At 37.6% G+C, this 144,179-nt stretch overlaps 9 protein-coding genes, 1 non-coding gene and 1 pseudogene across 10 annotated transcripts; 6 read left to right on the top strand and 5 right to left on the bottom strand.

Moving 5' to 3' along the window:
• Positions 1-40,784: 40,784 nt before the first annotated feature.
• LOC145127809 (galactoside 2-alpha-L-fucosyltransferase pseudogene) lies at positions 40,785-41,591 on the bottom strand (annotated as a pseudogene).
• A 5,144-nt stretch (positions 41,592-46,735) lies between these two features.
• On the top strand, positions 46,736-49,731 carry COX15 (cytochrome c oxidase 15). The gene is made up of 7 exons (XM_079061364.1): positions 46,736-47,089; positions 47,545-47,846; positions 48,130-48,355; positions 48,448-48,693; positions 48,769-48,879; positions 49,090-49,221; positions 49,309-49,731. Exons 1-7 carry the CDS (start codon positions 46,886-46,888, stop codon positions 49,477-49,479), a joined length of 1,392 nt encoding a protein of 463 aa, XP_078917490.1. The 5' UTR covers positions 46,736-46,885; the 3' UTR covers positions 49,480-49,731.
• Positions 49,732-51,284: 1,553 nt separating this feature from the next.
• LOC145123542 (small nuclear ribonucleoprotein SmD1a-like) lies at positions 51,285-52,778 on the bottom strand. Its single transcript, XM_079058750.1, has 4 exons — positions 52,651-52,778; positions 52,445-52,521; positions 51,714-51,905; positions 51,285-51,561 (listed from the first exon to the last, which is right to left on the bottom strand). The coding sequence occupies exons 1-4, from the start codon at positions 52,662-52,664 to the stop codon at positions 51,500-51,502; spliced, it is 345 nt and encodes a 114-aa protein (XP_078914876.1). The 5' UTR covers positions 52,665-52,778; the 3' UTR covers positions 51,285-51,499.
• Positions 52,779-60,050: 7,272 nt separating this feature from the next.
• On the top strand, positions 60,051-62,837 carry LOC145124463 (putative amino acid permease 7). The gene is made up of 7 exons (XM_079059802.1): positions 60,051-60,213; positions 60,318-60,554; positions 60,766-60,859; positions 60,944-61,158; positions 61,269-61,402; positions 61,884-62,111; positions 62,333-62,837. The coding sequence occupies exons 1-7, from the start codon at positions 60,123-60,125 to the stop codon at positions 62,735-62,737; spliced, it is 1,404 nt and encodes a 467-aa protein (XP_078915928.1). The 5' UTR covers positions 60,051-60,122; the 3' UTR covers positions 62,738-62,837.
• Positions 62,838-63,383: 546 nt separating this feature from the next.
• On the top strand, positions 63,384-63,544 carry LOC145127910 (U1 spliceosomal RNA). The gene has a single exon (XR_013716518.1). It is a non-coding gene; the product is annotated as a U1 spliceosomal RNA (small nuclear RNA).
• A 3,132-nt stretch (positions 63,545-66,676) lies between these two features.
• LOC145124202 ((S)-8-oxocitronellyl enol synthase ISY1-like) lies at positions 66,677-68,195 on the bottom strand. The gene is made up of 2 exons (XM_079059462.1): positions 68,022-68,195; positions 66,677-67,939 (listed from the first exon to the last, which is right to left on the bottom strand). The coding sequence occupies exons 1-2, from the start codon at positions 68,058-68,060 to the stop codon at positions 66,803-66,805; spliced, it is 1,176 nt and encodes a 391-aa protein (XP_078915588.1). The 5' UTR covers positions 68,061-68,195; the 3' UTR covers positions 66,677-66,802.
• A 3,197-nt stretch (positions 68,196-71,392) lies between these two features.
• Positions 71,393-72,410, top strand: LOC145125169 (RNA polymerase II elongation factor). The gene has a single exon (XM_079060661.1). The coding sequence runs from the start codon at positions 71,519-71,521 to the stop codon at positions 72,188-72,190; it is 672 nt and encodes a 223-aa protein (XP_078916787.1). The 5' UTR covers positions 71,393-71,518; the 3' UTR covers positions 72,191-72,410.
• Positions 72,411-86,368: 13,958 nt separating this feature from the next.
• LOC145126255 (RNA-binding KH domain-containing protein) lies at positions 86,369-89,363 on the top strand. The gene is made up of 7 exons (XM_079061654.1): positions 86,369-86,892; positions 87,094-87,179; positions 87,548-87,687; positions 88,215-88,334; positions 88,409-88,525; positions 88,636-88,779; positions 88,877-89,363. The coding sequence occupies exons 1-7, from the start codon at positions 86,786-86,788 to the stop codon at positions 89,024-89,026; spliced, it is 864 nt and encodes a 287-aa protein (XP_078917780.1). The 5' UTR covers positions 86,369-86,785; the 3' UTR covers positions 89,027-89,363.
• A 74-nt stretch (positions 89,364-89,437) lies between these two features.
• LOC145126256 (Calcium-binding EF-hand family protein) lies at positions 89,438-91,598 on the bottom strand. Its single transcript, XM_079061655.1, has 6 exons — positions 91,426-91,598; positions 91,195-91,279; positions 90,508-90,728; positions 90,197-90,387; positions 89,827-90,001; positions 89,438-89,696 (listed from the first exon to the last, which is right to left on the bottom strand). The coding sequence occupies exons 3-6, from the start codon at positions 90,704-90,706 to the stop codon at positions 89,569-89,571; spliced, it is 693 nt and encodes a 230-aa protein (XP_078917781.1). The 5' UTR covers positions 90,707-90,728; positions 91,195-91,279; positions 91,426-91,598; the 3' UTR covers positions 89,438-89,568.
• Positions 91,599-124,240: 32,642 nt separating this feature from the next.
• Positions 124,241-126,146, top strand: UBC30 (ubiquitin-conjugating enzyme 30). Its single transcript, XM_079059423.1, has 5 exons — positions 124,241-124,477; positions 124,976-125,070; positions 125,159-125,286; positions 125,362-125,466; positions 125,696-126,146. The coding sequence occupies exons 2-5, from the start codon at positions 125,001-125,003 to the stop codon at positions 125,837-125,839; spliced, it is 447 nt and encodes a 148-aa protein (XP_078915549.1). The 5' UTR covers positions 124,241-124,477; positions 124,976-125,000; the 3' UTR covers positions 125,840-126,146.
• A 1,553-nt stretch (positions 126,147-127,699) lies between these two features.
• On the bottom strand, positions 127,700-137,293 carry LOC145127808 (uncharacterized). Its single transcript, XM_079062936.1, has 6 exons — positions 137,258-137,293; positions 136,508-137,123; positions 136,281-136,438; positions 135,952-136,201; positions 135,626-135,875; positions 127,700-128,177 (listed from the first exon to the last, which is right to left on the bottom strand). The coding sequence occupies exons 1-6, from the start codon at positions 137,291-137,293 to the stop codon at positions 127,700-127,702; spliced, it is 1,788 nt and encodes a 595-aa protein (XP_078919062.1).
• Between the last annotated feature and the right edge of the window lie 6,886 nt (positions 137,294-144,179).

Raw genomic sequence — 144,179 nt, 5'->3', positions numbered from 1 at the left:
TGCATGGAAAGAGACTAAACTGCATAAAGGAAACAACTTTATGTCATTTGGGACCTAAAGAGGCCCAGATCTGGAACCATATCCTTGTGATTAGGGATGAGAATTTGGCCTGAAAACCCGAACCAAACCGAATTAGACCCGAATAAGCAATTCGATTCGGTTTTCGGGTATCTATATAAGGCTTATTCGGTTTTCGGGTTATTCGGTCCGGGTTACCCGAATAAGGGCTTATTCGGTCCAAAAGGACCGAACCGAATATGAAAAGTCACATTTTTTTTCCTAACACGATTGCTTATTCGGTCTTCTTTTCTATCGATCGTTACCCAAAAAAACCCACGTAATACACCAAAAAAATCAACGAAATCGAATTCGATCATCCGTATTACACCAAATCGACAATAGCGTATTACACCAAATTGACGAGTCGACGACATTACTCTTTGATCGATTGAGGTTTTTCTCATCCTTGCAACATAACTCTTTGATCGACGGTTGCGGCTGCTGCCCTTGCGACTTGCGATAACCTGGACTCATTGATCGATCATCACTAGTTCAAAGTTCAAACTTCAAAGTCCATTCACGATAAGAAAAAAAAAGTCGGCCCTTGCGTCTGGAAAAAATAATCGTCTCCTCATCCTTGTTTTCTAGTTTCTAGTGTGATCAAAATCCATTCAAGTCATGGAAAATTGGGTTCTAAATCAAGAAACTCAAGTAAGTATTTGTATCTTAATCTACTACTCAATCTTTCAATGTGTTATTATGTATGTTACTCATTGAAATTTGAATGTGTTAATCTACTACTCAATCTTTTAATTTGTTTCTTTAAAAGATTTGTTATGAAATCATAAGCTACAAAAGTCATACAAAATACAATATTTATAATCACATTCTAAATGTTATTTGGGTTATTCGGGTTAATCGGCTCCTTAATCATCTTGTACATGTTATTTGGGTTATTCGGACCGGAACCGAACCGAACCGAATAATACCCGAACCGAACCGAACCCGTATTGCTTATTTGGTTCGGTTTTCGGTTCATATAATTACCCTTATTCGGTTTTCGGTTTATTCGGGTTCGGGTCGGTTCGATTCGGTTCGGTTCCGACCCGAATAACATCCCTACTTGTGATAAGTCTAGATCCAAGTTTGACACCATTTTGCACCAAGAATGGCCATTTACTTCCAAGAAAAGAGATCTAAGCAACTAGAGATCAAGATCACGACTTTGTACCTTAGGATGCTGGCCAATATGATGTAGATGTTGGATCTACTGTTCCTCTCCTAATTTCTTATTCTTCAAGCTCTAAAATTCTTCACAAACACCCAAAAATTGCTCACGAAGGCTCTTTCTTTCACTCAAGAGGGTGCAAGGTCGATCTAGGGTTTTCTCTGGCTGATAGAGTGCTAAGGGAGGCCACAAGAGGCAGGATATGTTCTTTAAATAGGATGCAAACCCTAAAAATTAGGGTTTCTCTTTACAGCTCCTACTCGTCGAGTCGGCCCTTCCGACTCGTCGAGTAGGTCCCGATCCCGCATCCACCAAAATGTCTCTATTCGACGAGTTGGACTCCCAACTCACCGAGTCCACACTCAAAACCTTAAAACTTAAATAAATTAAGTAATACTTGGAACAGGTGTTACATGAACTCCCTCATCAGGCGAGTCCAAACTTAGCCAAACTCCATATCCAACAACCACAACACTTAAGTGACCTCAAAGACCCATAAAGTTGCCAAATTTATGGAATCCGTCCATCCAAACATCTATAACATGAAGGAAAAAATGACAAAAAGCTTACATCTAGAAGCTATCATCATAAAGTTTGGATGTTGGACACTTACAATGACCCATAAATGGCTCAAACACCAACTCCAAGCTTGCCAAGAGATTCTGTACACCGCAAGGCCTTCTTCTTCCTTCCAAGGGATCCAAAACACTAAGCATAAGCTCACAAATGAAGATGATGGTATTAGGGTTTGCTTCAAGGCTCAAAAGGGTGACGGAGGATGGAAATGAAACCCTAAATCCTAGTTTAATGGCTTAAATACGAAGGAAACCCTAAACGCTCATGGCCTTGGGTTGTAGCCATCCTCACGATGTGAGCATACTCATGTCACGTGGTGACATCCTTCCCGGATACGCGTTTCCCATTTGAGTCGTTACGTCGTGGCCTCCATATGGTCACATCGTGACACCCGGTTCTCCCAAAAAAATCATGCTTTTGACTCCTTAAAGCCCTACATTGATCCAATATGGAACACGGGTGTTACAAAGCAGTAAAAAAATTAGATTTTCTGATTTTGGAACTTGTGGTGGTCATGGGTATTTGAACATCATGAATCAGAATCATATTATGTCTTCATCTTTCTTCCTTATACTAAGGAGAAAAGTACTCAGGAAAAAAAATCCATCTATCTCCACAACTCGATTTGGAAAAAATTAAACCAGAAAAAACAAAGAAACCAGAAGATCCTTGTGATAAATCGAAGACATTAAACCCAAAAACGAATTTTATAAATCTATTTTGTAAGGATATGTTTGTTGGCTACCGACGATTCATATCAAAATCGAGGGTTCAAGTGTTAGACAGCTACCGACGAGAGAAGATATGAGTTTGCTGGTGATCCTCGACTAGTTGTTTCTCTCCATAAAGTTGAAATTTCCAATGACAGGAATTTGGAGATACAAGGCGTCGATGGTGAAGATCATGGATGGGAAGAAGGAAGGTTGAGAGGAAGAAAGCATCGATGAATAGGGGTGGGTGGGGTGCTTATTATTTCTTTTTATTTCATTTTTTAAACGCTTTTAATTAAAGAAAAATATAAAATAAATTAAAAAGGTAAAATTAGTAATTTTATATAGACGATGGTCCAACCACGATAGAAATTGAAACCACACAGATCTTCCATGAGACCTAAAAAAAATAGGGACTAAAGTCCATATTCTGAGAAACTATATTGACTGTCTATGAAGTTTTGTATTATATATATATATATATATATATATATATATATATATATATATATATATATATATATATATATATATATGAATCACAAATATTGTTTGATTGTATGACTAGATTTGGATTATAATTCTTAATGACTAAGATTGTTATGTATGCCATAGTTACCGTGTCATACATCACACATTAACATTTATTTTTTAAAAAAACTTGTCTCCAAGGGCATTTTAGAAATTTTTATTCAATACCGAGTAAGGAAGTTGCTATTATTCATGGAGTTACGATTCCCTTTTTTCTTTTTTCAAATTCATGTATAACTAACCGTTTTTTTTTTAATGTTGTTTCATAACATATAACCATGAACACATATAATCATTTCATTATTAAAGAATCTGACTGCAATCTAGTGTTTATTTGAGAATTTAATTTCTTAAAGAATATGCTTGTATATATTTTTCAATAATAACAATTGCCGGACTTTTTTGATTTCATCTATTTTCTATAACAAAAAAACATTTTTTTTTAAATTTGAGTTAAACATTGATCATTTCAATAAATTTTTGTTAAATATGGACACTTTTTTTCATTTTATATATTTGAAAACTACAGGGACCAAAAGTGTAGTTGGGAGGATTTGTAACGCCCCAAAAATTATGTCCAAAAATTTCATTTTAAAACCATAATAAAACCATAGTTGTCAAACCATTCATTTAAAACATATTTAATCAGAGTATCATGTCTAAACATATCATATCAGATTAAAACATCTCAGGCTAAAAACCAATGGTGTGTGCCATGCGATCATCCCGAGTTCTTCCCTCCGCTACCAGAAGTACCTGAAACCAAAATTGCAAATCGTAAGCACGAAGCTTAGTGAGTTCCCCAACCTACCACATACCACATACGCATAACCACATACTTGGCCCCCGCCCGCTGCATCGAGCCTTCCCCGACATCGGACTCGCTCCGGCATCGGGCCCCGCCCGGCATCAGGCCCTGCCTGGCATCGAGCCCCGCTCGGTGTACAGATCTGTCTCTCTTAGGCCCCGCCTGTCTCTGGGCCTCGCCCGCTATACACATACAATCATATAAACATGCTAACACATGAGCAAACATACTCTACTGTATTCCTATCCTGAGGCCTCGCCTAACTTGGGCCTCGCCCATGTCCTGCTACTGTTAGTCATGGAACCCCATCCACACTCCTGCTGATAGTAAGATACGGGCCCCCGCCCACACACTTCTCTCCTATCTCGGGCCCCGCCCCTACTTTGCTACTAATGAGATACGAAACCCTGTCCATACTCAGCTAGTGATGAGATGCGGGACCTCGGCCACACTCACCTCCTTACCAGGCACATGCAAGTATCACACAGACAACAAGTATAACTAACATACTAACATTCCTCGGGCTTGCCCCGACATCGGACCTTGGTCCGGAATAACATACATATAAACTTTCCTCGGGCCTCGCCCGGCATCGGACCGTGGTCCGGAAACATACTATCATACAATGCCTAGGGCTAACCCCAGGGTCTTCCTACCATACGTAAACTAAATGGGTCGGCATTGTGGCCGTAGACCCATGCACACAGTGAAGAGACTCACCTCGCACTGCTGAAACCCTGTTGATACTCCTCCGGCTACTATTTGGCAATTCCCCGAACTGCTACTCCTTCGGCTCTCCGAGCTATCAATACCAAAATATCACATAGTCCAAAACAATAATCCTCCTTAGGGTAAAATGACCATTTTACCCCTAGTCCAAATTGGTCCATAACTAAGGCCCAAACCATAACATATAAAGGCCCAACACTAGGTAGGCTTCCCAAGCCCACTAGTGGCCCACTAATGGCCCAATTTGCTAAATTGGACCCAATCCCTCTAATGGGCCTTACCCTAAGCCCAAATATCTTTTTGGCCCAACATTATCTGACTTCTGATGGCCCACTAAGGCCCAAAGAACCAAAATCCCTTGCATGGCCCAAACCGAGGCCCAATAATGCAAAGCCCAAACTGACAGAGTACGCGGGGCGTACATTCACGTACACTAAGCGTACAGGCTAGAAGGTGCGTACGCTGGGCGTACCTGCACGTGCGCTCAGCGTAAATCCCCTGCTAAGTCCTTTTCCCATTAAGGGCTTAATACTCCTCTTCAGAAGCTATAATCACAGATCCTGATCCTTTTCCACGTCTTAATCCATAAAGTCACTGACTTGGTGACTTTACTTGGCCCAAACAAGCCCAAACTCCAAAAATGATGCATTATTTCCATGAAGATGGTCTTATCTCTCGCATGAATCCATTAAGATCATTAAGGTGTCAACTTTCTAACCTAGAGAATCATTTAGCACCAAGGGTGGCAAGTCTTGGCCTGGAAATCGGATTTGGGCTATAAAGCTTCCACCTTTTGGACCAAAATTACTTCAACACTAAACATCACTAGATCTAAGCACCCTTAAGTAAAGTTATGAACTTTATACCTCCAAAGAGTTCCAAATGATGATGTTATTCCAGATCTATGAGCTCCAACTTCCCAAATTCTTCCTTGCCAACTTCTTCTTTTCTTCTTACAAGCTTACACCACCAAAATGAGCTTCTTGAAGTCAAAATCACCCAAGGATGAAGAGATGAGGCGTTCTAGGGTTTCTCTGAGGTTGGGGAGGCTGATAAGGAGGCTAGGGTTTGAGTCATTATGCTCTTTATATAGTGGTTGGCCCTAAAATTAGGGTTTCTGGACACAGGTCGTACGCTGGGCATATTTCCTGTACGCGGGGCGTACGCCTAAGGCACCTGCGACCATTTCCCTTTATACGTTGGGCGTATCCCAGATTACGTTGGGCGTACCCACACGCCTTCCACTTTGCATGCATGGTCCTTCCTTGTCAACTTTTTCCATTAGGGACCATTAATGCCAATAACTTCCAAGTGTCAGATCTTCCTTATCTCAGGTCCGTTTCCAACGAACTTTATATCCACGAAAAGGTGGCGGGAAGCCCTGCGCTTCAAGCCACACCCCCAAGCCTAAAAACCTTCCGAATAAAACTCAAGACCCATAAAAGACCAAAACGCCCTAGCCTAGGCCTCTGATATCCATAAACAAACATTTTTAGAACAGAGTGTTACAACTCTCCTCCACTTAAGCTAGACTTCGTCCTCGAAGTCTCTCCTTACTAACACCCATCTCCTCAACAACTGATCTGCGGAACGCAACCGATGATTCTACGCGCGAAACAACATTCCCAAGACACTGAAATCCAACTCGGTGTTCCATTCTGAAGAAGACGAACTTTAAAATTCTGCAAACCCTAAGCTACTTCGCACACAAGAACCATCATGATATACACTTCTGCCTGATCACCATGCTGCCTCTTGCCTTCCTTCCAAAAGAATGGGGACCTCCCAGGTCCGAACCTTTCTGTCCACCATCCGGAATACCGGATTCCCTCCGGTTACTGAACCCAAGCTCAAACACTCAGTCGCTCCCAGCGACCTCCGAAGAAACTTCGGCTATCTAAAACTGCTCTATCTACCTTGCCACTCTGGCTCCCTAAGTCCTGAGATCCTCGATCCCCTAACTTAGCCCTACGGTCTCAACCAGGTCCCACCTGCGCTTCTATAATCATATGGGCCTCGCCCACGGGTCTCACCCAACTACATCTCGGAGTGGCCTTTCCCACGGGTCTCACCTATCTTGGGCTATGCAGGCCCCACTCCATCCTAAAACTCAACGAGCTACTCTCTCTATTTATATTCATCATGCTAACTAGGAGATACGGTCCCTCGTCCATACTCCTCTAACTAGCTGCTAATGAGTGCTACGGCTTACCCACAGCCTTACTACTCTTCCCACTCTGTCTAACTGCTGGAGATTGCTACGGCGACCCCGTAGCCTTACATCCTGACTAAACTCGCATCCTGCCGAGAAAATCTCCCACCTGGTTCCCACCCAGGTATCATCTACCGCGAATACACGAACTCAATTTTGGGAAGTTTCCCAAACTCCCAACCCGCACGCTCCTCTATTCTAACAGCCACTGGGGTTGCTTTCCTTTCCAACAAAGTTGCGAACTCATCCCAATTTTCACTTACTCCTGCTCCTGACCTCTAGGATAGTTCTCCCCCACTTTGATTCGACTAGATGCCTATAGCTCCCAGCTTGGGAAGGATTCCCAATCCTTCTCTCCATCTAAAGGGTTGATCTGCTGACATCCAACGCTTACCACTGCTAGCGCTCCAACCAACCAATACCAAATCTGAACCACTCTTGAAGACTAACAGAACACTTCACGAGCCCCACTCACACCTGCTATAGTGACTGCATCCTGAGAACCGGTTCAAAAGGGAGACATTTTCGAACTACTACTTTAACATCCATGGTATGCAGATGGCATATAACTCATTCATAAGCAGGAAACATAATATTTTGAGATACACTCACTAACATTGATGCAGTACCATAACAATTAAATCATAAATAGAAGCTCAATTTGAAAAACATACCAACGATCTATTGCGGCTCGATCTTGAATTCCTGCGGAATAATGGGCGTTGGAACCTGAACTCCCCCTCTCTGTCGAAGTATCTGCGATGAATCGTGAGCTGCCTTAACCACTATACGGGGGCAGCTTGCCCTGATATGTCCGGGCTGATGACAACAATGGCACAACTCTGCCTCCAATGTGCATTCCCGGCGATTGTGACCTTTCTATCCGCACCTGCCGCACTTAGACCTAATGCGAACATTCTCATGTGTCCCTTCATCCCTTGCACACCCTTCTCGTCCACTCGGGTCTCTTGCGTCAGCCATGGCAACGTCAGACTGCTGAGATCGTTGAGACTGACTAGAGGTCCGCTTCCTCTTCCCTAACTGCACATCCAAACCAAACTCTTGCTCCTGAGTTACCCCGACTACCCCATCAACCGCCTGAACAGCCCCTGACTGACCCTGAAACCTAGCGGTTACTCTATCAGTAACATGCTCAATAATGTCGGGTAACTCCTCGCGTATGGCTCGTGAAACCTCCACAACGATCCGATTGTATCGTGGACTCTCCTGGAGACAAGGTACGTAACCCACCTCCGATCCCTGATGACAAGAGCTGACAACGGGACCCTACCTGTTGAGGGATCCCAAAGATCCATAAACATTGGGTCTTAGAGGAACCCCTAACTTCCCCGTAGCGATCTCGGCCCGGAAGGCCTCGAGGCGGCTATCCAAAAGCTCTAAAATTCCCTCCTTGATTGTACCGAAGATTAAAGGAGTCTGGTCCAAAATACTGCGAGTAACCTCTGCTGAAATAAACACTCTCATCTGCTCCCCGAGATGCTCGACTCCTGAGCCCGAGCCCGATCCCTCACCGGCGCCTGAATCGCCAACTGGTCTACCCCGTAGCGTCACCATTCTGCAAGCATACCATAACTACCATCAGAATACTCCTCACTACTGAGGGATCTCACGCACTCACTACAAGTTCCCTGGTCTTATCTCAACCCTTGTTGAATCGAGTACGGATCCTCTGCTTTCAGTATTATGAGACCATACTACCTTCCACATCTATCCGTAGTCCGTACTTTCCTCAAGAATTTCCTTGACTCCACCAAGTCCCTTCCACTACTACTAACACTGCTCCCAGCCCTAATCTCATCCTAGGCTTGCCCTATGGTAACCTCCAACCCAAACCCAGTCCTCAGCCACTGAAGGTATCTTCGTAATGTCAATTAGCCACTACCTGAATACCATCACATGTGACGAGGCTTAGATAATCCTTCGAGTAAAGGACTCATCCCTACAACGGTTAGACTCAGACGAGAGCTGCGTAATAGGGCCAAATCCAGCACTCTGAGATTATTCAACCCTGGTCACATGTGACTTGACGTATTCACCTAATGGCTAACTCCCATCACTCAGAGCCCCACAAAGCACAAAGCAAGCAGCATTCAGACAAAAAGGAAAATCTAACCAGAACATAATCAAGTAATTCTATCCACATATCAGGAATATGCGCTAGCATGCAACTCATAAAGCTCATACACATAACAGACACATAAGGCATCCTCGTAGATCCTTAGTCCTAATCTAGCATGCAGTTCTAAAGCACATATCATATCATAAACTTGTATGGATAATTTGGGAGAACTTACTTGAGCTCGGCTGATTGCATGCACCACACCCTTTTCTCTTTTCAAATCCTTTTCTCCTTTCAAATTCTTTTCTCTTTTCAAGGTTCTTTTCTAAAAATTATTTCTTTTTAAAAATTTTCATACCAAGTCCTCAGTTTGAGTTCAGACATACCCGAGAGTATGCCCGAATCCCTCAAACCAAGGCTCTGATACCAACTTGTAACGCCCCAAAAATCATGTCCAAAAATTTCATTTTAAAACCATAATAAAACCATAGTTGTCAAACCATTCATTGAAAACATATTTAATCAGAGTATCATGTCTAAACATATCATATCAGAGTAAAACATCCCAGGCTAAAAATCAATGGTGTGTGCCATGCGATCATCCTGTCACACCCCAAAACCGGAACGGCGGAAACGTTCTGGGGCGGAGGACGTCATGTTTAGTATCACAAGACATGCATCATAGTAATCAAAGTAATAAACAACCATTTCATTAGAAAGAAAGTGTTTACAAAGTATGTGATTCACATAATATAGAATACATAGCAAATAACAAAAAGACATGAAGCTATACTGCTCCATCTTCTGAATCCCAGTGCGCGAACTTGTCTACTGGTATCCTGAGAATACAAGTTATTTTAAAAGTGTAGATCAGCACTTAAGCTGGTGAGTTCATAACATTTTAGTGATGTAGTAAGTAGTAAGAAAGTTTGTAGAAAGTTGTAGTAAGTTGTAGTAAGTTCTTGTTTAGAAAAGTTTTCCTGTTCCTCCAGAAAATCCTATATTTCCTACTTTGATGAAAGATAAGTAAAAATGACTCTACAGTCCTTTCTATGAGTATTAAATGGATACAAGTTATATAAAACCCAGAGTAAACAAACAATCGGTTGTGTGTATCTGCCCTAAGCCCACAACCAAACAAGGAACAGGAAATGAGGCGGAAGACACACATCCCATTGTTTGTTAGATCATCGTTGTATATAACCCTTGCGTATTCACTCGGTACTCACGGAGTTAACTGTAATAGTTCCTTTATATTTGATGAAAAGATCCTTTAAGAAAAACCTTATTTCTTATAATAAAATGATAACCACAGTAGTTCCTTCTATAATCACTTAGTTTATACTAATTATATATAATCTAATATCGAACAGATAGTTAATTGTGTGAATCTGCCCTAAACCCACAACCAAATAAGGAACAGGGAATGAGGCGGAAGGCACACATCCAACTACCTATCGGATATTAATTATATATAACCTTGGTGTATAAACTAAGGTATTATAGAATTAACCACCTAAGGTCCTTTAAGTTTTACTGGTTTAATAAAATGGATTAAACCCTTTACTGGTTGAGTTTCTAGTTTTGTATTCCAAAAGTTCTTAATTTGAAAAGTATGTTTTGTACTAGAAAACGGTGCATTGAATTAGTGTCCTATGACCTGACCCATACATGGTACCCCTTATGATTACTTGGTGTATACGGAACATATATATAGCTAAGCTCGGATAGATAGTAGGCCGGGTGTATCTGCTCTAAGCCCACAACCAAACAAGGAACAGGAAATGAAGCGGAAAGCACACATCCTACTACCTGTCGGACCCGATTAATATATATCCCTGAATGCATACACTAAGGAATCATAAAGTTAGCATTATAGGTCCCTTTCTACTGAATGTACTAGACTCGACTGTTCTGTGTGTCGTTTGTAAAATGTAAGTTTTCCCTAGTTTATAACTATCTTGACTCGAAAATAGTTTGTATTAGCTTTCAAGTGGAACTGTCACTTACTGAAAGTAATGGGAATTTATAAGTACACAGTTATCTTTTGAATTGACATCCTGTAGTACTAATTACCTTAAAACATGTTTGTTTTAGTAAGGTCATAATGTGAAGGCTAGTACCCATACTATACGCTCTCCCTGTCAAGAGATTCTGGGGACCAAACGCGACTGCAACAAACGATTGTTAGCCGTGTAATTCACATTAAAGTTATATGATCATGTATACCCAATTTAACTATCACCTTTTGTTTAGAACAATGAGTTAGTGATTCATTGGTATGATTAGATCTTGTAGTTGTTCTATGCCATAGCATCTTAGTATGTTCGTTCTGTTGTAGTGTATAGTGTATAGTATGTCTCTCTGATGTATTGTATCTACCTCCTTGTTTCTCTTTATGTTATCGTGTATTGTATCTACCTCCCTGATTCTCTTTATAGTATGTTCTAGCATCTAGTATGAACTGAACCTCTAAACTATACCCCTTATAGTTTACTAGTATTTTACTTGAACTGTTATTGAAAATACTCATTTTACCACTAAGTTATGCTTGTACTTTAAAAACGGAGTTTTGTTAAACTATAAAGTAACATAACTTTTAAAAGAGTTTTTGAAATGTTTTGACTACTTATTAATGACATAAGCAATCTTTTGGAAAATGTTTATAACAAACAATTACACAATTATCATTGTGTTCAACTTGTATTCCCCCCCTTAAAAGCATTTAAAACAGTTAAAAGATTCATTATAGGGGTATGAACTCACCTTATGTGGGTGATTCAAACGAATATGCGCGTAAGGATGAGAAGTTCCACGAATGAAGTCCCGAGACACAAACGAGTCCTAAATGACATATATGGCATGTATTGGCATGAATATAGTGTTTATAAGCAACTATATGAAAGGAAACACCCCTAGGGACTTGGACTAAGTGATGAAATCACATGTGATTCATCAAGGGATGTTTATGGCCAAGAAATGGTGTTTACTGTAACATCCCGAAATTCAGGTGCATCTCTTAAACCCTTCTTCTTTTCCAAGTTGTCAAGTTTAGCCCTTAAAAGAAAGTTATGGCAAATGAGTACGCTGGGCGTACTGAAGAGTACGCTGCGCATACTCATGCGCTTAAGTTGGACGCGGACTCGATTAGGTACGCTGGGCGTACCAAGGTTACGCCGGGCGTACCAAGGTTACGCCGGGCGTAACCGGCCCAGATGCAAAACCCTAATGAGACGTGAGGACTATAAAAGGAATGATATGGTCTTATCCTCAACCACCATTTCACAGAGAAAGAAACCCTAAGAGAGCAATACCATCGTTCTAGGCTTGTGTGTGTGTTTTTGAGCTAGAAAGTGTCTTGGTGTGGTAGTGAATAAGAAGAGGAAGTTCTTGTGGAGGCTAGAAGTTGGAGTACAAGCTTGGATCTGAGTTCTACAGAGAGTGGAGCTTCACTTGGAGGTAAAAAGCTCGAATCTTTCCTTATCATTTTTGTTTTGTGCTTGATGGACCAACTTTTAGGGTTTTTGGTCCCAAGATGGAGACTTTATGAGCAAATGGCCTCCATAAGCTTAGATCTGCCTTATGTAACACCCAAATTTTCAAAACAATTTTTCATTTCAAAACATACTATCCACCACATAAAAATCATAATAAATCTCTGTATCATCACAAAACATGTCCCAAGATCTCATATAAATAAATCCTCTCTCGTGTGTACGAATCATGCCGGCGCCTTCCCGCGATCCTCACTAGTACCTGAAACACATCACACAACAACTGTAAGCATAAAAGCTTAGTGAGTTCCCCAATATACCACATACAACACATACGCCACTCGAGGCTACAATACGACCCTCCGGTCCGATGTGTCTCAGCGGGACCCTCCAGTCCCGTAGCTCGTTGGACCCTCTGGTCCGGTCATAGCTCGTTGGACCCTTCGGTCCGGTCTGTATCGTTGGACCCTTCGGTCCGGTCTATATCGTTGGACCCTTCGTTCCGGTCTATATCGTTGGACCCTTCGGTCCGGTCTATATCGTTGGACCCTTCGGTCCGGTCTATACAAAACATCGCATACATATAACACAATGCACATAATCTCATACATACACATAGCATACAAGACCCTCTGGTCTACACATAAATACCACTCTAGGTAATGTATAGTGAGAAGACTCACCTCGGATGTCTCGGATAATATCCCGCCCGTGTATATACTGATCTAGCCTCTGCCTATACACATAACATAATCATCTCAATCAATCACGACTCTCTAGGCTAGACTAGACTCTCACATGTCCTCTAAGAAGGCTAAAAGGCTATTTTACCCTTCAAACAGTCCACAAGTTCCATTGTTGACCAAACCCAAAAAGTCAACAAAAGTCAACGGTCAACCCTTGACCAGACTCGCCGAGTGCACAAATGTGACTCGGCGAGTTCAGTCGTGAACTCGAGTCCTCTATCCCCCTTCTGACTCACTGAGTCATTCCCCCAATACGGCAAGTCACTCACTATGTGATTCACGGGAAACCCTAACCCTACTCGCCGAGTCTGCCCTTGGACTCGGCGAGTTCATGTCATGCACAAACTCAATTCACCTCCTGAGGTCAGATCTGTTCCTTAGAACCATAGATCTGACCTTCCCAAGCCTGATAATCACGTAAAGCTTGGATCTTGACACTCATGTGACGCCTAGGAGGCTTTACTTGGTGATTTAGCCCCAAAAACAACAACCTGAGCTCATTGCCTCCATAGCTCAACATAAAGCAAGCTGGAATAAGCTCTTTAGACCACTATGGGTCCAGATCCGAAGTCTCAAAGTGAATAGGGGCCATATTCTCACAACTCCTTCCAATAAAAGACATAAAAACTCTACATCTATGGATTCCTTCAACAAAACAGATAAAGGGGCGACATAATACCTCAAAGATGAAGTCTTTTGCTCGAAATCCCCAGATGCACAACCTCCTTGGTCCCCTCCAAGCTGGAATCACCTCCTTCTTGTAAGAATCAATCACAAAGATCAAGAAATGGCTCCTTTCCTCTCACAAACGCTCTAGCTCTTTTAGGGTTTCTCTCTGGGGTTTGGTAGCCGCAAGTGACGGCCCTAAGGGCCTTTAAATAGGTCCCAAACCCAAGAAATTAGGGTTTCATTAAACAGCGTGGACTCGCCGAGTCCACGTATGGACTCGCCGAGTCCAGTCATTAATCCAGTCCAACAATGCGTGGCTCTACTCGGCGAGTCTAAGCGCCTACTCGCCGAGTCCCTCTCCAAAACTCAAAAATAATTAGATAAATACATTACCTAGAAATCCGAATGTTACAATTCTCCCCCACTAGAATCAGACTTCCCCCTCGAAGTCTCTCTCAGCAAATAACTCTGGGTACTGTTCACGCATCTCTAACTCCGGCTCCCAAGTCAGCTCGGACCCCTTCCGATGTTGCCACTGGACCTGAACCAATGACACCTCCTTGTTTCTCAAAACCTTGATCCTCCTATCCCGAATCGCGATCGGCCTCTCAACATAGTTCAGGCTCGCATCCACCTGAATGTCCTCAAGGGGAACCACTGCCGACTCATCGGCGATACACTTCCTCAACTGAGATACGTGGAAGGTATCATGAATGTGACTCAACTCTGCAGGTAGTTCGAAACGATACGCTACTCTGTCCACCCTGGCGATCACCCTGAAAGGACCAATATACCGAGGCCCCAACTTGCCTCTCTTCCTGAATCGGATCACTCCTTTCCAAGGAGATACCTTCAGGAGGACGAAGTCACCAACCTGAAATTCGGGCTCGGACCGTCGTCTATCCGCATAACTCTTCTGACGGCTCTGGGCCGTCAGTAACCTCTGCCTGACCTGCTGAATCTGCTCGGTCGTCTGAAGCACAATCTCCGTACTACCCATCACACGTTGCCCGACCTCACCCCAGCAAATGGGAGTCCGACACCTCCTCCCATACAACAGCTCAAAGGGTGGCATACCGATGCTCGAATGATGGCTGTTGTTGTAGGAAAACTCTGCCAAGGGTAAATATGTGTCCCAACTCCCTCCAAAGTCCAATACACATGCCCGAAGCATGTCCTCGAGCGTCTGAATCGTCCGCTCACTCTGCCCGTCTATCTGTGGGTGGTATGCAGTACTAAAATGCAGCCTCGTACCCAACTCCTCATGAAACTTCTTCCAGAATCTAGAAGTGAAACGCACATCTCGATCTGAGACGATCGAGATCGGCACTCCATGCCGTGATACCACCTCCCTCACGTACAACTCTGCCAACCTCTCAGCGGAAAAGCTCTCACTGATAGCAAGGAAGTGAGTGCTCTTCGTCAACCTGTCCACAATCACCCAAATTGCATCGACGCCCCTAGCAGTCCTCGGCAATTTGGTGATAAAATCCATGGTAATCTGTTCCCATTTCCATTCGGGAACCTCCAACGGCTGCAATTTACCATGCGGTCTCTGGTGCTCGGCCTTAACTCTGCGACAGGTCAAGCACCTCTCTACGAACCATGCAACATCCCTCTTCATACAGGGCCACCAATACTCTCTCTTCAGGTCCAAATACATCTTAGTGGCCCCGGGATGGATCGAAAACCTCGATCTATGCGCCTCCTCCATCAAGATGGTACGCGTTCCACCCACGAACGATACCCAAATCCGACCCTGAAAGGTCATAAGTCCTCGACCATCGGTAACGAACTCCGATACCTGTCCGATAACCCGCTCTCTCTTCCGGTTCTCCGGCCTAATGGCCTCAGCCTGCGCCCCTCGAATGGTGTCCAACACTGGAGTCATCACTGTCAATCTCATACAAACATCTCGTATCGGGGCACTCTCCGCCCTGCGACTCAGGGCATCAGCTACAACATTAGCTTTGCCCGGGTGGTACAGGATCTCGCAATCATAGTCCTTCACCACATCCAACCATCTCCTCTGACGCATGTTCAGGTTGGGCTGATCCATCAAATACTTCAAGCTCTTATGGTCCGTGTATATGGTACACCGAACCCCGTACATGTAGTGACGCCAGATCTTGAGGGCGAACACTACTGCCCCCTGCTCCAGATCGTGGGTGGGATACCTCGCCTCGTGAGGCTTCAGCTGTCTCGATGCGTATGTTATCACATGCCCTCTCTGCATTAGCACCGCTCCCAGCCCCGATATCGATGTGTCACAATACACCACAAAGTCCTCCATTCCCTCCGAAAGGGCTAACACCGGGGCTTCGCACAGTCTCTGGCGAAGTGTCTGGAAGGAGGCCTGCTGCTCTGGGCCCCATGAAAAAGCAACACCCTTCCGGGTCAATCTGGTGAGTGGCACGACGATCTTGGAGAAATCCCTGATAAATCTCCTATAATAGCCGGCCAACCCGAGGAAACTCCTGATCTCGGTGGGGGATCTCGGCACCTCCCAACTCATCACTGCCTCAATCTTGGCCGGATCGACCAAAATCCCATTCTGGTTAACGAGGTGCCCTAGGAACCGGACCTCTCGTAACCAGAAATCACACTTGGAGAATTTGGCATAAAGCCTCTCCGATCTCAAAACTCCAAGTAACTCTCTCAAATGCTCCTCATGCTGCTCTCTGGATCTCGAATACACCAATATGTCATCGATGAACACGATCACCGAACGATCCAACATCGGTCTGCATACTCTGTTCATGAGATCCATGAATGCCGCCGGTGCATTGGTGAGCCCGAAAGGCATCACCACGAACTCGTAATGCCCGTAACGAGTCCTGAATGCTGTCTTCTGGATATCCTCATCTTGTACTCTCATCTGATGATATCCAGACCTCAAGTCGATCTTGGAAAACCAAGACGCTCCCTGCAACTGATCGAATAAATCGTCGATCCTCGGTAAGGGGTAACGGTTTTTGACCGTCAGTTTGTTCAGTTCCCGGTAATCAATGCACATCCGGTGTGAACCATCCTTTTTCTTGACAAAAAGGATCGGCGCTCCCCACGGCGAGCTACTCGGCCGTATAAACCCCTTCCCCAGCAGCTCCTGAAGCAGCGAGGATAACTCCTGCATCTCTGGTGGCGCAAGGCGATAGGGCGCCTTGGCGATAGGCGCTGCCCCCGGAACCAAGTCAATACGGAATTCTACCTGCCTCTCGGGAGGTACACCCGGAAAGTCCTCGGGGAAAACATCCGGGAACTCACGCACTATCGGAACCTCATCGACCGACCTCGGTCTCTCTGCATCTACTCTCGTATCCACCACATAAGCCACAAACCCACTATAGCCCTGCTGTAGACTCTGCCTCGCTCTAGCGGCCGAACAAAATGCTGAGCCAGAACGGGTACCCTCGCCGTACACCGTAAGTACTCCCCCACTGGGGTCTCGTATCATCACCAACTGTCGCTCGCAGTCTATCACAGCCCCAAATCGGCTCAACCAATCCATGCCTACTATGACACATACGTCCCCCATAGCAAGCGGGACCAGATCTATCGGGAACTCGACACCGAAGATCTCGAGTACACATCCTCGAATCACATCAGTAGCATACACTGCTCGCTTGTCGGCTATAGAAACTCGTAGAGGTCGACTCAACGCCTCTCGCTGAACACTGATGTGTCGACTAAACGCTATCGACACAAATGACCGACTCGCACCCGAGTCAAACAACACCAAAGCAGGTACAGAACACACAAGAAATGTACCTATGCATACCTCAAAATAAGCATAATATCACAAACTCAATATAAACCGAGGAAAGAATACATACCACCTACCACATCGGGTGCTGCGCGGACCTCCTCCGCTGTCAACTGGAAGGCTCTCCCGCGAGCCTTCGGCGCCTCGGCCTTCGCCGGCCGACTCTCTGTAGCTCGAACAGCAGGCGCAGATCCCTGCGCTGATCTCTGCAGTAGCTGTGGGCACTCGGCCTTCCGATGGTCGGTCTGGTTGCAATGAAAGCAAACCATGAATCCCTTGGGGCAGTCCCTCGCATAATGCCCCTCCTTCCCACACTTATAACACACCCCAGCTCTGCATGTCCCCTCGTGGCTCTTGCCGCACTTTCCACAAGTGCGGCCCTTCGGACCCCCAGATCTCGAATCAGCGGGCTTTGCCCGCTTGGCTGCCGGCTGAGACTGTGCCGGTCGCCGATCCACCCTCTAAGACTCGGCCTCCTCCCTGGCCTGCGTCTCCAGCTCAATCTCCCTCTTCCGGGCATTTGCCTGGAGCTCAGCAAATGTCCGATAAGTCGAGTTCGACACGAACTCCCGTATATCCCTCCTCAAAACACCCAAGTACCGGCTCATACGTGCCTGCTCAGTAGACACCTGCTCAGGGCAGAACATCGCCCTCTCATGAAACTTCCGGGTAACCACAGTAACCGAATCAGTACCCTGTTTGAGGGTCAAGAACTCCTGAGCCAATCGCTCCCTCTCCACCGGAGGAACATACTCATCTCGAAACATCGTGGTGAACCTCTCCCAGGTCACCGCAGTCAGCTCTGCAGTAGTGAAGTCTGCCGTCACAAACTTCCACCAGTCCTTCGCTCCCAAGCGAAGCTGGTTCAGCGCAAACCGAACCCTCAGATGCTCTGGACACGAGCAGGTATAGAAACAACCCTCAACATCGGTAATCCATCTCATAGCAGCAATCGGATCCTGCGTCCCATCAAACTCTGGTGGCTTCGTGTTGCTGAACTCTCTGTACAGCAACGAGTCACCCCCCTGCGGCCTGGCAGCAGCAACGGCTGCGGTGGCCGCAACAACAGCTGCATCAGTAAGAGCGGCGTACCGCTCATCAAAAGCCTCCATCATCGTGGTCTTGATAGACCCGAACATCTCTGGAATCTCAGCGCGGATGGCAGCAGCCACCTCATCATGAATCATCTGGCGGAGCTCCTCATCGCTCACAACCCCCTCGCTAGTCCCTGGCCGGTGGCGCGTCCCAACCATGATGTCTCTCTGAAATACAACACAAGATATCAGAGATTCGCTCGAGTATACTCGCACTCAATAACTCAACTCTACTTGCTCCTTAGTACCCAATGGATTCTTACTTAGGGTGCACACTGCTCCGGTGTCTTCAGTAGTACGGGCCCTATACTACCGTCCACACCGCATCAGCATTCACTCTAAGTCCTCCTCCTTGGATTCAAGATCACAAGTACACTACATCTCACTGGCATAGGCTACCCTTCGGTAGGCCTCCCAACAGCTCCTCACTGCTACCTATTCGCTCTCAAGCATCATATAGCAGCAAAATCATTCCTAGGCTAAGGCATCACAGATCAGGCCACTCTAGTCCTAATATGATCACCTAGCCTACTCTAGCATGCATAATATCTCATAATATCTCATAACACATAAGGTAAGGGTATTTTGGGAAATCACCGTTCGGGCGCTGGCTGATCGTACACACTGCTTCCTTCTGCCTTTCTCAAAATCTTTTATTCTTTTAGAAAAATTGTTTATTTTATGAAAACTTTCTCATCTCCTCAGTTTGAGTTCGGATTCATCTGAAGATGCACCCGAATCCCTCAAACCAAGGCTCTGATACCAACTTGTAACACCCAAATTTTCAAAACAATTTTTCATTTCAAAACATACTTTCCACCACATAAAAATCACAAAATCATAATAAATCTCTGTATCATCACAAAACATGTCCCAAGATCTCATATAAATAAATCCTCTCTCGTGTGTACGAATCATGCCGGCGCCTTCCCGCGATCCTCACTAGTACCTGAAACACATCACACAACAACTGTAAGCATAAAAGCTTAGTGAGTTCCCCAATATAACACATACAACACATACGCCACTCGAGGCTACAATACGACCCTCCGGTCCGATGTGTCTCAGCGGGACCCTCCAGTCCCGTAGCTCGTTGGACCCTCTGGTCCGGTCATAGCTCGTTGGACCCTTCGGTCCGGTCTGTATCGTTGGACCCTTCGGTCCGGTCTATATCGTTGGACCCTTCGGTCCGGTCTATATCGTTGGACCCTTCGGTCCGGTCTATACAAAACATAGCATACATATAACACAATGCACATAATCTCATACATACACATAGCATACAAGACCCTCTGGTCTACACATAAATACCACTCTAGGTAATGTATAGTGAGAAGACTCACCTCGGATGTCTCGGATAATATCCCGCCCGTGTATATACTGATCTAGCCTCTGCCTATACACATAACATAATCATCTCAATCAATCACGACTCTCTAGGCTAGACTAGACTCTCACATGTCCTCTAAGAAGGCTAAAAGGCTATTTTACCCTTCATACAGTCCACAAGTTCCATTGTTGACCAAACCCAAAAAGTCAAGAAAAGTCAACGGTCAACCCTTGACCAGACTCGCCGAGTGCACAAATGTGACTCGGCGAGTTCAGTCGTGAACTCGAGTCCTCTATCCCTCTTCTGACTCACTGAGTCATTCCCCCAATTCGGCAAGTCACTCACTGTGTGATTCACGGGAAACCCTAACCCTACTCGCCGAGTCTGCCCTTGGAGTCGGCGAGTTCATGTCATGCACAAACTCAATTGACCTCCTGAGGTCAGATCTGTTCCTTAGAACCATAGATCTGACCTTCCCAAGCCTGATAATCACGTAAAGCTTGGATCTTGACACTCATGTGACGCCTAGGAGGCTTTACTTGGTGATTTAACCCCAAAAACAACAACCTGAGCTCATTGCCTCCATAGCTCAACATAAAGCAAGCTGGAATAAGCTCTTTAGACCACTATGGGTCCAGATCCGAAGTCTCAAAGTGAATAGGGGCCATATTCTCACAACTCCTTCCAATAAAAGACATAAAAACTCTACATCTATGGATTCCTTCAACAAAACAGATAAAGGGGCGACATAATACCTCAAAGATGAAGTCTTTTGCTCGAAATCCCCAGATGCACAACCTCCTTGGTCCCCTCCAAGCTGGAATCACCTCCTTCTTGTAAGAATCAATCACAAAGATCAAGAAATGGCTCCTTTCCTCTCATAAACGCTCTAGCTCTTTTAGGGTTTCTCTCTGGGGTTTGGTAGCCGCAAGTGACGGCCCTAAGGGCCTTTAAATAGGTCCCAAACCCAAGAAATTAGGGTTTCATTAAACACCATGGACTCGCTGAGTCCACGTATGGACTCCCCGAGTCCAGTCATTAATCCAGTCCAACAATGCGCGGCTCTACTCGGCGAGTCTAAGCGCCTACTCGCCGAGTCCCTCTCCAAAACTCAAAAATAATTAGATAAATACAGTACCTAGAAATCCAGATGTTACACCTTATTTCAGTGTAATATGCGTTGTGGGTTCATAAAAATCCAATCTTGGACGTTAAGATTAAGACATGCATGAGATTAGGGCTTAATGGGGAAAGATGTTATATGTTTGAAGTGGTTGGTGACCTTTATAGCCATGTAAGGCTTAAAGGTTTCGACTTTATGACTTAAGAGGCAGTAGAGAGCCTAGATCTGTGATATGAGCCCATGATTTAACCTATTCAGACCAAAAATGAAGAAAGGATGAATCTGGGACTTACGTTGGGCGTAATCCCAGAACGCGCCGCGTAGGGGGTCGAGTTCCCAGACTCTGGATGATCGCAGAGTACGCCCCGCGTACAGATCTGGTACGCGCCGTGTACCACCCTTCAGTTGACTTTCGTTGACTTTTAGGGTTTGGTCAAACAATTGGACTTTTGGGACCATTGAGGGGTAAAATGGTCTTTTAGCCTTCTGAGAGGACATAGGAAGGGATTAGTCTAGCCTTGAGAGTCGTTAATGATTTGAAATAATTACTTTATGTGATTAGGCGGGGCTAGGTCGTTGTTTCGAGATTCAGGGATATCGAGCAAGTGAGTTACTAGACATCATACGAGGTGAGTCTTCTCACTATACTTTACCTAGAGTGGTAATATGTGTGACCGGAAGGTCTTGTATGTTATGAGAAGTATGTGGTGTATGTTGTTATTGGATATGTATGTGCTATGTTATGTATGCGTAGTAAGCTATGGACCGGAAGGTCGTTATGATGTGGATCGGAAGGTCATTATAATATGGAACGGAAGGTCAAGATGATATGGACCGGAAGGTCGCTACGGGTAGGGCCGGAAGGTCTACTGGGATTGTGGGACGGAAGTCCCCTGAGACACATTGACCGGAAGGTCTTGTAGAGCTATAGCCTTGAGTGGCGTATGTGCGTATGTGGTATTTTGGGGAACTCACTAAGCATTTATGCTTATAGTGTTTGTGTGATGTGTTTCAGGTACCAGTGAGGATCGCGTTGTCACACCCCCGAACCTGGACGGCGGAAACGTCCGGAGGCGGATGACTTTGTGTACAGTATCATAACAATTGAATACAAATGAAGCATAGCAACCAAACATCATACATTAGAAATACACACTTACATAGTTTACATATTGAACTTGTTCATTAGTTACACAAAAGTAAGAAAGTAAAATTTCTTGAAGTTGCACCACTTGATCTCCTAGTCGAACTTACTACCTGTTACTGGATCCCTGAGAATACAAGTCGTTTTGAAAAGCGTCAACTAAAAAGTTGGTGAGTTCATAAGCAGTTTTGTATAAAAATGGTTTTTGTACTTGTTTAGAATCGTTTTCAAAGTGCTTTTAAAAATATCCGATACTTTCTAAAAAGAAATGGTTTGAAATATTTGTGTTTGATCTTATATTAATGCATGTGTGTTAATGTTTACGAAAATAGAAAGAGAATGATTTCCAGACAACCCGATGTTGTCTGCGATAGCTGATGCTGGAATCTCAACCCCGGTGGTTGAGTACCGGTGCTTATAAATTGTCGTTTTATCAAAAAGAAGGTTTCTCGTTTTATCCCAAAAAGAAAATAGAATGATTTCCTGTTTTATCCCAAAAAGAAAATAGAATGGTTTCCTGTTTTATCCCAAAAAGAAAATAGAATGGTTTCCTGTTTTATCTCAAAAAGAAAATAGAATGGTTTCCTGTTTTATCCCAAAAAGAAAATAGAATGGTTTCCTGTTTTATCCCAAAAAGAAATTAGAATGGTTTCCCGTAAATCTTATAACGTTAATTCCTCTAAGTGAGTCGTTATAACCATACTAATTAATGACAATTTCGCCTGTCTTTGCGTCTTTGGGACGCCGACGGAATAGGATAAGGTTTTTGTCACCCTAGACTGGCCTAGTCTAACTGTAGCGAATAGCTTAGGTGTGGGGTGTCACCCCCGTATAGATCTATACACAAACTCCCGCTTTCCCTCCAGGAAACTCTGGTTATAACTACAGGCTACGATTGTACACTCAAAGGTGCCAACCGACAAGTCTCACTAGATCCTTAATCGAAAATTTACACGGAAAAGAAAGAAGAACACATATAAAACTCATTCCCAGGCCCAATAAACATGTAAGTGGACCACTAAGGCCCACTATACGTATCTATTATTTCCAGGCACAAAAGGAATATGAATGTGTACTATGAGCCCAATATACATGTAAAAGGACACTAAGGCCCACTAAACATGTATATTATTTCCAGGCCCAATAAGGATAAGAATATCGTTTTTAACCCGTTTTTTATTGTTTTGTTTATTTTAGCTGATTATTTACAAAATCGATATAAAAAACCCACTTTTTGTAAAAATGACGTTCTTGGCCCAATAAGCCACAAAGTTTTCAATTAAGGCCCGATTATAGTAAAAATAACACTTTAGCCCCCATTTTGTTCAAAACTTGTTTTTTTGACTAGTTTGTGGTAAAAATAACATTTTAAACCCATTTTTGTCAAAAATATCATTTTTGGCTTGATTTTTGTGAAATACACATTTGTCTGGTTTTTGGCTTTTCTGACCTAGTTGTTGGAAAATTTGTAGAAAAATCATCGTAAGTCGAAATTTGGATCCGTAAATTCTGGAAGTTTGGAAATTTTGTCTACTTTGTTCACAATTTTTCTCATAATTTTTATTGGACTCTAACAAGTGTGAGATTGCTCACCTTCACAGGTTGGTCCGAAATTATTTCAAATCTGATAGGCAGTTTTGTAAAATTCGCCAAAAATAATAGGAAAATCGTATGAAAACGTGAGAGTAGTCATTTTAAAGGTAATAACCTGAACTTTTTGCATGTAAAATAGTTTTGAAAAATATTACCATTAAGGAGGTCAAAACAGTTCGATATTGGACTAAAACTTTTCTGTCAAGGGCTGATTTTTGAGTTTAAGTTATCTAAGTTTGTTCACAACACTTGTTTTTGCTATTTTAAGTGGATAAATCCCAGATCTACAAGTTTACAAGTATTATATGTGAGGACACATACTTTTCTCAAGGTTTATATGAAGATCCAAGTGATAAACTTCATTTTCAAGTAAAGATCTAAAAGTTAAAACACATAAACATGCATATATACATAGATCTAACACAAAAGCACTTGTATTCTCCCCCAAAAACATTATAAAATCGAAAACAAGGGGGTATGAAGCTCACCTTTGGGGTTTTTGAGATGTGGATGAAGAAGAAGATGGAACTTTGAACCTAGCTTGAGTTCTTGGTGAGATTCTTGAAAATGGTGGTGTTTCTAAGAGTTTAACACACAACAAAAGTGTGTAAACAAGGAGTTGTTGTCATAAAATGTTTATCTTACAAGGATTACAAGAAATTCTTACCAAATTTTATGATCCTTTGAAGAAGGCTTCCTTGAAGAACACTCACACACACACGAATTCTTAGAGAAAGAAGATGAGAAACCTCTTGAGTGTTTGAGAGGAAAATGGGTTGAAAATGAAGTTGGAAATGAGGGTGTGAAAAGGGAGATAGGCCGAGAGGTGAAGAGAGGAGGGAAGAAAGAGAGATGGACTCTTGAAAAATTAATTGGAAAGGTCTTGATGTATGGTGGTTAAAAAACTTGGAAGTACGTTGTGTAATAATGTGGTGGCAAGCCCTTTGTCCACCACCTTTTCCTTCTTCTTTTTTTGTTTAAGGAGAGGGCCCAATATAATTTTTGACCCATTATGGCCCAAAGGAAATCTTCGGCCCAATGAGATTTTATGAGAGGGCTTTTGGCCCAAAATAGCCTAAGAATAAATTTCATGGCCCAAAACAAGATTAAATAAAAGTTTTCGGCCCATTAGGGCCCAATAAGAATGTCTTATGACCCAAAAGAACTAAGTTGAGGGCTTATTGGATCGAGTTTTGGGCTTATACAAGGAGATTATATTGTTTTAGGAACTCACATCTTGACCTAATTTTTCCAATTGTGACACGCGGGAAGGCGCCGGCATGATCTGTACACACCGATGGGATTTATGTATTAGAGATCTTGGGATTTGTTTTATTATGATGATATGTGATACAATGGATTTTTATGATATCTTATGAATGGAATTATGTTTTAAAAAAATGAAAAATTGTTTTGAAAATTACGTTGTTACATTTACGGCCATGGGTTTACGGCCATGGAGTTTACGGCCGTAAACTCATGGTAAAAGGTGCACAAGAGGGTGTTTGAATGCTTGGGAAGCTTGCGGGACTATTGCTCTACAAGAGGATGAGCAAGACCAACTTTCTAGGAGGTGTTGAGGTGTTTACGGCCACACCAAAAGTGTATGGCCGTAAACTCTCCAAATGGTGTCATTTTGGGTTATAAACGCAAGGAGTTTCAAAGGCTCAAGTGTCCCAAAGGTTAGCTAGTTTCTAGAAGTGTTTAAGGTTCAAGACTTGGCCATAATTAAGGTTTACGGCCAAGGGAGATGCTCCTGGCCGTAAACTCTCATTGATGATGAGATTGGTGATGTTTCAAGGCTAGGATCTAGTGTTTAACATGGCTAACTAGAAGATAGATGGAATACTCACACTTTTGAGGCCCTTAGATGAGTTTGCTGCCACCAAGAACAAGTGTGTGTTCTTGGTGTTCTTGGTGAAAGATGAAGATCTAGCAAAAAGTCGATTTCCATGGATGAAATCAAAGGGTGATTCATGAGTAAGAAGGATAACAACAACTAGAGGGAAGAATCACTTACTTTTTGGAAGATCGGGAATGAAAATCTCGATGATACTTGAGAGAGAAATCAAGTGTTCTTGAGTTGAAAGTGTGAGAATGAAGGAAAAGTGAAGGAATGGAGACTTTAAGGGGGAGTTTACGGCCAGCCTTGAGTTTACGGCCGTAAACTCATGTGTTATGGCCGTGAACTCCTTTTTGGTGGTGCTAAGTCTTGAATGTTGCACAGTGTCTCTAGCAGGTACATTCTAACACTTATTCCTCAAGTGTACTAGGCTTAAAACCCAATAGAATGACCCTTAACTAGGCTAGAAGGCAAAAATATTTTGGGTTGTCACACATCCCGAGCTCTTCCCTCCGCTACCGGAAGTACCTGAAACCAAAACTGCAAACCGTAAGCACGAAGCTTAGTGAGTTCCCCAACCTACCACATACCACATACGCATAACCACATATTGGGCCCCCGCCCGCTGCATCGGGCCTTACCCGACATCGGAATCGCTCCGGCATCAGGTCCCGCCCGACATCAGGCCCCGCCTGGCATCGATCCCCGCTCGGTGTACAAATCTGTCTCTCTTAGGCCCTGCCTTTCTCTGGACCTCGCCCGCTATACACATACAATCATATAAACATGCTAACAAATAAGCAAACATACTCTACTATATTCATATCCTAAGGACTCGCCTAACTTGGGCCTCGACCATGTCCTGCTACTATTAGTCATGGAACCCCATCCACACTCCTGCTGATAGTAAGATACGGGCCCCTGCCCACACTCACTTCTCTCCTATCTCGGGCCCCGCCCCTACTCTGCTACTAATGAGATACGGAACCTCGTCCATACTCAGCTAGTGATGAGATGCGGGACCTCGCCCATACTCACCTCCCTACCAGGCACATACAAGTATCGCATAGAGAACAAGTATAACTAACATACTAACATTCTTCGGGCTTTCCCCGGCATCGGACCTTGGTCCGGAATAACATACATATAAACTTTCCTCGGGCCTCACTCGGCATCGGACCGTGGTCCGGAAACATACTATCATACAATGCCTAGGGCTAACCCTAGGGTCTTCCTACCATACGTAAACTAAATGGGTCGGCATTGTGGCCGTAGACCCATGCACACAGTGAAGAGACTCACCTCGCACTGCTGAAACCCTGTTGATACTCCTCCGGCTACTATTTGGCAATTCCCCGAACTGCTACTCCTTCGGCTCTCCGAGCTATCAATACCAAAATATCACTTAGTCCAAAACAATAATCCTCCTTAGGGTAAAATGACCATTTTACCCCTAGTCCAAATTGGTCCATAACTAAGGCCCAAACCATAACATATAAAGGCCCAACACTAGGTAGGCTTCCCAAGCCCACTAGTGGCCCACTAATGGCCTAATTTGCTAAATTAGACCCAATCCCTCTAATGGGCCTTACCCTACGCCCAAATATCTTCTTGACCCAACATTATCTGACTTCTGATGGCCCACTAAGGCCCAAAGAACCAAAATCCCTTGTATGGCCCAAACCGAGGCCCAATAATGCAAATCCCGAACTGATAGAGTACGCGGGGCGTACATTCACGTACAGGCTAGAAGGTGCGTACGCTGGGCGTACCTGCACGTACGCTCAGCGTAAATCCCCTGCTAAGTCCTTTTCCCATTAAGGGCTTAATACTCCTCTTCAGAAGCTATAATCACAGATCCTGATCCTTTTCCACGTCTTAATCCATAAAGTCACTGACTTGGTGACTTTACTTGGCCCAAACAAGCCCAAACACCAAAAATAATGTATTATTTCCATGAAGATGGTCTTATCTCTTCCATGAATCCATTAAGATCATCAAGGTATCAACTTTCTGACCTAGAGAATCATTTAGCACCAAGGGTGGCAACTGTTGGTGATAAATCCGAGATGACGAATGCGGAATATCAAGAACAATCAAAAATCAATCACCATCATATGCAAGTAATCTGATAAAGGTTTTTCATATATTGATTATGAGATGAACGTACAGAGAAAAACCCTAATTTGGTCAAAAGGTTACACCAAAAGTAAACCTAATGATTATTTATAGGGAACAATAAATATAGCCATAAATATAAAATCTATGCCTAATATAAAACCAATGCCTTAGAAGAGCTCGATTAAGAACTTCTACTATAAAGGCACCGTAGGAAATCATAAAATGATTAACCCTAAAAAGACTTCCCTAAATAAACAAATATGCCATATCAGTTTCAATATCTCAAATACTCAACAATCTCCCCCTAGATGTTGAAACTGATGAAGATCACGATTTCCGATCTTCTTGGCATTTCTCCCCCTAAATTGTGATACTCATCAGCACATGGGGTCTTCAAAGCGAGAGAAATAAAAATAATCTTCTAAATACGAACTCCCCCTTGAATAATCATCACTCCCCCTTGAATCTTCAACAAATGTCATGGAGAGAATCCGGAAAGTTAAGAAGAATCACCAACAATCTTCAAAACCCGTCAGATATGATGAAATAAATCCCTTTAGAAAAAACTCAATCTTCAAAAATTAAAACCGAAAAAATAACAAAAATTAATTTTGTATTTTTCGATTTTTAGTTTTAGACAAAAGAATAGAAAAAGAAGCAATTTATTTAGAAGGGTTTGAAAAGAATAAGACCAAAGAAAAGGATAAGAAATGAAAATATTTTGGTAAGAAGGGGGTAAAAATGGTAAAAACCCAAGAAATTGAAAGAATTGAGAATTTATGGTTAAAACCGCCAAGCTGAGCAAACTTTAGGGACTGGAATTGAAACATTCATCATCTTCCTCGTTCAATCAGCGAACGACGTATCTTTGACTTCTGAAAGTCAAAATTCTTAAAACAAAATTCCGATATGAAATGCCCATTACCCCATCGAGATTTGATTTTACGAGCAATTTCGACTTCAATTTCGTTTGTAAATTCCGATTACAGACGCCAAAACAAAGGACTCCCGATTCCCGACGATTTTGATTCCAACAAAAATTCCGATCAAAGCTTCTTCTGTAAATGCGAATGGATGATGGGAATGTTTTTGACTATCAGTGATGGAATTCTGAATCTGATTTGAACATTCGATCGAGATTGTTGTGATCAACTTCCGATTATGAACCTGTGAATGCCGATACTGAGTCGAGCATCCCAAATCAACACTTAAATCTGAATCCTTTTAAATCAGTTTTAGAATTGTATGTATAAGAACGCTATGAATCGGTATTTCAAACATTTATGCGAATACTAGACCTGTTCATATCAGAATGCAACAACGAGTTCCGATTTTGGACTCAAAATCACAAACATACGTTTCCAGTTGATGTCGATGCGATTTCAATTCCGACTCCAAATTGATGAACCGAAAGCGAATCTAATTCAATTGGTCAGGACCGAAAGCCAATCAAAGACCGAAAGCTAATTAAGGACCGAAAGCTTATCAAGGACCGAAAGCAGGTTTACTTCAAATCCAAATAAAGGTTCGCTTCAATTTCATACCCAAAGCGAAATAAACCGAACGTTCGCCTATGAACAGTAGATTCGGGTTCGGTTCTTGTGGGTTCGGTTCTTGTGGGTTCGGTTCTTAACTGAGACTTTCGCTTCTTGACTTGAGTTTCGCTTCTGGTTGTGAGATGTTCGCGTCTTGGTTGTCTTCGCTTCATAGGGACGAGCAAAAGAAACTAACTTTTGTTTCTTGATCTTTCGTCTCTTGACTTTCGCTTCAAAGAACGAACACAGGAATGAGAGGCAACTAGATGGCTAAAATCCCGAAAACATCCCGTGTATTTTAATAAATGACAGAAGCCTCTTTTTTTTTCTCGATCGTTACAGTGAATGCAAAGTAAGTATTTCACATTTCATCACATTTACGGAATTGGCCCCTAGAGAATCAATGAAGAATCAAATGCAGCCCAATGTACGGATCAAACTTCATCTTTAATTGTAATTCCGAATTTAACCTTTTATTTATCCAAAGTTCCAAAAGTAGCCCCTGTCAAAAGTACATATGACAGCTTGCACCCACTGTTTACTGCAATATGTCAGAATATTACCCCTTTTTTCAGAAAAAGTCCCTTTTAACCCCATCTTTTCAACTTTTTCAACTTTTGTTATTCCAACACAAAAAAACAATAAATTTGATTTCTTCAACACAAAATCATATCTTTGAACCAAATCCACCAGATTTCACTAAGATTTTGTCCCCATTTTCGTTTTTTTTTTTTAGGGACAAAACTTTTATGGGACTTTTGGTACCCATTTAAGGTTCAACTTTGAAGTTGGTTTCTTGCATACCCACTTATTTGAAGAAAATCTATCATCCTCTGAAAATAATACCGGCTTCTTAGTTGGCAAATAAAAATTTCCAAAAAATTCATTAAACCAACCAAATTCTCTTTTCTTTTCCTTCCAAGTTCTAACATTTTTAACTGAAGAAAAATGAGAATCAGAGATTCTTTGAGCATTCTTGAAATCAACTTTCTCAACCTTTTCACAAACATTGGGCACTTGTACCTTGGGCATCCAAACTTTCTTCATTTTACTCTTGTTCTTTCTCTTCTTCCTACTTTTCTTATTTCTAGGCTTCAGAAATAAATTTCGGATCTGAACATCTTTTTCTTCTTTCTGAATCTGAACATTTGAAGACTTTTGAACACAATCCTTAGGAGTTTGATAAATTTGAACATCTTGAATTATTGGCTTTCTGTAGGGAGCCAATTCTTCAAAGACATCATCAGAACACAATAAATCATCTGTTGTTGTTCCAATAGAACAAAATGTCTTTACTTTCATAATTTCCAAAGATTTGCTTTGAGATTCATCTTCAAAACAACTAAATTCGGATTGTGAAGCTTCTGAAAAACTTGAAACACTTGACTCCCCCTCAACAAGAACATCTGGAGTCACTTTTTCTTCAGAAACTTGAAGAACAACATGAACTTCTTCCTTTTCTTTTTCAACCCTTTTTATCTTCAACATCTGTTTATGTTCCCGATTTAAATGTTCATATATAATATGAAATTGTTCTACTATTCACTCATCCTCTCTTAACTCATGGTGATTAACATATGAGTATCTAGATATTTTCTTATCAACAAGAAGATTATACAACTCAGGAATATCATTCAACATAGATCGACCACAGATTTGAAACATGGTCACTTTGTTAACACCATAGATTGGTTTAGTAACCTTTAATCCAAGTTCTAAAATGGAGTTAAACAATAAATTTGTTTTATCCATTAGATCTTCAACAAATGATAGAACTTGAAGAGAGAGAAAGTAGATCTGATAAGATTCTAGAGAGAGAAAAACGGATCTGAAAGGGTTTTTAGTGAGAGAAAATAGATCTGAGATGGATTTTAGAAAGAAAAAGTGGATCTGAACACGAAAATTCAAGTAAACACGAAAATTTTCTTCTAAATTTCTTCCAGAACTCGATTCAAGAACAAATCAGATGAAATATTGAGTAGAATACAACATATCTGAACAAGATTTTTCAACAAAAACGAGATATTAGACTTTTTCTTTTCAGAAAACTTACAAAACTTGAAGAACAAGGTGAGATTCATGATAAAATATCGCCATAAACAAGATCGATTCTTGCAAAAATCGTTGAGATCTACAAGAACCCGCTCTGATACCACTTGTTGGTGATAAATCTGATATGATGAATGCGTAATATCAAGAACAATCAAGAATCAATCACCATCATATGTGTAACGCCCGTAGATCCGGGCTAGTCAATTTAGAGACAATGAGCATCAAAAATGAGTTTTTGATGGAAGATTATTTAGAAGGAGTAATCTTAACCAAGCGGTAGTATATGTTCCAAGGGTTCCGTACATATAAAGAACGCCGAAATCCGAGTTATAACGAATAAGTTATGGCCCGTCGAAGTTTCACGGCAAAACCGGCACAGCACCGGGAGACGTAAATAGTGAATTTACGATAGAGGACTTTTTAGCCTTAGTAATCTAAACAAAAGTTGTAGTATATGTTAAACCGAGAACAAACAAAAAAAGAACGCCCAAATCTGACTTCGTAAGAGGAAGTTATGATTTTTCTAAGATTTGGCATAGCAGTGCACGACCCGAAACTCGAATTTTAGTTTGAGCGGTTTTTGGCTTACGCAACCTAAATGAGAGTTGAAGATCTCATTAATAAGAACTCAATGGTAAAAAGATAGACGAAAACGGAGTTCGTATGAAGGAGTTACGAATTCTTCGTGGTCATTTAACAGTCTAATCTCCTCCTACTATTAAATTTAAAATTGGTCGAGAATTAGCCGACGGAGTCTAAATGAAAGTTGTAGATCTTGTTTTTACCTACGCGTGGAAAAAAAGAACGTCGAAAACGGAGCTCGTATACGAAAGTTACGGGGTTTAGAAGTCGGCAGGGTGCTGCTGCAAAAGGAGTGACGTGGTTGAATATGGGCCAAGGCTTTCTCCCCAAGAAAAGCCATCAGGTGATGACACGTGGCACCGACTCGGAGAGTCCATCAGGATTTCACCCTATAAATAGAAGTGTCGGGTCATGTCATTTCCTCACACCTTCAAACCCTTCTTTCTCTCTCTAGAACCTCTCTCTAAGCCTCCCTAACCCCCCAAAGCCTAGGGTAACTCCCTAGAACGAGGCGGAAGCCCCGGAGCGCCTGACGGATCCGAAAAGGAGAGCCCTCGGCTCAGAAACTCTGCTCCGGCAGAGCCCGGTTTTCGAGAAAACCCGCTGTAAGTGAGCTACGACTACCCTATCTTTAGTATAGCTTATGTTTTAATATAGTAACATTATTAGGACCTTAAAATAATTATTTGGGCTATTATTATGATTTATATAAGAGTGTTGCTTAACGCTTATGTAATAGTAATAAAAGCTAGACTATTAATTAGTCGCAGTTAACGTTAGACTAAACCCTAGTGGTATTGATACTAGGTTTTGTCAAGGGAAAATTGTTTTGAGATAACGAAGTGCTGTTCGAGTACCGAGTCATCACCTTATCAGGTGAGTGCATAGTTACTTTCATCTTACACATAGATATGAAGTATTTTATATAAATTACGTGCTATGTGTGCATATTATCTGAATACTTGTTGTCTATGTTGGATGAATGATTTTATACATGTTTTAAATGATTCAAACTGTATATTTATTTTATATCTACAAATATGTTGGGATAAAACATGGGTAGATGAAATAGTTGGTGTGTGATGAAATAAAATGATGAGAGATAGGTGATGATAGGAAGGTGATGATAATTAGGTGAGGATAGATAGGTGATGATGAATCGGTGATGTAGGATGAAAGATACCATAACCTTGTCCGACAATGTGGAGATGTAGTCATCTACCAGAGTATAGATGGCGACCACGGACTATTCTAGACAACCCCGTGGAAACACCAGCAGGCTCATAACCTGTAGGTGATGAATTACGAGTTCAGGCGATGTTGTAACTACGTATTCATGTGATGATACTCTAACCCTTACTATAAATTACGAGTTCAGGTGATGTTGTAACTACGTATTCATGTGATGATACTCCAACCCTTACTAAGCGCGTATTGAGGGGGTAATCCACGAATCATTATTGTCTATGCGTTGTAGGCAATGATCCTTAGGAAAAGTCCTTAGGAACGAACATATAAGGAAATGTGATGTAAAAAGATGAGAGGTAAATACGATATAGGAGATGACCCTTAAGATAATTCTCTAGGGAATATTAAATGAAGAAAATGGAGATGGGCAATCGGGTTAATTGTTTGACATGTATTATGTGAAGAAACAAATTAACTATATTATTGTGGGTTGAAAACCCTATGTACTCACCAGGTTTCCTAACCTGACCCACTCAAGCTTATTTGTATCACAGGTGTCGATACGAAGCCACTTTACACTGAGAGATTTAAAAGAGATGTAGATCACTAGAGTAAACGAATGTAAGTTCTGTTTATGCTTATGTTTCTGTATTGACAATGACATCCCAAGGTTTTAAAAGGAATAAAAATACATTTCTTCGGAAATGCTTTGATAACACATTTATCATGTTTTTCTGGGAACAAATTCCGCAACATTTTTATTAAAAAAAGTACTCTGGTTTTTATAAAGCATAAACAAAAATCGGTCTTTTCTGGCCGTGAAAATGGGGATGTCACAATATGCAAGTAATCTGATAAAGGTTTTTCATATATTGATTATGAGATGAACGTACAGAGAAAAACCCTAATCTGGTCAAAAGCTTACACCAAAAGTAAACCTAATGATTATTTATAGGGAACAATAAATATATGCCATAAATATAAAATCTATGTCTAATATAAAACCAATGCCTTAGAAGAGCTCGATTAAGAACTTCTACTATAAAGGCATCGTAGGAAATCATAAAATGATTAACCCTAAAAATACTTCCCTAAATAACCAAATATGTCATATCAGTTTCAATATCTCAAATACTCAACAACAACCCTTGTCCTGGAAATCGGATTTGGGCTATAAAGCTTCCACCTTTTGGACCAAAATTACTTCAACACTAAACCTCACTAGATCTAAGCACCCTTAAGTAAAGTTATGAACTTTATACCTCCAAAGAGTTCCAAATGATGATGTTATTCCAGATCTATGGGCTCTAATTTCCCAAGTTCTTCCTTGCCAACTTCTTCTTTTCTTCTTCCAAGCTTACGCCACCAAAATGAGCTTTTTGAGTCAAAATCACCCAATGATGAAGAGATGAGGCGTTCTAGGGTTTCTCTGAGGTCGGGGAGGCTAATAAGGAGGCTAGGGTTTGAGCCATTATGTTCTTTATATAGTGGTTGGCCCTAAAATTAGGGTTTCTGGGCACTGGTCGTACGCTGGATGTACTTCGTGTACGCGGGGCGTACGCCTAAGGCACCCGCGACCATTTCCCTTTATACGCTGGGCGTAACCCAGATTACGCTGGGCGTACCCACGCGCCTTCCACTTTGCATGCATGGTCCTTCCTTGCCAACTTTTTTCATTAGAGACCATTAATGCTAATAACTTCCAAGTGTCATATCTTCCTTATCTGAGGTTCGTTTCCAACGAAATTTATATCCACGAAAAGGTGGCGGGAAGCCCTGCGCTTCAAGCCACACCCCCAAGCCTAAAAACCTTCCGAATAAAACTCAAGACCCATAAAAGACCAAAACGCCCCTAGCCTAGGCCTCTGAAATCCATCAACAAACATTTTCAGAACAGGGTGTTACAATATTATTTTTGAAATTTGCTATTACACAGATCAATTTTATAAGACAAAACTGCAAGATTAGTCCTTATGGTATTCAAAAAACTTTGGATAGGGTCGAAAAAGTTTTCAACTTGCATGGAAGGTCCAAAATCAAGATTTTTATGAGTTTTTGGTCCTTGATACACTTGAAAAGTCGATTTTACCATTTTCATTTCTTTTTTCTATTTTCTTTATTTATTTTGGTATTTAAATAATTAAAAATAAAAAATAAAAACTACAATCTAACCCTACATACACACACCTACAACTCTAAACATAAACACACCTACAACTCCAAATACACACACACACACACGAAACTCGAACACATACCAACATCAAACCCATCACAAAAAATCAGAATAAAAATGAAGCATAAACATTGATTACCATAAAAAAAAAAATAGCTCCAGTCTTTCAAAATTAATATCGATGCTCCATCAAAACTTCATCTCAAATTAGAAACAAAATTATTCAACATACTAATTTAATAAAAAAGAACGTTTAACATATTTAACCCATAACAATCCAACACAAATATCATCCGAACACGGAATCAACTGAAATCTGGAAAAATACCCAAGAACACTTCAATGGAGAAAATCTTAAAAACTGGAACAAACCATAAAAATCCCAAAATCAAAAACTACTTCCCTGAAAATACGTCAGAGTTTCAAGATTTCTTAAAAGTATTTTGTCATAAGCTTCATTCTGATTACTTAGAAGAAGAAAACGACGAACCTGTAGGCTAAGAACTCTTAAACATATTTGATTTCAAACTTCAACCTTAAGAAAATCAGATTAAAACGATTTACAAGAGTTGTGGTGCTGGTTTCGATCGTATTATCATCTAGGGTTTGGGAAATCGGGTCTGTTCTTTGTACTCTAGCCTGGGGGGATGGAATTGATCTTGAAATTGGGAAGGTAAGATGAGCAGGAGAAAGATGAGTTGTTGCAGATTAATTGGGAACTGAGGATGAACAAGGTGCGAGTCGATGTTCTTATTTCATCATGTGCGTGAGTGTGTGAGTGTCACACCCCCAAACCAAGGATGGCAAAAACGTCCGGGGGTGGAGGACTTCATGTATAGTATCACAACAACGAGTATAATAGTGCCCAAAGTAAATACAACCATCATAAATATAATTGAAAAAGTTATACAATAGTATGTGTTTACATGTTTCCAATCAATTACACTTATGATGACAAAAATGAAATGTTTGACGATTTAACGTCCCATCCTCAAAAGCGGTTGATTTCCTGTTTCACTGAATTCCTGAGAATACAAGTAGTTTGAAAAAGCGTCAACAATTAAGTTGGCGAGTTCATAAGAGTTTTATTTGAGAAAGAAGCCGTTTTCCTTGTAAAAAGCGATATAGTATGATTTCAGAAAATTCAATATTTTCTTTATTAAACGCGAAATGAATTCTCCTATGTTATGCAATAATGTACCCTAGAAAGACCTGTAGATTCCTTCTATAATCACCCAGTGTATATAAGTTATATAAAATTTAAGTTAAATAAACTGTCAAATATAATGGGTCTGCCCTGGATCCACAACCAAACAAGGAACAGGAAGTAAGGCGGGCCCACCAATTCTAGGTCGATTGCGACTAGATTCTTATATAACTCTAGCATATACACTTAGCAATTATAGCTGAAGTCTAACAATTCTAGATGAAATGTAGTTTTGATAGAAATATGTTTCCAAAGAAAATCCAATATTTTCCTTATAAAAAGTCATGTAGTCTTAAACGTCAAGACAGAGAATATGTGTGTGTTTTGTACTTATAATGTTCATAATGGTAATGTGTTTCCAAAGAAAATCCAATATTTTCCTTATAAAAAGTCATGTAGTCTTAAACGTCAAGACCGAGAATATACAAGTATTTTTCCATACTTAAAGTAATACATGGAAGTTTAAATCGGCATAAACTCGTTTAATTTAGAAGTAAATCCCCTTTTCAAAGTAGAATTTTTCCTGTAAACTTGAAAGATTGTTAACTCCCTATGTGAGTCGCTATAACCATACTACGACAGAATAACCTGCTGCGACGTTCTTCAGGCGTCGGAAACGAAATGACATTTGTCACCCCCGATCGGCCGATCGGACTTATGCAAGCAGCATGGGTGTGGGTTGTCAATCCCAATATAGATCTATACACAATTATCACGCTCTCCCTACAAGAGACTCTGGTTATAACTAATTCAGGATTTTCTGTGGTACTCAAGAGTACCCCGAAGGAGAATGTCTCACAACTTACGTTAACTAGTTTACATATAGTTTTGAGTATAAAACCTCTTCCGTGGAGGAAGTGAAATCACCTTTTATGAAAATACATTTGTGATATAAATTCATAAACTATTACTATTACAGTTTATCAATTTGTATATGAAAAACCCATTTGTTTTGAGAGTAAAACTTTTTCCATGTAGTATGCTTTTATCGAAAATTCATAAACTATACTTAATGTAGTTTATTATATGTGTTCGAAATGAATGGAGGAAAAACCTTAACATGAATGACTAATTTCTGTTTATGATGATAAACTAACAAGAATGCATCCAAACATTGAGAAACTTATTGTTATGCACTTTGCTCAACATACTACAAAGTGTTGTTAATATGGTAAACTATGCAACTAGTTTTTATCCTTTCTGCACTGTTTTGAAATTATCATCGAAAAATCATACGAAGTCGAAAACTAACTCCGTAAACTCTGAAAGTTTAGAAAATGTGTCTAGTTTATTCATAATTTTTATTATGATTTTTAGAAGTCTCTATCTTATGTGAAAGTGTTCATAATCACAGACTGGTCAGAATTCGTTTATGAAATGATAGGAAGTTTTGTAAAAATCACCATAAATCGTAGAAAAATCATATGGAGATGTGCAAATAGTCATTTTAAAGGTATAAACCTGAACTACTTGCATATTAAACAGTTTTGAAAGATATTAAGTTTAAGTTGGGTAAAACAGTTCGTGAACAGGTCACAACTTTTCTATTGTAAGCTGTCAAGTTGAGTTTTGAATATGTTTTGGTATTTAACTAGTATTCCCCCCCTGAAAACTGAAGAAAACTAGAAAATGTAGGGGTATGAACTCACCTTGAGTGATTCCTTGAAGGATGGAAGGTTGAAGATGATGAGTTTCAAGTCTAGATCACTTGATGAACATACGAAGTTTTGGATGATCCTAAGAACGATTTTTGGTGTGAAGATATGAGTCGTTGATCCAAGAGTGTTATAAAAACATGTAATAACACTTGAGTTAGAAGGAAATACTTACCAATAAGTGAATAAATGACTCAAGAATACATCAAAAGTGTGGCTGAAAGTTGAGAGAAAAGAGGCCCTCTTGATGGTTTAAGAAGTGTATAATGTTTGATGGTGAAGCAAATGATCAAGGAAATCCCAGGCATTTCCTTATATGGAGGGTTGCTGGAGCAAGTGGCTAGGGTGAAGGGATGTTTGCCTTAGTTTGTGTGATGTGGATAAGGTTGGACCAATGAGAAAGTGACACATAGGAGGCAAGTGGGCACACTTGACCCACTTGTGGTGTAGGATACTCTTCTTAATGTAAAATAATGATTTTTAATTAATAAATCCTTGAAAAATAATTAAAATAATAGTTCTGGGGGTTAAAAATGATAAAACTATGAATTTGGTGAAAAAATCCCGTCAAAACGTCAAAAAGGGGCTTAGGAAGCGAAAGTGGTCGAAAACCGGACAATAGGGACCGAACCTGCGAGGTTCGGCTCTTAGGAGTGTGGGAACCGAGAGTAGGAAGGGAAAACCGAAGGTCCGAAGTGGGGATGCGAGGGTCTCGGATGGGGGGGCCGAAGTTCGGTCCTCGCTGCTGGCTTCGGTCCGAGATGCTTCTGACACTTTCGGTTCTGACACTTTCGGCTCCTAAGAGGGGTTTCGGTTCCTAAGAGGGGTTTCGGGTTTCGGTTCCTAAGAGGGGTTTCGGCTCTATATAGCTGTTTTTCGAGAAATCTTTCCGTTTTGCGTGATTTTTGACCAAGTTAAGGGTCGGGATGACCCGGATGACCATAAAAAGTTTGAGAGAGATTTTGGGAGAGATTTCACATACTTGGAGAGATTTAGGAGAGATTTCACATACTTGGAGAGATTTCACATTCTTGGAGAGATTTGGGAGAGATTTCACATACTTGGAGATATTTCACATACTTGGAGAGATTTGGGAGAGATTTCACATACTTTGAGAGGTTTCACATACTTGGAGAGATTTGGGAGAGATTTCACATACTTGGAGAGATTTGGGAGGGATTTCACATACTTGGAGAGATTTGGGAGGGATTTTACATACTTGGAGAGATTTGGGAGGGATTTCACATACTTGGAGAGATTTGGGAGAGATTTCACATACTTGGAGAGATTTGGGAGAAATTTAACTAAGCCATTATTATCGTATAATTTCGTAATGCAAGGTTCGTGAACCCCGTTATGCTTCGTTAATGATCGTTTTAAGTCCCCGAAAGGGTCCTTAGTCGTGTTTTGATGCGTTTAACTCCCTTTTTAGGGTTTTTACATTGTTAACACATAGATTCTTCGAGACACTTGAATTTTTCACATACAAATGCACATTTTTATATATAGAATAACTTCTTAACATACAAGTACTAGTTAAATTTGACCGGTTTGACTTGTTAACTTTGACTTTGACTTTGACTTGAATTTGACGGTTGTCACAGTGAGGGGTAGAGGGTTCGACCGACGGTGGGTATAAAAAGGGGGTGGTAGTGGTGAAATTAGGATGTTGAACCAGATTCCGGCGAGACCGTTGTTTCCTCCGACGAGGCCATTGTTTACTCCGACGAGTCTGTTGTCGAACAGGTAAAGAGTCTTGAGACTCCCGCAGTTCCCAAGCTCACCTGGGATTTTTCCGATGAGTTTGTTTTACGATGAGTTTGATGGAGTTTAAAATCAAGTCTTGGAGGTTTTCAAGGTTGCTAATGGAAGACGAGATTGGGATGAGAAGTTCTTCGGTTGAGAGAGAGAGAAAAAGAGAAAGAGAGAGAGAGAGAGAGAGAGAGAGAGAGAGAGAGGTAAGTGGGTGGGGATAATTATTTTATTTACTTTTTATTTTTAAACTAAAATAGTATTTTAATAATTATAAAAATACAAAAAGGAAAATAAAAGGGCATAACCGTCTTTTCAAGTTTTTTTTGGACCAAAAATACAGAAAAACCTTGATTCTGGACCTCCTATGCAAGTGGAAACATTTTTTGACCCTATCCAAAAATATTTAAATACCACAGGGACCAATCTTACAGTTTTGTCATTTTATAATTTTGCAGTCACATAATTCTGTAATGTTTTCTTACCATGGACCATTACTATAATTTTGTCTTAGGACTACTCGATAATTTTATTATTACACAGAGTATTTCTATAATTTATTGTAATTTATGTGATGTTAGGGTTATTTTGTAATTTTTACTTTCTATTTGTTACAGATAATTTTTTGTAACTTTATTATTGAGTAAATTACACGAATGGTTCTTTAGGTTTTCCGTTTTTCCTTAAAATGGTCCTTACGAAACTTTTTTCCATGAGATGGTCCCTAACGAGCAAACATTGTACATAAAAGGCCCCTGTGACTAACTTTGTTAAAAGATTCTGTTAAGTTTTGTTAAATGAAAATACCCTTTTGTCTTATCCACACAAATGCTCTCTCTCTCTCTCTCCGATCACCAGAAATAACCCATCTAAAAAATTGGTCTCTTGTCAAAAACTCTCACTTAGATGCCGATTTTTTCATCTACTTGTGATAGATATGAGTTTTAGTATTGTGTTATGAGACCCCAGATTGGATTTGTTGGGAATAACAGATATCTACCTAATAATGGAAAACCATTTGTTGATTTGGGAAGAGGGTGATTTGTAGTTTTTGAATTGATCATAGATTGGGAAATCGAGAGGGAGTAGCCAAGAGACTTCAGGGAAAGGTTCGCAGAAGAGATCATCCATGTCAACTCCTCGATCAACAAGTAAGACTCGATCTGTTAAAAGGGCGTAAAGAAAAGCCGAACCCAAAGTTAAGATTATGTTCCCGAGTCCACTGAACGAAACCCATATCAGATACTTGCAATCTGAAGCTTCTTCTTCGATCATACCATTGATCTTAGTTTTGCTACAGTTTTGTTATATGATTTTGTGTAAGGTCCACAACGTTTATGAAGAGCTTCATATCTTCGTAGCTTCGAGATTAGAGAAGAAGAAGGTTTATAAGTTGATTCTTTACGATATGATGTTGATTCGTATCTACCGAGGCAAGAATCTTGATCGAATCGACTGTAAAGAAGCCCACCAAGTAGCTTGTCTTCGTGCTCAAATCCTGCAGAATGTAGCTTCTTTTTTTGCTTCGCAAACGACTCCATTGGATCATCTTCTTAGCCAAAATCTATTACACACAAAAGATATCGAAAATAAGAAAAATGTATGAAATACTTGGATTTGATCATTGAATTCAAAGATAATGTAATAATGCAGAAGGAAGTAGACAGAAATTAATGTTTATTAATACCTCTGGGAGATGCCATATCATTATCAAGAACTCGAGCTTCAGCAACGACCCAGATGCTATTTGGTGAAGAATCCTTCAAAATGATAGAAATTGAGAACAAAACTGAAAGACCCATCAAGCAAACGACAAAACACCCCATTATTTTCAAAGGATTTAACCCAAAACTCGTTTGTTGATCAGAGTATGGTGATGGTGTTGAAATTAGGATGGGGGGAGAGAGAGAGAAGGACAATTTATGTGCATAAAACAAATGGTATTTTTGTCATTTAAGAGAACTTAACATAATCTTCTAACAAAGTTAGTCAGAAGGATCTTTTGTGTGTAATGTTTGCTCCTTAGGGACCATTTTAGAGAAAAAAGTTTCGTAATGACTATTTTAAGGAAAAACGGAAAAGCTAAAGGACCAATCTTGTAATTTACTCTTTATTATTTTAAAACGACCACTTTTGTCACTTTACAAATAAGAAATGAAAAGAAATATCGATGTGACTTTAGGTACAATAGCACAAACATGATAAACAAACATGATAAATGTTGTAATGTTACGCGGAAAGCTTCTAGAAGAACAAACTTAAAATAAATATATATTTTCTAAAATTTCAATAAAATGGTATGCTTTAAACAAAATCTACATAGGTGAATTAGTGAATACAAAGACGTTTCAAAGGTTTTTGTGTAATTATCAAGCTTTTTTTGTGTATCGATTTAAAAAAAATGACATATTATCCAACTGTTGAAACTTGTATTATTAAGACCACGTGACAACTCTTTTAGAATGCTTAATTTTTAAATAATCATTTATAATGACTATTTTTTTTTTGGAAAATATATGCAATTTCAAAACTCATGACATATTAAATGCGGATTAACGCGTAAAAAGTAAACTCGTGAAAACTAAAGAGATTATAGACTTAAAATTTATATTTGTAAATTTTAAAAAATAACATCTGTAGAAATTTAGAAAAATTATAACTCTAAAAGTAGACACAATAAATAGAAAATATATGACATGTATCTTCTGAAACAAAGCGTATATCTTGATACATGTTTAGTTAGCATTGTGCTTGATTTACATGTCTATTGCCCCAAACCACAAACAAAACACCGAGAAATCCATTGTATTTGTAGCCAAATATCGATTTGTCTGTAATAATGCAATGCACAAGCAACATCCAAAACCCAACTACCCAAGGCCGACACTCAATGACCATGAGGCTAGTCTATGGGTTGAAATATTCATATGCTTAAATGATTTAGATGTATGGATGATTCAGAAGTTATAAATGAATTTGTCTTTGAATAAAACATGTTGTTTGGTTAGACTTTTAAATGACTGTATTGAATGATAAAAATGATCATTTTAACATTTTGAATTATATTTTATCAAATAAAATGTTCATGTTTGATAAATTATTTGAACTAGTTTGCTTAATAATTATAAAACATAATGCAAAATCAAAATTAAACATAATAAAAATGTTATTTAACACAATAATACATATTTATATTGATGAGTAAATAATAATAATTTTTGTTGATGGTATCAAAATTAAATTTGAAATTTTAGATGTATTGTTAGTACCCTAAAACAAACTTTTTAGTAAAATAATAAAACATAAGCTAAAACTACATGACAACTATTTTTAAAAAATTATTTAATGTCAAGAAAGATAAAATACTACATATGTAGAGATTTTGTCACATATAAAAATCATAACATAGTAAATAAACCAATAATATATTATTTTTATGCAATTTATCAATTAACAAACAACCATAAAAATATATGAAATTTTCTAGCCTTGCTATGACAAAGTTTCCACTTTACCCTTCTTTTGTCTCTGTACTCGTTTTCTCTCAATTGGATGAAGAAACCAAGTTGCATCTTCATCGTCAGCTTTATTTTTATCATATTCATCTTCATAATGATCCCCAACCTTCAATAATTCTTTTGGTTCTACCGACCCATCTTAATCTTTTTTGGTGTCGTTGGTGGGTGTAGTGTGCAACAACCGATGAGAATTTGGACTAAAATTAAGAGGGGATGAACTCACACATTCAACAAGAAAAAAAAAACTACATTTGCATGATGAAAAATAAAATAAAGAGCAAATTCGGATTTGAGGGTAAGAAAGTAACTCCATTACAATTAAATGCTTCGGAGATTCCACCCTTCATATCACCGAATTAGAGGCGTTTTTTCATAGCAAACATTGTGAATGGTTGAGATCCAATAAGTCCTCTTAACTGAATGATTATGATGCTACCAAAAAGCCTTTTAGTAATATTATTGAATATTTTCATGTCCTGAAAAAAGAGACTTAATAATGAATCCAATTGTCACAATGAAAGAATAAATTTGATAATGGACCCAACTTGCAAATGGGTTCATCATATATTTAATATTTTAATAAAAAAAGTCATTTTTTTAATTGTTTATTTGATCGCGACTTAAGTATTGTTTGTACCATCTTTTGCTGAAGACAAAACTGCACAAATGTCACTGTGGTTAGCTCAAAATGGCCACTTTGGTCCAAAAAGGTTTGGACTAGCACCAGAGGTCCAAACTTTTCATTTTGTTGCGAGTTTGGTCCGTTTTGCTTTGAACTTTTTTAAAATGACGATGTTGCCCTTACTTTTTCCTTTTTCAGTTTTTTATTAATTTTATTAATTTCTTTATTAAAATAAATAAAAAGAAAATTGAAACTAATCTCTCTCTCTCTCTCTCTCTCTCTCTCTCTCTCTACACGTACCCATCTTCTTCTTCTTCTTCCTGAAAATCAGTCCAGATGAACAAAAAAATACCCATAACAAATTGTTGAACGCTTCGGTTATCAATGGAGATGGAGAAAACAGAAAGAGAAATCATATCTGGGGTTAGTCTTCTCCATCTGTCTTTAGAGATGTTCGTCTTCTCCATCTGTTTCTAGATCTGTTTGTGTTCTCCATCATAGTCAGGATCGGCTTGACTGTCCTACCACTACTAAAGAAGTCGTCGATGAAGATTTACAAACACCCCTGAAGCAGCACCTCCGCCAAACACCACCTGTAACCTCCGCCAAACACCACATGTAACATCCATCTTTATTCTTATAACATCACCTTCATCTCCTTATTACCCCCACCTGGAATGCACATCAGTTTTTGAACACCTCTTACCGTCGAGCCTCCAACAATCATTTGTAGATCTGGAAACCCTAACACCATCTTTCATAGCCGTCGTCGTTGGTAGCATGTCTAGAACATCGCTATCGTCAGTGAGACCAACAACGACGGTGATGACGATGGTAGAAGAAGTCGAAAAAACAAAGGTCGTTTGGGAAGGAGGTTTCAGATATGAAAAACCACCGAAGCTATCCTACTCCGGCTCGATCTGTTGAAGCTTGGTCGTATGAAGACGAAGGGCGGAATCATATTTTCATAGGTTGTTCTTGGTAGCGTCCGTCACTGGTGTCCTCACCACTTACCTCATCATCACCTTCTAGAGGCGGGTTTGCGAACCTACGACGCATCTAAAAGATGGGTTTAAAGGGTTTGCGTTTCTGAGACAAACAGTGAGAAAGGTTAGCAGATTTGAAAGAAAGGTAGAGAAGGGCGGCGATCTGAGAACACCATTCTCTTTCACCGGAGCTAGGGTTTTGGCGGTGGCTTCCTACGTTGGGAAGAAGATGAAGATTCGTTTTTCAGATTGTAATTTGAGTTTTTAGATCCAGTATTGGAAAAGATGAAAAGAAAAGTGTTGGGGAAGGTTAGAGAGAGAGAGAGAGAGAGAGAGACTTAATTGTATTTCTTTTTTAATTAAAAAAGTAATGGAGGAAATAAAAAAGAAAATAAAAAAACAAATAACAAGGGCAAAAAAGTCATTTTAACCTCTTTCACTTTTAAAACGGACCAAACTCGCAACAAAATGAAAAGTTTGGACCTCTAGTGCTAGTCCAAACCTTTTTGGATTAAAGTGGCAATTTTGAGCTAACCACAGGGACCATTTGTGCAGTTTTGTCTTTGCTGAAAGAACCAAATAAAAACCCACAAATTTTATAGTTTTGTTTTTTAAATATTAATCTACCTCTTCTAATAAATGAAACCTAAAAATGACACGTGTCAGTTTTTTAAAATGTTTTTTTTTTACACGTGGCATTTTTCTATGATTTTTTTTTCTTTTTTTTGGTAACAAATCAAATTCAATTTAAATTTTGAAAATACAAAACTATATCTTAATAACATTATTATGTTTATTTTGTTTAACAAATTAATTCATAATTACTTACAATCGATAATATCTTGGTTTTTCTTTGACATTTATTATTTTTTTATCTATATAAAATTTTAAATATACTGACCGTGGTTTCCACGGGTTATAACCTAGTTTTTTTAATATACACCGGACACTTGGACCTATTAGTTATGTTATGGTTCTGCCACTTCATAGCAACTCGATAATTTTTGCATACCTTGCACAAAGCATTCATCGTGTTCTTTGTTTTATGTTTTCAACTTTTTGGTTCTCATGAATATTTGACGCTCGATTGTATTTTATGAGGATAATATAAGTTGAATTAGTAGTTTTTTTGTTGCATTTATGCTGAGAATTGGACCAAAAAGGGGTAGAAGTAGCCTCCTCTGCCCCTACCTCCGAATTCCCACGTTTTCTTGCATCTGTTCCTGACCCCGAATTATCTCGTTTCCTAATCCTCTGCCTCCAAATTTTAAGGTCACCCTTGCTCCACCCTCCCCCTATTTCCTTGAATCCCCCGTTTAACCTTCTTTATTTTTCACTCGTAATTTCATTTTATCTTACATACACTAGCTATTCAATACAAAACATATATTAGATAATGACTACTTTACGATTTTTTTTTAATAAATAAAAATAATTAAATAAAAGGTAATTATTTCGAGTCTCCATGCACCAATTTTTTTTTTTTTTTCTTCCAACTTTCACTCATTTCCTTTTATTTCCTGAGGGACATGATATCAGTAAACGAGGGTAAAACCCTTAAACCCGAAAATGATACTAAAAATGCGAAAACGGGTCCCACGGTTTTTAAGTTTTTTACTCTAATTGGGTTCTTTTTGGATGCAAAGGTATTTCTCAACACTTGTATACGTTTTCTAACATACGAGTTTCATTACTTTCATGGCCATCTGCTATCCACGTTTCTGTTAAGAATGAACCGGCCGGTTCATTCTTCCCTCTTAAACCTCGCCGCTTCAGATTCTAAACCCTAGCAGCAGATAACACACACAAATCGAAGAAATGTTGGAGAGTAGACTGATTACGATTATCAGGAGAAGCAAATCTATCAATCAAATAAGATCGTCGTTTTCTTCTCACGGCGGATCGACGAATCTTCATAGTCGATTCGCGTTAGATCGTTATTCAACCCATAAGCATGTTGCTAATCCCACCACCAGAAGCTGTCTCATCAATGGCTTTCGATCCTTGCACAATCTTCACAAGGTATTATCAACTGCAATAAACTGAATATTGTTGTTGATCAAATCGACGAAATATACTATTACGATCCTTAAATTTCATCAGACTTCTACTGATTATTTCTTGATACCGTAATATTGAACTTTGATGTTGTGATTTTTCAATTATAAGATGAATTCGTGGTTTTAAGGTGAAGTTTGGAAACAAAACCTTTTTGTTTTGATTGAGCTTCTTGTTGTATGGATCAGTTAAACATACCAATCGGAAGTATATTTGTTTAATTATAAGTTAATTATCATACAGAAGATGTATGGATGCTAAAATTCTTCACTCTGATCTCTTTGTCAGTATAGATATGCCATGTTGTACATAATGCTATCTCATTCAGTGAGAACTCGGCTATTGATTATCTTCTTTTGTAAGAATTCATTTTCCTATATGATCATCAGCTCATATTTTTGTTTTTTTGTATATATCAGGGTACCTACAAGCCATCTTTCAGGCATATATCTACTGTAGCCGCAAGTGCTTGCAAGGAAAATAAGGAGACAGTGAAGCTCCTTGTTACTGCTGGACCTCATGCTCAAAAAGCAATAGGAATATGGCTTTTTGCATCTGCTGCATGGGTCTTCAGTATGGTTATCCTCGGTGGTATCACAAGACTCACTCGATCCGGTCTTTCAATGACAGACTGGAAATTCACTGGCAGCCTTCCTCCTTTATCAGATGAAGATTGGTTGATTGAGTTTGAGAAATATAAACAATCCCCTGAGTTCAAGCGGTTAGTTTAATCATCAGTACGTGTACCTTTCTTCACATTCATCAGTCTCCAACATTCTTTTATTGTAATTTGCAATTGCATTGTTGATACATCTTTCTGAATCGTCGTTCCAGAAAGATCACTATATAAATGCTAAAGTAAAGTTTGCAAATTTGATGTTGCTCCAATTGAGAGTGTGATTAAGGAGTACTCAATATTTTGCTACATTTATTAGATAAGAGAAGAGGAGCTACTGAATCAAATGTATACTGACCCGACCCCACATGATTTTAACCACTTGCAGTGTGAACAGAGGAATGAATATTGATGATTTTAAGTTCATTTATTGGATGGAATACGCGCATCGTATGTGGGGAAGAGCATTGGGGATCATGTTTGCTCTCCCATTTTCGTATTTTCTACGAAAAGGTTATATAAATCTACGGCTTGGAGTTAGGCTTGCTGGTTTATTTGCTCTTGGTGGTGGGCAAGGGATGATTGGTTGGTGGATGGTTAAAAGTGGTTTAGAAGTTAGTATCATCTTTCTTTTTCTATCTTTATGAAATTCATAAATACAAAGCTAGTCAAAACTCATTGTTTGACTTTTTTTTTTTTTCATCAGGAGCCACCTTCAGAGTACTCACAACCAAGAGTAAGCCCATATCGTCTTGCTGCTCATTTGACTTCAGCTTTTGCTATTTACTGTGGACTTTTCTGGACTGCTCTTTCTGTTGTCATGCCTGAACCTCCTACCGAGTCAAAGGCTTGGGTCAACGGGGCTGCAAAAGTCAAAAGATTGGCTCTTCCGCTTGGGATTCTTGTTGGTGTAACCGCGGTTTCAGGAGCTTTTGTTGCAGGAAACGATGCGGTATGTGACTAAATCTCTTGAAAGTATTACGTAAATGCCCTTTTCTGATTTTGTTTTATGTTAAAATTTGTCAAGGGACATGCGTTTAATACGTTTCCAAAGATGGGGGATTCGTGGATTCCGGAAGATGTTTTGAGTATGAAGCCGGTCATCCGCAACTTCTTTGAGAACACAGCAACTGTGCAGGTAGATAGGTAGCTTTGTAATTGGATTCTCATGGAATTGGAATTCGAGATTCCATTTCAGTTCGTAGCTTCAAATTATGTGTTTGATGGATTTGATTTGATTTCTTGACAACTAAATGCATGACATTATGATTTCTTCAGATTCCATTTCTTCTTAAAACATCCTGCAAACCAAAATACTTTATTTAATATTCTTGTTTTCTACGTACAGCTTGATCATCGTATACTTGCAACTACAACCCTAGCGGCAATTGGTGGGTTATGGTGGTCAACGAGGAAGGTTGACTTACATCCTGCTATCCGTTCATTAATTGGAAGTACCATGGGAATGGCTGCTCTCCAGGTAAGTACATACTGTCGATAAACTTGTACTCTTAGGGTCTTAAATGTAATTTAATAAAGTGATTTTTGTTTTATATATAATTTGCAGGTAACTTTGGGAATATCGACTCTTTTGTCTTATGTGCCGGTTTCACTTGGCACGGCCCACCAAGCTGGGGCGTTGACTCTGTTGACTTTTATGCTTCTTTTGAATCACACTGTTCGGCGACCATCACCTATGCTTTTGAAATCACTGCCTGCTGTTGTTAAGACAAGCTAAGGTTGGGGGGTTTTTTCACCCTTTTGACATTCATTTTGAGATGTTTTTTTTTTTGTTAGGTGTTATAGAATGCAATGCATAAGCTTATTTATTTACCCATAAGTGTCTTCATTGGGTATGCTAATGTAAACAATAGGTATAACAGGTTTGTTATGTATTTCCTGTTGCCAGTGGCTATTTGACGAATTGGAATTCTAGAATGAATTTAGTCCTTTGTGGGAAATTCAACATTATACAAATTCCAGGATAAAAGTTTGTTAATTCTAAAAGTTTCATGTCTTCATTTTAATGCTTTAATGTATTTTTTATTAGATCTAGTATTTTGATCCAATACATACAAGAACAAAGGATATGCCCAAGGTGGCAGCATTTATGGAGGTATCGAGCTTTTTAAGTCTTAACTTTGGGAGGGTATTGGAAGTCGATTGAGCCATGGAATGTTCATATCAGAAAACCTTTTTGGCTTCATGTTTCGGCGTTCAATGACTGAGGATATTCACATAGATAAATAATTAGGATTTGTGTATGTTGTTCATCGACCTTGAGGATGCTTATGGAAGTGTGCATCGAGAGAGGATTTTAAGATTTCTAGAAGATCCAAAGGTAGGGTGTTAAATTGGACAATCGTGTCGTGTTTTTATCTTACAGACACAACAATGTTCTATATCACACAAAAACGACACGTCATGACATAATCGTGTTTTTTTCCTGGCACGATAACAATCATAATAAAAACATGAAAAGCACAACAAAGTAACACAAAATAATCATTAGTTTATTTAATTCATACACATAAAACACAACAAATACATGCTAGAATTTTGAACGTCAACATGACGTCGTGTTTTTTACGCTAGACATGAAAACGAATTCGATTTTCAATTTTATTCTTGTTGTGTATTTTTGTCGTGTTGTGTCATCGATTGACACCACTATTGAGGGGTGTCGGAGAGTTATGTTACATCTCACGATATGCATTTGAGGTCATCAATCTTTGTTCGAACTTCTGTACGAGACTATAAGAGAATATGACTTGATCAAAGATTTGCACTTCTTAAATACAATCACTTTTGATTATGGATGAAATATACCATGAGATTTGGGGCGAGATGCTCTGGTTTTTTTTTTTTTTTTTTTTTGTTGATGATATTATGCGGGTAGCTAAGATGAGAATGGAACTGGCATACGTTATTTTTCTGGTGATATTATGTTGGTAGCCGAGACAAGGATAAAACCAAATGTTGTGATGGATATTTGGTGATGGATATTTGGGGGACGGCTGAGAAGAAAAGAGAGTTAAGTGTAATACATATAAGACTGAAGATTTTTGGTGCAATAGAGCGAGGAGCTTAAGGATTAGAGAGTAGAGTTCTACAATAAGAGTAAAATGTATCTTTCAAAGGATACTTTAGGACTATGATCCACAGATGGATACAGAGGATACATCAACCCCATATAAAGTCAGGATTGTTGAAGCGTAGGCTAAAATAAGTCGCCTTACAGCATGAACGATTCTACAATATGATAAGACATATGATAGGAAAATGAAACTTGCATAAATAAAGATGCTACAGTGGACTTACCGTGAACAAGGTTACAAAGTACCGACTGAAATTGATTGGAAGTGACATCAATCACCAAAAAAAAAAAACAAGAATGAAGATAATGGGGACTTGCATATCGTTAGATTAAATTACAATCGTCGTATTTAAGGTATTTAATTTCAAGTCCCTAGTTTTTGGAAGCATTCCATTCCCCATAAGCATGTTTCTTTTTATAAAAAGAAATTAAGATTACATCGAAGGTATGCGAATCACATTGTACCAAGTGCATTTCATGGTGTAATAGTTGGGACATTAAGTTCTAAATAGTAAATATACATCATCAATAAAAGTAAAGATCTTGCAAGTGTACTACTAGATAATATTATAGATATCGTTTAAGATTAGAGGTGTTGATGAAAATACAAAATCTTCCGCATAGCTCAAGACTAACATATAACATAGATAGAAAAACATGATTAACGTCCACGACCACGTCCACGCCCGCGGCCCCGCCCTCTTCCACGTCCCACAGGCCGCCCTGCATTACATGTCAAAAATCTCAAACCGTTAGAGCAAAAGACATTACTGTGTTTGATGTGCATTGGACTAAGACTGACACCGATGTCAAAAGGACAAAAAAGTAGGGCTTTTCACTTTTTTCTTTTTTGTCCACCCAACAAGACTACAAACCTGCAGTGGGCTTCTTGGGCTTGACTCTAGGTGTCTCTTCCACTAGCAATGTCTCCAGATTCAAGCTGTCGGGAAGTATATAGTAACGAATATTATTGCCTCTAACACTCAAATGGTCAAGGGTTACTGGATTTTTCCCTTTCAGTGTCAACTTCACCGTCTTCAAGTGTGTGTTCATGCTAATATCAACACCTACATACATTACACCCATCCAATTTTACAAAAACAAAATACAGATAACGTCCTAGTAAAGAAAAAGACCCCTTGCAATGCATAATGTTCTCTTTTTTTTTTTTTTTTTGTCAATTTATTAAAAGGGTTTGCAACAAAAATTCAACAGTTCATCTACATAGACAAAAAACATGTCTACAATAAGATATTCACAGGCAGCTTAAGCACGATTTCAACTTATTTAGGCTGCAAAATATGCAACAAGTGAAAATGTGTCCATTGGTCTCAAAGGTCTTGGAGGCATACCCAATATAAGATTCGTATTTGAGACTCTGGATACAGAGGGTTTCATTTTGTTTTACTAATATAATGCTCTAATGTGCTTCAGAATTTATAAAAAAAAAACTAGCATGGGTGCAAAGTGCCTGATCATAACGAACAAACATGTCCCCTTAACAAGGAACTGTAGTGTAGCAGGGTTTAGAAAAACCCTGGTTACTCGCACATTTGGGACTACCAAAAACAACATAAGAAGAGAAATAATATGAAGAATTAGTTACCTGTTATGGTTCCATGTACAACTGTGCCATTCTTGAGCTCTATCGAGACAGTTTCGTTGTTCAACTTCATCAAAAACCTAGAGTTTTACACGCAAAGAAGAAAGAGAAGTGAAAACGTCATCCCAGTAACTTTGCGAACCATAGAAATTAATCGAGAAATCAGAAACCAAGCAAAAACTAAGACAGGATTAATAGGAAAATCAGACCTGACGAGCTTCATTGTCGCGAATCGCAGGAGGAGAAGCTAGGGTTCCAAAAATTATCCAATTTTCGGGGGAAGCGGGAGATCTAAAACGTAGTCTTATAATTTTCGCCGTTGGAAAAGCATGTAACACGGTGTCGTTTCTAATGGGCTTAATTACATACCTTCCTTTCCGGGTTCACTATGGGCTCGTTTCGGCCATTGATGGACTCTCGAAGTAATGCACAATCTTGCACATTGAACAACACTCTCGCTGAAATAAAAATAAATAGCAGTTTAAAAAAGAGAATAACAGTTTGACAAAGTTAAGTGCATGTTGCCTGTTTATTAATTTATATAAAAAAAATAATTGTCCATACAAAGTGTTGATGTGATTGTCTGATTGATCATTTTTTAATACGTAATAATCAAAATACATTGTATTACTATAATACAATGATAAAATTATTGAGTTATTCACAAAAATATCCGAGTTTTATATCTCCATGAAATCATTTGTTTTCCAAACTTTACCAAAAGACCACATCCTTAGTTAAAATTCGCTTATAGGTTAGCAAGGATTTTTTGAAATGACATAAAACAAATCAATAATCTTTACAGATATTATATAAATCTTTATGTAAATAGTTTAAAATAGTTTGTCTCAGATAACAATATTTACCAAATAACAATATTTACCAAATAACAATATGCTTGTGGTTAGTTAGTTCGTTTTGTTTGTTTGTTTACTCATGTATGGCTTATGGTTCAGATAATTGTAATCTTCAAATTCATACCACTACCACGCTTACTAAAATAATATTCTCTAAGAAATTAATTTTATTGAATAAATATTTTTGCAACTACTTATCTTTTGCACGTTACTCCGATGAATAAAACTATCTTTGCAACTACTTATGTTTTGCAAGTTTCTCCAAGAAACGTTCAATGCATACATAATGTATATCGCTAAAGAATAATGAAGTTGTATATAAAACAAGACATTATTTGTGATAAATACGTACAATTATATTTGTAACCCTAATCTCCTTTCCTGCGCCACCAACCCCCTTCCTATTTTGTTCCTAATAATTGTTCATTTGGATGTTACGATCCCTCAAAGCTTTTATACATGCATGTGCTTCTTGTACTAACATAATTTCTTTTGGAGATCGACCCAAAAACTTTAGAAAAATATACCATCTACATAGATACTTGTGAGGGAAATTTATGATGTAACACCCATAAAATTCAAGTCAATTTAAAACTTTTTAAAACATTTAAACCATTAAGTTATTACAGTTTGTTTTCAAAATAGTTTAATCATCAGAGTATCCCCATAATCAAATCATAAAATAATGAGATATGAGGAGCTGTACGATCACGCATTCACCTTCCTGCGATCATCAGAGGTACCTGAAACATAATCAACAACTGTAAGCCCGAAGCTTAGTGAGTTACCCCCAAAATACCAACGCCATACAGATATAACCAAATCATATAGCAAATACAAAACAACATGCATAATGAGCATTCAGCCTGACTGGACCGCCTCGCAGGGCTTACAGCCTATTTGGACCGTTCCCGAGCCTTCGGCCTGATTGGACCGCCTCGCAGGGCCTACAGCCTATCCGGACCGCTCACCGGGTATGTTGGCCTACAGCACAAAGCAGGACCGCCTCAACCCAACCTCCAATCAAACAAACATGTGCACATAAATATCATACGCTAGCACATATCATATAACAGTCAAACCGATCTAATAAATCACTAATCATTGCAACATCCCAATAACCGGGATACAGACCTAACCGGTCACTAACATAGCATCATCCTATAACCAGGATAATCATATACACATAGATATCATATATATATATATATATATATATATATATATATATATATATATATATATATATATATATATATATATATATATATATATATATAACAGTCAAACCGATCTAACAGATCACAAAGCATAGCAACAATCCATAACCACGATATCGACCTAACAGGTCACTGCCATAGCATCATTTTATATACCAGGATACCGACCCAATCGGGTCACTAAAGCATAGCATATCACCATCCTAACTACCAGGATGTAAATCAGTAAGCATAACATGCAATAATCCGAATACAATCCATAAAGGGCCGGCATTGGTGCCTTAGACCCTGCTGATATAATGACGATAACTCACCTGGCACTGCTGAAGTCCCGCAGATAAAACTCCAATTGTTGGTTGACAGCTTCCCGAACTGTCAACATCAAACAACACCCAATTAATAATTGGGTTCCAAGCCCAGAGTCCAACTCACACACTAAAGGCTCAATAGTTAAGTAATGAGCCAAAGCCCAACATATGGCCTAATTTTCCAAATGGGGCCCAAACCTTTACATGCTCATAATTAAAGGCCCGACTACTTAGTCCAGCCCAAACATTTGGCATTTCCAATGGCCCAATATCATATAATCTTCTAGACCTAAACTATGGCCCATCCACGGACCAATTTTCCAAATTGGGCCCACACCCTCATATGGGCCTTACCCTAAGCCCATCAACATATTCTAGTCCATATGATTATTCCTGGATGGCCCATTAATAAACCAATTGCCAAAGCCCAAAGGAAAGGCCCAACACAATGCCCAACTGAAATTAGGGTTTCACATAAAATGACAATTAGGGTTAAGTGTTCTTACTTAACCCATTAAGGGCTTAATCCATTAAGGACTTAATCCATTAAGTCCATTATTGCTTTAGGTTAATTTACCAATGATTATTATTTAGTATTTCAAGTTATTAAATAATCTCGTGTATGACCCGATTAAATTCTCAAAATTAGGGTTTTATGCCATTAGGGTTTTCCAAACCCTAATTAAGGTTTTCCAACCCAATACTAGCCCATTAGTCCATTGGTTGGGCTTTTAGTCACATTGGGCCTTATTAGGCCCATTAAGGTTTCATTGGTCCCCTAGGGCTTCTTTGGGCCCATTAGGGTTTCATTGATTCCACATTGTCCAAACATCCCCCAAACGAGGTCCAAACGCAATCAAAGCACACCGCCACCCGACACGGCGGCCGGTGGCGGCAGGAGGCGGCAACCACCACTCTACGATGGTGATTTGGGTTCTTCTTTCCATTATTCTGATACAATTACAATTACGACAATGAAATCTCAAATAACACGCTCACTCTATTTGCAACAATTTTGCTATTTTTAGTCAACGCTCTATTACTCATACTTTTTAGCCCTCTGCTGGTGGGTGTCAGCTTTGTATTCATGGCAGTGCTGGTGGGATTCGGTCTGGCTGCTGTGACAACAATAGCGGGGTTTGCAGCATTTGGTTGGGCTATCCGGCCACTTCAAGGTAGCCCCGGGAGTTACGATCGGGCTAGTCACCTGTAGCAGAAAGTGCAAACTTCGCCGGAAAACATGACAACTATCGTAGGTTATTAACCAGTCGTGTGAATTTAGTCATTTAGTTAATTGACAAATGTCGAAGAAACATGATAAACGTACATCTAGATTGTACATAAAATTAGTTACATGGTATCTCTCTATTCTCTCTATACTAATAAAATAGTAGTTATTTTGCCATGTATCACCCTATTATATCTCTTAATTAATGTCATGTCATTTGTCAATCTATTGATATTTCATTTTAAATTTCTCACTCTAATTACATTAAATTAATAATATTAGAATAAAAAATAAAATAATATTAATACATATTATAAAGTTATATAATTTCACGTATTTATTTGAATAAACGATTATAATTTTATATAACTAAAAAATATCTCTTAATTAACAATTTATTTAAAATAACTTATCTAAGAAAATAAATGATTAATAATTTTAAGTTTTTACCAAATTAATTTTGTAACCATAATACAAGTTATAAACTAGTGTATAATAAAAGAACAAATTACACGAATGGTCCCTAAGGTTTTGTTTTTTTCTCTAAAGTAGTCCCTATGAAACTTTTTTTCCCTCAGATGGTACCTACGGAGCAAACCTTGCACACAAAAGGCGTCTGTGACTAACTTTGCTAACAGATTCTGTTAAGTTTTGTTAAATGATAAAAATACCCATTGTTTTTTTGCACACAGATGGTCCTTTCTCTCTCTCCCTCTCTCTATCTCTCATATCTCTCTCTCTCTCTGTTTCTCTCTCTCTCTCTCTCAAGAAACAACTAATCCATCTGAAACCCTAGATTTTCTTTACTTCACCCCCATTGAAACGCACCACCTCTATATTTTCACTACTAGAATCAACTCATACACATCACCAACAATGATTAGAGTAAAATGCAAATCCATTAATCAAATATGGTGATTGTTTCATAGATCCGACTGAACTACGGTGGATCTTCCTGTGCTTCTCCTCCGACAAACCACCGCCACCACCTTACTCTTCTTCAGAAAGACAGTCGCCAAATAGGTAGATCGGAAGTCGGATCTATGATCCCATCACCGTTCGCCGCCTCCATCCGTCACTGCCAGGATAACCTAACCCTCATAAATGAAAACCCTAGCCCTCAAAAATGTAGATCAGAACTATCGCTGAATGAAGAAGGTTGGCATCGGTGGTGCTTTCTGGAGACAATGAAAGAAGGATGGTGCTGCTGGTGGTGGTTTCTGAAACATTTCGCCCTTTGTTGGAGAACTGTGACGGCTATGGAGTTTCCAAGAACCGATGTTTTGAATCGAGTGAAGAGGCAAAAGTTAGTTCGTCTTGAACAAGATGTGCATATGGGTCTTCAATTATTAGAAGCAGAGAGAGTCACCGTTGCTAGGGTTAGGGTTTGAGAAAGATTGATGATGACGGGTGGCGGGTTCTGTGGAGATTTGAATATGGAGAAGAAAGGGTTGCTTCTGGTTCGTAAGCAGATCTAAATCCAAAAGTGGCAAACATTTCATTCGCATTTACTATACTAATGAAAATGGATTCAGTTTGGGAACAAGGATATTGGTAATGAGGATGAAGAACATAACACACACATACATACACACACAGAGAGAGATTTTTTTATTTTTAATTAACAAAATATTAAAAATAAATAAATAAATAAAAACAAAGGGTATTTTCGTCTTTTCACACACTTAACAAAATCTGTTAAAGTTAGTCATAAGGATCTTTTGTGTGCGTTTGTCTGAAGGAAAAAAGGAGTATTTTAAGGAAAAAAAACAAAAACTTAAGGACCATTCGTGTAATTTGTTCATAATAAAATGATGATCTTTATAAAAGGACAAAAGTAAAATACGCGTGAAAGAAAATAGAAAACATTTGAGAATAATAAATGAGCTGGAATAAAGAAAGTATTTGGTTATTTAATCTTTATAGGTCCTCTTGATACGCGTCGCCACAAAAACGTTTCTTAAAATATTAATTAAATAATAAAATAAATAATAATAATATTATGGAATGTTGTAGACTTGTAGCTATATCTGTCATGTGATATCATTTTCATGGCATTATATGATTTTGTGACTCGTCATCTTCACCCAAAATTTTATTCAAATCGTTTTTTTTTTCTTTTTAAAATTTCACACAACCTACATAAGTACATAACTAACATAAGCTACATGACTTCGATACGCACTGTAATGACTAAACTGCACAAATGGTCTCCGTGGTTTGCTCAAAATTGACACGTTGATCCAAAAAGGTTTGGACTAGCACCACAAGTCCAAAGTTTTGATTTTGTTGCGATTTTGGTCCGATTTGATATGAATTTTTTTTAAATGACGAGTTTGCCCTTCATTTTGCCTTTTCTTTATTTTTTTTAACTACTTTAATGTTTTCTGCTTAAAAGGAAAATAAAAATAAAATTAAACCTTCAACCCACCCTCTCACTCTTAACTTACTAACACTCTCCCTTTCTCTTTTCATTTGCTACCGGAGCACCACTGTCGGTGCCACCCATTTCGCCGGAGCAACCCATTTAGCCATCGCCTAACAACTCAAAACCACCGCCACCCTGATATGCAACTCGAAGAACGAAGGTCCGACTCCATCTTCCTTAGAAAACCCTAGGTTTCCACCACCAATTGGGAACCCTAACCCTAGCCGCCGCTAAATCTAAACCATGACGAACGATATGGCGAGGTAGGGAGGCCCTAAATGACCGATTAGAGCGACGATTTTGAACAAATATCCATCGTCTTTCCAAATCCGACGAGAAGGTGACACCAGACGATGGTGGCGCTGGCATCGTCATCTACAGAATTGCTGGCGGCGCTGTAAAGATGTTGCAGATTTGGAGCTTCAGAGGGGGTCGAGGTACCGGCGATGGCACCACCCTTTAAGTTTTTTCGAAACCCTAGGCGGTTCGTGTGTGTTCTTGTATATATCATATTTCTTATTTTGTGTATAAAATCTTCAACAAATGTATGTTTTTGGCGTTAGAAAATCTTTAGGTTTTGTATGTGTTGTTATATGTTAAATTTCAGAATTTTGTCTGTGTATTCATCTGGAGAAGAGAGTGGTGTTGTTGACCGGAAAATCGAGGGTGGTGGCGGTCATAACCGGTGGTGCTTCAATAGGTTGACCGAAGGCGACATTACTGACCGGTGGTGGTGGTTTTACCGGAGGACGACGAAGAATGGGGAAGAAGGGGTCTAGAAGCAGGGAACAGAATAGAAGGGGGGAGGGTTTAAGGGTTTAATTTTATTTTTTATTTTTCTTTTAATCAGAAAAACATTAAAGTAATTTAAAAAAAAATGAAAAAATGAAAAAATGAAGGGCAAACTCGTCATTTAAAAAAACTTCATATCAAATCGGACCAAAATCGCAACAAAATCAAAACTTTGGACCTGTGGTACTAGTCCAAACCTTTTTGGACCAAAGTGACAATTTTGAGCAAACCACAGGGATCATTTGTGCAGTTTAGTCTATTATAATTAATATTTTATTATCTACAAGCATTATCATGTTATCAACGTTAAAAATGGAACACGATGTATTTGTTACGAAACCTTTTGTTTTCTAATTCAAGTTGTAATATATTGAATATATTTATGAATTATAGGTGGTTTTGTTTGTATTATTAAAAGAAATACTAACTTGTTAACAAAATTACTTTCGACTTTAGTATGACACTTGGCGTTTGGCCATAGATAGTGAGACATTAGGCCTCTATTTATTCTTTAATATGTTCGGTTTTTGTTTGATTAAGTTTGTAAACTTTTATAGCTACAACACATAAAAACTCTTTGTAATAAATTTAAATCTCATGAAAAGATGAGTTATATGAATTGAAAAGACTAAAAATGTGTATAGAACTAAAAAAAGGAAAAAAAAGAAAAAAAAGAAAAAAATGAGAAGAAAAAGGTGACACGTATGCAGTTTCTCCAACGATTCTACAAGACTACAACTGCTTGTCTCTGCTTTCACTATAAATCAACGTCATTGGTCATTTTTCCCAAACCCCATTATCACACGACTCCCACCTCAATTCTTACGTGTGAAAAATACAGAGCTTCCATGGGCGACTACACAGAAGACCATCAGTCTCCATTAGTCCAATGCTCGCATTCATCTGATGAAGAATCACAGGAACTCACACACAGAACAGGTATGTTATCTTATTTACTTCCGATGACTAATTTGGGGTTTCCTATTTTATTGGAGTTTGATCGTGTACTGATTCGACGATCGGTATTTAAACATGGAGTACAGGGACCATATGGACGGCGATTGCTCATATAATAACCGGAGTTATGGGGGCAGGGGTGTTATCACTGGCGTGGAGCTTAGCTCAACTCGGATGGTTGTTTGGTCCTCCTGCAATCATTATCTTTGCTGCAGTCACCGGAGTTTCAAACTCCATTCTCTCCGATTGCTACAGATCTCCACACCCTGAGTATGGCGCTCATAGGCATGTTTCATTTCTTCAAGCTGTCCGTTTCTTTTTGGGTCAGTACCACACCACTCCCAGCATATTCCGATAGGAATTAAATATCTGAAGAGATTAATTATTCGGTTAATCAAGCAATTAATCAAGAAATCGGTTGCATAAACTCTCTCTTAGATATTTCGGTTGTTCCTGTATAATTAGTCATACAAGCGAGCATCGCAATCGCATTAATGGCGTAAATTCCAAATTGGGGCTAACTTTGAAAAGCAGGGGAGAAGAAGCAGAGGATATGTGCAGTGCTTCTCAACGAGAGTTTATTCGGGAATGATATTGCATACACCATTGCAACTGCTACCAGCATCAGGTGAATTCAATTTACTGGTTTCTAATTAAGATATTTATAACAAACACGAAGATTCTTTATCAGCTTTTTTTGATATTTATGCAGGGCAATATTAAAATCAAATTGTTACCACAAACAAGGGCATGATGCAGATTGTAGATATGAAGACAACATTTATATGCTGCTGTTTGGACTTGTGCAGATTGTCATGTCTCAGATACCAAATTTCCATGACATGGCATGGTTATCTGTTGTTGCTGCCATCATGTCATTTGCTTACTCTACCATTGGCGTGGGGCTTGGTTTTGCAAAAGTTATCGGTATATAATCATAAATAAACATTATTGTTGAATTATAATTATTTACTTCTTAACAAATTATATATATATTTTCATGATTCTTTCTAAAAAAATCTCTTTTGGAGTTCCAGAAAATGGAGAGATTATGGGAAGCATCGGAGGAATTCCAGCAACTTCTGCAATTGATAAAGTATGGCTGGTTTTTCAGGGTCTTGGAGACATAGCTTTTGCTTATCCATACTCCATAATTCTCCTTGAAATTCAGGTGTTTTCCTTGATAGGTTCCCTCATAAGTTTCATTCTTTATAGGGTAAATTGCAGGAAATAACCACACATTTTATTCTTTTAACAATATACACAATAAACTTTATTTTTCCCTGCTATGTATTAACATTTTTTACACCTAATTGCAACTTATTTACAATTCCTTACTCATAATAGCAACATACTTCAATTTCTTTACCTGTATTAGCGATATATGTAACAAATGAAATGCATTGCAAGTATTAGTTAAGAAACGAAAGTATGTTGCTATTATGGTAAAATATTATAAGTATGTTACTAATATGGATAAAAAAAAGTATATTGCTTTTATCTGTAAAGAAATGTAAGTAAGTTGCTATTATCGGTAAAAACAAAAGTATATTGACTATATTGGTAAAAAGAGTAAAGTATGTTGCTATTCATTGCAATTTACCTTTTTTTTTAACCATTACCTAATCTTGATTGCCTTTTTAAAAAAAAAGGATACATTGAAATCACCTCCATCCGAAACCAAAACCATGAAGAAAGCATCAATATCTGCAATAATGATCACCACCTTCTTCTATATGTGTTGTGGGAGCTTCGGGTATGCTGCCTTTGGAAATAACACACCTGGCAATATCTTGAGTGGATTTGGATTTTATGAGCCCTATTGGCTTGTTGATTTGGCCAATGCATGCGTTGTTCTTCATCTTGTTGGCGGATATCAGGTGAGACACATTTTGTCAGTGTTTGTTACACGAGACAATAATCGACTGAAATTGAAAGATTTGTCCCCCCTATAATTAGTCTCAATCTCAGCCAGACAAGAAATTGCTATTTTTGTCCTATTGAAATCAGTCTCAGTCTCAGTCTCATTGTCAGTGTCATTTTCAGTTTCAATCTGAGGCTCAGTCAAAACAAAAGGTTTTACTAAGTATTCAAATTACAGATATTCAGCCAGCCGATATTTGCACTTGTGGAAAAATGGTTTTCTAACAATTACCCAGACAGTGAATTCGTGAATGGGTTTTACAGACTGAAGCTGCCATTATCAGAAGCAACATTTCATGTTAATCTCTTGAGGCTATGTTTCAGAACTTTATATGTTGTGACCACAACTGGAATCGCAATGTTGTTTCCATATTTTAATCAAGTGTTGGGAGTGTTAGGGGCCTTAAACTTTTGGTCACTGACTATATATTTCCCTGTGGAGATGTACTTTGTACAAAGAAGGATTGTACCTTGGACAACAAAATGGGTTGCTCTTCGGACCTTCAGCTTGGTTTGCTTTCTTGTATCAGTTTTGGCCTTCATTGGATCACTTCAAGGACTCATATCGGCTAGATTCAGATGAATACATGTATACTTTCTCGGCTATTTTATTAGAATTCTTGGTTTCTTGTACATTCATAGTCCTTTTTATGCAATAAAGTTTGGCTAGAAATCAACATAAATATCTCTTTACTAGTTGCTAAAGAACAAATTCTGTAAATTTTAAATAGAAATCGTAACAAAAAAGGTGGTATTTTGAAGTCTCTGAATGGCTTCTTGCACATTTGTGATAAATGTTTGTGAAAATAGACAAAGGTTCTTTTGTAAGTTGTTGAAGAACCAAAGGGGTGATTTTGATTTTTAAATGGAAATTCTGTTGAAAAGCATCCTAGGGTCTCTGAGTGTTTATGTTTCGAAACAATTATGACAATAAGAATCAAAATTAGTTGTTACTATAAAGCTAGATACAACAACAGTATGTTTAAGTAGTTATGCAATAACATATTTTATATACGACTTAAAATTGCTTTGATGATAATAAAACTCAAAAGTTAGAATCAAACATTAGAAAACCAATAAAATCTGTTGGACAAATTAATAAAAAATTGCTTCCGAGAAAGAGAGTATGTACTAAAAATATATGAGCTCTTTTTGTCCCACATCGTCTGGTTCCCAAATGTGGGAGTAGGGGTGAGTAGTATAAAACGAGAGGGAGGCTAATGGATTACTCACTTACCTGGACGGGGTCAATGGTTGATCAAGAAGGTCCATGGCCTAAGTTGACGACCTCCATTGCACTCAGGAGGGGCGTTAGCTTAAGGTCGGCCCAAGTGGTCGAACCTACGTCATAATTTGTGCCAGTGGGGGCCTGCGTTCGCGCAGCCCCTGTCAATTCACTAGTCAAATTTCTTTTAGCATAAAATTTTGGCTCTTATAATTGCCAATACGGGTGACATAGTTTGTCCAAAGTTAATTTTTTTAATTACAACATTAACAGAGGACAGTTGGTGCTGCTTGTAAATTTAGCATCGCATTAGTTGATTGTGTGGAACAAGGAACATCCATTTGTACAAAGGAAACAAGAGGTCACAATTGTATTCATAGACGTTGGTTTTTTATTTATTTATCAATTTGATGTTTTCAAATTTGCACAAGGTGTATATAAAAATGTAAGACCTGACTACTACATTTTTCAGGCACATTCAACAGTCAAAATGTGTTTACTTGTTTATACAGTCTTTCGTAAATTGTAATGTCACATGGGATTAGGTTTGTGTCAATTAGTCGATTTGAATGTTTTCTATTAGTGAGAGCAATTCAACACTCAAATTGTTACCACCAACAGATTGCGAATATGGCCCAACACCCATTTAGGCTATGCATTATGTAATATAACAATTGTCATGAAGACATTCCTATAGTTGAAGCCACCAAATAATAATAAAAACCATAGTATTTGTTAGTGAAATGAAATGTAAATATGTAATAGTTGGCAGTTGCAAACATGGTGGATCCACATTGATTCAAACTTGAGACACCGACCTCTCTACCACTACACCAAGTCTTAGTTTTGTAAGCAATATCTTTCTCATTAAATATAATCAGTATAGAAATAAGTCAAATTTAAAAGTTTGAAGTGTTAGGACAAGGATATAAACCCAAGAACTTACAGCTATATATATAGAAGACAATACTTTTTAAAATACATTGTAAACGAATTTATACAAATAAATATGCAAACATACTTTTCTTAAGTAATTATGTTAAAATTTAAATACATATTATTTAGGTATGTATATGAATAAATACAAAAATCCAGCTTAAAAATGTAAATTTTACACATAAATACATAATTTTATCTTATGAAAAATATGTTTTTATATTGTGTTAATTTGTAAAAATAAGTATTTATATTTTTTTATTTGTAAAACACATAGTTATACATAGAAATACGTAATTATATGATGAACTAGACACTTATACTTTTTTTATTTGTAAAAGTACATATTTATATTTTTTATTTGTAAAAATACATAATTATATTATAAAATATGTATCTGTACTTTGTTTATTAGTAAAAATACTAATTTATATGATAAAATATGTCAAAATACGCATTTATACTTTGTTTATTTATAAAATTAGGTTTTATAAATATAATATATATGTATTTCTACATAAAAAAAATATATTATTATGTAAAACTATACATTTTTACTTTGTTTATAAATAATATAACATCTATTTGTAAAAACAAATATTTATATGTAAAATAGTTTTTTTATTGCATTTATACGTATAAATACACAAATAATACATATTTTACTTAAAAAAACAGATTTTTATGTATTTATATGTATATATACGCAGTGGCGGACCATAAGAGGGGCTGGGGGAGGCCATGCCCCCCCCCCCCCCCCCCCCCAAGTTTTGAGCTTTCTAATACCCAACTATGCATAATATATTGTGTGTAATCGTAGTTGGTTTCTCACCTCACTACAAGAAATATTGGCATTACCGGCGACGCCTTTAGCGGCGACATGTCGCCGGTAATGCTCGCAAATGGCGATCCGCGTCAACTTACCCCCATCCGTCCGATTTGTTTTCAATCCAACGGTTGTAGAAAAGACGCTGACTTTTCCCTCCAAAAAGTCGCCGCTATTTGCAGCGACATGTCGCCGCTACAGGTATTAGCGGCGACTTCCCTAACCTTTAGCGGCTACAACTGTCGCCGCTGTTGCCCAATCTTCTTGTAGTGCCTCTATACTGGTTTCCAGTATTTAACCCCACGCATTATCTATAAAGTTGGTTTCTCCAATGATGCCACAGTAAAAGACATTGTGTGTAATCGTAGTTGTGTCCACTTAGTGACCACTCCCCCATACTCATTCTATTTGATAAATAAGGTTGGTGTTTCATCCCATTCTCAATTAGGGAGGTTTGGCTTCGTATCCGTACGTCTGGAGGAACCTGTTGTCAGTTGATATCAACTTGTGGTTCTCTCAAAATATTCTCCATTATGTGTTTATCTTGTGGATGACCCTGAAAGACCGTACGTGTCCAAACACATGATAAAATCCGTAATTGTGAGTCTCATTAAAATCTTATATGTATTTTTTGTAACCTGTGTCCTGATTCTTTTATTCATCTCTTCCTCAACTATACCTACCCCTCCTAAATGAACATCAACAATGTTCCCACTTGACAAAAAAATGATTTGATTTAGTAGTAAAAACTAAAAAACTATGTTGCCTCACAGTCTTAAGGTTTCTCCTAACATTTTAAATCTTTTAGTTTAAATTTGTTGCTATACAAATTATCTTTTAGTTTAAATTTATTGCTATACAAATTATATTTGGTGTACTGGTAGATGCTTAAAGCTTTTAATCCAAGACCACCCAAGTTCGAGCCCCTCTCCTAACATTTGTCCTAATTTCATTTTCTCTATGCCGATGTGGCATGCAATCTCATCAATCCATTTTTTTTGTGAACATCGACCCATTTTTCTTTAGTTGTAAGTACTCGGTTAAAGTTCAAACTCGTTTGTCTCCGCTTCACAACACTTGATGCCATCGTTGTCCACCAATCATAGGCCCCGTAAAGGTGTAAATGCTCTTGGATGATCCTTTCCGGTAGAACACCAAATAGACATTGATCTCACTAAGTAGTTGCATTTTTCAAAGTGTAGTGATAATGTGATATGCTTGCATGCATATGTACAATATGTTTGTGAAAAGCTAAGGAAAAAACATGTTGATACGATGCATGAAAACGAGCCTAACAACATCACTCTCCTTTATACATATATAAAATCATTGGAGGATTATTAACCGTTCATTAATAATGATATTGAAGGAATAATTATTTGGAAAATCACACAAGGACATCACTACTCACATATGCTTTACATATAGTATAAAGCTTTGAATTATGCAAATCCTCGGAGGACATAGTAAAGTAACTATCATCGTAATAATTGGGGCGATAAATCCTTAAGAATAGTGACTATCATGTCCTCGTTTTTTTTTGTTCGTAATATAGCTATAACACTTTACACGACCATAATGCTAGACTTATTGTCATTCCCTTACGAACAACTTGAAACATTCATTACATATTATACACAGTAAGAAAAATTAAATAAAATTTAGGGAACAATCTTGGAACATTTTAACTTATCAATCCAAGAAACCAATGATGATTTGGAGTTTCGAAACCCTAAAAACCCATGTTCCTTGCTTTTGTTCATGATATCCAACGTACCCTCAATGCTAAGTACAAAATCCACAAACCGCCATCCTCCCACTTCCTCTAGTTTCGTTGTCAACAACTCCTTTTCCTGCACAATCGCATCCCAAACAGGCCCTTTATCCTTCATCATCTCCCCCAAGCTCTTCCGGGATTCATCTTCTTGAAGCCCTCCGTTCTCAACATCAAATTGCTCAGCCAAAATTTTCCAGAAGTGCTTCCATTTAAAAACGTCGCCATTACAAATGTTAAAAGCTTCGTTCTTTGCAATTGGGTCAACGGCCGCCCATATATGATGTTCGGCGATTAGGTCGGCATCCGAGACGTCGTTATAGCTATTCCACGCCTCCTTCGTCCCTGGGAATTTAAAGGGTTCACCCTCGTGCTTACATATTGCAGCATAAACACATAAACTTGCTAAAATGTTCATCATACTGTAGGGAGAGAACCCTAATACTAATCCTGGTCTATGAACAGACCATGTCAATCCTACCTTCTTTGCGACCTCTTTAAACAAAATATCTTCGAGTGTGTAATAGAAATTCGGCTGATTAAGCCTGGGAAGATCTTCATAAAATGGCGCATTATGAGACTCGATCCCTTTCCCCCATTCTTCAAATGGTCCCATGTAATGCTTACGTCCTGTCTGTAAGCATACGTGTTGTAAATTAGGGGCATTAGGGATCACTGCATTGAGCACATTCGTGAACATTTTCCCATTAATCTCGCAATTTTCTGCTTCTGTGGTGCAATTCGCCCATGTGACGTAGAATATATGGGTTAGGTCTTGTAGTTTCGAGAGTTTGGATTGTGTTTCTTCAGGATCTGTGATGTCGCACTGGATGTATTCCATCGGGTAATCGGCGTTCCACTGTGGTCGAGGGCGGCGGGCGACTCCGTATACCTTCCATGGACCACCGGGAGTGTCGTGGAGAGGGAGGATTTCGGCGAGACTATTGCCGACGATGCCGGTGGCTCCGATTATCAAACCAAACTTCTGGTACTTGCGAGATGGATTGCTTTCATCGAGTTTTTTCTGTAATACACAAATCGATAGTAATTGAATATGAATTATGAAACTGCATTACGTATTGGATGAGAGAAGAGGAATGATGTACCCTTGCTGCGCCAACGACTCCCGATCGCCACCAGCTCATGCTTTCCGTTAGGATCAAGAGGATTGCGATTTGGAAATGAATAATTTGCAGAAAGAGAAAACAGAAATGTGATATTTATGAAATACGGCCTCCTAGAAACTTGGTCAATCACCAAACCAAACACTTTATGTGTGTTTTGCTATATTACAAATTTACAAATTACAATGCAAGCAATGAACAATAATTTCAATAATATAAACACATTTTGAGATCATATACGTTTTATATAATGTGTATTGGGGGACGAGGCAAGGTAAAAAAGAAAAAAAAAATCTAGTATAACTCTCAACCAAATCAGTTGACAAAAGTATCAAGAGTTCAGGACCATGACGTTCCCTTGTGTTAATATGTCATTGTCCTTTTTTTTTCAAAATCAAAAATCAATATATTATACATTATGTTTATTATAAAATTATTTAAAAATATAAAAAACTATGTTGTAGTTCTCAATGAAAAGTATAATATTGATAAATTTTTAATGTATATCTGAAAATGTCAAATAAAATATATTTTTGAGTAAGATAGATTGTTGATAAATAACCAAAATATTAAATTTGTTTGATATGACAGTACTGGTTGTATATATAAATTAAACAGAAAATGATATATTAATAACTGGTTGGTTTGTGATTGGTTGTGAATAACCTTCATTACATATTTACATATATTTAGTTTTCTTTGACTAACAATTTTCTTTTTGGTTAAAACTATATAAAGTAAAGGGCAAGCTATAGAACTACAACTATATTTAAATCGTTTTTAGAGTTTAACCATTTTGAAACAAAATGCTCAATGAAAACCACTCTATTAAAAGGGCAAACAATAGAAAAGTTATATGAAATAAAGGACAAACAACGTTTTTGTTGAAACTAAATAAAATAAAGGGCAATTTTTCTCCCACTATATTTTAATCGTTTTTACGGTTTAATAACTGTGAATCAAAAAGCTCAATGAAAACCACCTAGTTTGATAAAATTTTCTGCCATGCTATAAATGTTAAAATGATCACAAAAGGGAAAATATTGTCAAAAGTTTATTTATTTATTTATTTATAAAAACGTATTTTTTAATTGACTAATAAATCTTAGGTGTTATTTGATTTTTCTGAGACAAAATGTTTGCAGTCTGCGGACCATATCTGCAGACCTCTGCAATAGAAAATGTGGACCAAACGTCTGCAGTCTGAAAGAAGAAAACTGTTTGTTTTTTAACATCTGCAGGCTGCTAGAATAAACTAAAATCTAACTAAACTGATTTTTTTTTATAAAAAAATTAAAAGAGTTTTTCAATAATTTTATAACTTTATTATAAATAATTAACAAATGTAGATCGACTTTTATGTATTATTTGTATAAAAAGGTGAAAATAAATATGGTACAAATTAACGTATATATTTGATAAAAATCAACAAACTTTGGTCGCAAATTAAGATATACCTAAACATTGTAATTAAGGATAAAAGAATTTAACACGTAAAATGGATGATAATATTCTTTGATTTTAAATGAAAATTTCAAAATTTTCATTTTACCTATTCAATTAAATCATTTAAAAACTAGCCATAAATATTTATCCCAAGAAATGAATGATATTGCATTAAATAATGTTTTATAAAATTTGACACAAAAAATATAAGACAATATTACGATTTTTTTTTTCATATCTATATAAACAGTTCTAACGACCATTATTGTAATAAAATTTTTATTTATAAATTTGTCACAAAAGTCATGATTGTGTCGTCGAACCTTTTTTCTTTAAGTATTGTAATTTTTTTCCCAAATTGTTTATCATAGATAAAGTTAGAATAAATCTAAGCTAAAAAAACTAAGATATATGTGTTTTTTAGGCTAGAAGATGTCTAAAGAGGTTTGAAAACTTTGGTCAACATCTGCGCCAAGAAGAGGACGCGCATACCTTTTTAGGTTTGCAGTCTTCAAAAAAACAAACAATCTGCGAAGCCTAATGTCTGCGCGGCGCAGACAGAAGAGGCCAAAAAGATCTGCAGAGAAAAAACAAACACCACCTTAGTTCATTGTTTTTAGTAGAATATTTTGATTCATGTTAGAATGTTTTTTTCTATTCCGCTAAAGCCACTTTAACACGTTTATAATTGTCCACATAGAAAAATTAATAAATTTGGATGGTTTTCACTGAGCATTTTAAATGGTTAAACCGTAAAAATATATAAAATAATATATATATATATATATATATATATATATATATATATATATATATATATATATATATTACAATAACAATTTTTGAAAATTCAATTTTCAGATTAAAAATAAAGTAAAGAAATAGAGAAAAACCGTAAAAATAGACAAATTTGTTAACCTTTGTCTAGAAACAAAAATTAACCATATGACATAAGTAACAAGTATTTTGGCCGGGGTCCTTGCAAAAATACGATAAGTTCTGTCAAACTAAAAAATACGCATTTTGATATTTTTGTTGGGGTCCTACAAAAATACTTTGTCTGGTTTTGTACATTATAAAAACATAACTTTCATGTTCTTACTTTATTTTTTAGAAAAATTCAAAAATAAAATTCTTTCAAGACATGGTCAAATACTTAGATGTACACACATCTAGGTTCAAAGTTCATATTTAAAGGTACCGATTCCAAATCCATATATTTTAGGATGAATACATCTGAAAATGAGATAGGCCGCAACTCCAATGAAAATATTACATTTTGTTATGGATCCTTACGAGAGTGTCACATTTTAGCAAAAATCTCTACGAAAATATCATATTTTGGCAAGTTTTCTTGGGTAGACCGGGTGTTGCTCAAAAATTGAAAAAATTACATAAAATATATTGTTTTTGTTTAAAGTACTCAGGTCACCAAACCCATTATGCAGCAAGGCCTAACCCATTTTGTAGGAAATGACAAAACTCCTAGGAGTTAACTATTTTTGTGATATGTTGAATTTTTGTTTATTTTGTGGAACAATCGAAGTAGTTGTTTATTTTTATATTTTTTCAAAGAAATATTAGTAATCTCCACGATTTACACCATTTTGCTTGCTTGGATAGTTGAATATACGACTTCAGTCAACTATGCTCGTTTTAAAGAAACCCTTCAAGTTGTTTGAGACCGGTATTTGTGAACTAAATAATAAGCCGGGGTTTATTTTAGAAGAAATCATAGTGTAAGGTCATAAACAACATAACAATAAAAGTATGAGGGCTAAGATGTCAATTTAGCATAATAAATAAAAATCTGACCGTTGTGAGCAAGAAAAACAAATGCGACCGTTACCATCTCCGGTGTTCATAACCCTCTAAATATCCAGCAAATTACCCCTGAAATCATCTAAATTCCGCAGTGTTATTTGAGAATCTAGAGCAGATTTCACCTGATCTCACATTTCTTTCGTGAATCTGATTACTTCGCTCTTGTTTGTGTTTGATTTCCTCTTTTTTTAAGCTTTTCGAACTCATTGATGGCGGAAATGAAAGATCTCCACCACCACCTCGTGGAAATTCCGGTCGATGGAGAACACCAGAAGCAAATAATCTCCGCCATTAACGCCATCTCCGCCATCCAAGACCACCCACTAATGGAAATCTCAGAATCCCCCGGCCACCTCTTACTTCTGAAACTATTACAGAGAGAAGAAGATCTCTCCGGCCGCCGCATCGCCAGAAAAGAAACAAGACTCGACACTCTCAGACGAGAAATCTTCCAACTTTGTTTATTTTTCTTCACATTCCATGGTCTTTTCTTGACCATTTTATTCACATCATCAAACAACGACGTGGGTGTTGATGTTTGTCAAAAATGGTGGATACCCATGACCACATCTTTATCTTTTTGTGTTGTGATGGTGTTCTTGGTTCAGATGAAGCTTTACAGATACTGGAAAGTGAACGGAAGGATTCATCAGGAGAAAAGTGATAACAGAGGAATAACGAGATGCATTCAAGAGTTGAGGATGAAAGGGGTTAGCTTCGATTTGTCAAAAGAACCAGGAAATGGAAAGAGGATGAAGAGTTCGAGTGTTGAGATCAAATGGAAACCGATCACTTGGTGTTCTCAGTATCTTGTCACTATTTGTCTTGTTTTGGCTTCTGGTTTATCTCTTCCGATTTGTAAATTCATGGTTTGTGCGTAACCAAACGCCATGAATTGTCGAGACTTATTTTTTTCTTTTTCGTTGCTTTGATTAAGTGGGAATGAAGCGTTTTGGTCCGGTCATCAAGTATGTGTTCGTTCGACTGGATTTTGACACCATGGTTAACCAGAAGAGTGACACGGCTTGTGTTGTTCGTTCATGTTGAACTCAAGGCTTGATGAGGTTTTTTTGATGAATAATTTGATTTATTGATTTATTATAGTGAATAGTTTTTTACAAGGATAGAAGAATCTAACATAAGTATCAAAATCTTGTTTTGCCATTATGTGTAATGTTCGGTTTTAACTTCTATAAGATATTGGAGAAAAATACACCTTGTCAAGTGCATAATGAAGTCCAGCCAAGTTTGTTTCAAGTTCATTTTTAACAAGTTTCTTTATGTTCTACTTAATCTTGTGCAAAGCATCTTTATTGCCCTAATTGGTTGTCTAAAGCTAGATTGACTTGACTACAGAGCACTAAATCTTGAAGAATCAATTGCATCACATTGTGCTAATTTTTTGATATTATTTGGATGGGATGATGGTAATATATTTTTCGATCTGTACACATTTGGTCACATTCAGTCCTTATGACCGGCTACTCCAGGTTACCCGGTAAAAATGACTTAATAGGGTAATATATATTTCTCATTTTGTACACATTTAGTCCTTAATACTTTTGTACACATTTAGTCATTTTTTTTTTTGCAAAATAAGTCATTTTTTTGTACTCATTCAGTACTTATGAATGATTTTTTAGTTTTTTCTCACGAAATCTTACGTGGGACATTCATTAATGAGGTGTATGGGGCTTTTGATGCTTATATTTATCGCGATCTCGACTACTTGGTTGCTTAGGTCATGTGTTCTGAACGTCATAACTTCTTCATATGATCTCGGATTTTAACGATCTTTATATCCATGCGTTCGTATTTTAGTCTACTACAACTTTCATTTAGATTACTCCTATTAAAAAATAATATATTTTTACTTACGATTTTTATATCCATACGTGGTGGCGGATTTAGTATGGTCCCGGTGTTGCACCGACAACACCTGTTTTTTCTGTTCGCAGTGGAAAATTTTTCGCTTTTTTTTTACGTTTATACCTATTTTCCATGTATCGGCAACACCTATTTCATCTCGGCAACACCCACTATGTATTACTGCGTCTTCCTCTGTCCATACGATTTTTATGAATGCATGTATCTATGTTTTTTTTTTATAAAATCGTTAGTAAAAATATATTACATTTTAACGGGAGTAATCTTAATGAAAGTTGTAGTAGACTCAAAAAATAAACACGTGGATAAAGATCCTTAAAATCTGATATCGTATGAAGAAGTTACGATGTTCAAAATACAAGACCTAAGCCAAACCACAAGACTTACGCAACCAAGCAGTCGAGATCGCATTGGACATAAGCATCAACAACACCAAACACCTCATCAATGATTGTCTCACGTAAGATGTCGTGAAAAAAACCTAAAGAAATCATTCATAAGTACTGAATGAGTACAAAAAAAGGATTTATTTTGGAACAAAAAAATGTTAAGGACTAAATATGTACAAAAATATTAAGGACTAAATGTGTACAAAACGAAAAATATATTACCCTATCAAGTCATTTTTCCCGGCTAACCTTGAGTAATAGGTCATAAGGACTAAATGTGTACAGTTTAACAAGTTTAAGGGGTAAATGTGGACGAAAAAAAAAACTCAGTGACCAAATGTGTACAAATCGAATAATATGTTACCCTTTTAAGTCATTATCCCTATTTGGATTCTGGTCAAATGGGTTGGGTTGATAGGTAGTGAAATTTTGTAACATCCGGATTTTTTAGGGATATTATTGTGTATGTTAATCTTGAGGTTGAAGGAGAGACTCGACGAGTTGAGGGTCCAACTCGCCGAGTCGAGTCGAGTTGCCCGCGTGGATTTAATAAGTGGACTCGACGAGTCAGAGGAGGGACTCGCCGAGTAGGTGTTGGCCAAAGAAACCCTAATTTCCCGGGTTTGGGACCTATTTAAAGGCACTTATAGCCTCATTTGCGGCTACCTTCCCCTGAGAGCAAACCCTAATTGCTAATGGAGCTAGAGAGTGAGAGAGAAGCTCATATTGTGGCTCTTGTGCATCATTTGAGGAAGAGGAGGAGGTTATCAAGCAGGGAGCTGGAGGTGAGGCTGTTGGATCTAATGATTTCCTGTCCAGAGCTCCTGAGAAAGGTAAGAAGTCTTTACCTTTCTTCTTATTTTGGATAGATCTCATATCTATGGAGTTTTAGGGCTTTTTGCTATCTTTTGTTTGGGTTTTTGAGTAGCATGAGTTATTAAGAAGTCTAGACCTCAGATCTGGACCTTGTGAGGTCCTTAGAGTCTAGGTGTCCCAGCTTTATTCATCCACATGAGGGTTTTTGGGCTTAATCATTCATGAAGGGCATGCATTAGCATTTTGGAGCAATAACATCATGCATGAACGTAAAGATTGAAGCTTTACGTGACTATTGAGCCTTGAGAGGACAGATATAGTGTTTGGAGTGATAGATCTGTTTTAAATCGTCTGAATGAGCTTTGGGTCTGAATGAACTCGCCGAGTCAATGAGCCGACTCGACGAGTTGATTAGGGTTTGTCCCGTAGAGCTGAATCATGCGATCACTCGGGGAGTTGGGAGTCAACTCGATGAGCTGAGTCAACCTTCACGAGATTTATGTGGAAAACGATGGGACTCGACGAGTCACAAGGGTGCACTCGGCGAGTCGGGTCAAACATGGACTGTTGACTCGAGTTTGACTTCTGTTGACTTTGGGGTTTTGGTCAACATGAGTAATAGAGACCATGAAGGGGTAAAATGGTCTTTTACCCACTTCAAAGAGTTAGAGAGAGAAAGAATAGCCTTCGGTTATCTGAGTCGTGAAAAGAGTATTAATTAGAGATGTTCATCCTTGTGTTAGGCGGAGGCTAGTTCGAGATCCGAGCGCGAGGTTATTTGCTCACCTGCTTGCGAGGTGAGTCTTCTCACTATACTTTACCTAGAGCCTAGAGTGGTACTTATGTGTGACCGGAGGATCTTATGTGCTTACATTGAGTATTATGTTATCCTGCCTTATGTTTTATGCTGTGCATTATGTCTTTATGATTTATGCTATGCGGAGCTTTACAGACCGGACCAGAGGGTCCAACGAGCCATGAGACCGGAAGGTCCTCACTGAGACCGGACCGAAGGGTCCAACGAGCACTGAGACCAGAGGTTCCTCATAGAGACCGGACCAGAGGGTCCAACGAGCCGTGGGACTGGAGGGTCCCACCGAGACACATTTACCGGAGGGTCTTATAGAGCTATAGCCTCGAGTGGCTAATTATTTTGTGTGTGGTATTTTGGGGAACTCACTAAGCTTCGTGCTTACCGTGTTATGTGTTATGTGTTTCAGGTTCTTATCAGGATCGAGGGAAGGCGCCGACTTGATTGTACACACATCCGAGTTAGAGATATGTCTTTGGAGGATCCTGATTTGTGATAAACGATTTTTAAAATGTGTTGATAATTTGTTACTTGTGAGTTTTAAGAAAATGTGACATGTGGTTTATTGTGTTTTTAAAAATGAAAATTTGGTTGAAAATTTACGTCATTACAAGTTGGTATCAGAGCCTTGGTTTGAGGGATTCGGATGCACCTCCGGGTGTGTTTGAACTCAAACTGAGGATTTGAGAAAGATTTTCAAAAGAGATAATTTTTTCTAAAAATGAGAGAGAGTTTAAGAGAAAACGAGTTGGAGCAGTGTGTATAATCAGGCAGAGCCCGAACGGTGATTTCCCAAAATACCCTTACTTTTGTGTTATGAGATATTTATGAGATATTTTATGGGATATTATGCATGCTAGATATAGGCTAGGTATTTCATAATTTAGGACTAGAGTGACCTGATTTGTGATGCCTTAGCCTAGGAGTTGTGATATCTGTGATGTGCTTTTGAGTATGTGCTGAGTAGAGTAGTAGACACCTCGAAAGGTAGGATCGCCTAAGTCGGCAATGTCTTTTGAGTTGGGAATAGAGCAAGAGGAAGTATATGCCAGAGTGGCTTTATGTGTTAGTGGGGATCATTCGATGCCCGAATGCTGCTTGCTTCGTGCTTTGTGGAACTCTTGATGATAGGAGACAACTACTAAGTGAATATGACGATATTCAGGAGGTAGATGGCTGGCATCATGATGAGTTCTTCAGCAACTGATGGCAGAGAAGTGTGAGAACCTAGGAAGAGCCTAGGGAGTGAACTTAGTCAGATGAGTACGCTGACGGAGGAGAGTATTCGCTGGAGGGCGAACTTGCGTAACAGGATTGGTGATCGAGAAGGTTGAACAACTACTTAGGAAATATGGGACGATCCATGTGGAAAGTATGGGTAGATGTGGCAGGTAGTATGGGCCCGTACTAATGATAGCAGAGGAACCATACTCGAAACAGGGAGAATTCCAGAAGTTCTAAGTAGCGGATTGAGAAGAGAAAACATGGTTCGAGTACCATGATTCGTAGCGGATTGAGAAGAGAAAACATGGTTCGAGTACCATGATTCGTAGCGGATTGAGAAGAGATAACATGGTTCGAGTACCATGATTCATAGCGGATCGAGAGGTGGCCACATGGTTCGAGTACCATGACTCGTGACGGTTAGTGATTCTGGTTTTACCAGTTATTCCGTTGTGATTGGTTAGAATGAGATCAGATGTGAAAGAGTATGGGGCCAGAGGGCCATGTGGAACGAGTTTCAATGGAGCATACCTTGAGAGAAAAAAATCGAGTTAGTTTCTGAGGGATTTTTGGTAAAATGCCAGTTGGAGTCGCAAGACTCAGGGATGAGTAGAAGATGGTGATTTATGGAGGATTACGGTCTGAATCGAGCAATCGGCCGATAGAGGAGATGTCACTTTCTGTGACCAGAGTTGTGCTATTTCGGTTTCCTGTGATGGGCAGAAGAGATATAGAGCTTCTGGTTTCAGAGTTGGAGGTAAACCCTGTGGGGTAGCATATGGTTGTGATCTTTTCACCAGAGTATTTGAGCAACATGTCTACTGCGAAGTATGTCCCATTCCATGAGAGAGTTATTAGTAGAGACTGAGATGTAGGAGAACAAGGAAGTACCTTTCTGGGTGAGGCATACTTTTTGACAGCCGTTCCAGGAGATTTTGAGGAGTATACCGGGGCGGTGGCCCTCGTTGCTTATGTTGTGTATCGGTTGTGAGAGCGGAGTCTCCTGTTTCTATGATAATCCACACGATGGGACGTTGGGGGAAGGATTGGAGACGAGAGGTGTGATAGTGGATTATTTCCAGATTGAGAGACAGGACTAATTAGGGACAGATGGGATATTCGGCGGTGTGTTGGTCTGAGATTTCGAGATGGTTGGAGGCAGTCACGTGAGGAGGTTTATGAGATTGGTGGATTTCAGGATAATTGGATTTATGTGGTTATTATTCGGAAGATCATCGAGCGCGGTGTGTTATATCCCATGAGGCGGAATTGGTGCATCTGGCGAGCCAATCTGTGGAGTAGACTGTGGTATACCAAATGGTGATGGTTCGAACCCTGAGTGGGGGAGAATTGGATTATTTACTGAGAGAATCAGATAATTGTTCTAGTGCGGTTAGAGAGCTGGACATGGAGACCTGCGGTGCGGATTCATGAGATCATGGTTATTGGTGATCAAGGCGAGGTGCAGGGTGAGATAATGCGTGTTGTACGTGATCAGGGAAGGAGGAGTGTCTCCACAACGAGTAGTCGTTGGGCAGGCACCTTAGGGTGATGAGAAACTCTTCAAGGTTGTAATGGTCGAATTCGAGGTGGCTGGCTCGTAAGGATAGTTTCAACGGTGGAGAATTTCCAGTTCGATGTATGGGTTATTATGTTCACTTTGGGAAGGGCAACAGTTGTTGGCAGTCAACTTCAGAGTCGGTATGAGTATTCTCGCATGGGTTTGAGCCATAGAGGATGGGGTTTCGGATGGTCGTCAACGTGTTCTTGACATTGACGATTCCTCCGTGTTTCAAGTTGTGAGTTGGAGTATTTCGAGGTTGCGAGTTGTGCTAGTGGAAGATCAGTGGATGAAGGAAGACGTCGTGAGGTTCTGTGATGATGTACCGAGGTATCCGAGTATGATGTCCTAAATTTCGGATCATTTTTAGACTTGAGTTATGAGATGGCGAGTGGTGTATCAGGTGTCTATGGTTCCGGTGGGAGCCCTTTCAGCTAATTGACATCAAGCGGGATTATCTGAGAATGTGAATTGCAGCGAGAAAAAGTTTTTTTGTCGACGACGGTCGTCAGGAGTAGTGATGCTTAGCCTGGGTGGGTGTGTGCACCTATCTATGTTGGGCTGCGAAGGGTGAGTTAGTGAACGCAGTGAGGTAATGACCTGAGGATGAGATTGTGGGGCGATAAGAGAGGGTGTTGTGATACTGCGGGGAGCCGTAGTACTCACTAGTCATAGAGAGGGTGTTGTGACACTGCGGGGAGCCGTAGTACTCACTAGTCAGAGAGAGGGTGTTGTGATACTGCGGGGAGCCGTAGTACTCACTAGTCAGAGAGAGGGTGTTGTGATACTACGGGGAGCCGTAGTACTCACTAGTCAGAGAGAGGGTGTTGTGATACCGTGGGGAGCCGTAGTACTCACTAGTCAGTGAGAGGGTGTTGTGATACTGCGGGGAGCCGTAGTACTCACTAGTCAGAGAGAGGGTGTTGTGATACTGCGGGGAGCCGTAGTACTCACTAGTCAGAGAGAGGGTGTTGTGATACTGCGGGGAGCCATAGTACTCACCAGCCATTGGGGCGAGTGGTTCCAATTCTGTATCGGACTAGACTCTCGAGTATGAGTTTGGCTTTGGTGGTGTATTGAGTAGGCGAATGAGATTCCAGATTCAGAGAAGGGTTTCATTTTTCGGGGTATTGTGTGTCTTATGATGTCTTAGACCTGAGTGGGTCAGTTCGGTTGTATGGGAAGGACCGCAAGATGCATGGAACTAATGAGTAGTAGACGACAGAGGTCGAGGGTAAGACGATTTCAGTTGGGATTGTAGTATTCGCTTGGGATAAAGCGAACTCCGTGACTTGTGTGTGTCACACTGGGCCGAGATAGTTGTTATGAAAGGAAGTCGGCGAGACGTTTTGGGACATGCAATGGGTAACCTTTGGAGGTTCAACTGTTGGGTCGGGAGATGACCCGGTGCTCAGTTTTGATAAGGGAGCTGAGGTTTATGTTTGTTAGATGTCAGAGGATGCTTCTGAACAAGCATGATCATTTTCCGTGTCTGAGGTCAGGGTGTTGAGGATTCGTTATTCATATGGGTTTTGATTGCAGTACAGTGGATGGGTCTCTGGTGTGATGTGACCCTTTCATTCCTTGGTATATGATCTGGATTGGTTATCATTTTTGGGATGAGTGATCAGTAGCCAGTTTTGGGCATGGACTTGTTTTATCGGTCCCAACTAGAGAATTAGAGGGGCAGTGAGTTATCGGGGTTTGTTATTCGAGGAACATATTGAGAGGGCGGTTTGGCTGTGTGACAGGCCACTAGAGTTTCCAGATTCTGGAGAGTCAGAAGGGGTAGCGTAGTGGCAGATGGGTCTGTCCTTTTTCCAGGGAGGAGTTCCTGTTTGGATTCAGGTGTCCAGAGAGGAAGATAGTTGTGTGGTATGAGATCCTTTCAATGGTGCTGTTCGGTTATTGGATTAGATCTATATGTTTTTGAGGAGCGATTTCGAGGGCGAAATCTAATTCAAGTGGGGGAGAATTGTAACATCAGGATTTTTCAGGGATATTATTGTGTATGTTAATCTTGAGGTTGAAGGAGAGACTCGACGAGTTCAGGGTCCAACTTGCCGAGTCGAGTCGAGTTGCTCGCGTGGATTTAATGAGTGGACTCGACGAGTCAGAGGAGGGACTCGCCGAGTAGGTGCTGGGCAGAGAAACCCTAATTTCCCGGGTTTGGGACCTATTTAAAGGCACTTATAGCCTCATTTGCGACTACCTTCCCCTGAGAGAAAACCCTAATTGCTAATGGAACTAGAGAAAGAGAGAGAAGCTCATATTATGGTTCTTGTGCATCATTTGAGGAAGGGGAGGAGGTTATCAAGCAGGGAGCTGGAGGTGGGGCTGTTGGATCCAATGATTTCCTGTCCAGAGCTCCTGAGAAAGGTAAGAAGTCTTTACCTTTCTTCTTATTTTGGATAGATCTCATATATATGGAGTTTTAGGGCTTTTTGCCATCTTTTGTTTGGGTTTTTGAGTAGCATGAGTTATTAAGAAGTCTAGACCTCAGATCTGGACCTTGTGAGGTCCTTAGAGTCTAGGTGTCCCAGCTTTATTCATCCACATGAGGGTTTTTGGGCTTAATCATTCATGAAGGGCACGTATTAGCATTTTGGAGCAATAACATCATGCATGAACGTAAAGATTGAAGCTTTACGTGACTATTGAGCCTTGAGAGGACAGATCTAGTGTTTGGAGTGATAGATCTGTTTTAAATCGTCTGAATGAGCTTTGGGTCTGAATGAACTCGCCGAGTCAATTAGCCGACTCGACGAGTTGATTAGGGTTTGTCCCGTAGAGCTGAATCATGTGATCACTCGGGGAGTTGGGAGTCAACTCGATGAGCTGAGTCAACCTTCACGAGATTTATGTGGAAAACGATGGGACTCGACGAGTCACAAGGGTGCACTCGGCGAGTCGGGTCAAACTTGGACTGTTGACTCGAGTTTGACTTCTGTTGACTTTGGGGTTTTGGTCAACATGAGTAATAGAGACCATGAAGGGGTAAAATGGTCTTTTACCCACTTCAAAGAGTTAGAGAGAGAAACAATAGTCTTCGGTTATCTAAGTCGTGAAAAGAGTATTAATTAGAGATGTTCATCCTTGTGTTAGGCGGAGGCTAGTTCGAGATCCGAGCGCGAGGTTATTTGCTCACCTGCTTGCGAGGTGAGTCTTCTCACTATACTTTACCTAGAGTGGTACTTATGTGTGACCGGAGGGTCTTATGAGCGTACATTGAGTATTATGTTATCCTGCCTTATGTTTTATGTTGTGCATTATTTCTTTGTGATTTATGCTATGTGGAGCTTTACAGACCGGACCAGAGGGTCCAACGAGCCATGAGACCGGAAGGTCCTCACTGAGACCGGACTGAAGGGTCCAACGAGCAGTGAGACCAGAGGGTCCTCACAGAGACCGGACCAGAGGGTCCAACGAGCCGTGGGACTGGAGGGTCCCACTGAGACACATTGACCGTAGGGTCTTACAGAGTTGTAGCCTCGAGTGGCTAATTACTTTGTGTGTGGTATTTTGGGTAACTCACTAAGCTTCGTGCTTACCGTGTTATGTGTTATGTGTTATGTGTTTCAGGTTCTTATCAGGATCGCGGGAAGGCGCCGACTTGATTGTACACACATCCGAGTTAGAGATATGTCTTTGGAGGATCCTGGATTTGTGATAAACGATTTTTAAAATGTGTTGATAATTTGTTACTTGTGAGTTTTAAGAAAATGTGACATGTGGTTTATTGTGTTTTTAAAAATGAAAATTTGGTTGAAAATTTACGTCGTTACAAATTTTGTAGATGATTACAAAACTTTATTATAGTATACGAGAAATTAAACATCTTCTTATATTTTTTTTCCTACTTATCTTTCTAACCATGCTAAATGGTTGTGACAAATGTATTAAAATATTATTAATATCACTAAATGTTGTTATCATCATTTAATATGGACATTTCCTATCAAATTACATATATTTCTCATAGTATACATTTGACCCTTTGAAAGTAGAATACCATCTAAATCTATTAGCCTACAGCCTACAACCTACTTATTATGACTAATATAATTAGACATATAATTATAACCTTGATATATAGTTAGATTATGAATGTGAAGAAGGCAACAATTCATTCATGGTAATATGGTATCATAGCACAAGTTTCGTGTTTTTTGTAAAGAACCTTCTAAAGATACGCGACAATAATATTTTTTATCGAGTTTGACCCATTCGGTTTTTTTGTAAACGACCTTCTAACAAAGAGCATCATCACGAAATGCAACAATATTGATGACCTATACCCACTCACTCATACATGAGAGGCAAAGTCTAAACCAATCATCCTAAACACTATCTTCCCAAACACATGGCATAACCGTCTTGGTCACCCTAGATCATCGGTTTTAAATTTTTGTAGCAATTCATTCCATCTAATGAACTCATATTTCATGCTTCTAAACGACGACTCATACACTCTAATATACTCATAAACTAGTCCTAAATTTCACATATGTCTCGGACATGGCTTGAACTCACAACCTCATTGAATGAGAGTATGTTGGTATTGTGCATGTTTATTCCTGTACTTCGTGTTCTTTAGGTAAACATTGTCCATTGGCATTTAATGTCACATTCTATTATGTTTTCTCCGTTCGGTATTGTCCATGTTGATTTATGGACCTCCCTGTCACCTATGAAATGGGTTACAAATATTACTTAGTTTTACTTGATGATCATTCGCATTTAATATGGACCTTTCCCGTCAAACTAAATCTCAATTCTTTCTCATATTCATCCAATTCCAAACATTACATACAAACTCAATTTGAAAATAAAATAAGAACTTTTTCAATTTGACAGCACCCTATTTCCACACACATTGCAATAAAAACATCATGTAATTTCGTTTTCCATGCTCCTACACATCACTTTATAATGACAAAATCAAACGTGTCATTTGTACTATTAATAACATAATTCACACTAATCTCCTCTATGCCTCTCATTTCCACCATCATATTTGCCTTAACTTTTACAACATACATAATTAAAATTCCCTATTCACTGTCGTAGCCAATCACATTCCCACCAAAATTCACTATAACAAATAACCAACATTCTCTAATCTTAAGACCTACCCCAACCTAATTTCCATAACATCAAACAAAATTCTACCCCAATCCATCCCATGTAATGTATATTTCTCGGGTATCCAACCAACCACCAAGGCTATGTATGATACACAATATCCACAAACAATCTAAGTATGTCACGCTATGTGACTTTCATTGAAGATGTCTTCCCCTCTCTAATCCCACCAAATATACGACTCGCCTCTTATAACTTCCTAGATCAACCGAACCCCTCCGCATACCTCACATACTACCCTTACTTTACCCACCACCAACATCGACACCCACAAGCTCCCTACTCTAATCACCATCATCTCCAACCAATTCTTACCTTCCTCTCGTTGCCAATTCAACCTCATCGACCCATTCGATTCATCCCACTACCCCATCTTACACCCATCAACACTCAATCACCCATCCACCAACCTAATCACGTTAACCCATCCCCACAACCTATCAAGAATCCTCATCCAACCTCCCAAACCGGTATACCACGACTTGTTACCATTCATACTCCTCTCTTCTTGACCTCGCCACCTTTCGTCCCCCCATCACCTTATACAAACACATACCATCCACCAACTAGACATCAAAAGCACTTTTTATATGACATGCTTAACGAAAACGTATATATCCACCAACCGACAGGGTTTTTCCCGAAAAAGTCAAACTTGAAAAGTTTCACACTTTAGCCTCCTCTCATCCATTTATCTTCTCCAATTTCAAACTTGTAAAACTTCAACATTTAATCTTCCCATACAAAATCAGTATCTATTATTAGATAATTTATCACACCAATATAACAAACGAACATAAACACCAAACATTAATTAACAAATATAAATGAACGTTAACAAAGGAATGTAAACAAACATTAATGAATGAATAAAACCATTGTTCGTGTTCATTTGTTTAATTAAACGAATAGAAAACCATCTTCATGTTTTTTTTTAAATAAACGAACGTACTACCGAACGATTGATCAAACGTTTAATTCTTTTACGACATATACCCATCAAAGGACTAGTTGTTAACCGACCAAGTTCCTAAAAAATTCAATATTTGGGTTTGAGATAAAATTGTTGTTAACATATGGTCCATTAGCATGGCCCAGACGTCAATACTCTCTCCTGCCGCTCGACTGCCAACCTTGTCTAGCATCTTCATCTAGCGCTCGCCTGGCAACCCCAAGAGACCTTACCCAACTCCTTGCTAGCTAGGCCTGAGCTGGGTTGGCCCAAGGCCTGATCTAACTCCCTCCTAACCTAATTGCCCCATATAAATAGAACATAACCTCCTTCTTGGGTGGGTGGGGGGGGGGGACTTTTCCAGATATCTAAACCCTAAAGCCTCCATGGCTAAAGACACACCTCACACACCAAGTCGGGAATACGCTCCCGGGGCACAGTCCCTGGGGAAATTTTAACGATATGTTGTTGTTCTTGCTAGGTATCAAGTCGAGAATACGCAGATGGCATCACACTCGGATCTCCGATCCGGATCCAAGACTCCAAAACCCGAAGACTTGGTGAGATGTCACAATAATTGTAATTATGGGTTAAATAAATCCCATCACTATATGATTATATACATTAACATTTGTAAATAATGTTTCGAAGAGCACATCATCTACATTGTTTTTCTTGTGCATATAGCTTTCAAATAGACAAAAATGGTTCTTATTTGAGAATTTTTTTTACAGAAATAGTACATATTTTATATTCTTTATTTTTCGAATTCAAATAAATTAAACCCTACTCAATCTTAATATTTTCATTTGTTTTTATGTTTTCTAAAGCTTAGTTTTGATAAATATTTTTTTTCCAACTTCTTTTACATTTTTTTTAAACTGTGTTTTTTTTTAATTTGTTTTTACAAAATCAATTTTTTACTGAATTACTATTTGTACATATTTGTTTTTATGTATAATTTTATTTATAACTTTCTTTTATAAAAATTTTGTTTTTGAAATTCGTATATTTACATATTTGTTTTCATGTATGTGGGTTGTGAAAACATATAAATATTAGTTTATTTTAAATATTCGTTTTCACAAACCAATATACATTTTTATTTATAATCATTTGTAATTATATAGTAAATTATGTCTTGTTATTGTTAGTGGGGTTTTAAAATTACAATGCTATAATTATATATGAGCGTGTTTGGAAAAAGTAGTTGTTAACTGATAGCTGGTAGTGGGTAGCGGGTAGTTGGTAGCTGTAAGTTGTAGCTTTATTTGTTATATGAGTGTAAGAAAAAATAGTAGCTGAAAGCTTTTGAAATATATAAAATTACACAAAAGGACAATTGTTTAAAAAAATAAACATATAATTGTATTTTTAAGATCAATTTTGGAAATTGATTTAAAAAGCTCAATAGCGTTTTGTTAAACGCTACATGAAGTAGCTTTTAGATTTGAAATGTTTTGTTTAAACTAAAAGTTAAATATTCATACCGTCAAATGAAGTTTTTTGTTTAAACCGAAACATTTTGTAACTCCCAAACATTCCGTGTCAAATATGTTCTATGTGTTTTGTCGTTGTGTGTACGACTTTGTTGTGTATGTGTGTATGTATGTATGGTGGGTCAGATTTAACATATTATCAAATAATAAGATCTAACCATAGAACCAAATGAAAATGGCCAATATTCATTTATGAACATATGTCATTTTCATGTTCATATATAAACATATGTTCGTAAATGAATATTGGTCATTTTTATGTGGTTCAGATATATTATTTGATTTTGTGTTGAACCTTACTTTGTGTATGACTATTTATGTGTGTGGCAAAAACAAAAAACACATTGTTATTTCAGTTTTTGCCATGTACATTATATCTCTCTCCCCAACATATTCAACTTTCATAAAATTTTTTTATTTTAAACTCTTGTCGCAACATACAATCGTTATATATAATCGTAGACAATTAAATAATATATATATATATATATATATATATATATAATACATATCATATATTTTTAACCATTTAGTATAATAGATTTAAAATTTTATTTATGATGTACTAAAAAGGGTGTTTCCTATATAAAAGACCAACTTTACTTTAAATAATAGAAGAGTTATATTATATTAAATGGTTAAAGTTAGATAACACAAAGTAAGAAAGTTATAAATAATGTTGATATGTTTTTAGTGTGTAATGTGTATGGTATAAGATTGAATGGTGAAGTTTGGACGGGCCAAGAGAGGGCCTACAATCATCGTACTCCACAACATAATGAGTCCTCCAGAAGCATGCCCAACCACAAAAATGTCAAAAAGATGGAAGAACGAGGGTTGATGCCAGTAATCTTTGCTTTTACCTCACAAAAGTTGACAGTAAATCCAGATTTTCTACGAGTAGATGTACAGTAGCAGTTGAATTATTCCCATTACGTAGTTGTGGTGTTGTTACTGTTGGTGTGTTGGTGTACGATTGGACCTTCTCATCTCAATCTCAATTTCAATCCCTTCAACAATAAATGCCAAGCTCACATCTGGCTTTCCTTCCACCGACGCTAATCTCTCTTGATTCCTCTGTGTGTGTGTGTGAAAATTGAAAAGAAAGAGAGACTGAATCGTCCGGTGCGGTGTTGGTGTTACAGCAAATTCTAGAACGTGATCTGAATCCCGATCGCCGGATTTACACACCATGTCTTCCGGCAGGTATATGGCTTACTCGCCTTCTCCGTCAGCCCCTCACTCTCCTCATATCGCCGGTCTTCGTTCCGCAGCCACCGCCCTCGTCGAGCAAGAGAAGTATGATGTTTTTCCCTTTTTATCTTCATAACTCCATGTTTTCACCTCGATCTCGATTTATGGTTACCACGAGTGTGTTTTGTTTCATGTTTTAAACGTTTCACATCTAAATCCTACGATTCCTGTTCACTTTCGTAATTCGACTGTTGGTTGTATCAGATGTGTTGATTTTTAAGAAAACTGATACAGAATTCGTAACAGATATCTCTCCGAGCTACTGTCTGAACGCAACAAACTCAGTCCATTTGTGCCTGTTCTTCCCCAATGTTACCGGCTGCTGAATCAGGGTGAGTTTGTTAAACTTGTGTTGTGTTGTATGAATTCAAAGCATCCTATTCTGTTTTTACCATCAGAAACAGTTGTATATATATATATATATATATATATATATATATATATATATATATATATATATATATATATATATATATAAAAGATTAACAGAATCCAGAAATTGAAAGCATATCCTTTTGTATGTTTGTATAATGTTTTTTGTCCAGGTTCCAGAATATATATTTGTTGGTTTGATAGGGGACGCATTGGTATTGAAACTGACAGTGTCTGTCTGTCCATTCCTGCTAACTAGTAGTAGTACTAGTGTTTGTTAACTGCTAACTGGTAACATGTTGTTGCAAAATTGACATTTTTGGAGCAGAAATACTGCGTGTAACCACTCTGTTGGGGAATGCATCCGTTTTAGATCAAAGTGGGCTTGAACATGCTTCAGGAGGAATGTTCTCAAATGCAGGAGCTAACATGAACATGAACAGATGGTCTTCACCAATCCAATCAGAAGTACGGATTACTAACCATTAACATAACCTTTTTACTTACTCTAATTTCTTACTGCTTTTTTACAACCTGACACACCACCATACATACAATACATCTTGGCTCTTGCTAACTTGTTTAACTGCTTGCTAACAAGTAACACCCACCATATACATACACAGATATAGTTTGTAAGTTGTAACATAACATCAACATGTGAGGATTTGTATATCAAGGAGATCATTGGTCATGTACTTTTAATGTATAAATCCTGCTTCTTATATTGCTTACACTTACAGATAGCCCGTTACATTTGAGCCACTCCACTCTGGATGCTTTTAAGGGCCTTGCTTGCTTGGACATGGGTTTGCTGTCTGCCATATACATACATATAAATATAAATATATGCTCTCAAATAGCATATATTATCAAGAATTGTTATGCTTCTTTGAAAATTTTATCATGCTTCTTTAATGGTGTAGAAGACACATTGGTAAATGGTTTTTTTGTTTAGATTCGTTTTTGAGAGAAAATGGGATTCTTTTGTGCAGATGTCAGCTTTACTGCAGCCATCATCTGCACAGAGTTGGCTTGGTTCACAGGGCAGTTCATCCAGTCTTGTAGTGAAGAGAACAATTAGGGTTGATATCCCTGTTGCTAGTTATCCTAATGTAAGTTTTCTACTTTTCTTTTAATTTATAATAATTCTTATTGATTAATATTATTATTTTAATTGATGTTGCAGTTTAATTTTGTGGGCCGCCTTCTTGGGCCGAGAGGGAACTCTTTGAAGCGAGTGGAAGCCAGTACTGATTGTCGTGTTTTGATCAGAGGACGTGGAAGTATCAAGGATCCAACAAAGGTGATACAATTAGCAACACATTTAATAGTAACGTGTTTGCTATTATATAAAAAAAATTTAAGTGCATTGCTATGATGGATTTAAATTAAGTATTTTCATGATCCTTATAGGAAGAGATGATGAGAGGAAAACCAGGTTTTGAGCACCTAAACGAGCCTCTTCACATACTCGTTGAAGCAGAGTTACCCGTTGACATAATAGACGCGCGTTTAATGCAAGCCCGTGAAATACTTGAAGATCTTCTTAGACCTGTGGTACCCTTTCTTTTTTAATCACATTATTATTAAATTTCAATTTCATTTTTTAATTCAAGAATTTTATTTAAAAAAAAAAAAAACATTCTTTTTGCAGGATGAAACACACGATTTTTATAAAAAGCAACAACTACGAGAGCTTGCAATGCTAAATGGGACCCTTCGTGAGGACACCTCTCAAATGTCCGGTTCAGTCTCCCCCTTCAATAATAGCCTTGGAATGAAGAGAGCAAAAACCAGAGGATGATTATGATGATGTCATCAATGACGTCATCAATTTCATGAGTTTGCTAACACAAACAGAGCATATGTTGCTGGCCTCCAATTGCCATCGGGGCACTGGATACTATTTGGATCCTGGTTTAAAAGTGTTGCTATATGATATGGGGTGTGTGTCTCTTCTATTTGGAGGAAACAAATGGTGTTCTCGAGAGTATTTATTGTAGTGAAAAAAAGACATTAAAACTTGTATTTTATTCGTTGTTTGTGTGTGTGTGTGTGTGTGTGTTTGTTTCTTATGAGAGAGTTTTGGTGAACTGAGAGTTGTTATTTATCTATATACATATTGGTTTGTAGTTTTGTAATTCTAGTTATGCCCTATTACTAGGGTTTTTGAACATTTTGAGTTCTTTTATGTTTCATGCGATACACATGAATATGGTTTCTAGAAAAACAACAAAGAAATAAACATTACAACAATCAAAATGTGTTCTTGAAAGATAAAGAAACAAGTTTTAACGTTCAAAACCTATTAACAAAAGGCATAAATAAATGAATCTTGATCCTTGCTCACTCGTTTATGTCTTCTTCTTCTTCTTCGTCTTCATCTTCGGCATCTTCAAGCCCAATCCATTTAGTGAAGGCGAAAAGGAACTCCTTGAAGTTGACCATTCCGTTTTTATCCCAATCCATTTCCTCTACAAACACACATCAAACAAATCGGGGCAAAGTTTAATCTGGTAAGTTGTATATGAGTGTATATCTTTTTTTATTTACTTAATGTAGAAAGAATGACTTAATAGAGAAAGTCAGGGAAAAGAGACATACCGAATCTTCTCATGGCTATGCGCCCAGAAGATCGCTCCCCGGAAGTAGTTTCATTTATTGCACCAACCATCTCGTCTTTGCTAACATAACCATCCTTATTTTTATCCAAGAACACAAATGAGTCAACCATGGTTTCAAAAGCCGTTTCTAGATCCGGGATCCCCATACGTGAATTCTACAAGTGTCAAAGAATGTAACAAGATGAACGAGAAATAGCAACTTACTTCTATTTATTTGTTTATGACAGCATCTTACTTTTATTTATTGAAAGTAGGATGCTATAATAAACAAATAAATAAAAGTACGTTGCTATTTTTTGCGTTTACTGAAAATTATAAACCACATTCCTATTAAAGTAATCAATGGATACGGATCGATCTTTCTTCAAAAGATAGACAAGACACAAAATCACAATGAACTCCTTGAAGTTTATTCCCATGTCATCATTTATATCACATTCCTCAAAAATATCTTTGATTTCCTCATCTGTAAAGTCTATTTTTAACTCACGGAAGCAATGATTCAGCTCCTTGGGATCAATGGAACCACTTTTATCTTCATCTACAAAATTCAAAGAAAGACATGGAAAAATAGTTTGTTTTTTTCAATCCCCAAAATACCCCTATACAGAAATCAGAAAAAAAAAAAAATGAAATGAAGAATCATTATTCTTGTGCTTACCAAATTGTTCAAATATAGCTTTGCACTTGCGTAGGCTTGCATCAATTTTTGGGAATTTTAGAATTATTGTATTGAAAGATTTCATGGAAGTTCCTTGAGATTCTCTGCTACGCATTGTTTTCAGAATTTTGGCTTCAAGTTTTGTTGTAGGTGCCGAAGTCATAGGTGATTCATCGCCCTTCGTCAACTTGCCGCCCATGGTCAAAGTAATATGGATGCTCCTGACATTTATGTTACAATCAAAGGAAAGGATTAAAATCTCTTATTGCGACTTGAAGAATTAGACATAATCAGTTGCTTAAAGTCTATAGTAGTTGGGTAATTCACTTTAATCTTAGATCTACTCTTCCCTGATGATCCAAATCTGGCACATCAAAACTGATGATCCAATTTGCTTAGATTTAGTTAGTAGGACCAGACTGTTTGCTAAAAGGCAAACAGATATTCAATTTTATGATCCAACTTGACGTAAAGTTACTTTGTTTTTGAAGCAGAAAGCATAATCCTAATAATAACATTATGAAACAGCATCTTCTCGGCCAAAAAATTCTTCATGAATCTATTCAGGAAAGAACAAAAAACCAAAGATTCTGATGCACTCATAGCCAAAACAATTGGACATTATTATATTGTAAAATTAACAATCTGATCGCCAATTTTGAAATTTAAACAGTAAACAGTTCTTACCGGAAGTACGAAGGCAGCTGAAACTCGAGTAGAACGAGGGTTTGTTGTTGTTGATGAATTAGGAAGTGAAAACGACCCAACCAGCCTGAATCAAAACGATAATATTATTAAGATGTAGATAACAGCAGTAACAAAGATCGATTTATAATAAACAGTTGTTGAAATCAAAGAGAATTTATTGGGGGACGTCGTGAAGTGTGCGTGTTGGATTTGAACTGAGAAAATGTCAACCTTGTTGCTTCTCAGATATTGAAATTGAAAGTTACGAGTTATGTGCTAGATTTGATTGATTTGTAAGAGTCGGTGGGATTTGGGAGAATCGAATATGGGGGGATTAGGATATACGGAGCTCCGGGTTTTGTTCATCCTGTCTCTTCCTTTCATTTTCGTGTTTAATTTATTAATTAGCGGATCAAATGTAATAAAAGTTTCAGAAAAAGACAAACTTAAATTTTTTAAGAAAATATCTGAAAAGTAATAAATGACTCATATGACCATCAAATTCGTAGGTATAGTATTATTGGCTGCGATTTTGTCGTCTGAGCTACAGTTTTGTCATTTTTTTTACTTGTCATTATTTTCATTTTGGATTGGCATTGATAGTTATAATTTCTTCTAATCTCATATGGGATTTCCTCTATGGGATTTCATCTTCTTATATTAGATTATAAAAGGTTCTAATGCATAAGGTTATGCATATATTAAACACTTGTATGACCTCATTTGTATGAAAATGAGGGTAAGTGTTGATTGTACAAGTACCCTTTTTTCCTTTTTTTTTTTTTTTTTATTTTTATTTTTATCCCTAGACTCAATATAATCAACAATTTATTTTTTGATTTGACATCATTTTGTTTTGTTTTTTTCCCTTGTTTTTTTGTTGTTTTTTCTTTTCTTTTACACGAATGGTCCCTATGGTATGGGGTAAATTACACGAATGGTCCCTATGGTATGAGGTAATTTGCGTGCTTGGTCCATAACTTATTTTTTTAACTCGGAAGGTCTCTATTGTTTGTTTTTGTTACGCGTTTGGTCTCTACTGTTTGTTTTTGTTACGCGTTTGGTCCATAAAGCCAAAGTAACACAAAAATGAAAAAAAAAGTCAAACTAAATGTCTTAGATAAAGGATTTAAAGCCAAAAGTTTTGATTTGATTTGAATAATCTTTATCTTTTTCTTTAATAATAAAGAAACTAATTTGACATAACTTTAACTTTATACGTTATATAAACGATTCGTTCGATTCAATTCAATTCAAAATTTGTCCCATTCATAACAACATTCACGAAATTGTCGATCGACATTCTTGTGACAAGTTTTCAAACTAACCTGATATGTATTTTATTTTTGATGGATAATTTTAGTTTATTCGTAAGTTGTTATATGTTATATTTATAGTGGAATTTTTTTAAACTGACCAAGTATATATTTATATTTGTTAGGTGTTTAGCAATCATGAAAATTTAACACAATGGGTGCAAGAAACAACACAGTCTCTTGAATATGTGGTTGTTATTAAAAGAACAAAGTCAAAAGGAAGTGGATATGTTTCAAAAATTATTTTTATGTGTGATATGGGTGGTGTACCTAGAGGTCCGGAGACGTCTACCAAAAATACAAGTTCCAGAAAAACAAATTGTCCATTCGAAAATTTTGCTTGTTACTATGAGTCGGATGATGTTTGGAGGTTAAAGGTTAAAAATGATGAACATAATCATAAACCTGCATTGTATATGGAGGGTCACCCATATGCAAGGCGATTAACCCCAAATGAATCAAAAATGGTTGAAGAAATGAAGATAAACAATGTCCCCTCACGGGATATTGTATCGACACTGAAGAGACAAAATTCCAAAAATGTTTCTACAATAAAAACAGTTTATATTGAGTGTTACAAATTTCGAATGGATGAGTGTGGAGACCGAAGTCAAATGCAAGTTGTCTTCGGATTTTTACATTCAAAAGGATATATATTTAACCATTGTGCAAATGATACAACCAATGCCTTGAAGATCTATTCTTTGTTCACCCAATGTCATTGGAGATATGTCGTGCATTTCCACAAGTTATGATGATGGATGACACCTACAAGACTAACAAATATATATTTTATTTTTAATTGTTTTGTATTTATTAATAGGGTAACATGCCTTTTTATGTTTTGTTATACTAATTATTTTTCTTTTATTAATAAGTATAACATGCCTTTTTTGGAGATTGTTGGTGTTACTTCAACAAACACAACATTTTCCATTGGTTTTAGGTTCATGGATAAAGAAAAAGAATCCAATTATATTTGGGCTTTAAATTGTCTTAAGGCCATAATCGACAGATATGATATCCCATGATAGAGAGATAACATTGATGAATGCATGTGAAAAAGTATTCCCATCGGCCATTCACATACTTTGTAGATGGCACATATCTCAAAGTATATTTACTAATTGCAGAGGACGTTACAAGGCAGATGCTGAGTGAAATTCCTTTTTAAGAGATTGGGATACTTTAATTAATTCATTAACATTGGCAACATATTTGAGAAATTATGTAAAAATTGAGTCAAAATCGACATATCATCCAGGTACTAAACAAGTTGTCGATTATCTCAATCGCGTCTGGTTGGACAAATACAAAGAAAAAATTGTATTCGCTTGGACTAATCAAGTTTTAAACTTTCACAACCACACTAACAATAGAGTTGAGAGCCAATACGCGAAGTTGAAAAAATTCTTGCGGACACAACATGCTAACTTAGAAATTTTTTTAATCGAATAAAAAAGGTAGTGACATCGCAACACACAATGATAAAAGATATTTTAGAAACAAAATGAACTAAGTTGATGCGTCGATACAACATACCCCATTTTAAAGGTTTGTGTGGAAATGTTTCACACCATGCGTCGGAAAAAAAATCAGACAAAAGTTGGACCGGCCTGACGCATATCAAATAACTGAGGACGATTGTGGTTGCCAATTGCGCCATAGCTGTGGGTTACCTTGTGCCCACGAAATTGCAATTTACTCACGTGCGAACCAAACGATACCATTATCGTCTATTGATAAATTTTGGCGTAAGCTTGATTTAATCAATGTCAACGTTACTGATGATGCTAGTTTTGGTTTCGAAGAGGGTGTGGAATTGTTAAAAGAAAACTACGCTGAACAGTCAAATGAACAGAAACGTATTTATGCCAGAAAATTGTGGGACATATTTTCACCATCAACAACTACAGTTGTTGATCCAAGTACTATTTTCTTTGATATATTAATTTGTATAATAATGTGCTAACAATTTACTTGTTTATTCAGATTCATAAAAATACTCGTGGACGTCCACGATTGAGCAAACAAAAATCCAAAAAGGTAGACCATAACACCTTACCCATATCAATGCCCACCCCTACCAATACTCGTAGACGTAGTTTTTCTACGAATAGAACATATAATATGGATACTAGTGACCTTGACTTAAATAAAAAACCAGAGAGGCATAACACGTATTCGTTTCGAGAACCTTCAATGTCTAACTAATACTTTAACCAAGATCAATTATTTAGCACGTACTCGTTTCGAGAACCTTCAATGTCCAACTCATACTTTAACCAATATCAACCATTTTATACTTCAAACCCACTTATGAATGAAATTCCACATCAATTTCATCCATACACCCAGAACATTACAAATGTCGAAGGAGATGGAAATTGTGGATTTCGGTCTATAGCAGTTGCTCTTGGTCGTAGTGAACATGATTGGCTTCAAATTAGGTACGATCTATACAATGAGTTATTATCACACTATCAAGAGTACGCTATGATTTATGGTGATGTTGGTTTTTTAAAATGCATAAGTCACTCGTTGAATTACTCTGGATCGGGTTTTGCGGTATTGGAGTATTGGTTGATTATGCCAGACACTGCTATACTCATTGCTAACAGATATGGTGTTATCGTTATTTATCTAAGCAAGCAAGGTTCTTCAACTTGGTTCCCACATCGATATGGCCCGCAAGACATACCAAATCCTGCATATGTCGTTATAGCCCACGTTCACCTTAACCATTATATAATGGTTGATTTACAAGGAACATATCCAGTGCCTGATGTTTTGTCCAGGCTTCTCAGTACATACAGATCAAAACATTCGGCTGCATGGGAATCATTGTATAGTGCTCAACTAAATGCTTTCAATCCGCATAACACACCACACAATTGTAATACCGAACCAATTAATATCCTTGATAAATAAAGAAAAACTTTGTTTTTGTTCCATTTTATATAGTCGTTCAAATTTTACAATGCCGTCCGAATTTATAATGTCGTTCGAATTTTAAAATTTCATCCGAATTTTAAAATATTGTCCGAATTTATACGATTATCGAAATTTATAATAATAATAATAATAATAATAAGATTAAATAAAAAAATAATTAAAAACAACCAAAAGACAAAATAAGGAAGAAAAAACAACAAAAAACAAAAAAATAAAATTGAGGAGGGGGAGAGGGGGGGGGGGAATTGGAAAAAAAGTGAGGTACTTATAGCATTAGCCTTATACACTCTCACTTAACACATGAGAAAAAAATCTCAAATGGCCAAATGACATCTCCAATTTTGTCATGCCAAAATAAAAATAAAAAATGATTTTTATATATTTTTGAAGAAATCATAGCCGTAATGACGAAATTGTAGCATGTGAAGAATCACCTGCAATTTCGATAGCTATATGGGTCATTTCTTAATTTTTGACAATTTTTTAAAAAGTAGTTAGGAAATTTGACTAGATTAATTTTTTTCTCTAAAAGTTTGCGGAGGCACATAAATATGAGTTAGAGTAAATTACATGAATCGCCTCTCGTGCAAGCGCCAAAATGTACGTTCAATCCCTATTTTCCAAAATTAACACGGATCGTCCATTATATCTTTAAAAATTGCACGTTTTGTCCCTGTCACACATAAAATGACTATATTATCATTTTTTATTTCTTTTTTATTTATTTTTCAGCTATTTAAAATTTATTTCTTGTTTTTTATCTGAGATAATTGACTGGCCCAACAAACACCCAAACCCCCATCCCATATCTTTATTCCTCGGCTAATTCCAGGGGTGGTGAAGAAAGCTCATCGAAGACCTGAATAAGTTTTCCGGCGACCATCACTCAATGAAAAATCGTTGGATTCTAACACATATTTGTGACAACCCGAAAAATTATTGCCTTCTAGCCTTGTTAAGGGTCATTCTATTGGGTTTTAAGCCTAGTACACTTAATGAATGAGTGTTAGAATGTACCTGCTAGAGACTCTGTGCAACATTCAAGCCTTAAGACCACTAAAAAGGAGTTCACGGCCAAAGCACATGAGTTTACGACCATAAAGTCAAGGTTGGTCGTAAACTCCCCTATAAGTCTCCATTCCTTCACTTTTCCTTCATTATTACACTTCCACCTCAAGAACACTTCCATTCTCTCTCAAGTATCATCGATATTTTCATTCCCGATCTTCAAAAAGTAAGTGATTCTTCCCTCTAGTTGTTGATTATCCTTCTTTCTCATGAATCACCCTTTTGATTTCATCCATGGAAATCGACTTTTTGCTAGATCTTCATCTTTCACCAAGAACACACACTTGTTCTTGGTGGCCGCAAACTCATCTAAGGGCCTCAAAAGAGTGAGTATTCCATCTATCTTCTAGTTAGCCATGTTAGACACTAGATCATAGCCTTGAAACATCACCAAACTCAACATCAATGAGAGTTTACGGCCAAAGAGCATCTCCCTCGGCCGTAAACCCTAATTATGGCCAAGTTTTGAGCCCTAAACACTTCTAGACACTAGCTATCCTTTGGGATACATGAACCTTTGAGAACCCTTCCCTTTAAGACCCAAAAAGACACCATTTGGAGAGTTTACGGCCATACACTTTTGGTGTGGCCGTAAACACCTCAACACCTCCTAGAAAGTTGGTTTTGCTCATCCTCTTGTAGAGCAATAGTCCCTCAAGCTTCCTGTTAGGCGTGTCAAACCCAACAAATAAAGGGTACAAATGACTCCTTAAACACTACTACTATGCACTAAAAACGTAGTACAAGGTAAGTAGGGTCGATCCACAGAGACACGGGACAAGTGTTTATACCTTTTTGCGTAAGGTACAAAAATAGTCACAGAATGGGGGGAATTTATAAGCAATGATTTAAACTATAGAATAAAGCAATAAGTAAATGATTGATTAAGTGAAATAAGTTCAAGATTTGTAAGTACTCCAACTCTATGCAAGACAAATTAGCAATGTGATTCCATGGATGACAAGATATTTGTTTAATTCTATCTAAGTTGGTACTTGAAAGTGTTAACAAGCTCTAACACTTCCCATTCACCACAATAATTAACCAAAACAAGCTCTTTGATTAATCCTAACCTTACTAACCTAATCTAAACAAGCTCTTAGAATTAGATTGAAAGGTTGCTTTAAACTTTATGTGAATGTTCCCAACAACACTCAATACTCCTCACAAGCTCGGGAGTGTAAAAGTGTGTGAAAAGATTTACACTAAATTCATTCAATAGAAATCAAATTAGTGCTTGTTACCTAGTCCAATTTACAAAACAATTACTGATTTTGCAATTAGATAACTTGAATGATCTAACCCTAATTCAAATGGCCAATAAGAATCACAATTAGAATCAAACATTTGATTGAGACAAAATCAAATTCACTAGATAGAAAATTGAAAGCAAACATCAAGTCATATGATTGAAATCACAACTAAGAAGTCAAGACATGAAGTTGGAGAAGCTAGGGTTCTAGCCAATCATGGCTAGAACAAGATCACAAATCTAGAAAATGAAATTAAAGTTCTTACAAAATGAAATCAAATGTTCCCAAGTGTTAATCAACTTCAAAATCCTCAAGAAAATCGCCTTCTCTACTCCAAAAGTCGACCCCCCCAAGTAAAAAGTCGGTTTCCCCCTTTAAAAATGGTGAAAAACTGCTTTAAAACCCGCATTTACGTTTACACGGCCCGCGTAAATTAACACTGTCATTTACACGGCTCGCGTAAACGCAAAAATATACTGTGCAGAAATCTACGTTTACACGGCCCGCGTAAACGCAAGGCTTGCATTTACACGACCGTGTAAATCTCTGTAAAGCCAAAATCTTCATTTCTTTGATATCTTGCTCCTCGGTGCTCCGCAAGTCCTGAAATTTTGTCCGCAACTTTTATTTACCTCCTCCAACAATATCCTACCTCAAAAAGTCCCTGAAATATCACAAAAGTATTTGAATGAAATTGCCTCATGAAAAATCCCGAAAAACATGCAAAATGCATGAGTTTAAGCCTATATGCAATGTACTTTTATGAAATAAAGCTACAAAATGGGTACATGAAATACACCTAACAAATCTCCCCAAGCTTAAACCTTTCTTGTCCTCAAGAAAGAACAAGAAAATTTAAACCGGAGAAAATAAAATAAAAGAGAAGAAAAGAAAATCAAAGTTAAACTTTTTTTTTTTGAAACTTGATGCAAGAAATCAAAACAAACATGAAAAAATATATCCAAATCAATTAACCCTGTTTTGTACCATAGTTGAGAATGTACCTGTCATGCCTTGAGTCAACTTGGCTTTAGTCTCAAAATATTATATGATAATAGAAATAAGACTTTGGCCACTCCCTAATACAACTCAACAGAATCAAAGATCACAACACTAATTCCCTTTCAATATCATCAAGTCAATTCTTGGAACAAATTATGGTCTTACTCTCGTGAAATTATATGTGACAAAACATGCTCAACCATCTTTGTTTCATAAAATATAACAATGCCCGATTCCAGCTATTTGTTGATCAACAACAATCTTTTTCTGAAAAATCTTTTCTAAAAATTCCCTAATATTTATCCAGATTGGTTACAAACTTCAAACCACTTACACCAGTCAAAGTAATTAACATTCAGTACAAAGTCATAAGTTCAAATCCAAGTCCAAGGGAATCTTTTGACAGCCAAGTATTTTTCCTAAACACAATATTCAATTAAACTATAAACACAATTATATACAAACTTCTTAATTATATTTTTTACAAATAAAGCTCATGGCTTTCTTTGAAATCCGTGTAACGGGCTTCCAACCAACACATCCAAATCAAATGACCTTAGTGTGCTAGATTTAAAGAGATCCCTCGGGTTTACTTGCCCGAACCTCAAAGGCCACATATTAGCTTTATTTGCTATTATTAAGTTCATGACTTTCTATGGAACCCATGTAACGAATTTTCAACTCAATCAGTCCCAAACAATTTAGCTTTAGGCGATTAGATGTAAAACACCCCTCAGAGTTTACTTGTTCGAATCCCAAAGGTCACAGATTAACTTAATAATAGTCTTTTTTTTTTGTTTTTTTTTTTTTTTTTAAGTAACACAAATACAAATAACTAAGTTAACACATAACACTCTTATTAATTAATTAATTTATTTGGCCAATTTCTTTATATTTTCGTCCTTGACTTTTCTATTGTGGGACATCTCACGGTCTATTACCGTGAGGACTTCTAAGACATTTTTCAGGGGACTAAAGGTTAACATGCAAAGACCCGTAAGTATAGTTGAAAGCTATGTCCCCAAGCAGGGTATATAAAAGGGAATGAGTAGAAAGGACTTTTTAGAGCGCTGGAAGGCTTGGGACATTGAAATTTTGCATTCTTTTTTTTTTTATTTGGCATTTTAAGTTTAATTGAGCACTTACTACTCATAAGACCAGTCATATGTCCCAAAGAATCGACTCATACCTGCTGTTATGCTCAAATGTTGACAATCTTCTCACTTTCTGTTTTGCACAAGTAGCTTCGGGAGGTGTGTTCGTGTGCGATTAACTTGCTTTTAGATTTTCAATAAAAAGAGCAAGTCTAATCTCAAGGCACATGACTCATTTACCAGCTCAACTGTTTCGAAAAGATTCAGTTGCTTGGGATTGGATCAATTGTTTTTTTTTTCAAAGAATGCAATGTAAAAATTTGGATGCAAACAAAATGCAAAGAAAATAATAAAAATTAGAATAGAAAGAAAATCTTTTTGGTTTTTGAAAATTTTTCTATGCAGAAAAATGAACAAGAAAATAAAAATTAATGCAATATGTACAAAATTAATGCAACCTACATGCAACGGAATTTATGCATGGATGGATGCCCCTCCCCAAGCTTAAAATATAGCATCGTCCTCGATGCTTGGAGAGAGGCATAGTCGGCCTATTAAGAGTCGTATGGTGGAGGATGGTAGCTGATTTGGGAATGGGTCTAAAACATTCACAAATGCACACCAATTGAATTTTAAGTAAAATATGAACGATTAAAGATATGGAAAGAATTTACCAAATCTTTCTTGGTGCCTCACAATTGTGGTGTGAACCTCCTCTTCATCTTCCCCAAGCTATCCGTGAAGTATTTTTGGAGCCGGAGATTCATTTTCTAGGCATAAAAAATAAGTTTAAAACCATTTGGGACATTAAAAAAAATTGAAATTTACCAAAGACTAAAAAGTTTTAAAAGAAAGGAAACAAATAACCCCGGGTTGCCTCCCGGTTAGCTGCCCTTGTTTTAAGTCGTTGGCTCGACTTGGCCCCTGAATGTGCTTTGTTCTAAGTAGGTGGGCCTTTACAACACATTAACCTTCTCGCCACTTCCTTCAATTGAAAACTTATCTTCTACCTGACTTTTTTTTTTAAAGCACCTGCTCACAAAACGCTTGGCATAAACAATTAGTAACACCGTGTCCCCGACAACGGCGCCAATTTGTTAGGCGTGTCAAACCCAACAATAAAGGGTACAAATGACTCCTTAAACACTACTACTATGCACTAAAAACGTAGTACAAGGTAAGTAGGGTCGATCCACAGAGACACGGGACAAGTGTTTATACCTTTTTGCGTAAGGTACAAAAATGGTCACAGAATGGGGGGAATTTATAAGCAATGATTTAAACTATAGAATAAAGCAATAAGTAAATGATTGATTAAGTGAAATAAGTTCAAGATTTGTAAGTACTCCAACTCTATGCAAGACAAATTAGCAATGTGATTCCATGGATGACAAGATATTTGTTTAATTCTATCTAAGTTGGTACTTGAAAGTGTTAACAAGCTCTAACACTTCCCATTCACCACAATAATTAACCAAAACAAGCTCTTTGATTAATCCTAACCTTACTAACCTAATCTAAACAAGCTCTTAGAATTAGATTGAAAGGTTGCTTTAAACTTTATGTGAATGTTCCCAACAACACTCAATACTCCTCACAAGCTCGGGAGTGTAAAAGTGTGTGAAAAGATTTACACTAAATTCATTAAATAGAAATCAAATTAGTGCTTGTTACCTAGTCCAATTTACAAAACAATTACTGATTTTGCAATTAGATAACTTGAATGATCTAACCCTAATTCAAATGGCCAATAAGAATCACAATTAGAATCAAACATTTGATTGAGACAAAATCAAATTCACTAGATAGAAAATTGAAAGCAAACATCAAGTCATATGATTGAAATCACAACTAAGAAGTCAAGACATGAAGTTGGAGAAGCTAGGGTTCTAGCCAATCATGGCTAGAACAAGATCACAAATCTAGAAAATGAAATTAAAGTTCTTACAAAATGAAATCAAATGTTCCCAAGTGTTAATCAACTTCAAAATCCTCAAGAAAATCGCCTTCTCTACTCCAAAAGTCGACCCCCGAAAGTAAAAAGTCGGTTCCCCCCTTTAAAAATGGTGAAAAACTGCTTTAAAACCCGCATTTACGTTTACACAGCCCGCGTAAATTAACACTGTCATTTACACGGCTCGCGTAAACGCAAAAATATACTGTGCAGAAATCTATGTTTACACGGCCCGCGTAAACGCAAGGCTTGCATTTACACGGCCGTGTAAATCTCTGTAAAGCCAAAATCTTCATTTCTTTGATATCTTGCTCCTCGGTGCTCCGCAAGTCCTGAAATTTTGTCCGCAACTTTTATTTACCTCCTCCAACAATATCCTACCTCAAAAAGTCCCTGAAATATCACAAAAGTATTTGAATGAAATTGCCTCATGAAAAATCCCGAAAAACATGCAAAATGCATGAGTTTAAGCCTATATGCAATGTACTTTTATGAAATAAAGCTACAAAATGGGTACATGAAATACACCTAACAAATCTCCCCAAGCTTAAACCTTTCTTGTCCTCAAGAAAGAACAAGAAAATTTAAACCGGAGAAAATAAAATAAAAGAAAAGAAAAGAAAATCAAAGTTAAACTTTTTTTTTTGAAACTTGATGCAAGAAATCAAAACAAACATGAAAAAATATATCCAAATCAATTAACCCTGTTTTGTACCATAGTTGAGAATGTACCTGTCATGCCTTGAGTCAACTTGGCTTTAGTCTCAAAATATTATATGATAATAGAAATAAGACTTTGGCCACTCCCTAATACAACTCAACAGAATCAAAGATCACAACACTAATTCCCTTTCAATATCATCAAGTCAATTCTTGGAACAAATTATGGTCTTACTCTCGTGAAATTATATGTGACAAAACATGCTCAACCATCTTTGTTTCATAAAATATAACAATGCCCGATTCCAGCTATTTGTTGATCAACAACAATCTTTTTCTGAAAAATCTTTTCTAAAAATTCCCTAATATTTATCCAGATTGGTTACAAACTTCAAACCACTTACACCAGTCAAAGTAATTAACATTCAGTACAAAGTCATAAGTTCAAATCCAAGTCCAAGGGAATCTTTTGACAGCCAAGTATTTTTCCTAAACACAATATTCAATTAAACTATAAACACAATTATATACAAACTTCTTAATTATATTTTTTACAAATAAAGCTCATGGCTTTCTTTGAAATCCGTGTAACGGGCTTCCAACCAACACATCCAAATCAAATGACCTTAGTGTGCTAGATTTAAAGAGATCCCTCGGGTTTACTTGCCCGAACCTCAAAGGCCACATATTAGCTTTATTTGCTATTATTAAGTTCATGACTTTCTATGGAACCCATGTAACGAATTTTCAACTCAATCAGTCCCAAACAATTTAGCTTTAGGCGATTAGATGTAAAACACCCCTCAGAGTTTACTTGTTCGAATCCCAAAGGTCACAGATTAACTTAATAATAGTCTTTTTTTTTTTTGTTTTTTTTTTTTTAAGTAACACAAATACAAATAACTAAGTTAACACATAACACTCTTATTAATTAATTAATTTATTTGGCCAATTTCTTTATATTTTCGTCCTTGACTTTTCTATTGTGGGACATCTCACGGTCTATTACCGTGAGGACTTCTAAGACATTTTTCAGGGGACTAAAGGTTAACATGCAAAGACCCGTAAGTATAGTTGAAAGCTATGTCCCCAAGCAGGGTATATAAAAGGGAATGAGTAGAAAGGACTTTTTAGAGCGCTGGAAGGCTTGGGACATTGAAATTTTGCATTCTTTTTTTTTTTTTATTATTTGGCATTTTAAGTTCAATTGAGCACTTACTACTCATAAGACCAGTCATATGTCCCAAAGAATCGACTCATACCTGCTGTTATGCTCAAATGTTGACAATCTTCTCACTTTCTGTTTTGCACAAGTAGCTTCGGGAAGTGTGTTCGTGTGCGATTAACTTGCTTTTAGATTTTCAATAAAAAGAGCAAGTCTAATCTCAAGGCACATGGCTCATTTACCAGCTCAACTGTTTCGAAAAGATTCGGTTGCTTGGGATTGGATCAATTGTTTTTTTTTTCAAAGAATGCAATGCAAAAATTTGGATGCAAACAAAATGCAAAGAAAATAATAAAAATTAGAATAGAAAGAAAATCTTTTTGGTTTTTGAAAATTTTTCTATGCAGAAAAATGAACAAGAAAATAAAAATTAATGCAATATGTACAAAATTAATGCAACCTACATGCAACAGAATTTATGCATGGATGGATGCCCCTCCCCAAGCTTAAAATATAGCATCGTCCTCGATGCTTGGAGAGAGGCATAGTCGGCCTATTAAGAGTCGTATGGTGGAGGATGGTAGCTGATTTGGGAATGGGTCTAAAACATTCACAAATGCACACCAATTGAATTTTAAGTAAAATATGAACGATTAAAGATATGGAAAGAATTTACCAAATCTTTCTTGGTGCCTCACAATTGTGGTGTGAACCTCCTCTTCATCTTCCCCAAGCTATCCGTGAAGTATTTTTGGAGCCGGAGATTCATTTTCTAGGCATAAAAAATAAGTTTAAAACCATTTGGGACATTAAAAAAAATTGAAATTTACCAAAGACTAAAAAGTTTTAAAAGAAAGGAAACAAATAACCCCGGGTTGCCTCCCGGTTAGCTCCCTTTGTTTTAAGTCGTTGGCTCGACTTGGCCCCTGAATGTGCTTTGTTCTAAGTAGGTGGGCCTTTACAACACATTAACCTTCTCGCCACTTCCTTCAATTGAAAACTTATCTTCTACCTGACTTTTTTTTTTAAAGCACCTGCTCACAAAACGCTTGGCATAAACAATTAGTAACACCGTGTCCCCGGCAACGGCGCCAATTTGTTAGGCGTGTCAAACCCAACAAATAAAGGGTACAAATGACTCCTTAAACACTACTACTATGCACTAAAAACGTAGTACAAGGTAAGTAGGGTCGATCCACAGAGACACGGGACAAGTGTTTATACCTTTTTGCGTAAGGTACAAAAATGGTCACAGAATGGGGGGAATTTATAAGCAATGATTTAAACTATAGAATAAAGCAATAAGTAAATGATTGATTAAGTGAAATAAGTTCAAGATTTGTAAGTACTCCAACTCTATGCAAGACAAATTAGCAATGTGATTCCATGGATGACAAGATATTTGTTTAATTCTATCTAAGTTGGTACTTGAAAGTGTTAACAAGCTCTAACACTTCCCATTCACCACAATAATTAACCAAAACAAGCTCTTTGATTAATCCTAACCTTACTAACCTAATCTAAACAAGCTCTTAGAATTAGATTGAAAGGTTGCTTTAAACTTTATGTGAATGTTCCCAACAACACTCAATACTCCTCACAAGCTCGGGAGTGTAAAAGTGTGTGAAAAGATTTACACTAAATTCATTCAATAGAAACCAAATTAGTGCTTGTTACCTAGTCCAATTTACAAAACAATTACTGATTTTGCAATTAGATAACTTGAATGATCTAACCCTAATTCAAATGGCCAATAAGAATCACAATTAGAATCAAACATTTGATTGAGACAAAATCAAATTCACTAGATAGAAAATTGAAAGCAAACATCAAGTCATATGATTGAAATCACAACTAAGAAGTCAAGACATGAAGTTGGAGAAGCTAGGGTTCTAGCCAATCATGGCTAGAACAAGATCACAAATCTAGAAAATGAAATTAAAGTTCTTACAAAATGAAATCAAATGTTCCCAAGTGTTAATCAACTTCAAAATCCTCAAGAAAATCACCTTCTCTACTCCAAAAGTCGACCCCCCAAAGTAAAAAGTCGGTTCCCCCCTTTAAAAATGGTGAAAAACTGCTTTAAAACCCGCATTTACGTTTACACGGCCCGCGTAAATTAACACTGTCATTTACACGGCTCGCGTAAACGCAAAAATATACTGTGCAGAAATCTACGTTTACACGGCCCGCGTAAACGTAAGGCTTGCATTTACACGGCCGTGTAAATCTCTGTAAAGCCAAAATCTTCATTTCTTTGATATCTTGCTCCTCGGTACTCCGCAAGTTCTGAAATTTTGTCCGCAACTTTTATTTACCTCCTCCAACAATATCCTACCTCCAAAAGTCCCTGAAATATCACAAAAGTATTTGAATGAAATTGCCTCATGAAAAATCCCGAAAAACATGCAAAATGCATGAGTTTAAGCCTATATGCAATGTACTTTTATGAAATAAAGCTACAAAATGGGTACATGAAATGCACCTAACACTTCCCTATCATTCAAACACCCTCTTATGCACCTTTTACCATGAGTTTACGGCCCAAAGCTCCATGTCCGTAAACCCATGGTCGTAAACACCACTTCTTGGCCATAAACATCCCTTTGATGAATCACATGTGATTCCATCACTTAGTCCAAGTCCCTAGGGGTGTTTCCTTTCATATAGTTGCTTCTAAACCCTATATTTATGTCAATATATGCCATTATATGTCATTTAGGACTCGTTAAGTCTCGGGACTTCATTCGTGGAACTTCTCATCCTTACGCGCATATTCGATTGAATCACCCACATAAGGTGAGTTCATACCCCATAATCAATCTTTTAAACTGTTTTAAATGCTTTTAAGGGGGGAATACAAGTTGAACACAATGATAATTGTGTAATTGTTTGTTATAAACATCTTTCAAAAGATTGCTTATGTCTTTTATAAGTGATCAAAACATTTCAAAAACTCTTTTAAAGTTATGTTACTTTATAGTTTAACAAAACTTCGTTTTTAAAAGTACAAGCATAACTTAGTAGTAAAATGAGTCTTTTCAATAACAGTTCAAGTAAAATACTAGTAAGCTATAAGGGGTATAGTTTAGAGGTTCAATTCATACTAGATACTAGAGCATACTATGAAGAGAAACAGGGAGGTAAATACAATATACGATAACACAAAGAGAAACAGGGAGGTAGATACAATACACAATAACATAAAGAGAAACAGGGAGATAGATACAATACACGATAACATAAAGAGAAACAGGGAGGTAGATACAATACACGATAACATAAAGAGAAACAGGGAGGTAGATACAATACACGATAACATAAAGAGAAACAGGTAGGTAGATACAAAACACGATAACATAAAGAGAAACAGGGAGGTAGATACAATACTTCAAAGAGAACATACTAAGATACTATAACAGAACGAACATACTAAGATGCTATAGCATAGAACAACCGCATGATCTAATTATACCAATGAATCACTAACTCATTGTTCTAAACAAAAGGTGATAGTAAAATTGGGTATATATGATCATATAACATTAATGTGAACTGTACACGACCTAGCAACTTGTTTGCGTAAGTCGCGTTTGGTCCCCAGAATCTCTTGTAGGGAGAGCGTATAGTATGGGTACTATTCATCACATTATGACCTTAATTAAACAAACATGTTTTAAGGTAATCAGTACTGCAGAATGTCAGTTCATAAGACAACTGAGTACTTATATTTTTCCAAATACTTTCATTTTGTGGCAGTTCCACTTGAAAGTTAATGCAAACTATTTTCGAGTCGAGATAGTTATAAACTAGGGAAAACTTATATTTTACAAACGACACACAAAACAATCGAGTCTAGTACATATAGTAGAAAGGGGTACCAGTTGTGGTCCAGGTCATAGGACACTAATTCAATGCACCGTTTTCTAGTATACAAAACATACTTTTCAAATAAAGAACTTCGGAATACAAAACTAGAAACTTACCAGTAAAGGTTTTAATCCATTTTTATTGAACCAGTATAACTTAAAAGACCTTAGGTGGTTAATTCTACAGTACCTTAGTTTATACATCAAGGTTATATATAATTAATATCCGATAAGTAGTTGGATGTGTGCTTTCCGCCTCATTTCCTGTTCCTTGTTTGGTTGTGGGCTTAGGGCAGATTCATACAATTAACTATCTGTTCGATATTAGATTATATATAGCTAGTATAAACTAAGTGATTATAGAAAGAACCACTGTGGTTACCATTTTTATTATAAGAAACAAGGGTTTTCTTAAAGAATCTTTTCATCAAATTAAAGGAACTATTACAGTTAAATCCGTGAGTACCAAGTGAATACGCCAAGGTTATATACAACAATGATCTAACAAACAATGGGATGTGTGCCTTCCGCCTCATTTCCTGTTCCTTGTTTGGTTGTGGGCTTAGGGCAGATACACACAACCGATTGCTCGTTTGCTCTGAGTTTTATATAACTTGTATCCATTTAATACTCATAGAAAGGACTGTAGAGTCATTTTTACTTATCTTGCATCAAAGCAGGAAATATAGGATTTCCTGGAGGAATAGGCAAACTTTTCTAAACAGAACTTACTACAACTTACTATAACTTTCTACAACTTTCTTACAACTTACTTACATCACTAAAATCTTATGAACTCACCAGCTTAAATGCTGATCTACGCTTTCAAAATAACTTGTATTCTTAGGAGACCAGTAGACAGGTACGCGCACTGGGATTCAGAAGATGGAGCAGTATAGCTTCATGTCTTTTTGTTATTTGCTATGTATTCTATATTATGTGAATCACATACTTTGTAAATACTTTCTTTCTAATGAAATGGTTGTTTATTACTTTGATTACTATGATGCATGTCTTGTGATACTAAACATGACGTCCTCCACCCCAGAACGTTTCCACCGTTTCAGTTTTGGGGTGTGACAATATTCATTTCATTCTTGTCTGGTCTTCTGTACTTCATTCCCCTTCAAAGGTTTGTCACCATTTGCCTATAAGCATCTCGAGTACTTCTCCACGTCATAGCTTTCTAACCTTGTTCTCGTCACCATTACTTCTAGATTTGCCACTAGATGCTAACCCAAAAACTAAAGAGTGAACAAGAATTGGAAGCTTCTCATCCAGAAACTAAAGCTTTTAAACCTAGAAATTAAAGTTTTAAACACAAAAATTGGAGCTTTTAAACCCAAAATTTGAAGTTTTAAACCCACAAATTGGAGTTTTTAAACCTAGGGAGGTGGGTGCTTGCACCGCAGTGGCAACGATGGTGTTATGCTGGAAATCCACAATGGTATAAATATTTTCATTAATTTAATTATCATTGTACAACGAGTGAGATGGCAAACGACCAACAAGTTGCGCCGCTAAGCCATTTTGTATGGTAAAACTAATTCTTTTAAAGACTACATCCATAGATCTAGGTGATATAACATTGCTATGCATGATCCGTTGTACTCTATTAAGAAGCTTCACCGCATCCGGCGCGAGGACACCAAACGTATCAAATGCAAATGGTATGAACACGTGTTGATTTTCCATGTACGATTTCTCATGTTTGGTGACTTTGCATGTAGCAACTTTTAAAGCAACTTTTCCCACTTTGAAACCCCCATCCCTCAAGCCCACGAGAGGGGATACCCCTGTAAAGTCCACACATGCGTGTTTCCTTCCGACCCATCCAAAATCGTAATGGTTATTGGTCTAAGGGTTGACCTTCCTTTTGCCGGGTCAGTCAAGAAATTCACAGGTGTTTCTTTCTTGGCGGAAACTACGGCACACTTAAATACGTCAAACAAAACATCCTTAACCATATTGTGCCTGTATTTGAACCCCGATAGTTCTTTACAGTGAACTGCATGCTCTCTAAAAGAGTCCAAACATGCCTTGCGACACACCAGACATATCTCGTCAGCCGGGAATATTGGAATCATGAGTCAATATTTGAGGATAGTACTGTTGGATTAATGTCTAAGTCCATAACTATAATTGGTAAGACTTGACCCGACCCGGCATGGTCCATTTGGGTTGCATGGCATCATGCATTTGGATAGACTATAATGAGAGAAATAACACTTAAGGTTGGTTAATATATTATAAGTTCTAATATATTAATAAGGTTATTTAATTAGTATTGATCAAGAATTAATTTGGAATTAATTAAGTGATCAAAAGGAGACTAATTAAATATATGGGTTGATTGTGTAAATCATTCATTCTTATATATGTGGGCTTGTGATCCAAGATTCCTTATGTTGGACTTAGTCCATGGGGTGACCCATGGATACTCCATGGAGGTTAAAATCCATGGAGCATAAGGAATGGGTAAAGTTATGAGTTACATGGTGTAACCCTAATAGCCACCATATAAAAGAATCCCATGGCTCAAGAAATCGTGCACTAATGTGTGAGTGTGAGGGCTAGACGATTTCAAGGAGTGTTCAAGTTTCTCTCAAGTTATTCCAAGTGTATTTGGTGTTGTGTGAACCATTTGAGGTGTCACACTTGGGGCACTAGGCACTCAAGCTTCATGAAGACATTCTACATCAAAGAGGTATGTATTCTATCTTGTTATATTTATTATTTTGTATGCTAGATTAGGATAATACCTTGGATGTTCATAATTGTATGTATAATAGAGAAAACATAGATCCAAGGTATTTAGGGTTGCATGTACACTTAGGAGTGTTAGAATGCTCATAACCCAACAGTGGTATCAGAGCCAGGTTTGTTTTCTTGTTATACTTGCAAAAGTAGCTGAAAAATCGAGTTGGATGTATATATTCGATTGTTTTGGCTGGAATTGGACTAGGAACATTACCCTAAGATGTTTTTGGACTTATAAACTTGTTTTTGATGTGGTAATGTTCATGCTAATCCAATTTCTAAGATAATTGTCATAATTTCAAGATTTATATTAGTTTGTATGTTCATGCTAATTTCTTGAAGATTGATGATTTGAATTATCTTGTTCTTATGAGGTTCTTAGATTAATAGAAAAGTTGTGTGAAATAGTTGTTTTCAATCCATTTTAATCTAAGAGTTGATTCCAAAGTGTGTTTTTGTAACTTGTCCTCAAGTTATATGAAAAGTTACATTTAAGAATCATAAAACTCATAAAAGTTGGCAAAGGTTACAAAATGAAGAGTCTAGTTCTAATTAAATGGTTTTATGACTCCATAACTTGTCCTCAAGTTATGGAGGTTCAAGAGTCTCTTCATTAAATTAAAAAAAAAGTGTAACCTTAATTAGTTCCATAAGTTACAATAAAAAAAAGTTATTTTTTTTTATTAATTAGTTTAAATTCTTCCATAACTTGTCCTCAAGTTATGGAACTTGAAGAGTTTTTTTTTAATTAAAACTACTTTAAACTCATAAGTTATGGAATTAATTAGTTTTGAATAGTTTTAAAACTTGCCCTCAAGTTTTGGAATTTGAAAAGTTTTCACTTATGAATACTTTAATTCCAAGTTAGCCCTTAGAATTTTAAAAGTTAAAATTCAACCCTTATACTTTATAATATTATAAGTTATTAATATTTATATATATGTATAAGAGTAAAGTCAGTCTTACCGTTAGTAGGCCTCATTCACGAAGCCGGTCTATAAGGGGGGTATAAGGTTACTGCCTATAAAATGGCAGTTTAATGGGTGTCCACTCTCACCCACCGCTTCCTTGACCGGTGGAGGGTCGTTAGCCGAACGGGTAGGACAAGGACTATAATTCTCCTTTCATTAAAAGTATTAATGATAAATACTAAGTAACTAAACTCTTATTAATACCCAATCTTAGTTACTTAGGAAAATGTGAATTTGGTGCTAACCCATGAAATTACACTTTGCACTTTGCTTAAGTCGTTAGTGGAGCGTGTGTGGTTAACCGGCACACTAACCTGGACTTAACAAGGTAGGCAAAGGGTAACTTAATATTTATCATAGTATCGGTGGAGCGTGTGTGGTTAACCGGCACACTGATTAAGGGGTAAATATTAAGGGTACCAAGTATATTTGCATGGTTATTCACACCTTGTTTTGTGATCCTCGGCATCCCAGTCACAAAACCTGAAGGGCACACTCGAGATTGAAACATGCCTTTGAACAGTTCAATGAATCTCAAAGATCTAGGACTTTCAAATCCAATTAAAACCTAATAAATTATATCGTTTTTCATGGTGGAAATTGGTGAATCGTCATTCACCTACCTTCAAATATTTTATAGCTTGGATTACGGCATCCCTCTTCTAAGTTATAAAATAGTTTGTTGGGTCCTAGCCTTAATATTTCATATTGGGTGTCATATTAAGGACTTTAAATCAACTATCTTGAATATCTCCCAAAAAGATGTCTGGTCTAGACATTTATGATCTTCCCAAATCTCTTGAAACAAGCTTTCCTAAATGAAGATGATGTCCCATGGATATCATACTTCTTTCACCTCCTCCAATTATTCTCCCTAACCCACAAGTTCCTAAAAAGTTTAAGGTCACTCAAGCCCTATTGGCAAGACAAGGTCTAGGTGTGATCACATCTTGGAGATGTAGTCACATATTGACAAGCCGGGTGTCACACCCCCAAACCAAGGATGGCGGAAACGTCCGGGGGTGGATGACTTCATGTATAGTATCATAACAACAATTGTAATAGTAATTGAAGCAAACACAACCAACATATATATAATTGAAAAAGTGACATCATTGTATGAATTACATGTTTACGAATCAATTACAATATGTTGACAAAATATGAAATAGTAGACGCCTTAGCGCCCCATCCTCAAAAGCACTTGGTTACATGTTTAATGATTTCCTGAGAATACAAGTTGTTTGAAAAAGTGTCAACACAAAGGTTGGTGAGTTCATAAGCTTTTGTTTGGTATTATTAAAAGCCTTTCGTTTGTAAAAGTAGTATTTGTGTTAGAAAATCCAATATTTTCCTTAATGTGTAAATGTAGTCTTAAAACCCAAAGACCGAAATGTACAAGTAATTTGTCATATTTATAGTAAAACAATGCAAGTTTAAATCGACATAAACTCGTTAAATTTTAATGAAGTTCCCGTAAATTCCAATGTTTATTAATACTTTATGTGAGTTTATTATAACCATACTATGACCAAGGTTGCCTAAAACGCCGTTCTTCAGGCGTCGGAAATGTTATGACATTTGTCACCCCAGACCTATCGGTCTAACTGTTGCATGCAGTTTAGGTGTGAGTTTGTCAAACCCAATATAGATCTATACACAACTATCACGCTCTCCCTCGAGGAGACTCTGGTTACAATACAGGACTTAATGGTAATTTGAAGTAAATGTCTCACAAAGTCATTAACGGAATTACGTGTTATGAAAACTTGGTACCGTATGGCCGTACCTTGCTTAATGAAAATATCCTTTGTATAAATGTACCCTTTTTAAATGTATGTGTTATGTAATGTATCATAAACTATACCTATTATAGTTTATCAACCAAGGGTAGTACGTAGTAATGTATGCAAACTATATTCAAAATAGTTTATTAAATGTTTGAATGTATCGGTTGTACTTTGATTATAATCACTTGTTATTCTTTATATTTTATATGTCCAAATCCATTTGTAAACTGATGTGTGTCTAAATATTAAGATAAAATGTCATATATTGCAATAACATATAATCACATAAAGATATACACCTTGCTCAACATGTTACAAGGTGAAATGAAATTGACAGCAACTTTTCGTTGAATACAGTTTCTGTTACTGTTCTTAGAAAATTTATAGAAAAATCATCAAAGCTCTAAATCCAAATCCGCAAATTCTGAGAGTTTGGAATATGAGTCTAGTTTGTTCGTAAATTTTATCATGATTTTTAGTGATCTCTAACAGAGGTGAAAATGTTCATAATCACAGACTGGTCCGGGTTTGCCTCTGAAATGATAGACAGTTTTGTAAAAATCACCATAAATTGTAGAAAAATCATATGGAGATGTGCAAGTAACCATTTTAAAGCTAAGAGTTTGAACTACTTGCACCTGGAACAGTTTTGAAAACTAAAATATTTAAGTTGACCAAAACAGTCCGTGATCGAAGTTCATCTTTTCTGATGTAATCTGATAGAAAAAGTTTAATTGTGTTCTTGATGATTTTACTTGTATTCCCCCCTTAAAACTTAAGAAAAACATGTAAATGTAGGGGTATGAACTCACCTTATGTGTTCTTAGAGGATGGATGTTGGAGAAGAGAAGTGTTCAACTCAAAAACACTTAGAAGATGCCTTGACGAATCGAGAACCAAGAGTGGAAGAAAGCTTGATGATTAACCTTGGAAGTCTTGAAATTGAGAGAGAATGGTGTAGAAAATGAGTGACTTAAGCCTTGTATTTATACTAGTAAGAATTACTATTCATATATAATTCTTTAATAATAAGTGTTAAATGTTGACATTCTCCATATAACTAGTTAGTGTATATGACATATTCATGATGTAATCATGACAAATGTTTCTAGAAGATGGTTAATACTAATTGGCTAATAATAGTAATTTTTAAAACGTAAATAGTAAATAGTAGGTAGTAAATAGTAAATAGTAAATAGTAAATAGTAAATAGTAAATATGATGAGATTTTTACAATTGTCATATTTGTAAACCCCGTTAAGCCATGTTTAAGAGTCTTACACAGCCCCCGATAATTGTGCAATAGTGTTTTATCGCTTTGGTTCGTTGTTTAGCACTGTTAAGGCTAAGGAAAATCAAACACATGAATTTTCCAAATGATGTTTTCTCATTAAAATAGTGAATTGTACAACGTAAACCTTAACATACAAGGGTTAATGGAGTTGACCGGTTTGACTTGTTGACTTTGTTTGACTTTGACTTGACTCAATTTTGACGGTTGTCACACCGGGAGAGTTGGGTGTCAAAGTCTTGAGAAAGTTGGTGGCTCAACTACTTTCTAAGTCACATAGTGAGTTCTTTTGGGAATCCTATGAAACAGACTAAGACAAGACCCTTAATGATCTTATCTATTTGCTAAGATCAACTTCCTAAAACGCTATGGACATTGACAATGATGACATTGGATATCCAGTAAAGCTCTCTCTTCTCAATGGAAAGGGATCGGCCATAGTCAACTCGGTTGACCCAATGGTAAAAAGAGAGGCGAAGTCTGAGATAGTCCCATTATCAAGGGTCTATAGGTAACTATTGCCAAAGGAAGGGGCATTGGTTACGAAGCTGCCAAATTTACCTAAGGATGTTAAAGTCAATAAGTTTGGCTCTACTTCAGGTAAAGTCCATTGTCTAACTCTATTAAGTACATGCTGATTCTGATCGCGAAGATGGATTTCAATCGCATGGTTCGGTGATCAGAATTTTGGGCTATTACTTAAGAGTTATGATATTTATATTGCTTAGGAATAGATAACAACAAGGTTTTCATATGGATTGTAAGGATAAGTTTTTCCGCAAAGTTTTAAAATAAAAGAAAAAGGTTTTGATTTTATTTATTTTAAGTATCCTTACAATGGCATTTGTGAAAAGTTGTTGCTTATAAGATTCCATTGATAGCAATATTGGAAAAATGGATTTGATTCTTTCGGTTGTGGTAGTGTCTAATATTACCAAATAAGGAAAGATTCTCATCACCCAAGGTTCAATTGGACCGAAACTTGGAATCATGCAAGTTGTATAGTATGATGAATGAGAACTTTCAGCTTGGAAAATTAAGACTAATTCCTTATGTAAATAAGGAAAGGACTAAGGGATCGAGTACACATTCTTGTGCACTGGTCAAGTCCACCACAAAAAATCAAGAAGACTATTCGTCATGATTTACTTAAGTTCAGTAAATATGGTTATACTTATAAGTTTAAGTATAAGTCTGTAGCATTGGAGAAGTTTCAATGTGAGACAGAACGAATAAGAAGAATCAAAGTATGGCAGAAAGATAAAAGTTTCTCAAATCTGAAAAGATGGGAGAGTACTTTAGTATCATGTTTATGATCATCTTAATGATTAAGATACCATATCACAATTGGTCCTCTAAAGTCATCTTAGTGCATTCTTATGACTAAGAAGAGGAGTCATGAATTGTTGAAATGGTTAAATCAAAAAGATGAGTCATACTTCGTTCCAAAACAATTCTTAGAGTCATACTCCAAGATTGTAACTTGAGTGACATATCTTAAAGAGGGTTTGTTAACACTAGTCAAATGTAAGAGTAAAAGGTTATCTACTCTTGTACATTTGAAATTGGTAAGTTGTGATGTTTTGGATAAAACAGAGACCAACTTAGGCCAATTGTGTAAAGTGTTAGTCTTGATAAAGAATCCGCACTATCTCTTGAATATTTGACAAGGGAGTCTTATATGTCAAGAGGACAGTGGGAGTCTTAAAGCTCTTGAAAGTTTCAAGACTTAATCAAGAATAAAACCTAAAGTCCTTCACTAGCACACGACTTGAGGTTTATAACCTATCGTGTTGAAATTTTTGTGCCTATTCAAGTTGGCTTTGCATAGGAGTTCTGAGAGTTCTCAATTGGTTGCACAACTACTTGGAAGCAATGGCAGGCACCTGAGCTGCCAAATGGCAAGAATTTAAGATTGCACAAGTTTAATCAATATGAGTTTGGATTTGTCACTAACCTTGTCTTGTGATTATGGTTTTGACAAATTCACATGGATAAGAACACATACACTATTAAATCTAAGTGTCATAAGGTTTCTCTCAATTTCATGAACATGATGGTGAGGAAACACTTTCACTAAGTAGATTTTAGCTAGATAGCAATTGTGATATTTGCATTCTCAAAGTCGTTAGTGGAGCGTGTGTGGTTTACCGGCACACTAACATGGACTTGTGAGAAGTGGCAAAGGTCTAAACAATTGAGACTATGAATACGGCATCCCTTTTCATAGTTCTAAAATTGTTTAGACACACATGTGAGCTATCTAAGAGAGGTGTATGATTTTGATAAAGTTTTATCAAAACAATCTAGTATCAGAAATCTGAACTTTGGTAAGAAAGTCAGCTGATTTCTGAGTACATGTCAAAGCTAGTGGGAGCATAAGTGTTATGCTAATAATCATCATGTTAGTGGGAGCATGATAATTATGACAAAGGTTGCAAGTTAGCAATGTTAATTATAGAAAACAAAAGTTTCAATTCGTGAGGTTGCAGGAGTTGAAAAAGTTGTTTTGCTATAATTAAGGGAGAGGAAATTATACTTCATTTCAATTCTAAAAGCTTAGATTGAGATTTTAATCGTATTTAATCAAGGATATATATATGAATTTCATGTTGGAATGGCTCAACATAAGGAAATTCTATATATGGGTCCATTATTTGCGTTCTAAAATTCGATTATGATTACGGCATCCCTTTTCATAATCTGGATTTTGAGAACTTGGCAAATTGAAATGGAAATATTATAGCAAAAGACTGGTTTAGTCTTTATGTGAGACATCATGAATCGTGTGCCATATGCTTCGGATATAGGATCGATTACATGTGCTATATTCATCCTTTCTAAAATTTTCCATATGCCTGGGGCATTATGAAGGGAAAAGGTCTAGAATTGGATATGACTAAAATGATTAAGCAATTGTCGAGGACAATCTAACGTTTACCAAAGATTGGTTGCTCAAGGACAGTTGGAAGTATAATGTTAATTCTGGAAGGACCATATTGACATAATCTGTAAGGAGGCAACTCTTGTTCAGAAGTGATAGTCAAAATGGAATATGGAAATGTTTCAAAGTTAGAAATTATTCAATCTGTGTAAGATTAGGAAACTTAATGAAAGAAGGATGTTTCCAAGGAGCTGATCTCCTTTGGAATGCTCTGTAATGATCGTTGTCAAGTCTTTCTGACTTCGTGCATAATCATTAAGAGGATCAATGCATATAAGTTTAGAATCTAACAGATTTCAGTAAATGACATGAATTTGGAATTCTTGCATTTGCAGTAAGGATTTGGGACTGTGAAAAGAGGATCATTGGAGTGATGTTCAATTGATCTATTTTACAAAGTAAAGATCATAGACAAACATAGTATGCATACTTGGTGTATGGCATGACTAGTGTTTAGAAAACATAGTGTATATGCTTGGAGCATGGGACAACTATTGTTTTAAATTCAAGTATAAAGTTGATAAAACCGAAACAATGAATAATGAGTAATCAGTATGGTGATAAATAAAAGTGTTTATTTATATTCATAGGGTTTGATACCATATTTGATTCATTTATTCTTGTGTTTCACTTTGCATGTTTTGACTTCCAGAATAACTAAGTCGCTCTTCCTGAATGATTAAGTTATTCAAACCATCCACAGTCGGTCATATGTTGGAAGTAGATATGAATCAAGACTGTCATGGGTTGGTTTGTAGAGGTCCAAGTTGGTGGACAAAGTGGTGCTACAACACTCATGAGTGCTCATAAGTTCTGAGTATTGGATTCAACCCGCGCTCATTTAAATCACTTCATGGATTTTATCACGAGTGATCATGAGACGATAATATCTTATATTCTTCAAACCTAGAGATATGAGTTGTTACTATGAGTTGGTTATACATTGATTGCACGAAAATGCATTGGTAACTCGATGTTATAAAACGTGCCTTTGTGTATGATTCAACAAGTAGTAGAACAAGCCATATGAGTCGAATTTTATCCATTCCTTTTACCTTCGGGATAAAAGCGATATCTGTGGGCCCCTCGATGATTTAAAGATGATACATGTGAGTGCTTGGCCAAGCCAGGACTGATTTGATTTGTTCAATCAGTCAGTCATCATGAATCGGAAATCGGGAAACAACAAATGGACAGAGAGAATGATTGATAATCCATGTCTCAGTCCATATGATATCTAGAATGGAGGAATATATGATCCCTTATCTAATGGACAAGTCATTGACAAAGGTCAGAGTTCGACAGAAGCTTTTGAGAGCTACGATTGCTGATCGGTTCCTGAAGTCATACGCAATAATAGTTTTAGACTTATCCAAGTGGGAGACTGTTGGATTAATGTCTAAGTCCATAACTATAATTGGTAAGACTTGACCCGACCCGACATGGTCCATTTGGGTTGCATGGCATCATGCATTTGGATAGACTATAATGAGAGAAATAACACTTAAGGTTGGTTAATATATTATAAGTTCTAATATATTAATAAGGTTATTTAATTAGTATTGATCAAGAATTAATTTGGAATTAATTAAGTGATCAAAAGGAGACTAATTAAATATATGGGTTGATTGTGTAAATCATTCATTCTTATATATGTGGGCTTGTGATCCAAGATTCCTTATGTTGGACTAAGTCCATGGGGTGACCCATGGATACTCCATGGAGGTTAAAATCCATGGAGCATAAGGAATGGGTAAAGTTATGAGTTACATGGTGTAACCCTAATAGCCACCATATAAAAGAATCCCATGGCTCAAGAAATCGTGCACTAATGTGTGAGTGTGAGGGCTAGACGATTTCAAGGAGTGTTCAAGTTTCTCTCAAGTTATTCCAAGTGTATTTGGTGTTGTGTGAACCATTTGAGGTGTCACACTTGGGGCACTAGGCACTCAAGCTTCATGAAGACATTCTACATCAAAGAGGTATGTATTCTATCTTGTTATATTTATTATTTTGTATGCTAGATTAGGATAATACCTTGGATGTTCATAATTGTATGTATAATAGAGAAAACATAGATCCAAGGTATTTAGGGTTGCATGTACACTTAGGAGTGTTAGAATGCTCATAACCCAACAGTGGTATCAGAGCCAGGTTTGTTTTCTTGTTATACTTGCAAAAGTAGCTGAAAAATCGAGTTGGATGTATATATTCGATTGTTTTGGCTGGAATTGGACTAGGAACATTACCCTAAGATGTTTTTGGACTTATAAACTTGTTTTTGATGTGGTAATGTTCATGCTAATCCAATTTCTAAGATAATTGTCATAATTTCAAGATTTATATTAGTTTGTATGTTCATGCTAATTTCTTGAAGATTGATGATTTGAATTATCTTGTTCTTATGAGGTTCTTAGATTAATAGAAAAGTTGTGTGAAATAGTTGTTTTCAATCCATTTTAATCTAAGAGTTGATTCCAAAGTGTGTTTTTGTAACTTGTCCTCAAGTTATATGAAAAGTCACATTTAAGAATCATAAAACTCATAAAAGTTGGCAAAGGTTACAAAATGAAGAGTCTAGTTCTAATTAAATGGTTTTATGACTGGGGTTTAGGGGGGGTGTCTTTAGTAGTAAAACTGCTAAGGTCAATATCTGGAAGCTTATTACGAAGAGAAGCCAAGGCACAATCATAATCAGACTCCATATCATATATGCCGCTATCCCATAAGATGTGGTCTTGCAATACCCAAGATTGGGCCCTTGAGGCAACAAAAGCATATGAGATAGCCTCTACTGCCGAGTATAAACCCAAACCACCAAACCCGATGGTAAGGAAGCAATTCGCCATTGTATGTAGCCAAAGAAAGGGCCACCACAACCACAATGTCCTCAATCGCCTCGTGCAGCCCATTGTCAAAGAATATTGTCGCCTCCTCCATGTGAACAGGTTGGCACAATGGCACGTCCTAAGCCCAAAGAAAATCTTAGCAATACCCATACAAGACCAAAGCAGAAAGAGCTCACTCTGGGGGTCAGACAATTGTGAAACAAGGCACATCAAATTCACAACGTTTTCGGCTCTCTTTATGGCTAAGCTGCTAATGAAACTAGCATCTCTACTAACATCTCCCCCAAGAAGTTTCACCCCCAAAGGTGGCCAAAATAGCTCGATTTTCTTGATATTCAGCTGAAGGCCCAATTTTGGACCAATCACCGTAATGATGTCCAACGCTTTGGCCACCTCCTTCAAATCTCCAATAAGTATCATCAAGGTACCATGCATGAAGAAGAAGCTTGCAATTGTCTCTAATATTATGCAAGAGCGGGTGCAATACAAGGGCAAAGAGAAGTGGTGCCACGGGGTCTCCTTTTTGAACCCCAGTAGTGGACCAAATATGTGTGTTGCCTAAATACAACATTATTGCTTGACCCTAAAGGAATTCTACCCACAATGATATAGGACACCTCAATCTGACCTCATGAAGTAATTAAACATTCGTTTGAATCTATCTTCAATGTTTAATGCTCAATAAACATTAAGGAATTCTAAAACGATATTTTCCAATATGATCTTAATAAGTACAATGTTATAAAAGGATTGATTTTGAAAGTACATTGTTATGAAAGAATTATTTATGAAAGTACAATGTTATAAAAGGATTATGTCTAAAAGTACAATGTTATATTTGATTGTTTGTTTTCACAAGTTTGCCAAGTGAGATGCAATCAATAGCAATATACTTTTATTTGATTTGTATTTACATAAAAACATCATACTAATCCATTGTCAGTTTGTCACTTAATTTTATAAGTTTATTTTGAAATTTTAAGTACAATTTTTATAAATTTTGTTATTTTTACTTATTGGAATTTACATCACTCAAGAGAAATAAAACAATTTATAACTTTATATTTAAATTGAATTTCACCACATAATCTCAACGTTTATATTTTATAGTGAAGATTTTGTATTCTGCCTGGCTTAAGTCCACATAGGAGGTATCAAACTTCATAAATTGCATATCAAAGGGCAAACAAGTAAAATGTGGAACTAATAATATTACATGGAACTTCATAAGAGGATTTACAAAATTGGCTTGTTTTTTTTACCAAATCATCCTTATGTGTCACTGACCAATCCATAATGCCCTTGGAAGTCGAACAAACCCGATTCTTGAAAAAAAAATTAAAAAAAATTAGTTCATGTTTGAAAGTCAAATGACCCCAATTCTTGAAAAAATAAATTAAACCTTTTAAAACTTTCAAAGCTTGTTGCGTTGCTCTACCATTACGCCGCCTTATTTATAGAAACAGTGTTCTTGCGGTATTAATCTAAATTTATAAATTATAGATACTATAAATAGTAGAATAATAATAAAAAGAATGTTAAATCGACTATTCCGTAACAAAGAAAGCCATACCTTTTATGTTATCTTCCCATCCAAAAGTGGAACACAATTATTTTTCCAAATTCAAGCCAAATTGTAATATACATTACTTTATTCATATTTTCATACATTGAATTGAAGAATTAGACAATACTTTTTATTCGATTAGTTATAGATATTATGTGATTGTTCATCAAAGTGTTGGTGATATTTTGCAATTCTTTTACTTTGAAACAATTTGATGAAATCGAATGAATTGAAACATGAAATAATTTGATGGGAGATAGAAACGGTATCCTAAAAAACCAAAACGTAATTACAATTGAAATTGAAATTTTCAGCCATACAACAACGTAATGCAACTAAAAAAACAAATAAAAATCAATTGAAATTTTACATAATATTAAAAAAAAAGAAGTTTATATGATTTAGTCATAAGTTTAGCTCAACAGAAAATGCTTTGTAGGAGTCTCAGCATGTACAAGAGCAGCACAAGGTACATTTATTGCACATGGATGAAACTAAATGAAATTTTGTTAAGAAATATCACAAAAAAGTTGGAATAAAGCAATGAAACTTCAATAAAATCATCAGTAAATTGGGTTATATGAAAGATAATATCAGAAAAATATTACTAAGATAGGCAACATGAATAAAGAATATAACACCATCATCACTGACAACCTGAGTGACAAATAAAGTTGTATTAGGATGAACTTTCAAAAGGTTGACACATTGTAATGTCTTCATAATTATCGTCTTATACTCTCTGTCTGGTTCCCTAAATTTTGTCATGCTTTTGCAGTTTATTAGTATTTCTTTAGTATTCAAATAATAGTAAGTTTTTATTCGAAAAAATAACACCATGGAAGAAATGCAAAAGACATAATACACATTACATATGCATTATTAAGAAAAAACTTACCACGCTACCCGGTTTTTGGCTTCCAAATGAGTTCAATGCAAGCCTTTTTCATGGTTTTTGTTTTTCCAAGTTCCATATTTTGGCCAATAAACAACATCAATCACCTTTGTATCACCATCGTCCAAATAAAAAACGCTAGTCGACATCAAGAATCTTATTCACCTATTGATATATAGAAATAAATAAGAAAGAGTTTAAAGAATGGTTACATTTGTCAGTTTCTGAGTGACCATGTTTCTTTTAAATACTTACCATGACTATCGTAAGTGTTGAAATAAGAACTTACAAATATTGAAGAAAACATATGAGGGTAAAATGGAACAAACATCTGGACGCTGCTTCGAGAAGGTGCTTGATCTTTAATCCATGATGGTAAGTGCATGTGATTTAAGTATGAAATAATGGCGAGAATTTTAAAACATTGAAAGGCAGAAATCAATTTGAGAGATGTGAAACTACAGAGTAGCTATGAAAACTACAGAGTAGCTATGAAAAGAAAAGTATCAAACACCAACCAAGAACGAACTTATTGTATTATTCCCTTTCTTTTGTGAACTTAAAACTCCTGAAATAGATTCCTCAATCGGATCTTTATATGAGGTCCTCTAGACCAAGCAATGATGCAGTAAACTCCATCTCCATCTCTGATTCAGCTTCTCTGTCTTAGTCGTCTTGCTAGGGTTATAGAGTGAAACCGATGAGATAAAAATAAATTAATATACTGATTTTTCTTGAAATTATATATTGCCTATTTTAGGAGATTTGGTGTGAATTTTGAATATGAATTGAAGATGGAGAGGAGGAAACATAGGCGAGATTGAAGGTTCTTGTCAATGTTTTAAAAGCCGGTTTGAACCGGCCGGTCGAACCGGTTGGACCGGGAATTGGGGAAGGAAGCGGTTTAATTATCACCGGTTTTATGTCTATTTCTAATCCGGATCGAACCGGCCGGTTTTTACAAAAAACTGGTTGAACCGGTTCAATTAAATTGGTTGAACCGGTTAATTTGAATAAAAACACATGGAATCGAAACCTTTTGCAAAATAAACTTTGGTAGTTTTTTCATATTAATTAAAATTTTTCTGAATAAAAACACATGATAAATGTTATGCAAATTTTTGATGCGTTTATATTCATGTAGGACTTTATTTTCTTTTTAATGCACGTTGATTGATGTAAAACTTATGATTATGAGTTATTTTATTGTATTTAGATTGATCTACAACTTATTTCATGTGTATTTTAATGTTTGAACTTGTGGACATTAAATTCTTGATTTTTGTATCTATGTATGTGTAGGAAAATACAAAAAAAAAAAAATTATAGAAACCGGTTTACTCAGTGGTCGAACCGGTTGAACCGGAAACCGGTTACCATACCAGTTCAACTAAAAAACCGGTTTTTAAAACATTGGTTCTTGTGAACAATCTTCTTAAATGTTTAAAAACAACATGATATTCTCCTGATTTAATGGTATTAACTTAAATGTTTGTTGCAATAAGTTAAGAAGTGGAAAATGTATCGACATGGACGATTTATGCATACACTTTGAGAGAATGAGTACAAGCCCCGTGGCAAAAACAACAGGGGAAGGAGATACAAAAAAAAAATTCAATACTTTTTTTCAATTTAAAAACTTCAAAAATATTTTTAAGTGTGAGAGAGAGGGTTTTAAAAAATATTTTTGTTTGAATCACGTCGTAGATTATTGACAGCTAAGGATTTCTTCTGACACGCGTCCCGAAGTGACGAAACCTGCTTTCCAACAATATACACCGACTTTCTATGGCCGCTTCCTTCATACGACTATCGTAATCTGCAAAATAGTGTAACAGAATCAACAATTCAAACCCTACCTCTCTTTCGATCCAATTCAGGTAATTAGATTCGAATTCTTCCGATTGTTTAATCGATTTTATGAGTTATATTTAATTTTAGTGATCGATTTCTTGATAAGTTGGCTCGTTTCGATTTCATAGGGTTTAAGAGTTTGGTTGTTATTGTACGCTTCTTTACTGTGCGATAATTTTGTATCGATTTGTTCAATAATGTATCGTGTGTTTGTAGCGTTTGTTCTCCAATTTGCATGTTTGTACATGTTCAGTTGTTACTAGATTTTAAGTAATTTTTGTGCCTCGATTGAGATCCTGATGATACTTGTTCATAATTTTACATTGAGTATCTTCAAAATTTTCCTTTTCTGGTGAATTTTTGGTGTTTATTGTTCTACTATGGAAGTTAATCCGGGTAATTTTTGTGATAAAGTTGATGAGAATTATAGATCTTAATTAGGAAACTAGAATCAGCTGCAAGTTATAAAACTGATATATGTTACAAATGTTCATGAGCTTTAAGTTAAATAATTGTTTCTGCAGACTTGATAGCAATCAAAATCTTGAGATGGCTTCGAAGCGGATTCAAAAAGAGTTGAAGGACTTGCAAAAAGATCCACCTGCTTCTTGCAGTGCTGGTTAGTTCCCATTTTTTCCTTATTTTTCTTGCATATGAAGCTTTTGTATTTGTAGTTGTTTGTACTTTGTAATTTAATTTTCTTTCAGGCCCAGTTGGGGAAGACATGTTCCATTGGCAAGCAACCATAATGGGCCCATCGGAAAGCCCATTTTCTGGTGGAGTATTTCTTGTGTCCATTAATTTCCCTCCTGATTACCCTTTCAAGCCACCAAAGGTACTCAAATCTCTAAATTATGTCGTTTAATTTTTACAAGAAATTTAATCAACTTTTTTTACATATCGGTTGCAGGTTTCCTTCAGAACCAAGGTGTTCCATCCAAATATAAACAGTAATGGTAGCATCTGCCTTGATATTCTCAAGGAACAGTGGAGTCCTGCACTCACCATTTCAAAGGTAGTTTATTTTTTTTTGTATTTCCTGTGCTAAAAGCCCGTTAAAGTGGTCTCAATAAAAAAATTTCTCAGTCGCTTAAGTAAAAAAATAAGCCACTAAATTTTGACAAAAAATTCTATCACAACCACGTTAACGCATGTCATATCTAACTTTTAATGTAATTTGTCTTATTTTAAATTTTTTTAAAAAAAGATGTGAGAATGATGTGATAAGAATGGGAATTGTGTAGGTTTTGCTGTCGATTTGCTCATTGTTGACAGACCCGAACCCTGATGATCCATTAGTGCCAGAGATTGCTCATATGTACAAGAACCAAAGGGACAGGTATGAGACCGCTGCCCGATCTTGGACCCAGAAATATGCTATGGGTTAAGGAACTCATTCTGGCCTTTGGTGTGGTGTGGTGTGGTGTGTGAAAATCAAAAACTAGTGCGGAATAAATCACATCATCATATAGAAAAATTGGTTGTGGGTTTGTTGCTTCCTATTATGTCACACTATAAAACAAGTTGACTTTGCTTTTAATACATGCCAATTATATCTTATATGTACATAAAATATAAGTGGTGTGTAGGATTGTAGATTCATGTTGTTGGTTGTTGCTTTGATTTGATAGGTTGTGTGTTGGGTGCCCTTTGCTGAGGCTCATTGTATATTGGACTCAGATGTCAAAGATGAAATTGACTGGTGTCGAAACCACGAAACAATAAAAAATAGGCTTGCTTGACCAATAGCGATTCTTGGATTTGATTTTGTTAGGGACACAACCTTGTTTATTTAATCGGGTCGGGTTAAAATCGGATACTATTAATAATAACAAAAAAGGCGTTCTAAGTTCAACCTACAAATATTTGATTGGAATCAAACTAAAATTACTAGAGGGCTTATTATATTCGTTTTGAAGCCCATATCCATACATATTAGGGACTGTGATTGGGCCATTAGCCCATATCTATGTGCCCGGTCTTGGAACCAGGAGGTAGGACTATTGTAGGACCAGTGGTCTCGATTACTTTGGACTGGGATCTATACAGTCCAAAAAAACCCTACTCTTTTAAAAGAAAGACAAAATTGCAAATATGGTCCCTGTGGTTTGCCGATTTCTGTGGGTAAGGTCCAAAAAAAAGTTTGCTAGCAAAAAACGTCCTTATTTGATGTTTGAGCTGCGGATTTGGTCCCTGCCTCTAACTGCCGTTAGAGGCATTCCGTTTTCTTCCCCACGTGCCTTGCACGCGAGGGTATTTTTGTCCTTTCATTTATGGGACCAAAATTGCAATCTAATTTCTCTATTTAACCTCGACTTAAACCCATCTTCCCCAACGGCTCTCTCTGCGAAAATGGTAACGATCATATACTTTTGTGGCAACAATTCTGTGTTGCGCACATCGTGGACTCCACTCAATCCAGGCCGACGGTTCTACGCATGCCCTCTACCGGTAAAGTAGCGTTCTAATTTTTGCAATCAAACACCTTATTGTTGCCCTAATTTTGTGTGCTTCATCTTTGAAAGGACTCAAAATGTCGATTCCTTGGATGGTTTGATCCTCCAATGTGTGATCGTGCTAAGGCTATCATTCCTGGTCTACTGAAGAGCATGAACAATTTGAAGCTTTCAGTGAAAGAGTTAGAAGATGAAATTCAGAATTTGAGGTTTTACCTGAAGATGACAGTGAAAGAATTAGAAGATGAAGTTTGTAAATTGAAGTTCTACTTGTGTTGCAGTTGGATTTTTTTTCTTGTTTTCTTGATGTGGAATTAGGGATTAGGGTTAAGTTCTACCTATGGTGCTAAGGTTTTTTTGGGATCTTATTGTTTTGATGAATAGGCCTTTGTATACTATAATGGTCATTTCATGAACCTTGTACCTCGAATTATAATGTATGGAATATTATCTTATTTAATTGTTGTTATTATGGAGACTATAATGGTAATACAATACAGGAAATGGTATTAAGAAAAGTACAATACCATTTTGGAACTTACTAAGTGCTATTGAATCATAAGATATAATCCCAATAAGTCAATGCAAATTACAATACCATTGCACATAACCAAAAGCAATTGTCATTACAATATCCAAGTGTAACAAAAAAGAAGCAACCACATGAGTTTTGGAATTGCAAAATAACTTAACATACTAATAACTGTTAAAACAACCAACATATGCCAGTTTCTTAAACAAATTAGACCAAAAGATGATTTAACAACTTAACATTACACTTGACCATACAAACTACTCTTGACCATGACCCTCATTAGCTCCTCCACCCTCTAGTTGACCTTTACATGTCCTTTTGTTGTGTCCTTTTTGTTTGCATTTACCACAAGTGACACTCCCAAATTTCCTACTAAGCTTCTCCACTTCTTTGGATCCTTGAGTTTGACTTTGACTTGCTATCACACTTTCAATTTGACTAGACTTTTCCTTTTGGCTCATTCTCTCCTCCATGGACTGTCTTCTTTTCTTCTTTGGCCTGCCAGGCATTTTGTGGTATGGAGGTGGGATAATTCTAGTGGGACAATCACTTTTAGGCCACATTGCCCTACCTTTTATAGGTTCAACTTTAAAGTCATACACAACCTTCCAAGTATCCAGTAAATAAAATTTGTGTACCCAAGTGTACAGCTCCCCTACCATTTCCCCATTGTCTGTCATCTCACTCCAAGTGGCTATGGCATGCCTGCAAGGGATTCCTGTCAACTCCCACTTCCTACATGTGCATGTCATCTGGTTAATGTCCACAACATGTTGTGTCACACCCTGAAACCGATGGCGGAAACGTTCCGGGGCGGAGGACGTCATGTGTAGCATCACAACCAATGAATAATAGCAATCATAGCAACACAACCAGTACAGTGCATACTAAAATAAAAATGTTTACATCAGTTCTGAAACTTGTTTGAATTACAGCCAATAGCTTTGTATGGTAAAAACTTAAAAAAAAACTCTTAATGCTTCAGTTCCTCAAAATCCAGCAAGAACCTGCCTACTGATTTCCTGAGAATACAAGCAGTTTGAAATATTAGCATAAAGCTGGTGAGTTCATAAGCGGTAATTTGTAATGAAAACTTGTTGGTGAGCTAGTCAAAAGTTGTAAAGTTTCAAGAAAATCCGATATTTTCTTTAATGAAAACGTGGTGTTATAAGTCTCGTAATGAACCATGAATGTCTTGTATGTTTCCAAGAAAATACGATATTTTCTTTAGTGAGTAAGTAGCGTTATCGATTCTGTATAAAACCATGAATGTTCGTTACTGAAAACAGTAGTGATATGCGAAAATACTACCTCCTGTGACTAGCTAGAGCTAATCATGAAGTATAGGTATTTGTGTGTGAAACCAATGCATAATCGGTTCTGTTTGAAAACCCTGACTTCAGCCAGTATACGTAGTGTGTGTTAGTTCTATTTAATATAAATAAAACCGTTGAAGAGTGTCAGATTGTAAACTAAAGGTGATTTATACATAATGTGAGTCGTATAACCATGCTTGATATGACTAGAGACCTTTCCAACGTTCTTCAAGCGTCGAGTTAAATGACATTTGTACATCTCAGGCGTGCCCGCCCAACTGTAGCTAGCAGTCCAGATGTGGGATTGTCAGTCCCGAATAGATCTATTCACAAATCTCACGCTCTCCCTCCAGGAGACTCTGGTTATACAGTGGTAGGATTTATCCCTGTACACCTAAGGGTACAGTAGTGAAGTAGCGCCTCACAGTATCGTACAATCTAGTTTACATGTAGTTTAGTAGCGTTCTACCGTAGTGAAAATCCGTATGTATACCGTATATAGTGATAGTTTCAGTTATGAATACCATGATAAAGTAGTGATGTAAACTGTAAACGGTTTCTGTTTCAGCACATATGTTTAGTAGTGAAAGTTTCTATACTTGATATGTTTTAGAAAAATCCCAAACTATACCGATTATAGTTTGCATGTATAATGTAGTGAATAGCGAATCCGGAAAACTATGCAATTTTAGTGAAAACGTCCCTTATGCTCAACACAGTACAAAAGGGTTAAAGTATGAGAATTGCATGAGTTTTGAAAACATTTATGTTTAGCTTGTATTCCCCCCCTGAAAACATTAAAAAATATGGAAAATGTAGGGGTATGAACTCACAGTTGTTGCGTGAAATCGTTGACTGAAAATGAAGATCCTCGAGTTGTTGCACGACACTTAACGAAATCCTATTATCAAATAAATACATATATGTATCTAAATTAGCGATTTCGTTAGATAACGTGTTAGAGGAACACTTGAATTTGGTTGAGGAATGTTACCGGGACTTGGTCGAATCGAAGAAGGTGAGTTTTCAGTCAAAAACACCACTTAAAAGGTGTTTACGGTCGAAGAAGGGTTTACGGTTCCTGAAGGCTCGGCGAGTTTACGGCCGTAAACTCAAGAACAGAGTTTACGGTTCTTGAAGGCTCGGACCGTAAACTCAAGAACAGAGTTTACGGTTCTTGAAGGCTCGGACCGTAAACTCAAGAACAGAGTTTACGGTTTCTGAAGGCTTGGACCGTAAACTCAAGAACAGAGTTTACGGTTTCTGAAGGCTGACCGTAAACTCAAGAACAGAGTTTACGGTTTCTTAAGGCTGACCGTAAACTCAAGAACACTAGAGCTGGATGCTGATTTCGAAGAGATGAGTGCCCTGAGACGTTACAAAGCGACCCAAACGTGGTTTCTCGATGAATTCCGAAGTTTGAAGGCGTTTTGAGTGTTTACGGTTTAAGATTCTTAGAGAGATAAGGAGAGAGTTTTTGGCCAGAAATGTTCTAATGAAGGTGGAGGCATCGTATTTATAGGGGTGAGATGGGGGGTCCACTCTTCACTGACCGTAAACAGGTTTACGGTCGTAAACGAGTTTACGGCTGTAAACACGTTTACGGTCGTAATCTCATTTAGACCGCAAATGCTTGATTTTTCGAGATATTCGGGTTTCTGTGCGATTTTTGGTTCGAACTCGTAAATATAACTAGATTATTTTCTAAACCAAAAAGTTTGACGGAAAAGCTAACAAATTCGATTTTTTTTTATTAACGGAAATCACGAAACGGAAACGGGAAAAGTTTCGGGTTGTCACATCATCCCCCCGTTAGAGGGAATTTCGTCCCGAAATTCGAACATTGGATACAAATCATGGATTAAGAAAGAGATGCGGATATTTCTGTTTCATTTGATCTTCGCGCTCCCAAGTGAATTCAGGTCCCCGCTTGGCATTCCAACGAACCTTCACTATCGGGATGCGACTTTGTTTCGTTCGTTTGACTTCCCGATCCATGATTTCGACAGGTTCTTCCACGAAGTTGATGTTCTCGTTGATTTCAATCTCGTCTAGAGGAATCACAAGTGTCTCATCGGACAGACACTTCTTTAGGTTCGATACGTGGAAAACAGGATGGATGTTGCTGAGCTCTCGGGGTAACTGAAGTTTGTATGCCACGGGACCGATCCTAGCAAGGATTTCGAACGGTCCAATGTACCTTGGGTTTAGCTTTCCACGCTTCCCAAAACGTATCATGCCTTTCCAGGGTGAGACCTTTAGAAGGACGCGGTCACCAACCTGGAACTCCAAGGGTTTTCGTCTCTTATCGGCATAGCTCTTTTGTCTATCTCGTGAGGCTTTCAGTCGTTCTCGGATTTGCACAATCTTTTCAGTTGTCTCTCGGATAATTTCAGGACCAGTGAGAGTACTGTCGGGGAGTTGACCCCTGGCTAGCTGTGTGTCACCTACCTCAGCCCAGCATAGAGGGGATCTGTACTTACGGCCATAGAGGGCTTCAAACGGCGCAGCCTTGATGCTGGTATGGTAGCTGTTGTTGTAGGAAAATTCAACCAAAGGAAGATGAGTGTCCCATGACGCGCCGAAGTCGATGATGCAGACTCTCAACATATCTTCGAAGTCCTGAATTGTTCTCTCACTCTGTCCGTCAGTCTGCGGATGATAAGCCGTGCTCATATCCAACTTAGTTCCAAGAGCTTTCTGCAGCGACTGCCAGAACCTTGATGTAAATCTGCTATCTCGATCGGAGATAATGGATGCGGGTACACCATGAAGGCGAACTATCTCTTGAAGGTAGATCCGTGTGAGTCTCTCCATTTTGAAGCTTTCTTTGATTGGCAGGAAGTGGGCGGACTTCGTCAACCGATCAACAATTACCCAGATGGCATCGTGCCCACTCGGAGATCTGGGTAACTTGGTGATAAAATCCATGGTTATCCTTTCCCACTTCCACTCAGGTATTTCCGGCTGTTGAAGTAGACCTGAGGGCTTCTGATATTCGACCTTCACCTTGGCGCAAGTCAGGCATTTGCCCACGAAGGTAGCGATCTCTGCTTTCATGTTTGGCCACTAATAGAGTTGTTTGAGATCCAAATACATCTTATCCGAACCTGGGTGAACGGAGTATTTCGTCTTGTGAGTCTCATTCATGACAACCTCTCTGTACCCGCCGAACTTTGGGGTCCAGATCCGATCCATGAAATAATAAACTCCGTCTCCTTTGACCTCCAAGTTCTTGTCCATTCCCCGCAAAGCTTCATCTGTCACGTTCTCGGGTGTTAAGGCTTCTAGCTGAGCCTCTCTGATCTGCGCGGACAGGTGGGAATGGATGGTCATTGTTAGTGCCTTCACCTTACGCCCCGAATACTCCTTTCGGCTGAGGGCGTCTGCTACCACATTGGCCTTGCCGGGATGATATCGAATTTCGCACTCGTAATCACTGAGTAGCTCTACCCATCGTCGCTGCCTCATGTTTAACTCCTTCTGATCAAAGATATGTTGCAAGCTCTTATGGTCGGTGAAGATAGTGCACTTTGTTCCGTAGAGATAGTGTCTCCAGATCTTTAACGCAAAGACCACTGCTCCCAACTCTAAATCGTGGGTTGTGTAATTGACTTCGTGTGTTTTCAACTGCCTCGAGGCATAGGCGATGACCTTTCCTCTCTGCATGAGCACACACCCTAGGCCCTGATTGGATGCATCACAGTAGACAACTAAGTCTTCTGTCCCTTCGGGCAGGGACAAGATAGGTGCGCTGCATAGGGCCTGCTTCAATGTTTGAAACGCAGTGTCTTGCTTGACTCCCCAACTAAATGTTACCCCTTTTTGTGTCAGGGTAGTTAAGGGCTTAGCGATTCTGGAGAAGTTATGGATGAACCTGCGATAATAGCCCGCGAGACCCAAGAATTGCCGGATTTCTGTGGGTGTCTTCGGTGCAGACCAGTTCTCAATCGCCTTGATCTTGGAAGGTTCCACGTGTATTCCTTCCTTGCTAATCACGTGTCCAAGGAAATTCACCTTTCTGATCCAGAATTCGCACTTCGAGAATTTCGCGTATAGCTTTTCTGCCCTTAATGTTTCCAACACCTGCCTTAAGTGATGTTTATGATCATTCTCACTCCGCGAATAGACAAGTATATCGTCGATGAACACAATCACGAACTTGTCTAAGAAAGGGCGGCACACCCGATTCATCAGGTCCATGAATACTGTCGGTGCGTTGGTTAGACCAAAGGGCATTACTACAAACTCGTAGTGTCCATAGCGAGTTCAGAATGTTGTTTTGGGCACATCATTCTCATGAACTCGCAACTGATGGTACCCTGATCTTAGATCTATCTTTGAGAAATAACTGGCTCCCTGAAGTTGGTCGAAGAGATCGTCGATTCTGGGTAAGGGATATCGGTTCTTGATAGTTAGCTTATTCAGCTCTCGGTAGTCAATGCACATCCGAAAGGATCCATCTTTATTTTTCACGAATAAGATCGGAGCTCCCCAGGGTGAGGAACTCAGCCTTATGAATCCTTTTGCTGATCAGCTCATTGAGCTGACTGGATAATTCTTGCATTTCTGCTGGCGCTAAGCGGTAAGGAGACTTAGCTACGGGAGTAGCTCCGGGGATCAAGTCAATACGAAACTCAACTTGGCGTTCGGGAGGGATTCCTGGGAGATCTTCAGGGAAGACATCAGGGAAGTTGCAGACTTCGGGAAGACTCTCGAGGTCTTTAACTTTTTGCGTCACGTCTATAACGTGAGCTAGAAATGCATGACACTCCTTTCGCAGATACTTCCGAGCTTTGATGCATGAAATGATACGGAGGTTCGAGCTAGGCTTATCTCCGTAAATCATGAGAGCTTCGCCAGAGGGAAGATTGAGACGGATAGCCTTATCGAAGCAAAGAATATCAGCACGATTGGAGCTTAGCCAGTCCATGCCGATAATGACGTCGAAACTCTTGATGGACACATGCATAAGATTATTAGGAAAAGAATAATTGTCTAGGGTAAGAGTACAGCCTATGAATATGTCGTTAGTGCTCTCCTTCTTTCCGTTAGCCATCTCGACGGTAAATGTTTCGGTTAGAGGTTGGGATTTACATTTGATTAGATGTTTGAATGTATGACTAACAAAACTCCTTTCCGCACCAGAATCGAAGAGAATGCATGCATAAGAGTTGTCAAGGAGGAACGTACCCGTAACAATGGTAGGATCAGCAACTGCTTCCTCCTGGCCCATCATTAGAACTCTCCCTGCATTGCCACCAGTTGTTGCCTTGGGGCAGTTTCTCCTGAAGTGCCCAGCCTCTCCGCATCCATAACAAGTTTGACCAGCGCCCGCTCCCGGAGCCTGGTTGGTTGGTTGAGCTGGTGTCTTGCAGTATCGAGCTGTGTGTCCTTTCTTTCCACAGCTGTTGCAACTCAGCTCACGGCAGGGTCCGTGATGATGGAAGTTACACTTGTTGCACAGAGGTAGTTTTCCAGCATAACCACCGGTAGGGGATTGGGTGGTTGGAACAGCAGTGGGAGCAGCAACAGGAGCAGTAACAGCATGAACTGCCACTATTTGTTATCTCTTGGAGGACTCCTGCGAAGACTGACCCTTTCGTTTGTTACCAAACTTCTTCTTCTTCCCACCGCTTTCCTTTTGTGGTTCAGAGACAGCTGCCACTTCATCCAGATTGATTCCATGATCGATCAGAGTCTGTTCCAGATCCTTGGCGCTTTCAAATGTGGTCGGCCTCGCAGCCAAGACATTTCCTTTTGTTGGTTGTGTCATCCCCCAGATCTACCTCTCGATTTTCTTGCTTTTCGGGGTGACCATTCCCGGACAGAGAAGTGCTAGATCACAGAAAACATTTATGTTTAGCTTGTATTCCCCCCCTGAAAACATTAAAAAATACGGAAAATGTAGGGGTATGAACTCACAGTTGTTGCGTGAAATCGTTGACTGAAAATAAAGATCCTCGAGTTGTTGCACGACACTTAACGAAATCCTATTATCAAATAAATACATATATGTATCTAAATTAGCGATTTCGTTAGATAACGTGTTAGAGGAACACTTGAATTTGGTTGAGGAATGTTACCGGGACTTGGTCGAATCGAAGAAGGTGAGTTTTCAGTCAAAAACACCACTTAAAAGGTGTTTACGGTCGAAGAAGGGTTTACGGTTCCTGAAGGCTCGGCGAGTTTACGGTCGTAAACTCAAGAACAGAGTTTACGGTTCTTGAAGGTTCGGACCGTAAACTCAAGAACAGAGTTTACGGTTTCTGAAGGCTTGGACCGTAAACTCAAGAACAGAGTTTACGGTTTCTGAAGGCTGACCGTAAACTCAAGAACAGAGTTTACGGTTTCTTAAGGCTGACCGTAAACTCAAGAACACTAGAGCTGGATGCTGATTTCGAAGAGATGAGTGCCCTGAGACGTTCTAAAGCGACCCAAACGTGGTTTCTCGATGAATTTCGAAGTTTGAAGGCGTTTTGAGTGTTTACGGTTTAAGATTATTAGAGAGAGAAGGAAAGAGTTTTTGGCCAGAAATGTTCTAATGAAGGTGGAGGCATCGTATTTATAGGGGTGAGATGGGGGGTCCACTCTTCACTGACCGTAAACAGGTTTACGGCCGTAAACACATTTACGGTCGTAATCTCATTTAGACCGCAAATGCTTGATTTTTCGAGATATTCGGGTTTCTGCGTGATTTTTGGTTCGAACTCGTAAATATAACTAGATTATTTTCTAAAGCAAAAAGTTTGACGGAAAAGCTAACAAATTCGAATTTTTTTTTTATTAACGGAAATCACGAAACGGAAACGGGAAAAGTTTCGGGTTGTCACATGTTGATCATTCCATGGTCCAGCTACCTGATACTTTCCACCACCATTCCACCTTGAAATATACTCAGCTGCTTGTTGCTCATTCTTCTTTAACAATTTGGTTGCAGTAGGTGTGAGAGGACCTTGGCATTTCCTTTGCTCTTTAACCACATTGCAGATCCTCTTCATTAGATATTCCCTTATAAATTCCAAGCATGTAATGATTGGCTTGTCCCTTCCTTTCTCCAACTTACCATTCAGAACTTCACACATGTTATTTAGAAGCACATCTGAGATGGCCCTACCTGCATAATCCACAATTAAAATCATTGGCCAATAAAAAATAGTTGCATATCAAGTAATAAGATCAATTTTATTTACCTGTAAAGTGGCTTCTTGCCCAATGCATTGGTGGTATTTGATTCAACCAATTATGTGAAGCCCTGTCATACTCAGCTAACTCCCTCATTGTAGATTGAAACTCTTGAACTGTGGTTGCTGTTGCACAACTCCAAATAAACTCCTTGAACTCCCTAGCTCTCCACTGTTTCCTCATGTTTTCATGGATGTGTCTTAAACAATACCTATGCTCTGCATTTGGAAATAATTGTGCTATAGCAGGTATCACACCCTAAAAAGTAAATATAAGATTGAATCAATACATGTTAATTATAATATTGTAAAGGCATTATGCATAAATAAAGAATTACCTTTTGCCTATCAGTGATAAATGTGAAGTTAGAATTAGACCCCATCTCCAAATCATCCCCTAGACATTCCAAGAACCATTTCCAACTTGCAGTATTTTCAGATTCTACTATGGCATATGCAAGTGGATAGATACCATTGTTGGAGTCTAAGCTTACAGCTGTCAATATTTACCCATGACAATGGCCTTTCATAAAGGCACCATCTAGACCAAGAAGGTTCCTCATACCAGCTTTAAACCCCAACTTCAGTGGCCCTAAACATATGTAAATTCTCTTAAACTGCCTAGTGGCCAAGTTCGGGTTAGGCTCACTTACAACATCTATCTTCACTGTGGTGTTTGGATTGGTGGACTGTAATTCGAGTGCATAATCTCTAAGCAAGTCATACTGCTTTGAGTAGTCCCCAACAACATTATTTGTAGCCCTTGCCTTATCCCTAAACATCTTATGCTTTGAAATCCCCACTGAGTATGTCTGCTGAAAGTCTTCTTGTAAGGATCGAATTGGAACTGTGGGGTTTGATTGAACTTGTCTAGTAATATGTTTTGCAAGAAAAGTGGCTGTGCAAGCTCGAATTTTCCTTGATTGAAGGCAAGTGTGCTTCAGACTGTACGTTTTCACATACCAATTCCCATCTTTCGAAGACCTAGATGCATATAAGTGCCAAGTACAAGTGGTAGCTTTTGAATTTACTGCTTTGCCCTTGCCTTTATTTACTTTATCTGCCCCACCTAACACATGGGACCCACTTGCACCACTTGTCCCACCATCCACATGTGGCCCACTGACATTGGTAACAGGCACAACTCCTTTGCAATATGCCCTTAGTCTTGTTGCATCATTCTTTTTAGACAAAATTGCAAAAATAGTCCCTGTGGTTTGCCGATTTCTGTGGGTAAGGTCCAAAAAAAGTTTGCTAGTAAAAAACGTCCTTATTTGATGTTTGAGCTGTGGATTTGGTCCCTGCCTCTATTTGCCGTTAGAGGCATTCCGTTTTCTTCCCCACGTGCCATGCACGCGAGGGTATTTTTGTCCTTTCATTTATGGGGGGAATGCTCATCAATTACCACACATTTAACGATGCCCAAAAACATCAGACACTCCAGCTTCTTCCTCGTTCAATTTCCATTGACGTTCGAACCCTAAGTCAATGATTTCCACCCCGAATCTTTTCTTTAGCTGAACTGCAGTCCAGTAGATAGAAGGAGAAAATGGTGCATTCACTGTGGACTATACGTCCTTCGACGATGGGGTTTGATGCACTGGAATTGTATGGTGAGTGTTATTATAGCTTTTTAAACTTAAATTTTTTGAAATTTCACACAATATGCTAACTACATTTTGTATTTTTTTGTTGTTTGGGATAGTCGATCATCCCCATTTGTTCACGATTGAACTTCGCCATGGTGGGAAGTTCACACCTTTTCCAAATGTAAGATATGTTAAGGGGAAACTTACGTATATTGATTTAGTTGATATAGATGAGTTTTCGGTGCATGAACTCGACGCTATGATGCTAGAACTAGGATATGTGGTTCCCCCAGTAATATATTATCACTTCAGGATCCCCAATGAAGACTTGATTTTTGGCCTTAGAGCTCTAGGTAATGATCAAGATGTGTGTAACCTAGCTAAATATACTGGAGCTAACAAGGTGATCCAGGTGTATACTGAGCATGGCACAACCAACTTGGTTACATACTTCATGTCACCAAATAAGAGAAATGGTGTTGTCATTGAAGAACTAAATGAAGAAGATGAAGTGGCAATTGAACCAAAACAAAGAAAACAAAAATTAGTTCATGATCCCCAACATGAAAGTTGTAGTTCATCATTACCACTTGTGGTTTATGGAGGTGAATCAAAATCACTTTCGCCAGAAATGAGGAGAACAAGAAATTGGAAGCCAAGAGAGGGTACTAGGTCATGTTCAAAGAGGTTATACATGGAAACTGAAATAGGGGATAATCAAGACAAGGAAGCACCATCAAGTGAAATCAGGGATAATCAAGACAAGGAAGCACCATCAAGTGAAATCAGGGATAATCAAGACAAGGAAGCACCATCAAGTGTGACAAGAGATAATCAAGACAAGGAAGTACAACAAGAACATGAGCTTGATGTAGCAACTGTGCATGTACCAATTGGTTTATCTGAAATGTTGAATGTAGACTTTGATCCATTTGAAGGGTTGCATGATAGTGAAAACAACAACAAAACAGACCCTACAACAATCCACCTTGGTAGTGAATATCAAGACTTTGATCAAGATAATGGGGGTTTATTTGATGGTCAATCAGACGAGTTCAATTCAGAAAAGGGTGAAGATGATTATAGTGATGATGATAGTGATTCTGATAGTGATGTTATAGTAGACATAGACAATGAAGTTGATGACATTGATGTTGACATGAGTGACTTTAGAATGAACATTGATGAAGGTGTGGAGTTTTCAGGGTTTGGGTTTAACAATGATGTAGAAGACGAACAAGAAACATATGAAGAAGAAGACCTTGAAGTAATTGATTGTGATGGATGGGAGTCATTAGGAGAAGACTCTGATACTGAAAAGAACAGGATGGTTCTATTAAAACGATTGGGTAAGGAGAAAGTATGTTCACATGGTGAGGTGCATAAATCTAGTTTTTATGTGGGACAGATGTGGAAGTCAAAGAAATATCTTAAGAATAAAGTGGATGAGCATGCACTTGAAACAAGGAGGAATCTTGCTTTTAAAAAGAAGACAAAATTGCAAAAATGGTCCCTGTGGTTTGCCGATTTCTGTGGGTAAGGTCCAAAAAAAAGTTTGCTAGTAAAAAACGTCCTTATTTGATGTTTGAGCTGTGGATTTGGTCCCTGCCTCTAACTGCTGTTAGAGGCATTCCGTTTTCTTCCCCACGTGACATGCACGCGAGGGTATTTTTGTCCTTTCATTTATGGGGGGAATGCTCATCTATTACCGCGCATTTAACGATGCCCAAAAACATCAGACACTCCAACTTCTTCCTCGTTCAATTTCCATTGACGTTCGAACCCTAAGTCAACGATTTCCACCCCGAATCTTTTCTTTAGCTGAACTGCAGTCCAGTAGATAGAAGGAGAAAATGGTGCATTCACTGTGGACTATACGTCCTTCGACGATGGGGTTTGATGCACTGGAATTGTATGGTGAGTGTTATTATAGCTTTTTAAACTTAAATTTTTTGAAATTTCACACAATATGCTAACTACATTTTGTATTTTTTGTTGTTTGGGATAGTCGATCATCCCCATTTGTTCACGATTGAACTTCGCCATGGTGGGAAGTTCACACCTTTTCCAAATGTAAGATATGTTAAGGGGAAACTTACGTATATTGATTTAGTTGATATAGATGAGTTTTCAGTGCATGAACTCGACGCTATGATGCTAGAACTAGGATACGTGGTTCCCCCAGTAATATATTATCACTTCAGGATTTGCAATGAAGACTTGATTTTTGGCCTTAGAGCTCTAGGTAATGATCAAGATGTGTGTAACCTAGCTAAATATACTGGAGCTAACAAGGTGATCCAGATGTATACTGAGCATGGCACAACCAACTTGATTAATAGTTTATTTAAAATAATTTATTTGAAATAATTGATTAATAATTTTATTTAAAATAATTTATTTGAAATAATTGATTAATAATTTTAAGTTTTTAATATGAAAGTTTAATTAATTTTATAACCGTGGCTATCACGAGTTATAAACTAGTATATATGATAAATAACTCATTGCTAAGAAAACTACAAATCAAAATGCTAACTTAATGAAATCGACTTACAATCGGATATGGATGATTGTTGTTTTCTTTTATATACAATACGCGGTTAAGAAATAGTAGAAAACATGATATAAAAATGCTTGTAAATGGACCCAACATTGCTCTCTATTGCTCTCGATCTCTCATATGTGGAAAAAAAAATCTCAATGTTATCATTATACTCATCATCGACAATAACTCTAAAATATTTATCTAGATTCATCTGGTATTAAATACTATTTAATTTACTGGTTGGATATTAACTAAGGCGAGGACCATGAATAGTTAGAAGCATATGCATGGGTTGAGTTGTCCTTGTTAACCCCGTCATTGTTTACGTATGCATTCATGTGGTGAGCCTGTAAACATGTCCTGTCTATTGTTTTTTACTTATCCTAACAGTTAGGACTCGAAAGATTTATTCTTTTTTCATAAAAAGATAGGAATTTGTAGGTATAGATTTTATTCCCATTTCTTGAAAAGATTTGAGGGCACTTATGTCTTATTCTTTCCCTAACAGTTAGGCAACCTCTTTTTAAAACAATCTCTAGTGTGTAATTGCAGTTTTTTTTTTTTAGTGTGACTTTTGCAACGAATCATAGAAAAGGTAGATAAAAAGAAATGGTATATATATCGTGGTTATATGCATGTTGGGGTGTGACATTTTTCGTGACACTTGGTGGAACATCTTTTTGACCAACAGTTTGTGGTAGGTACTTTCAATACTATAGCGCAACAGCTTTTTAATAGAAAAATGGGTCCATTTGGTTTGCAGTGAGAAATTAGTTATGAGGATTAAGTTTGAAAAACGTTTTTGAAGACTTTTATTTGATTTATGCATTGAATTCGATTATTGTTTATAAAATGATGTAAGCAGCATCAACATGGAGATGAAACATAGGAATCGATTTATTTGTTATTACCAAAACGTGTGGGTTTATATTATATTCAATATGATAAAATTAAAAGACTAGACACTTGTTGAAACCGATCAAATAGGTAGAGGGATTGTAAAGATTTTCTGGGCCATGGTTTGGACGGACCATCCAATCAGTAAATTTGGTTTAGAAAAATGGATTTTGAATTATCTAGAGTATATTTAAATAACTATACCCTTTTAAGTTTATTAATCAAGTATAATTTTTGTAATTACATTTAATATTTTTACTACTGGAAATATCATAAAACTATGACCAAAACATATAGAAACATTTAATAAAATGTCTATCTTTTTAGTAGTTATTACATAATGATTATCAATTTGGTAAGTAATTCTATTATGAAATAAATATTTATATATTCCAAAATATATTATTTTCGTAGAGTGTTTTTCTTCTTTTTGAAGGATTTTTATGTTTATATTGCCATGAGACCTATTGTGAAATTGATAATCATGTTATGATAATAAAAAATGATTATTTTGTTAAATTATAATATTTATTTTGGTCAATTTGTATTTTCATTTTATTGTTTATATATAAAAAAATGTTAGCTCCTAGATCTAGCAAACTTATGTTAACATGTTTAGAGAATTATCTAATTACTTATAATTGAAAAAAAAAAGTATTCAGCCTTCAATCATAAGATGCCTGTCACTATATAATTATTTAGGCACAAATTATTTTGATCAATTGGCTAAAAAAAAACTTTTCTTCTTTTGTAGTAATTTGAGTTGACTGATGCGACATGGTCTTCCGGTTATCTCGTGCGGTGGTTCTGATCACTGTGAGATGATTCTGATTGTTCCGGGAAGACCTGCGAGGTCACAATAGGAAGGAATCGTTAGCCGTTCTCCGGAAATGGATCATGAGAAAACGTTCTGACGGTTAAGTCAGTGGCTGAACTGAGAGTGTATAGTAAGAACTGAGAGGAAAACGGCTTACTATTTGAGGTAGCGGAGGAGGCTTTTTATACTGAGACCTCCTGCTAGTCCGTACGGGGACAAGGTCGTCAGGTCCGACAGGATCCGACGCATTGATTGGTTAATCGTGCTCCTCGTAGTGTCAGAGCTAACGATTGTTCAGGTAGTAATGCTCTGAGCACACTCCTTGTCACTTGGACCTGTTGGGTTTGTCGCGGAGTGGAAGGCGCCCGCTGAGGGCCGAACCTTCCACGCGGTCGTCCAGCTCTAGAGGGACGCCCGCAGGCTCGAGATTTCGTCAGAGCGGCTACGCTGGGAGTAGCCTGACCTAGAGGCCTGCCTCAAGGCGTCTTTAGCGCGACTTCTAGCCCGTGTTAGGGGCACGTTGTCAAGTCCCCCAGTCCAGTGGTTATAGCGCTTGCTAGGCTAGTTATGATGTTCTGGACTTAACTGCCACTACACGCGTCAAGCTTGGGTTCGAGCGACGCTTTGATATTTCTAGCGTTGTGACATCAAATTATGTCTGTCGGTTACGTCATTCGTCAGGGATTTTGAATATCCTGCCTTCTGTATTCCTTTATAAGAGAAGGTTGTTTCCTTATTTTACTTACGACTTTTCTCTTACTCCTTCTTTCTTCTTTGACTTTCTTCATTTGCTTCTTCTTCCTCCATCCATGGCGAACCAACTTGATATTGTTCCTTCTCTTATAGAGTTTGAGCTTCTACGAGATACTTATGGATTTTCTTCTATCGATGGCGTGGAGCTTCTGGTCGCTGACTCGATGATCTTATCGCCTCTTCCTTGGAAGGTTGGCATCTACTTGACGGCCTTCGATGTCGTACTTAGCCTTCCTCTGAATGACTTTAAGGTGGAGTAGCTTCAGAAGAATGGTTGTAGCATTCAAAGGCTCACTCCGAACACTGTTAACAAGATGATGGCTTTCGAGATGATCTGTCGGGCTAACGACATTCTTCCCGACTACTTCGTCTTCAAGTTCTTCTTTTGGTTTAGTGCTACCAGGGACAAGTTCATGTTTTCCGCCCGCCGTGGTGGTCACATCCTGGTTCCGGATGGCAAGACTCCCAAGAACTAGCAGGACAAATGGTTGTGGGTTAACCGAGAGCGAGTTGGTCACGTGCATTATCGGGCAAACAACATGTCAGATGTTACTCCCAAGTTGTTCTCACACAACCAGGTCACTGGTGACTTTCTGAAGATGATCCAAGTCGTACACGACGAGTACTCAGAAGCCATCCTTGTCGGTGTTGGAATGAGTCCCGCCTAGATTGTAAGAAGCCATCCTTGTCGTTGATGGTAAGTGTTTATGATCTTACAATCTTCTCCTTCTCCCCCTATTTTTCTTTTTTTCCCCAGCCTTTATTGAGGCTTAAGCTTTTTGATTGCATTGGCAGGTGTCGAGACTCCGATGTCGATGGACTCCATTCTTCGGAAACGTTACCGGAGGATGTTGGAGCATCGTGAAGTTGACCTTCACGATACTCTTTCGTCACCGCGCCATGCTGAGCATTTGGTTCTTTTCCTGACGTCGATGACGCAGCTGATGGGTTTTAGTATACTACAACATCCTACAGTGCACATATAACCCTAAATGCTTTGGATCTATGTTTTCTCTAATTATACATGCAATATTGTTTCCAAAGCATTAAGCCTACAACTAGCATACAATTGATATAAACAACATATAATTGAGTTATAGAGTTACCTCTTTGTTGTAGCTAGTAGTTTTCTTGAGTTTGGCCTTTGAGAACTTAGTGCCCCAAGTGTTGCACCTCAAATGGAATCACACAACATCACCAACAATGGAGGACATTGAGAGATAATACTTGCAACCAAAATCGGCTAATGCTCTTCCAAGAACACTACGGTGCCAATTTTAGGAGCCAATGGGTTTCTTATATAGTGTGGTAAAATTAGGGTTACACCATGTAAACCCTAATATGCATGACCTTCCATATTCTATAGGCTCCATGGGTTTAAACCTCCATGGATCATCCATGGGTTGTCACATGGGTTTGGCCCAACCTAAGGAATCATGGATCATTGGCCCACACCATAAGAATGAATGATTTTACCAAATCAACCCCTTATATTTAATTAGTCTCTTTTGATCACAATATTAATTCCAAATTAATTCTTGATCAATACTAATTAAATAATATGATTTCATATTAATATGCTAGAACTTATAATATATTAATAAATCATGAATATCCTCTTCTCAAAAGTCCA

This window comes from Lactuca virosa, chromosome 7 (genome assembly GCF_052849685.1).
Source record: "Lactuca virosa cultivar CGN04683 chromosome 7, Lactuca_virosa_CGN04683_v6, whole genome shotgun sequence".
Taxonomy (NCBI): Eukaryota; Viridiplantae; Streptophyta; class Magnoliopsida; order Asterales; family Asteraceae; genus Lactuca; species Lactuca virosa.
The sequence above is the reverse complement of the archived record's forward strand: the minus strand, read 5'-3'. Positions and strand labels throughout refer to the sequence as shown.

What these genes read in the sequence shown, in the direction of transcription:
- LOC145124463 (XM_079059802.1), top strand. Translation starts at nt 60,123, where the DNA reads ATGGGCGACTACACAGAAGACCATCAGTCTCCATTAGTCCAATGCTCG. An exon ending in GCAACTGCTACCAGCATCAG is followed by an intron (nt 60,860 to 60,943) that starts GTGAATTCAATT and finishes ATATTTATGCAG; the next exon opens with GGCAATATTAAAATCAAATT. An exon ending in ATCTTGTTGGCGGATATCAG is followed by an intron (nt 62,112 to 62,332) that starts GTGAGACACATT and finishes TTCAAATTACAG; the next exon opens with ATATTCAGCCAGCCGATATT.
- LOC145126255 (XM_079061654.1), top strand. Translation starts at nt 86,786, where the DNA reads ATGTCTTCCGGCAGGTATATGGCTTACTCGCCTTCTCCGTCAGCCCCT. An exon ending in TTACCGGCTGCTGAATCAGG is followed by an intron (nt 87,180 to 87,547) that starts GTGAGTTTGTTA and finishes TTTTTGGAGCAG; the next exon opens with AAATACTGCGTGTAACCACT. An exon ending in CTGTTGCTAGTTATCCTAAT is followed by an intron (nt 88,335 to 88,408) that starts GTAAGTTTTCTA and finishes TTGATGTTGCAG; the next exon opens with TTTAATTTTGTGGGCCGCCT.
- LOC145123542 (XM_079058750.1), bottom strand. An exon ending in TGTACATGGAACCATAACAG is followed by an intron (nt 51,906 to 52,444) that starts GTAACTAATTCT and finishes TAATGTATGTAG; the next exon opens with GTGTTGATATTAGCATGAAC. An exon ending in GCCCAAGAAGCCCACTGCAG is followed by an intron (nt 51,562 to 51,713) that starts GTTTGTAGTCTT and finishes CATGTAATGCAG; the next exon opens with GGCGGCCTGTGGGACGTGGA.
- LOC145125169 (XM_079060661.1), top strand. Translation starts at nt 71,519, where the DNA reads ATGGCGGAAATGAAAGATCTCCACCACCACCTCGTGGAAATTCCGGTC.
- LOC145124202 (XM_079059462.1), bottom strand. Translation starts at nt 68,060, where the DNA reads ATGAGCTGGTGGCGATCGGGAGTCGTTGGCGCAGCAAGG. An exon ending in GAGTCGTTGGCGCAGCAAGG is followed by an intron (nt 67,940 to 68,021) that starts GTACATCATTCC and finishes TGTGTATTACAG; the next exon opens with AAAAAACTCGATGAAAGCAA.
- COX15 (XM_079061364.1), top strand. Translation starts at nt 46,886, where the DNA reads ATGTTGGAGAGTAGACTGATTACGATTATCAGGAGAAGCAAATCTATC. An exon ending in AGAACACAGCAACTGTGCAG is followed by an intron (nt 48,880 to 49,089) that starts GTAGATAGGTAG and finishes TTCTACGTACAG; the next exon opens with CTTGATCATCGTATACTTGC. An exon ending in TGGGAATGGCTGCTCTCCAG is followed by an intron (nt 49,222 to 49,308) that starts GTAAGTACATAC and finishes TATAATTTGCAG; the next exon opens with GTAACTTTGGGAATATCGAC.
- LOC145127808 (XM_079062936.1), bottom strand. Translation starts at nt 137,293, where the DNA reads ATGGCACGTGGGGAAGAAAACGGAATGCCTCTAACG. An exon ending in AAAACGGAATGCCTCTAACG is followed by an intron (nt 137,124 to 137,257) that starts GCAAATAGAGGC and finishes TTGTCTAAAAAG; the next exon opens with AATGATGCAACAAGACTAAG. An exon ending in AGGTGGAATGGTGGTGGAAA is followed by an intron (nt 128,178 to 135,625) that starts GTATCAGGTAGC and finishes ATGCACATGTAG; the next exon opens with GAAGTGGGAGTTGACAGGAA.
- LOC145126256 (XM_079061655.1), bottom strand. Translation starts at nt 90,706, where the DNA reads ATGGGCGGCAAGTTGACGAAGGGCGATGAATCACCTATGACTTCGGCA. An exon ending in AGCTATATTTGAACAATTTG is followed by an intron (nt 90,388 to 90,507) that starts GTAAGCACAAGA and finishes TGAATTTTGTAG; the next exon opens with ATGAAGATAAAAGTGGTTCC. An exon ending in TTTTGAAGAAAGATCGATCC is followed by an intron (nt 90,002 to 90,196) that starts GTATCCATTGAT and finishes TGACACTTGTAG; the next exon opens with AATTCACGTATGGGGATCCC.
- UBC30 (XM_079059423.1), top strand. Translation starts at nt 125,001, where the DNA reads ATGGCTTCGAAGCGGATTCAAAAAGAGTTGAAGGACTTGCAAAAAGAT. An exon ending in ACCCTTTCAAGCCACCAAAG is followed by an intron (nt 125,287 to 125,361) that starts GTACTCAAATCT and finishes TATCGGTTGCAG; the next exon opens with GTTTCCTTCAGAACCAAGGT. An exon ending in CTGCACTCACCATTTCAAAG is followed by an intron (nt 125,467 to 125,695) that starts GTAGTTTATTTT and finishes GGAATTGTGTAG; the next exon opens with GTTTTGCTGTCGATTTGCTC.